Below are 143,503 nucleotides of genomic sequence, written 5' to 3'. Positions count from 1 at the left end.
GATGCAAAATCAGTAGTAGAGAGGGAGAGTGGGATAGGAGGAGGCGGAGGGGTGAGGAGAGAGGTGAACGTGGCAAAGAGGCGGCGGGGAATAGAGGACTGAGAAGAAATGAGGGACTTAAAGGATTGTTTAGCAAGGGACAGGGCAGAGCAGTAGGAGGAGAGAATGAACTTGAAGTGAAGGAAGTCAGCCAGGGAGCAAGATTTACTCCAGAGCCATTCAGCAGCACGAGTGCACTTCATTGACTACATTGACCAAATGTAACTGGCAACCAGCCCCCTGTTGGTCAGTTATGACTTTCCTAATCTCAATGCCATAAACACTATAGGCCTGTTTCATGTTGGGATGTATGTCCATTTGCATAGCTTATCTTGCTTGAAATAGCTCTGCACATGCCCAAAAATAATAGACATTGCACCAATGAACGCAATTGCATGCTATTCATGTCAACGCATTGACAAGACTGCCTATTACTTGAGAGGTGAAATGTTCCAACGCAGGTGCGGACAATTCAAATCATGTGTTTGTTGTAAGTACGATTGGTTTTGCCAGTATCTTTTTGCATCCACTGCAGTGCAGGTGTAAGCGATGACTGATAGTATAGTATGGATTAAAAAGTACACACGTGTGCCACTAGCTATCACAGAACAACTGTATGCAATGAAGATATACTATAAAATGCATTGTATGTACAGTATGCATTGAAAGCATCTTTATATTCAGGCTCGATTTTCTGAAAACCAAGTGCACCCGAACTTAGGGGATTCGAGTAGGCTAGCGAGCCAGCTCGTTACTTTTGCACCTTCTTGAATCTGAATCGAGGCAAAACGTCATCATTGCGTTGTTGGATCTCACGGGTTTTGGATTCCATAAGTACCTCACTCCCCAGGAGATCCAGTGCCATTGTCACTCTCCATTCTCCAGTTCCATTGCTCATACAGAAACAGGAGGGGTAGCAGTGTACTTGTCACTCTCCAGTCTCCAGTGCCATTGCTCATGCAGAAACAGGAGGGGTAGCAGTGTACTTGTCACTCTCCAGTCTCCAGTGCCATTGCTCAGTGCCATTGCTCATGCAGAAACAGGAGGGGTAGCAGTGTTCTTGTCCCTTGACAAAAATTGACCGGAAATTAATGTTATTGAGGTTAATAATAGTAGGGATAAAAAAAGAGCCAAATTATGTGATTTTAGCAAAAAAAATAAATAGGGATTTTAGAAGAAGAAAAAATCGGGATTCAAAACCAAAACACTAAAGTTAATCCAAATCCAAAACCAAAACACAGGGGGTCAGTGAACATCTCTATTTGCAATGAAGTTAAATTGTTACAGCGACCACACAAACATGCTGCTGAAAACTTCTATGGCATCTTTGCCTTAGTAACCATATCAATCCAAAGTGCACAATTAGCGTACATCTGGCATTCAGACTTCACAGGAGGCAAATCAGCATGAAAAGAGAGAAACGGAGCAAGATTCATTTGGTATTTGCAATATATTGGAGCCTGTACAGTTGTCTGCGTGTATATGAACCTTATATCCTGTTTGTTCTCTACTCTACATTGATTTTCTTACTGCATTACTGTTTCAGTCAATCAGTGACTATCTTTACTGTAAGCATAAAGTACTTCACGTGTGCGTTTACCCGTAATTGGAAAATTATGTCTTTTAAGTTGATCCTTTTCAGCTATCTACACAGTTGACAGTATAGTGGAACAATAAATGCCCAACATACCTAAAACATTTATAGGAAAGCTTGTGTCAAGTTATCTTTAATATATTATGTAGAATTATTAATTGAAAATTGTTTTATTTGTATTATTGTTCTTCTTTTCATTATTTTGGTTACCCTGTTATGTAGGTGATTGTTGCCAATGAAAATGACTCAAGTGTAAGCACAACACACTAAATATAATTGGAATAATATTCGATTACGGATCAGCACTGATATCAACACTTGGGAGGTATGTAAATTTAGTGCTTCCTTGGTTTCGGATTAAAATAATGCAATTTTCTCTGAAGAAACAAACTGCAAAGTTCAGAGGCATATAGTTTTACACATCATTTTAAAGCATTTTTTTCCTTCAAATTTCCCTACAAAAATTACAATCAATGTAAATCTTTGTACAATGATGAGCACTTGGTTTGTTTGCCATAACTTCAAAATATAGCCTAGATGTTCCTGGCACCAGGCAGTAACATCATCCATTTCTATTAAAATCCATCAATCACACTCTTTTTGCAAATTACTAAAAAAAGTCTTTCTTCCTGCATTGAACTCTGGGAGATCAGAACTGGCCACTAGGGGGAGCTAAGAGCCCACTATCAATAGACAGTTATGCAGCACATCCGGAACAATGTGAACTGCTAACAGAAATATTTTATGAGGTGGAACTGCAGCCCAGTGCCGTAACTAGCCATTTTAGTGCCCTGGGCGAGACAGGGAACCGGTGCCCCCCATCTAAGTAGGAGTGTCAATTGTCGGGTGGGTGTGGTCAACCTACTGTGGGGGCGTGGCTAGCACTTTACAAGTTCTAGACCGCACTGAAACCACCTCCCTCTCCATTATTCTTGGTCTGGCTTTGTAAGGATCTTTATGTAATAAGCCTCCATAGAATCAAAGTACTTTAAATGCAGCTATCACATGCTAGCTGTATAAAAAAATTAATTGGTTATTGAAATAAAACTCACTGAAACAAATTAAAACATAAATGTAATGGTACCATCTGTATCACACTGCCCCTTCATCCCACTGTGCTCTCCATAACAGTTTCTCCTTTATCACACCGTGCCATGGAGCCATCTCTATCATTGTGCCCCCTTGTCACCATCACACTAAATATAATATATATAACACAAAACAAATGGGAGGGGACGCCAAATAGTATAATACTGTATATAAAAATACAGAAAGGTGTACCAAAAGTCAGAATCTTAACCACTAAATAGGTATAGACACTCAGGTAATAATAGTGGATCAACAGGAAGAAGGAAATGAGGAACCACTCTAGAACACCAGCGCCGTGCCAATATAATATGCGTACCAGATAAAAGATCTTTAAAGCTTATCTGTAGGTATAACCGGTATCTTCACCAATCAAGTTGAGCCTTATTACCCCATGGGAATAGCAGATGCTTCATACAATGTTGAAAGGTTCCAGAACTGGCACTTCATATATACTCAGTAGTATTCAGGATAATGGAGAGGAAGAAACTCACATAGTGTAATGCTGTATAGCAATACATTTATTACATAAATAATGTGGATGTGCACTTACATAAAAAATATATATATATATATATATACACACACATGTACACACACACATACAATATAAAGAGCCTCCTAGTGTCCGCCGTACCTTACAGAGAGCATTCCTGTGACCGCCATACCTTACAGAGAGCATTCCTGTGACCGCCATACTATACAGAGAGCATTCCTGTGACCGCCATACTATACAGAGAGCATTCCTGTGACCGCCATACTATACAGAGAGCATTCCTATGATCACCATACTATACAGAGAGCATTCCTATGACCACCATACTATACAGAGAGCATTCCTGTGACCGCCATACTATACAGAGAGGATTCCTATGATCGCCATACAATACAGAGAGCATTTCTGTGACCACCATACTATACAGAGAGCATTCCTGTGACCACCATACTATACAGAGAGCATTCCTGTGACCGCCATACTATACAGAGAGGATTCCTATGATCACCATACAATACAGAGAGCATTCCTGTGACCACCATACTATACAGAGAGGATTCCTATGATCACCATACTATACAGAGAGCATTCCTGTGACCACCATACTATACAGAGAGCATTCTTGTGACTGCAATACAGATAAATACCTCACCTGAAATTAATAGACCCCACCATTAAATTAAAAAGCCCCATCAATAAATTAAATTGACCCACCAGCACCCCACAAATAAACTAGTACCCATTAAATAATTAGCCCCGCCTAAACGTCACCATTAAATTAATAGCCTACCTCCCACCCATGTACTAAGACACCCAACCTCCCTACCCTCATATCACACATTATATTAATACATACCCCCCTTCCCTCACACATTAGGGCAGCATACCCCCCCATCCCTCATAAAGCATAGCAGCATCCCCCCCCCTCCATAATAGCAAGATGCAGCACACATTCCTCCCCTCCCTAATAGCAGCACACATTCCCCCCCTCCCTAATAGCAGCACACATTCCCCCCTCCCTAATAGCAGCATACATCCCCTCCCCCCCTCCATAATTGCAGCTTACATCCCCCTTCCCCTGCTTTGAAACTTACCTCCTGTCCAGCCGTCGCTGCCTGGCTCCTCTCTGCTTCTCTGCTCCTCTGCTGCCTAGCAACGTCATGACATCAGACGCTGAGGCAGAGGGCAGAGTTCAGAAGGGGGTGGAGCCGGGTGCCGGCCGCCATCTTGGATGCGCCGGGCGGCCGGCAGTCTGAATCTGAGGTCTGTTTAATTTTTTTTTTTTCTTTTCACTCCTCACACAGAAGTCGGTGCGGGCGGCCACTGCGCCCCCTAGGGACTGCGCCCGGGGCGGCGGCACCGCCCGCACCGGCCTCGTTACGGCTCTGCTGCAGCCATAGGACACAAAACAGGGCAAAGGTCTTGGTTCACACTTGTTTTTCCTAATAGTCTTAATCCTTAATAAATCTGTTCAATTTTGATAATTTCACTCGGTAATCATGCCACACTGTATAGATCTTATATAATAAGAATTGTGGGCCTGATAACATAGATCAGTCATACGAACGTCCGTATTCAACAAGGAGCGGATGTAAACATACGTCTGTTGATGAATACGGGTCTAAGTGCGCTCTGCTCTATTAGACAATACACTGCAGGATACGTCCGAAACATATTAACAATTAACATTCACTGAACATATGTGGAATATAAAGTCCCAAAAGAAAGCACAGAAAAAAAATGAAGTTAATGCCACGTGTTAATAATTATCATAATCATCACCATTTATTTATATAGCGCCACTAATTCCGCTGCGCTGTACAGAGAACTCACTCACATCAGTCCCTGCCCCATTGGAGCTTACAGTCTAAATTCCCTAACATACACACAGATGGGGAGAGAGAGCGAGAGAGAGAGACTAGGGTCAATTTTGATAGCAGCCAATTAACCTACCAGTATGTTTTTGGAGTGTGGGAGGAAACTAGAGCACCCAGAGGAAACCCACGCAAACACAGGGAGAACATACAAACTCCTCACAGATAAGGCCATGGTCGGGAATTGAACTCATGACCCCAGTGCCGTAAGGCAGAATTGCTAACCACTAAGCCACCGTGCTGCCCATATATATAATAATATAGCCATTAATGACAAAACATTAAAATATATATATATTTTATCCCCATAAAATACATTTATTAGGATGTTAATAATGTCTACTGTACTTAAAATACATTTTTTACAGCTGGTCCTGATTGCAAACACATGTTCTAGCAGGCATACACAGCTGTCATCACTAGCAATCGACACTTACACCAGATCTGTAGCTGGTGCAAGTGATACGACAGAAAAACACGTGCCTTAGTGATGCTCAAAGCTTGAATCGGACGCTGCTACGTACGCTTAAGCTTGGCACACACTTATTGTACATTGACTACATGCATACGCCCCTTCCCTATACCGTTCCGTCCCCGAAATTGTAGAATATTTATTCATAAGCATATGTATTTATTACAAATCCAATAGTGCCTCCTCTCCCCCTCTAATTAGTTCTTCCACCACCGATTAAAGATAGTTCTTTTAATAATGATAAAAATCTGGGTCCCAAATCATACCTGGTTATTAAATGCCCCATAATTAGAGCTCCGTGATGTTGTGCAGCCTTTTCCATAACATAAAAATAACCATCTGTAAACTCTTTTATACTTAGATACATGGTGTGCAGTAACTTGGTGTCTTCTTGGAAATTCCTCCTGTGCCTACTTCCAGGAAGAGGTCACATGTTCGTGTCCTCTCATCCAAAGCTGCTATTTCATTATTTTTACTGTGGGAAATAGCTGGTTGGAATACAGTAAATATAGTGAACATGACACCATTTCTATGCTGCCACCTCAGCAGGGCTGCCTTAAGGTTAAGGGTGTCACGTAAAAGCAAGCTTGTGTTTGAGAATAAATCTAGGAAAACTGATTGTATGCAGGGGCAGAGCAATAGTCATTGCAGTCCAGGCAGCTGCTATGGAGCACAGAGGCCGAGTGAGATCTATTCTAGGTCACTTTGCGCATTCCTGTATATTAGTCTAAGGAACTCTGCACGTCTACTACGTATTTCCTTACACATAGCAGGCAGCATAAGTGCTAAACATGTGGCAGAAAAACACAACGATGATGCCAACAGCATTCAATGAACTAATAAGTGTTTGTGTTTCAAGAATGTGGAGCTTGCACTGAGTGCAGGGTTGACCCTATAGGCTTATTACCACAGAGTGATGCTTTTGGTGAAGAGGAATTATTATCTGGCATGTTGGTAAATGCAGGTGGAAGACTGCTGTTAACAGCCTAACAGGCCCCATTGTAGGTCTTGGAAGTGATCCAGCTGCTCGATCTTAAAGTCAGGTGCCATCAGCATTGGCCCCCTGTGGCCAAATTAGACAGTTGTCCTGACGTTCAGCTCTCAGGTCAAGCGACAGGTTCACTACATGAGTAGTGTATGGGCAGCACGGTGGCTGGTTAGCACTTCTTCCTCACAGCACTGGGGTCATGAGTTCAATTCCCGACCATGGCCTTATCTGTGTGGAGTTTGTATGTTCTCCCCGTGTTTGCGTGGGTTTCCTCCGGGTGCTCCGGTTTCCTCCCACACTTCCAAAAAAAAACCATAATAGTAGGTTAATTGACTGCTTTCAAAATTGACCCTAGTCTCTATCTGTGTGTGTGTGTATGTTAGGCAATTTAGACTGTACGCTCCAATGGGGCAGGGACTAATGTGAATGAGTTTTCTGTACAGCGCTACAGAATCAGTGGCGCTATATAAATAAATGGTGATGATGATGATGATGATGGTGATGGTAAATACAGTACAGGCCTTAGCGTCACATACAGCCTGTTACTGGGAAATGTAAGCTAACATGTGTACACAAGGTAAGACAAAACAACAAGTGTATATATGAATCATTAAAATATATAGCCATACCTGTTTCATTTATTCCCCATTAATCTTGGGCAAAATTAAATAAAGAATTCATTTCAATCCAAGTAACTTTACAGAAGTTGATTGTTGTATACTATGCAGAAAGGCCTGTTTTTCTTCCATAATGTCCTTTTTCACATATATGGGATTCCACTTTGAGGCCACTGTAGTTTATTGGTAAAACCAACTTTTATAAAAACACACCCTTTTATCTCTCTTGCTTCCAACAGTGTTCAGTAAAGCCTTTATTATATATTTGGCAGGGTTGATTATTTTCATTACACTATGATATGATACAACACAGCAGTTTTGAGTTGCATAAATGAGAAATAAACAACGCTGCTTAAATTATATAAGTAATTTGTTGAAAAGCACAGGTAATAGCATGACAAATCTATCTATAAATAAATCAGTAAATAAAGTTGTGCCCAGACACACACATATCATTGAATCCTCTACTTTGTCGAACTTCAGCCTCTTACATTTAAAAATGATTAGGGCGCACTACAGTAATATAAAATAGTATTTCCTTTTGTCTCCATTAGTTAAAACCACAGCATAGCAAAACCACCCAATACCTTGAAAGGTTCTCCATCACCAGAGGAAGTTACTTGCTGCAGCAAACTTCCTGCTCTCTCCAAACGTGTAGCCACTGTGAGTCTTCAGCCAAGTCAATGCAATACCTCCAGTCTACTAACTAAAAACGGTACTTCTACACTCAAAGAGAAAGACTAGATTTGTCTAGACGTCCCACAACCATCCCACCTACAAGCAGTGCAGCAAGTGTCCCTCTACAGTACCAACTTATTGTCCCCCAGAAATCTACACTGTATTACAGGTGCCTGACTATGAAGGGAGATGGAGATGAACAGAACTGTCTCAGACCTATCGAGTCTCAGACCTCAGGCGCGCACTCTCCAGTCAGGGGCATCAGACACCCTGGCAGACCTCAGGTGCGCAGTATCCAGTCAGGTGCATCAGACACCCTGGCAGACCTCAGACGCAAAGTATCCACTCAGGTGCATCAGACACCCTGGCAGACCTCAGACGCGTAGTATCCAGTCAGGTGCATCACACACCCTGGCAGACCTCAGACGCGCAGCATCCAGTCAGGTGCATCAGACACCCTGCAGACCTCAGACGCACAGTATCCAGTCAGGTGCATCAGACACCCTGGCAGACCACAGACGCGCAGCATCCAGTCAGGTGCATCAGACACTCTGGCAGACCTCAGACGCGCAGTATCCAGTCAGGTGCATCAGACACCCTGGCAGATATGAGACGCGCAGTATCCAGTCAGGTGCATCAGACACCCTGGCAGATATGAGACGCGCAGTATCCAGTCAGGTGCATCAGACACCCTGGCAGACATGAGACGCGCAGTATCCAGTCAGGTGCATCAGACACCCTGGCAGACCTCAGACGCACAGTATCCAGCCAGGTGCATCAGACACCCTGGCAGACCTCAGACGCACAGTATCCAGTCAGGTGCATCAGACACCCTGGCAGACATGAGACGCGCAGTATCCAGTCAGGTGCATCAGACACCCTGGCAGACCTCAGACGCACAGTATCCAGCCAGGTGCATCAGACACCCTGGCAGACCTCAGACGCACAGTATCCAGTCAGGTGCATCAGACACCCTGGCAGACCTCAGAAGCGCAGTATCCAGTCAGGTGCATCAGACACCCTGGCAGACATGAGACGCGCAGTATCCAGTCAGGTGCATCAGACACCCTGGCAGACCTCAGACGCACAGTATCCAGCCAGGTGCATCATACACCCTGGCAGATCTCAGACGCACAGTATCCAGTCAGGTGCATCAGACACCCAGGCAGACCTCAGACGCGCAGTATCCAGTCAGGTGCATCATACACCCTGGCACAGCTCAGCTCCATTCACATGTCTCAGAAGCCTGTAAAACAGAGCATTTTGGTAATATGGGGGAGGGACACTTGCTGTTCTGTTAGTTATGGGGAGAAAAGGTTTGTAGAACTACCATGCCAGCATTCCCTGGCAGCCAGGTCCCACTGGAACATGTAGTCCTATTAAGGAAGAGTAAATAATGACAGGTTTTGAAAATACATTCGGCCTGATTCATTAAAGAAAGGAAAGCAAAATAAATGAGTAACTTTGCACCTTGGCAAAACCATGTTGCATTGAAGGGGGATGTAAATTTAAAATGTAATGGCAGAGTTATAATTGGGGTAAGGCATGTCCCAGGTCAACTTTAAATTTCAGTGTAAACATAAAGCTATCAAGTATTTGTGTGCTACATGAAAAAACGGTCAGTAGTTAACCTATGTGCAAAATAATAAACTAATATGCACCCCCTGCATTGTAACATGGTTTTGTCCAAGAGAAAACGTACAAATTTTTTTGCCTTACTTTCCTTAATGAATCAGGCCCATTGTTATTTTTTTTTAGAAATCCTTACCCAAACCCTCATTTTTATCCTTATTGTGCTCCTAAATCCATAGGTATTTCTGTCAGATGACGAACAACCTGCTTCCAGCTGAGTATGCATGAGAAAGGGCCTGTCCACAATTCATATCAATCAATGCATATCAATCTTCTGTAGTGGTGTACACAAGGGATACAAAAATGATAATGTGCTCGTGGGGGGAGGGTTCTCATTTAAATTAATCTAAGGGTCCCAGACCAGACTTATGGAATTTGTCCATCATCTGAGACAGTATAGCAGCCAGTCTATCCATTTGTGCAAAAACACATTTTATATACTGTACATACATATATATATATATATATATATATATATATATATATATATATATATATACACATTATATCTTTATTTACATGCATCAGGAGTTATTGGGATTCTCCAGTGAGATGCAGTAACACATCTAAAGTAGGTTTTGAGACAGAGGTATACTTACTAAACTGTGGGTTTGAAAAAGTGGAGATGTTGCCTATAGCAGCCAGATTCTACTTATCATTTATTTAGTATATTCTACAAAATGTGCAGCTAGAATCTGATTGGTTGCTTTAGGCAACATCTCCACTTTTCAAGCCCGCAGTTTAGTAAACATACTCCTTAGTGTGGCTATGGAACTATTCATTAGATAGTAACACATATTTAAAGAAATTACTGTTGAGAACAGATTCAACAGTAAAGATTGTGCTTCGAACCAGGTATGAGTAAAAATTATTCATAATATTTCTAGTGGAATGTAAAAAGGCGCCTAACTGCAGATGAAATCTGCAGTGTTAGATTTTTGCTGAGACTTAGTATGACGATGGGCTATTTATTAGACAGTGACCCATATATAAGTCCTTCAATGCTAAGGACTTGTCCTAAGTACACATACGTTTCAAAGAAGTTAAAATTATACTTACCTGTCCCCCACAGCTAACTCCCATTGGTGGTGAATATGGGAGGAGTGGGGCTTAATGATGTCATTGCAATGTCACCTGATGCCATCATGCCCTGCCTCCTCACCCACTGCCTACAAAAAAATATTGAAGAGCCAGGGGATGGGGAAGGGCATAAGTACCATATCTCCCCCTTTCCGGCACCTAGAAACTCATAGGCTCCCCTGTTTGAAAGAGAGGAGCACCCTCTTTCAAATGGGGTGTTCTCCCTTAAAAGTTACTGTCTGATGAGCAATAACCCCTCTGACAAATATTCGTATAACAGTGCACTTAGTTTAAGTGTAAACAGGTGGAGGACGTATGTGTGATTTAAACTTACATGTTTTGTAGTGGTTTTGAGGGATCTTTTTCCACAGCTAACAAACAGCAAGCTTACAGGGTGCGTCTGCAGTGAGGACAATCAAGCAGAGCACCTGATGAAAACTCCTTTTTAAAGGCAAGGTGGGAGTGTCATCTATCTATTAAGCTAGGGTTGTGGGAGGAGTGTAAACTATTTAAATAAAGCAAAGTATAAAGCAAGAAGTTGTTCATGTATGGATCAGACAAAAGGGTGCCCATGCAAAGTGGTGTTCCGCTACCCAACTCACGTAGACATTAACATGGAGGAAGTTTTGAAAGCCCTTGTGAATGTGGCAGCTACAGAGCAATAGCAAGTTCAGGTGCTACAAGTTGCAGAGGTACAGGAGCAAAACACCAGGCTCTTATGTGTAGAGTTAGCCCAGGTGAGGTGTGACAGAAACGTACCTCAAGGTCCAGTTTTGCAAAAAATGTCACCAGCTGATGACATAGATGCTTATCTGGGGTCTTTCGAAAGAGTTGCAAAAAGAGCAAATTGGCCTCCTGAAGTTTGAGCTGATAGGCTGTCACCTATCTAACTGGTAAAGCTCAGTGAGCTTATATGGATCTGGGTGAAGACCAGGCCTCTGATTATCCGTGCTTAAAATCTGAAATATTGGCTCGCATTGGGGTTTTGGGGCCAGGCCCAGCCCATCACTATCATGAGTGTCATAAACACCAAGAAAAAACGGTCTGAGCACAATAGTGTAAGGATCTTACCTGTTCCCCGCTCCGCTGTCGGGTCTGACAGCTTGTCATCTTCAGCGGTGAGCGTTCTCCCTAATGGCGCCGCTGCACTTCCGGATTCTCGCAGCAGGGGTCATGTGACTCTGGGCGGGGAATTCAAAAACTACTTATTCCTGCTCTGACACGCTATCTGTGTCAGAGCAATGTGTTTCCTGTTCCTGGCTACCTGTTCCTGTGTATCTGACTACTGTGATCCTGCTCCCTGTGTACTCCTATATTTCCTCAGATTCCTGTGTACCAACCTGGCTGTGACCTGACTATTCTTTGGCTATATCCCTGGCACCGCAAATTGGACTGACCGTCCCGTGTACCGACTCGGCTGTGTTCTTGGCTACTCTCTGGATTTCCCTCTGGCACCGTATATCTGATGAACTCCTGTGTACCGACCCGGCTGTGTTTCTACTTCTCTGGACTCATCTCCTGCTAAGGCATACAAGAGATACCGTGCATCACGCCGGCTTCCGCTTCAGACCTTCATACCCTGGAATTCACGGTTAGTGCCTGTACTTGCATCCTTGTCATATTGCCTGTTGACTATCCATCACTTAGAGCCTTCTCCCTTACGTCAGTAGGCTAACCTGGGGGCCGCGACCTGCGGTTCTTCGGCAGCAAAATCCATCCTACCTTGCGGTGGTTCTTGGTGAAGACCGGAAGGCCGTTAGACTCCGCGCCCTAGGTAAGCCTGTGAAAATACTGACTAAGGCACCAGAACCGTAACAAATAGACACAAATTTTTTTAAAAATGGCTCCAGCCAGAGGTGAATTAATAGACGCAGATTATTGAAACTTTGTCGAAAGATCACCTCATCCCCGAGCTAGACAGAGGTCTGCAAAGAAGGGGGCTGCAGTCGACCCACATACTTACAAAGAACTTGCCACAGTGGTTGAGAGGTTTGTTGCTTTACAGCAAATGACCAAAGCACCCGCATTCGTGCCAAAACCGATGCCACGTCATAAGCCAGACTGAGCTTCACATTTTTTCAAGCACTGGGTCTATTTTGGTAACTCCAAACTGCCAATCATTTTACATTAACATTAAGTCCTCCAAAGTGTCCCTATATCAGAGAAATTTCTGATTTTTATTATTCTTTCCAGTATTACTAATATTCCTCTTTCTCCTTTCCAATGATCTGTGTATCAATTGGAGAGGAAATGTCTAGGAATCCTGTTATATCTCCTAGAGTGGATATAGGAAGAAATGTGAATATACTGAACACATTTATGTCAATCCTTGTTTAGTCACCTAACTCTTTCTTCCCAGGACACACACTATTTAGAGGCATACCCATTTCATTTATTGGTGATAGCAAAGATCCTCTGTGGAATCTTTACCACTAGACCTTTTACAATTCGCTTCAAAGTTGCTGGGAAGCGGATCCGAGTATGCACTAATTATTTATTTTTTTAATTTGTGATTAGAACCTGAGTTAGACATCAACCTGACCACCAAAGTCAATACAACAAAATTACTAAACTGTCATTTTTTGACTTTTATTTTAGTTATTTTAACCATCACTGTTACAATATAAGTTCTCTGATGGTTTATACTATACATTTTTTGCATAATTACATATGTGGGTTTAATATACTACCATTTGTGTGTTTCTTAAAATAGGTATGAAAATTAATTTCTTCCTATAAGGATGTTTCCTGATTGTGTCAGCGACCTGTATGAATAACTTCTCTACCTGCTGCATGCAAGGTTTGAATCCAGTAAGGATAGCACACCTGGGGGTAAATTTACTAACCTGCGGGTTAAAAAAGTGGAGATGTTGCCTACAACAGCCAATCAGATTGTAGCTGTACTAAATAAATACATAGTAACATAGTTGATGAGGTTGAAAAAGGACACCAGTCCATCAAGTTCAACCTATTTTAGATCTCCTGCGATCCCTCACTTATATTTGAAATTGATCCAGATTAAGCAACCGCCAATCTGTTTCAATTGTGAAAATCCCCCAAGACCCAATATTGCAGTCCTATTTTTACCCTATATCCACTACTATCCTTCATTTTAATTAACGGTCGTATCCCTGGATATATAATTAACTATTGAATCTGCTATCACAACCTTCCATGGCAGTGAATTCCATATCTTAACTGCCCTTACTGTAAAGAACTCCTTCCTTTGCTGGTTGTGAAACTTCCTCTCCTCTAACCTTAGGGGATGACCACGTGTCCTGTGTATAGTCTATGGGGTAACAGTTCCCATGAAAGTTCTCTGTATTGACCCTTAATGTATTTGAACATAGAAATCATATCTCCTCTTAGACGCCTCTTTTATAAAGTAAACATGCCTAAACTGGCTAACCTTTCCTCATAACTTAATGATTCCATACCCTTTATCAATTTTGTCGCCCTTCTCTGAACCCTTTCTAGTTCCAAATTATCTTTTTTATACAGTGGTGCCCAGAACTGTACTGCATATTCAAGATGAGGTCTTACCAAGGATTTATACAGTGGCAAAATTACTCTGTCTTCCCTTGCATCTATGCCCCTTTTTATGCATGCCAATACTTTATTTGCCCTTGCAGCTGCTGCTTGACATTGAGCACTATTGCGAAGTCTACTTTCTACAAGCACTCCCAAATCCTTTTCCATTATAGATTCTCCTAAATTAATTCAATTAATGATAACTAAAATCTGATTGGTTGCTATAGGCAACATCACCACTTCTTCAAACCCACAGTTTAGCAAATATACACCCCTGGTTTCACCCAGCCACTAATACTGGCCTTAAAGCAGGCAACCATTGAGCACAGTCTGATTCATCTTTGGGTGTAAGTCCCGTTGCGTGCCATAGCTTGCGTAAAGGTGCTCTGCGCATGCTCAGAAATGGACCATACGCCAGTGAACACAATTGCATGCTATTCATGTCCAAAAGAAACGCAAATTACACTTCCGACTGCCTACATCTTAAATGGTAAATCGACGGAGGGAAGGGGCGGACGCACGTAAGTAATGTACAGTAAGGACATTTGTCCAATTCTGGCCATCTCTGAGCTCCATGTTTTTTAGCTATATCACTTGCACCAGCTATAAGGCAGGTGTAAGTGCTGATTGATAGCGCTGACGGTCACATATGCATGTCAGAACAATGTGTTCGCAAATAAGGGAAACTGTAAAAATGCATTTTATGTAGAGTATACATTAAGAACATTCTGATTTATGTATTTCATAGTAAAAAAAATATATATTTCTATCAATGATTATACTATTAAGAGTTGTTCATTTATTTAATAGATTGTTTGTTTTTGCACGCATTCTGATGGGACTTTGTAATGCACATATGCACGTGTATCCTGCAGTCTGTTCTGTCTGTCTACATACGGCAAATTAAGTATTACCGGAGTGTACTTATACCCATATTCAAATGGAAACGTTTCTTGAGATCTGCTTGTACTTGAATACGGGCGGGCGAGCGTGCAATTGACATCCAATTTTCTTAACGCAAATTGTCTTCCAAGATGAATCAGGCCCATAATGTATTTATAATACAATACAGTACAACAGGCAAGATAACATATTCCAGTTATTAAACATCCATTTGCTTCACCATCATGAGAATTAAAATTCAGAAGTAGGTTCGCTGCAATTAATTGTGGCTCGTTTATGCTTTTGAAGATCACAATTAAAGCAGGCTTGTTTAGGCATTGTAACTGGAAGTGCTAATGTCAGAGGGGCTAATAGCAAAACAAATACACTAATGACCATTTAATAACTAATACGATTAATATTATTAATCTTATTAATTAAACACTTACAAAGATAGTTTCCAGGTTACCAAGAAAATATTCCTTTTCATTCAGACACATACCATAAGAGACACCCTAAATGTGGGACTTAAAATAATATATGTTATAATATATAGGGATATATTAATTTAATTTCAGCCACTTACACACAAATTATGTTATACATTTATATAGCATGAATAGATAACCATATATACTTACATACGCATAACACATCAAAGGGGGTGCATGCAGATTAGAGGTTTTATATATATATTGTGACCAAGTTAGGGTAACAGGTGCCATCTAGATGGTAGTGAACAGCAGCAGAGAAGTCACACAGGATTTGCAGTACAACTAGCCTCAGCCAGTTTTATTAAACAGAAAAAACAAAGAAATCTTCAAAATAAACACCTTGCCTGTCCAGTACTAACTAAACACACAGGAAGACACACTCGCCTGTGAAGGACCTTGTGTCCCACACACATACCAAACACAGAGGTAGTAGCTCACCATTTGCAGAGTTTCTCCAGGGGCATCCAACCTCTTCCCCAAGTCTGAGAGACTGCATGTCCAGCCTGACTGCTTTTTAAATACCCACACACAGGCAGCGCCGGTGCTCGGGTTCACGGCGCCCTAGGCAAAATAACGCCGCCGCTCGCTCCCCGCCCCCCGCTCGCCCCTCGCTCGCCACCCGCTCACCAGATAAAAGAATAGTTAATTAAAATTAATTTAAATGTTACTTACCTTCTCTTCCTCTAGCTGCTCCTCGCGATGCATGCTGAGAGGGGAGGGGAGAACTCAGAGGCGCCGCCGGACAGACTATCACATGATCACTGACGTCAGTCAGTGATCATGTGTGAGATGGAGATGGGTCATGTGTGAGATGGAAAAACAGCCAGCGGCGCCCTGCAGGTCCCGGCGCCCTAGGCAACTGCCTAAGGTTGCCTAATGGGAGCGCCGGGCCTGCGCACAGGTGCAGTTGAAAATCAGCCTACACTTAGTTTGGAGGACCAGAAGATCTGTAATGGGTGTGATAAATGGAGCCCACCTTCTCTCTCCATTCATAACCCCAAAGACCCATACCATATTGTCCTGCAGCTGGGAAACACACTTTGGATAGCTTTTCCCACACACATAAGCAATCTCCCTGGGGTTTTAATGTACAGAAATGTGCAGAAACCCTGGGACATATACCTCTGTCATTCAGCACTTTCCCAGTGCTTCTGTCACAATATTCTTGTTAACATAATAATCTTCCATAATATTCTTACGCAAAATAAAAAAACAGCGTTGCACAGATGGTACATTACATTAAGTTTTGTTTACTCCGAATTCTTTACACATTTTATGTGTGTATAAGAACCTTAACAAGGTAAGTGTATACATACCAGATTCCAATACAATTCTCATTATACACAAATACGACAATTCACATCATTGCGAACTACAACTCACAATATAACCATATGCTCTCACATGTATCTCACAAATGCCCTATATGTGCCAAGTACAAATGTACTATACCACTAACAACTTTAAATTATTACACAAACTTCACTGACTCACAGTACTAACTACCACTGCAGTTACTATACACAGCTATACAAACAGCACCGCTATTACTATACTTTACCGCTTACGAGAACATTACAACTGTTCCTGTATATAAACACATTCCATATGCAATCTCACAACATTAGTGTCCTATATGAAACAATCATCACACTGTCCTCCATATGTTTTATTACTGTCCCAGGGTGGGCTCCATTTATCAGACCCATTACAGATCTTCTGGTCCTCCAAACGAAGTGTAGGCTGATTTGCAACTGCACCTGTGTGTGGGTGTTTAAAAAGCAGTCAGGCTGGACATGCAGTCTCTCAGACCTGGGGAAGAGGTCGGATGTCTCTGGAGAGATTGCACCGTATGCACTCCTTTGTAGACACTGCATCCATATGTGCTCAACAGGGAAGTAGATTGAAGGGAGCAGTGGATGAGGAAGGAGGGAGTTTGGGCAGAGATACTTACATCTTTGCCATCCAGATAGTGAAGTAGAAGAGAGCGCTATCAGCAGTGATTCCAGGGTTCCCATGATAGTCTGCGCCCACGTACGTGTGATGACATCACACACACGTGGACGCACTGTCCGTCATCAGCTGTAATGACATCATCACACCCGACCAGCACATACAATGAAGTCTGAAGCACTATCAGCATAGGTGCAGTGCACCCCCCACCATGATGATTGTATATTACTATATGGTATGGTGAGGATGTCATATGTTGTTTTACTTGTTCTTAAATGTCACTAGGTGGGGTCTTCATGGTACCCCAATATGTCCCCTAAAAGAGCTATTGTCACCTGGGGCTATAGGGGGACCCAGTCACCCTGAGAAGTTGCATGTAGCACAGGTTAACAACTGTGCGGGACTACCTCTGCTAGCGGTCAGTCATGTTGTGCCAGAAGACACTCATGGGTTAACCGAGGTTGGAACAGAGACTTAATCAGATTAACTTTTTTTTTCTTCTTAAATCCTTTTCATTTTCAATGGAAAATACAAAATCCAAACAATATAAACATAGTTACAAAACTGAAAATATTAAACTTGTAGTGAAGACGTTATAGCTATATAAATGTCAATCTATTGAATTCTTGTAACAAAATAAATAACCATAAAAAGAAGTAATAACCCTCACAATTTCCTGGTTTGGGAGATTTTTGGGTTTTTGAGTAGGATAGGATAGGATAGAAAATGATGGCCGGGGCTGGAGGTAAGTAGAGAGTGGAGGGAAAATCGAATTCTCTGAGCGGCCTTGGAGTGGGAGAATGGATGAAGTTCAGGGAGGAGTGAGGGAATACTGTCAACACATTCAATTAGGAAATAGAAGAAAATCTAAAGGGACCCTGGAATAATTGAATTAACCTGACCTGACAAATGGATGCCCTTTGTTTTCCTCCAAGCTCAGCTAGACAGGCCTGAGCCACCCTCTGATAAGTAGGTATCTAAGCTGGTGGGGAAGTCTTATCTGGAACATAAGATGGATCCCATTGAGGCCACACCACTGAGGGAACCAGAGCTTTAAAGGCCATCTGCTGGGTCTGTTCATGTTCTTCTGCTGCACAGACTGACTGAGAGTTACGCTCCTGTTGGACTGGTCCAGGATCATGCCAGTGCGTGAATCTTCCAACCTCCATGAACCTTGTTAATTTGTGTACCTGACAAAAGCATCATCAGACTAGGTCCCTGCCCATCTGGCAGAGGAGTGATCAGTGTGGCCTGTTGGCTGAGACAGCGCTCCAGAGACTCAGGAATATCACTCCAGAGAACTTGGTCACTATAGCCCTGATGGGTTGGCTAGTAGGCTTCCTTGTGTGGTGAACGCCCTGGCTGTTGTTAAATCCATGTACATTTATGTGGTCTGTAAATACATCTATTTTTTATATTCAAATAATGTACATTTACTTTGCCAGTTGTCCGCCTAACCGATTCCAGGACTGGATGTCCTCAGTTAGTACATAAGGCTGCCCATGGGCAAAACAGCTAGTCTGAGCAGCAGCAGAGCTAAACATAAACCCGATATCCTGACCCAAGTCCTTACTGTATCCGGCCTATAGTTGCCTGCCCCTTCCCACCCTTGTCCTGCTGCTCCAGTCATAAAATGTTTTAAGTGTAAGATGAGACACAATCTGCATTAGATGGTGCTCATATCTAGTTTGGAAATGTACATTTTACGCAAACAACAAACAGATGTACGTCCAACTCTACTTAAAACCATCAACCCAACATGGACAAAGTGTGGGCCACCTAACAGGCTTGGTCCTCAAGCTACTACCTTAAATGTCTTTATTATGATTCCACCACGTTTAACAAAACACCTACTAAAGATATATGTATAATCTACATGTTACATAAAACAAAATGAAAATATAACTGGTCATCTTAAGAACTAATACAAGGTATATTATAGATGGTACCTGATTCCAACCAGGCTGCATAATATATTTGACTCTGTCTGTCCTCAGGGTTGGAGGGGCTGCGGTGGCATAGGTACTTTATCCGCAAATTATGGTCCTGTCCAAAATAGCAGCTTTTCTGGATGGGACCTCTCCCAAGTAACCAATATCTCCATCATTAATAATCCATGGTTGTTTTTCTGGGCCTCCCAATAGATGGTCTGGATAGATATACAGATAAACTAGCAGTTCAGATCATTAATGCAGCCAGCTGTTTAGAAGCCACCCATTGGAAACGCCCAGACGTCCCCTTTTTGCAACTTGGCATCAGCAAAATCTGGCATCTGGATACAATGACAAAAATTACAGTCTACCTCAATAATAATTCCCATTTCTCCCAAACATGGTGCCTATGCTATCTTTTCAATAGACCCCTCTCCCAAGGCACTTCAACTCAAGGACTGTCAGGCATTGGCCCTAAAATAACATACAAGAATTTCCATTCGCATGCTGCCGTACATGGACATTTTCTCTCTTAGGACAACATTTTAATATTACCTATAGCGTCTTCTAGACCACCAGAGGTCAAACTCCGGGCCTTCCCCCTCCTTCCCACTTACCCACATGTCTTCTCTGCATAACCTTCCACCTTAAACTTAATTTACATTTTCATGAAACCACTATCCATTCAAGTACATGTTGTCAATATTTTTAAGAAATCAGACTTTGTATGATTTCAAAGAGTTATGTTTTCTTTTGCTATATATGCATGTAAATATCACTGTGTTGGTACTTGTTATATCATGTATTGTCACTTTAAAAATGAAAATTATAGAGATTAAATTATATTATTATCTGTCTGATTCAAGTTAAGTTTAAACTAATGATATCCAATATGTTGACTGGTCATTCTTATAAATGCATTATTTTAAATTAGGGATGTGCACCGGCGACTTTTGAGGTCTCGTGTTTTGTGTTTTGGATCCGGATTTTCGTTATTTTTGAGGTTCGGATTTGTCTCGCAAAACACTTGACGAAAGGTCTCGGTTCGGATTTAAGGTATTGGATTCGGATTTTTTTTGAAAAAAACATAAAAAGTTTAAAAATCAAGTTTTTGGGCTTATTTTCACTCCTAGGCTATTATTAACCTCAATAACATTCAATAACAAGCATTTCCACTAATTTACAGTGTATTCTGAACACCTCACAATATAGTTATTAGTCCAAAACGTTGCAACAAGGTATCTTTCTGGACTGCGTAGAGGAGTGGGTCACCACAATATATATTAAAAACCCTGAACTTTTATGATTCGCACCAATAAATGTACCTGGACTGCGTAGAGGAGTGGGTCACCACAATATCTATTAAAAACCCTGAACTTTTATGAATCGCACCAATAAATGTACCTGGACTGCGTAGAGGAGTGGGTCACCACAAGATATATTAAAAACCCTGAACTTTTATGATTCGCACCAATAATTGTACCTGGACTGCGTAGAGGAGTGGGTCACCACAATATCTTAAAAACCCTGAACTTTTATGATTCGCACCAATAATTGTACCTGGACTGCGTAGAGGAGTGGGTCACCACAAGATATATTAAAAACCCTGAACTTTTATGATTCGCACCAATAAATGTACCTGGACTGCGTAGAGGAGTGGGTCACCACAATATCTATTAAAAACCCTGAACTTTTATGAATCGCACCAATAAATGTACCTGGACTGCGTAGAGGAGTGGGTCACCACAAGATATATTAAAAACCCTGAACTTTTATGATTCGCACCAATAAATGTACCTGGACTGCGTAGAGGAGTGGGTCACCACAATATCTATTAAAAACCCTGAACTTTTATGATTCGCACCAATAAATGTACCTGGACTGCGTAGAGGAGTGGGTCACCACAATATCTATTAAAAACCCTGAACTTTTATGAATCGCACCAATAAATGTACCTGGACTGCGTATAGGAGTGGGTCACCACAAGATATCTTAAAAACCCTGAACTTTTATGAATCGCACCAATAAATGTACCTGGACTGCGTATAGGAGTGGGTCACCACAAGATATCTTAAAAACCCTGAACTTTTATGAATCGCACCAATAAATGTACCTGGACTGCGTAGAGGAGTGGGTCACCACAATATATATTAAAAACCCTGAACTTTTATGATTCGCACCAATAAATGTATCTGGACTGCGTAGAGGAGTGGGCACTGGGCACCACAATAAAATATATAAAAAACCTTCAACAGATCTGCATTACACTACACATACGGCTGCTCCTCCATCCTCTCCATCATATACATGTTGGAGTTTTAGCGTGTGACAACCTCTTGTTTTTGATAATGTCAGTGCATTTGGAATATTTTTCAATTTGCCCCACACCACTGAATGTACTTTATCTATGATACGCAATACGCATCTATCTATCTTGACTGCGTAGTGTGGTGGCCCCGGTACACAATTTGGTACCGAGGCCACAATATAATTAAAAAACCCTCCACGTGTCGGAATTCCACCAAACAAGTATCTGGACTGTATAGTGGGGTGGCCCCGGTACCCAATTTGATACCGGGGCCACAATACCTCCTCCAAACATGCTACAGACAATTCGTCATTGAGAGACCCCAGACAGACAGGGTCGAAGTGTTATTGTTTGACTTTGTAAACCCAAAAAAATGTCCCTGTTGCACATAGTCGTGCAATGAAGACTGACTTTTTCATTTAAAGGCACGATCTTTAAAGTGTAGTGTTTGTAAGTCTAAGTCATATTATACTTTTGGTAAAATTGGTTTTTTTTGTTCCTCTTTATGGTAATTAATTAGTAATAGAATTAAAGTAGGAAATAGAATTAAATAGAATTAAAGTAGGAAATAGAGTGGTATAGAGTTGTAGTGTGGTATAGATAGAGTGGTCCACACAATATAATAATAAAACCCTCAACTGGTCTGAATTCCACCAAACAAGTATCTTGACTGCGTAGTGTGGTGGCCCCGGTACACAATTTGGTACCGAGGCCACAATATAATTAAAAAACCCTCCACGTGTCGGAATTCCACCAAACAAGTATCTGGACTGCATAGTGGGGTGGCCCCGGTACCCAATTTGATACCGGGGCCACAATACCTCCTCCAAACATGCTACAGACAATTCGTCATTGAGAGACCCCAGACAGACAGGGTCGAAGTGTTATTGTTTGACTTTGTAAACCCAAAAAAATGTCCCTGTTGCACTTGCACATAGTCGTGCAATGAAGACTGACTTTTTCATTTAAAGGCACGATCTTTAAAGTGTCAGAAAGAGAGAGAAGACACAGGAGAGGAGAGTTGTAGCTGGGGACCTGGGGTGGAAGCTCCCAGGCTCCCCCAGCATTGCCTGGAAGTCTGAGCGTGGTGACTGAGCCAGGGCAAGGAATGTGTGCCCTGGATGAGGGGGAGAACTCCATGCCACTATAGTGAACCCAAGAGAGAGGGGGACACTGCACATGGAAGAGGCCCTGGAGTGAGGGCTGCTACAAGAGGCATGGTAGCTGTAGTGTCAGATCCTGAGGCTGAGAGTACACAGAGTGACGTGTCAGAGCACAGGAGACATTATCCCCGCAGAGGAGGGATGAGCTGCAGTTGAGAGGTATGTTGTTGAAATAGGACATGCACACTTTAACAAACCAATCATTTCAGCGACAGGGCCTACCAAACAACTTTGACTGAAATGATTGGTTTGTTTGGGCCCCCACACCAAAAAAGCTATTCATCTCTCCCTGTACAGACTAAACAGGCTCTACTGAGGCAAGATGTCGTCCTCATCCTCAACCTCTGATTCCTCTCCCCCTACAGTGTCTACTTCCTCCTCATCACACATTATCAATTCGTCCCCGCTGGACTCCACAACCACAGGTCCCTCTGTAGTATCTGGAGGGCAGTGCTGTACTTCATTGAGGAATTGATTATTCATTTTTATAAACATCATTTTTTCAACGTTGTGAGGAAGCAACCTCCTTCGCCGCTCACTGACCAGGTTCCCCGCTGCACTAAAAACTCTTTCCGAGTACACACTGGAGGGGGGACAACTCAGGTAAAATAGAGCCAGTTTGTACAGGGGCTTCCAAACTGCCTTTTTTTCCTGCCAGTAACAATATGGACTGTCTGACATGTCTACTTGGATGGTGTCAGCAAAGTAATCATCCACAATTTTTTCTATTGTGACAGCATCCAATGCAGCGAGAGTAGACATGTCTGCAATGGTTGGCAGGTCCTTCAGTCCGGACCAGATGTTATCAGCATCCCCGCCAGTGCCTCTTTTGGGAAAACTGAGCTTTTTCCTCGCAGCCATAGATGTGGAAGAAAATGAGGGTGGAGCTGTTGGCATGTCACGGTCCTCTTCAGAGGACAATCTCCTGACCAGCAGGTCTTTGCACCGCTGTAGATTTGTGTCCGCCGGAAACAGAGACACAACATACGCTTTAAACCGAGGATCGAGCACGGTGGCCAGAATGTATTCCTCTGACTTTAAAAGAGTGACCACCCTCGGATCCTGGCAAAGCGTACGAAGGGCTACATCCACAAGAGCTACATGCTTGCTGTAATCGCAATGGCTTACCAGCTCCTCCCTCACTTTCTCCAGCTGCTTCTGCAACAGCCTGATCAGGGGAATGACCTGACTCAAGCTGGCAGTGTCGGAACTGACTTCTCGTGTGGCAAGTTCAAATGGCTGCAGAACCTTGCACAACACGGAAATCAGTCTCCACTGCGCTTGACTCAGGCGCATCCCCACTCCTTTGCCTATGTCGTAGGTGGCTGTGTAGGCCTGAATGGCCTTTTGCTGCTCCTCCATCCTCTGCAGCATATAGAGGGTGGAGTTCCAGCGCGTCACAACCTCTTGTTTGAGGTGATGGCAGGGCAGGTTCAAGCTTTTTTGATGTGCCTCTAGTCTGCGGTAGGCACTGGCTGAATGCCGAAAGTGTCCAGCAATTTTGCGGGCCACCGCAAGCATCTCCTGCACACCCCTGTCACTCTTGAGGTAATGCTGCACCACCAAATTAATGGTGTGGGCAAAACATGGGACGTGCTGGAAATTGCCCATATTTAATGCCCGCACAATGTTACTGGCATTGTCTGACACCACAAATCCCCATGAGAGTCTAAGTGGGGTAAGCCACTGGGAGATAATTTCCCTCATTTTCTCTAATATGTTGTCAGCGTTGTGCCTCTTATTAAAGCCTGTAATGCACAATGTTGCCTGCCTTTGCATGAGCAGCCATTTTGTAGATGCTGCTACTGATGCAGCTGTTGCTGTTGCTGCGGAAGGGGATGCATCTACCCAGTGGGCTGTCACAGTCATATAGTCCTTCGTTTGCCCAGAACCACTTGTCCACATGTCCGTGGTTAAGTGGACAGTGGGTACAACCGCATTTTTAAGAGCACTGAGGACACTTGATCGTACTTCTCTGTACATTTTTGGTATCGCCTGCCTAGTGAAGTGGAATCTCGAGGGGATTTGGTACCGGGGACACAATACCTCCATCAACCCTCTAAATCCCACTCCACTGATGGCGGACACCGGGCGCACGTCTAACACCAACATTGCAGTTACAGCCGCAGTTATACGCTTTGCAATAGGGTGACTACTATCGTATTTGGTGGTCATGGCAAACGACTGTTGGACGGTCAATTGTTTGGTGAAAGACTTAGCGGTCTTACGACTTCCCCTCTGGGAAGATGACCGACTAACAGCAGCAACAGCAGCAGTGGCAGTAGTAGGCGTACCGCTGCAGGATTCCTCGGATGAATCCCGTATTGAGGAGGACTCAGTCTGGCTGCTGACTTGGGCTGCAGGACTGAATCTGATGGAGATTGTGGAGGAAGTTGACGAGGAGGGTGTTGCTGGTGTGTATCCAACTGGACCACGGGATTTAGGTGTCCCTGTACCGATGAGGGTCCTAGCCCCAGTTCCTGAACTAACCACTGAACTATGAAGGTTATTCAGGTGATGTATAAGGGAGGATGTTCCTAGGTGGGCAAGATCCTTACCCCTGCTTATTTGAGCTTTACATAAGCTACATATTGCCATACATTGGTTGTCTGGATTTGGATAAAAATAACTCCAGACCGAAGAGGTGCATTTTTTGGTCTTCTGACCAGGCATGACGATGGGCTTTTTCATCCCATGGACATCAGCTGTTTCCCCCCCTGGTGCCTCATTTACAATAACCACATCACCATCCTCATCATCAAGTTCCTCCACAGCGCCAGCTACATCATCAATAGCCTCCTCCCGAGCCACCTCTTCCCGTACAGTGATGGGAAGGTCAGGCTTGACAACCACCAACACCCTTGGACTCGCCTTGGGGATTTGTGATAATTTCTCTTTAGAAGGCAGAGTTGTTTGCTGTTTTGTTGCTGACAGCATAACTCTCTTCAATTTTTTGTAGGGGGGGGGAGGAGGAGGAGGGCTAAGATCCGTGGGTGAAGCTGAACCACTAGTCATGAACACGGGCCAGGGCCTAAGCCGTTCCTTGCCACTCCGTGTCGTAAATGGCATATTGGCAACTTTACGTTTCTCCTCAGATGATTTTAAGTTTCTCTTTTTGCTACTTTTTCTTAACTTGGGCTTTTTGGATTTTACATGCCCGGTACTACGAGATTGGGCATCGGGCTTGGAAGACGACGTTGATGGCATTTCATCGTCTATGTCATGACTAGTGGCAGCAGCTTCAGCATTAGGAGGAAGTGGGTCTTGATCTTTCCCTACTTTATCCTCCAAATTTTTGGTCTCCATTATATGTAGCACAAGATACTGCAGAATGTGTGAACTTGGTAATATTGCAGTACCAATGGACTTATACTGCTGGATTGGTTTTGCAAATTTGGTTATAATTATTATTTTTTATTTTTTTTTTAAATTTTTTATTTTTTTTTACTTTTTTCTTATTTTTAAAAAACTTGGGAATAGTGGGGAAATAACTATGCCCTTAGAAGCACAGAGCACAGGACACAGCACCACTGGACTGAACAGGACACGGCACAGGACCCAGCAGCACTACGGAACTCAGCAGGACAGAGCACAGGACACAGCACCACTGGACTGATACTGCAGAATGTGTGAACTTGGTAATATTGCAGTACCAATGGACTTATAATGCTGGATTGGTTTTGCAAATTTGGTTATAATTATTATATATTTATTTTTTTTTTAAATTTTTTTTTTTTTTTTACTTTTTTTTTATTTTTTAAAAACTTGGGAATAATGGGGAAATAACTATGCCCTTAGAAGCACAGAGCACAGGACACAGCACCACTGGACTGAACAGGACACGGCACAGGACCCAGCAGCACTACGGAACTCAGCAGGACAGAGCACAGGACACAGCACCACTGGACTGATACTGCAGAATGTGTAAACTTTGTAATATTGCAGTACCACTGGACTTTTACTGCTGAATGTGTGAACTTGGTAATATTGCAGTACCAATGGGCTTATACTGCAGGATTGGTTGTGAAAATTTTGTGGTAATTAAAAAATATTAAAGTAGTTTTTGGTATTTTTTAAAAAAACTTTTTTTTATTTTTTTAAACACAGGGGAATATTGGGGAAATAACTATGCCCTTAGAAGCACAGAGCACAGGACACAGCACCACTGGACTGAACAGGACACAGCACAGGACCCAGCAGCACCACTGACCTCAGAAGGACAGAGCACAGCACACAGCACCACTGGACTGATACTGCAGAACACAGCACAGCACAGCACAGCACAGCACAGCACAGCACAGCACTAAACAGCACAGCACAGCACAGCACTAAACAGCACAGAACTAAACAGCACAGAACTAAACAGCACAGAACTAAACAGCACAGAGGACCACCTAACACACCCTCCCTCTACCCTGATCAATGCCCGAGTGAAGATGGCGGCGACTAGCGGGGAATTTATAGGATCCGAGTATCGCGAGATCCGACAACGGGATTATGAGTCAGAGCCTCAGTTTCACTTTTGAATTTGGCGCCAATACCCGGATCTGTCTCGGATCCGACTCGGATCCGCAACGTTCGGGTGGGCTCGGATTTCAGAAATCCGAGCGCGCTCATCCCTATTTTAAATATACGGAAGGGATTAGTGAAGTTTATATTTTGTTTGCTCATTAAAGTGCCAGCGCAGTGTTCAAATTCAGGATGACAATGAACTGATCATGATTATTATGTTATTTGTGGATTCTAATCGTGCAGAAACTGGACTTTAGCTCTGTGTACCTGTTGATCATAGTATCCATTGTTCTTCCTATATAGATTATCTACAAGGAGGACACATTTAGACAGTAGGCCTAGAACAAAGATTACAATAGTGCGCCCCTGTCACATGCCAGACTTACCAGTGTACGGCTCGCATCTTGTTTTCTTCCTTGAGCACCGCCGGGTCTACCCCTCTCCCGTGCTGTATTACTGTGCTTGCATTACTGTCTGGATTGACTTCCCTGCTTTTCCATTCTCCATTACACTCTACATTGTTCTGTGCTGGTATACATTCAGATCACTGCCCCGCATACGATCTATGCTTAAGAGCCACCCAGAGGCCAGGACCTGTGTTGGGCATTCAAGGCCGGTGCCACTATTAGGCAGCTTTAGGCAGCAGCTTAGGGCGCCAGGCTCTGGGGGGCAGCTCTGTGGCTGGGTAACACATTAATGATGTCCCTGAATGATATATTGTTAGTTAAATTAATGCTGACAGCCATGGCCATAACGGGGGTGGTGCGGGCTGTGCGATAGCTCAGGGCACAATGCCCACTCGCTATCTGCCCATGCTGCAGACCCCTAGGTATATACAAAAGTGGTGCTGCCACAGGGCTGTTAGTGGAGAGGAGATGACAAGAAGAGAAAATAATAAGATAAGGTGGCTGGGGAAATTGGGGGAGGGGGGCTAAGAATAGGTGGCTGAAGAAAATGAGGGTAGATGTGACTGCAGAAAACCGAGGAGAAGTGACGCTGAAGAAAATGGTGGGTGAGGGGTGCTACTTGCCCACTATTTTTGCACTATGTGATAAAAAAGCTGGTTGGCAAGGGGTCATGTGAGAGGAAAGTTGTTTGGCAGGAAGGCATGTTTGAGAAAAGCTGGTGGGCATGGGGGGGCATTTGAGAAAAAGCTGGTAGATAGGGGGCATTTGAGAGAAAAGCTGGTGGGCAAGGGGGCATGTGAGAAAAGATGGTGGAATGGGGTGGCATTTGTGACAAAAGCTGTTGGGCAGGGGGTGATATATGTGAGAATAACTGGTAGGCAGATGGGCATGTGTGAGAATAGCTGGTGGAGAGAAGGACATGTCTGAGAATAGCTAAGGGCAGAGGGGGCATGTGTGAGAATAAGTGGTGTACAGGGGGCAGGTGTGAGAACAGTGCATGTGTGACAAAAGCTGGTGGGCATATGTGAGAATAGCTGGTGGGCAGGGGGCATGTGTGAGAATAGCTGGTGGGCAGATGGGCATGTATGAGAAAAGCTGGTGGGCAGGAGGTATGTGTGAAAAAAGTTGTTGGGCAGACATGGGACATGTCAGTGTGTAACAGGTCTGTGATGTGCGGGTTTTTTTTGCTTTGTTCTGAAATCTGACATTTGGAGCCTCCCCTCTAGAAATTGTGCATTTGCTCCTGGGCAGCAGTGGAGCTTGGACTGCATTCTGCATCACACATCAGTGAATCTGAACTGTAGCCTTGCTGAGGTAAGATTTATATTTATTTTATTGTTCAAATGTCAACTGAGTGAAGGGCTAAGTAGTGGGTATTGGGCAGTAGGCCAAAGTTTTTCCTAGGGGGCAGAGCAACCTTGCACTGGCCCTGGGAGCATGTAACAAAGTCCATATGTCATGTGGGCAGGCCCGGCGCTCCCATTAGGCAAGGTTAGGCACTTGCCTAGGGCGCCGGGCTCTGGAGGGCGCCTGGAGGGCGCCACAGAATTCTAAAATACTTTAAAACTGTGCGGCGACCGCTGACCATACCTGTCACGGCCGCCGCACAGCATTCAGATGGACGGGGAGGGGGGAAGAGGCTATTTTGTCACCACCGCCGCCTCTCTGCTCCGTCTCCTCCCCTCCACTCACTAGTGTCAGTGAGTGGAGGGGAGGAGACAGAGCAGAGAGGCGGCGGTGGTGAGACAAGGTAAGGAGAGGAGGGAGGAGGGAGGAGGGAGGAGGGCGGCGATTTTTGCGTGGGGGGGGCGCCACTTTTTTAAAAATGCCTAGGGCGCCGTGGACCCTAGCACCGGCCCTGCATGTGGGAGTCCCTGGTGAACACTGGCATCACGTTACACTCCACACCCTGGATGTGGGTAGTGCCAACTTAAGCCATACTTGCCTACTTTCAGGCAGGGAGGTTCGGGAGATCCCGGGCAGGGGGTGTGACTAGAGGATGGGAGGGGGCATGGCCAATCTGGTCATTTTCTCTCCCACAAAGAAAATGTCGTTTTGGCGCAGGGGCGGGGCCAAAATTACGCGATTCACCGCAAATCACGTTATTTTGGCCAGGAAATTGCTGGATGTGGGAAACTTGCCTGTTCTCCCGGGAGTTCGTGAGTCTTCCGGACATTCCGGGAGACTTGGCAAGTATGACTTAAGCTAGTTCAGGATCCCTCTCTCGGTATGCTACTGATAGCCTCATACCAATTAGCTTTGACCAGTGTTATGGATATGATTAAAATTTGGGGGTTAAATCAGATTAAGAATTTAGGCTCTGTCTAAGCAAATACCTCCCAACATTATAGATTGGAAGATTGGGACAAATCACACCAAGTTCCACACTAAATCTCGCTTATTTCTAGTTTTTGGCCACAAAATCAATACTGTTGACAGTTATGTAAGAATATTATTTACCAATATCAGTTAGAACATTGTCTCAAAAATATGGAAGGAGCATCAGCAGCCTGTAATTGAGTGCATAGGTAATATTTTTATTTTTACACTGTAAAATCAAGTTAACAATAATCAATGTATCCTGGTTCATATCAGCAAATTTTAATGTTGAGGTCCAGTGGACCTTAAAAAACTTCACATCTAAAGGGTCTAATTCTATATTTAACATTAGTGTTGGGGATTGAGTTTTTACTGTGCATTTGACAAGGGCCAAGTCACCTTTTTTTTTTAAGTCATTCTTTATCTCTCGCTTGTCTGTGACTCAGGTTTTGAAATGGGTGGGGATACAACATTCTGTAGCCAATCACAGCACAACTGAGTATTTCAGGAGACGAGTGTGCTGATCTTGTGAGAGGCAGTGACCTGCCCACTCATTATGTTAGAGAGGACAAGCTGCATGTAACAGGGACAGTGGCATAAAATGAGGAAGGGAATGGAGGCTACAGATGAATAATTCAGTAGTGGAAGGAGCAGGGTCCAGCAGCAGAGTAGTAATATGAGGCTCCTGTTTCACTTATGCAAAAAGATTGTATGTTTATATCATACTTGCCTTCCTTTATGGAATATCCGGGAGACTCCTGAATCCCGTGGCATAAATGCAGCAAATAACAACATTTAATGGCAGGGGCAGGGGCCACGCCTTCACACTACTTGTCACTTGATCCCCCCCTCCCCTGTGATCTCCTGGAGGGAACACTCAGAAAGTTGGCAAATATGCTCTATATGAAATAAAGTTAATACCATACTTGCCAACTTTTAAATGTTGGCCTCCAGGAGAACGGGGGAGAGGTGGACGTGTGGGGACAGGCCTTGATGAATCATGTCATTTGGGCCACCAAAATGACGCGATTCTCCGAGAATTACGTTATGGGGGCTCCGAATCTTGCCCACTTCACTAGGAAGTGGGTAGATGCGGGAGGATGTCCTACTCTCCTGGGAGTCCATTAGACCTACCTGAATTTCGTGAGTCTCCCGGACATTTCGGGAGAGTTGGTAAGTATGGTTAATACATACAACTTGATCTTCTTTAAACTATTTTTGGGCATTTAGTGATAATACTCATATAAACAGCAAATCTTTAATTACTGTTTCCATTTAAATGTGTTATCTTAAGGTAAAACGTGCAGTTATCCCCATTATTATTTCGAAATATTATTGATAACGAGCTTTGCCGAGTGTTGATACGATATAATATAGACTGCAGCAACAAGATACATACCTACATTTTGAACCTCATCTATGGGAAATTCTGGAAGAGATACAAAAAAGACAGATGCAGATGGCGTGATGACATCATCATGCCATCACGGCCTCATTCACACTGTGAACGCATCATGGTGCAGTGGGGACATGGTGACATGAATCTTGTCACCAGGAAGACTGATGACGCGAAATGCAACATCAATGCCCCGCCCAAGCAAGATGTGGGAGGGTGGCCTCCTATTCCGGGAGTCAGGGAGAACTCCCTGAAATTCTAGGCAACTATGCATTACAAGGAATACCAAGGATGCAAAAACAGAGACTCCAGCCAAAAATCAGGCACAACTTACACTTCTGATTTAACTGCTGCCACAAAGCACTATAGTGTGCAAACTAGTGGTGACTGTAGTAGTACTGTGTTCCCTGCAATCCAGCCAATCAGTGTGCATTTTAAGATCTAAATTAACCCACTGTTGGCTGCTGTGAGGAAAAGCGCTGTGGATTATTTTTGCTGTAAACGATGTTTCTGCAGAATGAATTCAAACTAATGAGTAAATTAAGAGGAAATGACGATGTGATGATGAGATTAGCAGTGTAGATCCTGGGGTGGGACCTGTAGTGGTGACAGGATCCCAGAGTAGGGCCAGATCAGCCACGTAATATCAGGACACATGAAATGCACCATCTGCATCGCTTCAGTTGCATTGCAGTCTAGATGCATGCTGCATAGTAAACAGTGCATATAAGCAGCGGCATCATAATCATCAGCATTTATTTATATAGCGGCACTGATTCCGCAGCGCTGTACAGAGAACTTTTTCACATCAGTCATGAATTAATTGCAAATTACAAGTCATGCAGTAGATATTTCAGATATGTCCAAATTAGGGCCTGTAGACAAGCCATTGGATGTTACTAATAGTGCTTTTATACAAAACTATCACATGTAGTTGTTTTTTGTTTTTTTTTAGATGGGGGTTTAGGGAATTGTCTGGACCATGCCTTGCTCAACCCTTTTGAACTAAGCATTCAAACAATGTAAAAATGTAACTATGTGCTAATAGATTAACTGCTAATATTTCTGGTGGTATGCCAGCCACACCTGAACACATGAACCAGGAGTCTCCTCATATGGATTTCTCATTTATTAATACTCCTGTGACACATTAATCCTATGGGCATTATACCTGATAGCTTTGTCATTAGTTCACCCTGCATACATAGGTGTGACCTCTCACAAACTATTATTTTGGATCTAATATTACTTTGTTTTTTCCTTTTCTTCATTTCTATTTTAAAGTATAATATTATATTTGTACGAGAAGTCTTTTCTCCTTTGTACATCTGCTAGTGAGGTGGAGATACTCCTCTGTATACACACCCTTCCTTAAATTATTTTCATGTTGAAAATATAAGAAATAGAGCTATAAAATGACTAATGGAAACATGTTTTTACAAATGTATATAGTTGACAGAGTTCTCTAATAATATACAACCCTCATTGTACTATATTTATATTGGTGCAGCACAGTGGCTAAGTGGTTAGCACTTCTGCCTTACAGCACTGGGGTCATGAGTTCAATTCCAAACCATTGGCCTTATCTGTGAGGAGTTTGTATGTTCTCCCTGTGTTTGCGTGGGTTTCCTCTGGGTGCTCTGGTTTCCTCCCACACTCTACTGGTAGGTTAATTGGCTGCTAACAAATTGACTATAGTCTGTGTGTGTGTGTGTGTTAAGGAATTTAGACTGCAAGCCCCAATGGAGCAGGAACTAATGTGAGTGAGTTCCCTGTACAGCGCTGTGGAATTAGTGGCGCTATATAAATAAATAGTGATGATTATTTATATAGCAAGATATATCTTTAGCTTATCTTAATGATATATTCCCCCTCCCCCCTGTACAAATTTCTTGATGTAACAGTTCTTAAATGTTGTGCCTTTTCCTCAGTCATTCATTTGTAAACTCGTCTGATGAAGGGGCCTCTGTGCTCTGAAAGCTAGCAAATATAATCATTTTTTTTGGTTAGCCAATAAAGGTATCACTCCTATAATACTTTTGTCATTTTTGACACAAAAGTATTCAACAGTATTTTTCTGACTAACACGGTACTGCAATAATAATAATATTTATTTATTTTTGCTACACATTTTACTATATTTATACATTATTTTTGAAGTATTTACTAACAGTGACTTCAATTTTCCTTATCCATTTCTACCCTCAATGTTAATACTGAGAAGAATTGTGCACTTTGTCAGGACAGCAGCTGACCTTCCAGTTAGACAGCACTTTATCAGAGTAGATCCATCAGGTAGGAGCTGCAGTGTGCTCAGTTTAGGGGGACATCTATCCCAGCACTATCCCCTCTCCATAGACCAGCAGCCACTAACTTGGAAGGGCAGCTCATATCCCTTTAAGAGGCAGTCCCAGGATAGAGGGGGGTGGGGAGTCCTGGCTCCAGTTACTCTGTCTTTAATCCCACTGGAATCTCTATGAATTCATGTTAACCAGGACACCGCAAGGAGCCACTGGGTGGGTATATGCCGATTGCAAACTGTTATCCCCCCTTATGAAACATTCGCCATCTTTGAAAATCCCTGCACCTACTTGTGTGCGCTGCAGATGTTTGTTAGGGGCAGGAGAGCTGCCAGGAGTCTGCAGCAGGGTAAGACACGCTTCCTCAGTGTGCTGCTGCGTGCAGATCATGTTCCTGTGATCAGTGTATGCAGAGGAGGTGGGGAGAAGAGGAGGTGGTGAAGAGTAAGGAGGAGGGAGATTTTTAGCTCAGTCTCAGTTGGCAACAATAGAGAGGGCTGGAAATCTTTCACTAACCCCCCTCCTCACAGCAGTCTCTGGTTTGATATTGCAGGCAGCAAAAAAAAAAAACCACTTGCAGGATTGCATTGTCCTCTGATGGCCGGAAAAGCCTCTGATTTGGAGTGTGGACTCTGATTCCTAGTGGATCTGTGGAAGGAGGATGATGGAGGCAGGGGCTCTGTTGAATGGCTTTGCCCCCTGTGGGCAGAGTGAAGCTGAGTTGACCCATCTATGTAGGAGCCTAGAGGTTGGCACAGTAATGACTCTCTTTTACTCCAAGAAGTCTCAGAAACCAGAGAGAAGGACCTTCCAGGTGAAGCTGGAGACAAGACAAGTTACATGGAGCAGGGGGGCAGACAAAGTGGAAGGGGCAGGTAAGACATGCTTGGGTGTTCGTTTACTATTAATATGTTCCTGTGAGTGTCTGATGTATCAGATGATTATTACATGTATATTATAAACGGTATCTAAATGGTTACATGATGTGTAGACAGTGTGACAAAACAAAGATTGTATTTGGAAAACTATACATCTCTTCTTGAAACGCAAACTAGTCTCATTAACTCCTGCTTATATGCAGACATGTGTACTACATTTATTAGTGTGTGTGTGTGTGTATATATATATATATATATATATATATATATATATATATATATAATAAAAGACTTTTCACTGCAAAGCATCTTGGGTCATTAAGGCCTTCCTGAGAGAATGGATACATTAAGGCCATGTTCCAAGTTATTCTATACTGTAAATAACAGATATTCCCCCAAAGCCCTAAAATACATTGTTTTTCTATGTGTATAGGATATTCCTGTGGTGTTGGCATAACAAAAATATGTACTGTGTATGTGGTGTGTGTGTGTGTGTATATATATATATATATATAATATATGTGTGTGTGATAAAGCATACATTGCATCTGTGGTTCTACAAATATTCTCCTCCTCATCTCATTACATCTTTACAATACTGCTGTCGTATGTAAGGTTCTTCCATCTCTTTAATTCTTATCATTGTGTAGACCTATATCCTTGTGCAGTGTGGTTAGTCTACCCCCTGGTCAGTTCATTGGGTGATTGTATGTTTGTTACTGGACAAGCTGTAGAATTATTGGAGTCTGGGTTCCATACCGGTCAGATTCTTGTATCTGATCATGGTGGAAATGTACACTGCGAGTCTCTAGCAGTTCTGGGAATAGCTCTATATTTCCCCCCGTCTATTTGTGGCTTCCAGGTGTATCCTGGATGTTATTGTCCTATTTCCACCCCTCCATTAACCCATACAATACCGGCTAAGCGGATATCGTCTAGGCCTCTTATTATTGCACAGCCTGGAAACATGTTTCCAGAGCTCGTCTTCTGGGTAGTTAATTAACCCATCTGCTTCTCCACTAGCACAGTGTATAATATAATATTACATACAAAGATGAATGCCTGTTTTATCGAATATCGGCAAATAATTTACTAGGATTGCACAGATCCTATTTGCTGACAAGAGCAGCTGCTGTACCTACCAGGAGATAATATTTTAGAAGTACAGAATAGTTTTCCTGGAGCCTCTGCCCAGCTCAGGTGACCAACAAGTTCCACCAAAGAGAACAACTGTTCCCATCATGTTCCATCGGATGTTTGGGTAGATCATGTGGTCTTAAACAGCAATACTATAGTCCATCATGCTAAATAGATGTAAACACTCTGAGATACTTTACAATTTCATATGATAATATATTTCAAGTAACCTTTTTTTCCTTGTTCCAGTTTGTCTGAGAATCATTTGCCAGCTGCACTCTTGTTTAATGGATCTGTCAGTTCTAAGGGAATGTCTTTCAGGAAGACAGGAGGTTGTTAATACTCTGGAGTTAAATAAAAGCCGTGATAACCAGTCTACTTTTAGTACTTATCCCGTAATATGGATATTAGATATTTTAGCATACAGAATAAAAGCAACTATTTCACTACACACAACATTCTGTTGAGATTAGGGGACTTGAATTCAGGTTTGGGTCAAGGTTTATTGTTATAAACATCCATTGTGAACATGTACACAGTTACTCTTATTTTTTTTTTACATTTTGTACTGTATGCAGTTATTGGTTTTTATTGTATTCATAGTGCATTTGTGTCCCACTGTTTTATTACCGGTTTTCCTCACTGTGGCATGGCAATCTATTCCTTCAGTGTGGTTTAAAATATAGAAAGCCATGACATTTCTAGATGTATGAACTACAATTCCTGCATTGTGCCCTCTGATTGTCTTATTTTGGCAATGGCATCATTTGACACGGCGTCAATCACTAGACAGGAGATGTTGCTTTCAGTAATCAGATTACAGAGCTGCACGTTACATATTCTCCTGGTTACCAGCCTGCTCTGTGATCACTTAGTACATATCTGCGCCGTTAAAAAAAAAAACAAACAAAAAACTATTGCAAGTAAAACTGGCCACACACAAAATAAATATATATATATATTTTTTTTTTCCTTAACATGTTTTTCACAACTTAATTAGTAGATTTTATTAGTTTGAATGTCTTTTGCACTTGTTTAGCTTTTTGTTGTCAAACATTAGGGAGGTGGCGTGGCAAAAATAAACATATTTATGCACATTTTAAGAAGGCATTTGCATTTTAGGAACCTGTCTTGACGTTTTCTAGAAACTAGGGAAGGAATATATCCGTAGAGTAAGAAAAGCTTCGGTACCAAGTATTTCAAGTGTAGTTTTGCTCAAACTTTTTTTAGTTAGAAGTTCTCATCTTGGCAAAGAAACATAAAAATTACAATGTATGAAAAAAACTGAACATATTGTAACATATCAATGGATAATATATATTGCATATGTAAGCAATAAACTGTGTAATACCTGCTTAGCTGGCTCGGTAATAAACATTAATAATGAAACTATTGCTCCCGACCAGTTTATTTTAAAAATGGTCATTTTATGAGAAAACCAAGACATGCTTTATTAATACCAAATTAAGAGAATTATAGAGCATTTTAAATGACAATATTTCTAAATTTTAGGTGATGTAAGCTGAAAACCTTTTTTGAAGAGGTCTTTTGTCTAAGAACACACCGAACTTTCAAAAAATGTTCAAATGCCAAAAGGAAGGGAATAAATCACAGAATTAAATATAAAAATATATTCTATATTAATTATCTTGCCAGGCCTTTAAAATGTAAAGATTCACTTTGGGGCATTTATAAACCCTAGGAAAGTATGGGAAACTGGTTCTGTAACCCATAGCAATGTTTGTTTCACTTTTGTGGAGAAATGACATTGAGGGCTAGATTTACTAAACTGCGGGTTTGAAAAAGTGGAGATGTTGCCTATAGCAACCAGTCAGATTCTAGTTTATTTATTTAGTACATTCTACAAAATGACAGCTAGAATCTGATTGGTTGCTGATCTCCACTTTTTCAAACCCACAGTTTAGTAAATATACCCCCTAGTATGCAGTTGGATACTGCAGGTTACCAGTTTCAATAAAGTCCCGTCACTGAATTAAGTACTTAGATTTACATTCGCATTTTTATTATTTGAAAAATAACATTTATGTATCTAAGCAAAATTGCAGTCTAACAATGCAGGCATGTATATTGCTTCCAGAAGTGAAAATGACATAAGCAATATTATAACGGGCACAAATCCTGCTCTACTTTAAAGTGAAAAAAGGGTTAGGATTTGGTCCTGTATTCTCCAGAATGTTTTGAAAACATATTACTTCAGAAAATCTGATTCAGTGTATCTATAGTTTTGAGCTCCAAAGTAATCTAAAAAAGATAAAAGGGAGAAAACATTAGAGAGAAGCCCCTTCAAACAATTTGTTAATGGCAGGGAGGCCTGTGGCGTTCACGTGCCTTATAGAGAGCAATTAGTGCCTTAGTTTGTACAGTAGTTTTTAAGGTGTGGTTGACTGTTATCACTCTTCATCTCCTGTTTGTCTGTGTGTACTCTGCTTTAAAGTGGGCGATGATGGAATACTTTTTAGCCAATCGGATCATTGGAATGGCCAGAGTGACGGGAGACGAGAGTGTTGATCTTATGAGAGGCAGTGACCTGTCCAATTGTGTGATTGTTAGTGCGGACAGCACTGCCTGTGACAGGGGCAGTGTGATCATGTGAGGAGGGTAATGGAGGCAGACAGGAAGCAACAGACTGAAGATTGTCTAATGAAAGGAGCTAGTTCCCCCAACAGCACAGAGTGCTGTGAGTCTCCTGTAACATTGATGCAGGAGGATATCGGCATCAAATGGACCTCTGTGGGAAATTAAAGCCGTCTATCTAATTTGTTAAATTATTTATGTTTCTCATGCATTATCAGTGTTTCACTCATTTAAAAACAGCCCATCTAGAACATATGATGACTTTTACACATGTATTTTAGAATTTGATTAGGAGTTATTTTATATAAAAGTGTCAGAGGCATTGCAGAATGGAAGATATATAGAATGTGTGAGAAGGGAGACTCTTACCTCAATGCAGCAAGCTTCCTGTCTGTAAATGCGTTGAAGAATTTTAGTAAAACTATAACTCGCCCTCTGCACTGCAAATGTAAATATAATGCCAATTTCTGTTAAGGGATTGGAACATTTTGTTAATGATTTTAGTAGTTTTTGTTTATTGTTGGGTAACTTCTCTTTTCCAAAATAAGTTTGTTTTTGCTTTTCCCAGCTTCAGTCACTATTTTTTGTTTTTAGGTTTTATTTACTTGGAAAATACAGAAGTATTACAGACAATTCATGTCTTTTGTAGAACGGCCGTTGTGTATTTGAATTGCATATGAAAAGATAATGAGCTGTGGGTTTGCCATACTACAGCTTCTATGTACAACTTGGACTTTTGTTCCAGATGTGTGAAGACGAATTCAAACTTTATTTTTGTTCCTGTCTCTGTTATGGAAACATGGGCCTTTCTGAATGTCAGGGTCCTAAGAAAGAATTTGTGATATGTCGCTGCTGAAATCTATATACTAAAGTATAATAGCAACGCTAAATAGTTTGATTTTGGCAAGGACCTGTTGATAACATGTACTTTTGGTGCATTGGGTCAATTGTACAGCGCTACGGAATTTGCTGGTGCTATAATAATTAAATATTGATTATGAGGATTGGGGGAATTTCAGAAAACTAGTACACAAGAAAAATGTATTGTAACTCCGAGCAAGCAGTCACAATCATAATGCATAGTCGTTGATATTGCATTTCCTTCCAAACATCATAAACTAGTATGCTAATGGCTGGTGTGTACGTAGGGTGCTTGTGTATATATACCCAGGGTAGGAAATGACAGTGATTGCTAAGGTTTTTACACTATAATGGAAATATTTTCTCTAAACAAGTTAATCTGACTTTTTTTTTTTTTTTTTTTTGTCATCATCCGCAGGCCTGTCCTTTTTATAAACACAAAGTGCTACCATGCCACGGAATCTTACTTTAAATGTTCTTACAGCTCTATGTAAGTGTATGTATAAAACATATTGTAATGTACACCAATAACATTCTGCCACAGAACGCAGTGAATAAATGGTGTATTATCCCGCCATCTGACATTTAGCAAAATCTTTCTGTTTACCCAACAAAGTTGTTGGTTTCTGGGTATTTTGGAAATACAGATATTTCTCTGTGTCGGTTACTTTCGGCTTGTGTGCCTGACGAGGCAAATTGGCAGCTACTGAGAAATTGCACACTGTCCCTTTCGGCTGGGGGTGCTGCCTTTCCTGATGGGATCGTTTCTGCTAGTGTGCTGTGACCCTATAAAGGGCTAATTTTTATTCAAGGAACATGGCATGTTTTCATACTGTTTCTGAGTGGCCAACTGTAAAACAAGAAACATTTTAAAGTTGCACAACCGTCTAAACAGCCGAAAATTTCGGGGTCAGGGGGGAGATTAGAGCTTGCAGAACTTGCGATTGTTCCTTTCTCTTCCAAAGCACACTTCTCCCGTCGGACCGCCGTCATTTTAAAGAGGCAAACGCAATTGCTTGCTTTTTCTATATCAAAGAAACAAAGGGTGTACATTATTCCATTGACTCCTATTTTAATACATAAGGATATTAGAAGTCACCAAGGAGTTCTGTGTCCGTATAAAAAGCATAAGACATCTGGTTGTGCAGCACGGTGCCTTAGTGGTTAGCACTTCTGCTTCACAGCACTGGGGGTCATGAGTTTGATTCCCGACAATGGCCTTATCTGTGTGGAGTTTGTTTGTTCTCCGGGTGCTTCAGTTTCCTCCAGGTGCTCTGGTTTCCTCCCACACTCCAAAAGCATACTGGTAGGTTACTTGGCTGCTATCAAATTGACTCTAGTCTCTCCCTCTCTGTGTGTGTGTGTGTGTGTGTGTGTGTGTGTGTGTGTGTGTGTGTGTGTGTGTGTATGTTAGAGAATTTGTAAGCTCCAATGGGGCAGGGACTGATGTGAGTTGTCTGTACAGCGCTGCGGAATTAGTGGCGCTATATAAATAGATGATGACGATGACTCTGGTGATCATTAATAGCCTTTTGATTTGAGATACGGGGTTCATTATTCCTTAACATTTTTAAATTTTAAACAAAGCCAGGTTGGTTGTATGAAGTGATTCTCCTATTCATGTGTTTTTACCTTCATTAAGACTTACACATTCCATCACGGAACCCTTCCACAATGAGTCTCATGACACAAGTGACCTCACTGCTCATCAAATATAAACTATTTTACAACAGTGATATCACTGCACTTCAACTGTCAGGTTATATTTGACATGATTTTTTTTATTTTGATTTATTCATGTCACTTGTGTCCCTTTGAGTTTTGGTAATGTGTCCAGGTGTGTTAATGGGCAGTTCTCGCCTACTCCCAGCAGAAGCAGACATTTGTGGGATGATCCCCTATACATGAGAATGTAGGTTATTAATACACATTGCTGCATGCCTCCGTGATATCACTAGATTCATGTGAGTAATAGTGAAAGGGATGCCTCTAGTGCTGTGTAGTCACTGGTACCTCTACTGGCCTTTTGTGAATATTTAAAAAGTGTGACGGACAGTTTTGGAAGAGACTGTACATATTGTATACTGTGACCTTGAGTGTTCTTGAAGTTGCTGCAAGTTATTTGTCCATTGATTATTCATTCGTCTCAGGTGACTTGTTTGCCCTGTTTATTTATCAAATAAGCAGTGGGGATAAACAGGTCTATGTTGGCTGGCACTTATACCCTGCAATGATGTACATACTTCTGTAATACCTGCTACCGTTGTACACAGACCTCTGTGTCCCCTCTTAGTAACAAGGAGTCTTTGTGCTCTCTGCTACTCCTCCCATGTCCCTTAAGTCTGCGTCCCAAATGGCATTCACCCCTTCATTGCCAGACTCCTGCGGCTCGCTGCTGAGTGAATACTTGTGGGGATTAAATTAAAGTTGTTGGTCCATAAAGAAGTTGGTTAGATGGAAAAAAACAAACAAATATGGGTTTACTTTACTAGAATACGCAGGTTATTAATGGTCAGTGAGAACTGTATTCTATTTTTTTCCTACTGCTTTGTGGCTTGTATCTTGTGCCCTTGGCTGTGTCCCTATGGGAGGGCCTGTCTACTGCTTATTGATTTAGTCTCTGCAGATTCTCTTACCTGCAGATGGGACAGTAACTGATACATCCTCACTCCTCTTATACGGTGGGGGAGAGGGCTGAGTCTCATGTTACCGTATCAGAAATGCAGATCTGCCAACTGTCCCTATTTCCAGGGACTGTCACATGTATCCTACAAATGTAGTATTGTGTATTGACCAACTGCACCATACAATTCCTCTTTCTGCATGTTAGATTTGATTTCATATATTCTTATTCTCTAGACTTTAGATGTGTATACCTGTCAAATAAGACTCTTTCAAATGCAAAAAAGTGCAATTGTATTAAATTCACTAAACCGATCATGAGGATTGTAGTGATCCAAGACAGTATTGCGGATGTCCTGCGTGCAAAGCATCTGTAGATAATCTTTTAATTGTTGCCTATGTCCTTGCCAAGTTAGGAAGTTCCCTCTGCCCCTTTCTTGTTAGCCCACCGTTTCCTCTGTACACAGATTTTTCTGCATACCTTGATGTTGCCCAACGATTCGTCAGACTTGTCGCCCATTCCTCCTCTGCTATACAGCTGTCTTCCTGTCTACCCCTATCCATAGGAGTCACATGGTTTTGCTTCATACTTGTCTGTAAAGTCTTTTTCAAAACATATAATGGTGCGTCGTATTAATGGAGTAGTTCTGAACACAGATTACACAAGAGCATTCAGTTCCAAATTCCTTTCACCCATCTCCCATTCTTTAACACTTAGGGCCTCAGGGCTGATGTGGATGCACACGGATGATGATTATTTTCATCACCAGCTATCCACTTCTGATTAGCTGTTTGCAGTTGAGATGTGTTTTGCTCCACATAGGAGCTGACATGCGCTATTTTTGTGTGCACAATTTTGGGCCGTAAAATACGCCCAAGTTGGGTTCAACTCTGCCCTCCGTCTCCACCTCCCTGTAAAACGCCCATTACACCCTCCACTAATATGTGTTTTAGATTTTGTAACCCACCATACAGACCCTCACTGTATTGCAGCTCTGCTCTCTCTCCCCTGGGTCTGTCTGTCTGGAAATTCATCAGACGGATCTACCGGGCTCTTTGGACAAGTTCTAAGCAGGATATGAGAGGATAATGTAGCTGCCCCATGGGGCTCCAATGACGTTTAGAGGATATCAAGAGCTGCTTGAAGTCCGTCCCGCAGTTACTAGAGTTTCTCCTTTTACCATATTTATTTGCTTTGCTGTTTTCTGTATATTGAATAAGTATATGTAATTAAATAAGGATTGGTTTTCTAGAGTGTAAATGTAATTGATTTAAATCTATTATAACAGGGAAGTGAAGCTCTCAGTTTCTGGCACGACACGTATGCTTTGACCTGTGTGAGCCAATCATATGACACAGCAGTGGGGGCTGGGTTTTGCTGCATTAAGGAACAGTTATTGGTCATTGGCCACTCTTTCTGTTCCAGTAGAATAGTACTGTCCAAATATTGGATGTGTACATCATATACGTACTTGCATACCAGAATCCATGGGTTTTAAGTAAAGCTGTGTGCCACAAAAAGACTCTTTAATACCACTGGTGTAACTGCTCCGAACAAAAGCCATATGTAATAGTGTGACAAGATGCAGAATTAATGGTAGTGTTAGAGGTCTGTGTAATGATGCCTTTAATTGTAAGGAAGAAATTACGGAGTAGCAGAGAATGATTAAACAGAGAGAAAACTGAAATAACATTGCTAAAAGAACTCTAGAGCTGGAGAGAGACTTTTGGTAAAAGAGTCAAAATTCAGGTGTGCATTTTTTTTATCTTTTAATAACATAAATCATTGTGACAGGCTTTTAGAAAAATGTTGGTATTTGCCATTTTCATTAACTATGATTCTGGACTACCATGGCAACCACAGTCACATGGCACATATAATGAGCAGAGAGGCATTTAAACTCCCCTATGAGCTCTGTCTGCACTGTGACATCCTCCTTTCTCCCACCCCCCCACCCCCCCCCCCCCCCCCTCCACCCTCCATCACATGACACCCTGAGAGCTGTGAGCCTGTGTCTCTGCAGCAGACTGTGTCTGGCAGTTATTTTTGTTTGCCAACCAGAGAGCTTTTGAAAAGGAGATCATGATTGATTTGTAAGAGGATAGTTAAGAAAAATAGCCAAATGCATGCTTAAGTGTTACTTTACTTGCTAATTAAAGAAAACAAAAGTCTATGTCTGCGTTCAGCCCGTGTTAAAAGAAATCTAACCCTGGCAGCACATAGCAACTAAAGATATTTTATAATTTTTGTAGTTCAGAATAGAAACTGATAGCAAATGCATTGTTGTAGGTCACAGCACCTTTTTTGCATGGTTAACCATGGACCAGTTTTCATTAAGTCCTGAAGTGTGATGGTTTTACTTTTTAATTTTTTTTTTATATCTTTTACAGATAAAACTCCATTTGTATGAAACTGCAAAAAATTGCATTGTCAGTTCATTAAATTAGACTGTTATGCAGCTGTCCTGGTTCGCTAGTAGTGTTCTCTAGTCAGGTCCATGGTCACGTAAGCATTTTTAAAGTGTAAAGTGTAGTGGTTGCCTACTCACAGTGGGGGCAGCCATTTTGTGGGTTGCTCAAACATTTAGGAGTTAGAGATATCTCTGAGGTATGAAGTACTAGTTACTAGTCCACAGAATGTCAGTCACCCTTGTGTATAGTTGTCGGGGTTTTTTTTATGTGTGTGTGGTTTTTTTTGTTTTGTTTTTTACAGATTTCTATAAAAAAAAAAAAAAAAGGGGGGTGCTAAGTGTATGAAAGGTCATCAACAAAATTGCAGGGTCCTCCAAAACAGCAGATTGACATTAGTACCTACAGAATAATAATAATAAGAAGACCATGAGAGATCCCTTGGCTTTGTTTAGATCCTGACTACAGCTCCCACAAAGATACCCTGGAGGGGGGAGTCAGCCGTGCACTGAGGGAGCATTGTCTCCACACTGTAGAAAGAGCTAGATTATTCTATAGCTAGAATATTTAGGGACTTTCCTTACCTGAGTCACCGTGCATTTAATGGCCCTGAGTAATTCTTTTCCCACTACAAATTCAGGACCTCTATTCCCCTATAGTGAGGGGTCATGGGACCACATTTGCAGTCAGAAATCTGCTGAAAAGGAGCAGTCCGGAGTAAAGATGTTTTGAGCAATGTAGAAAACATGGGCAAATCTGTCGCTACAATTGCTTGCAACAGGAATGGAGAAAGGTGGATGGGTTGAGGTGCCATGTATAGAGTGTTAATGATTCTGTAATGATTGCATTATCATAAACAAAGGGTTTTTATTGGGTGGAAAAAGAGCATTTTATTGTATTTCTTTTCATGGGATTACAGCCATAATGACCGAGCATGTCGTATATGATGATTCCTGTTCTAATCTGCAAAATATACTGTTTACATTTTATAAAGTCTTTAACTTCATTTTAAGAGGAAACTGGCCTACAAATTATTTAACTTTTTCAAAGTATTACCTATCTGGGCAACATTGCTACAGCGACAACTATGACCCGTATAATCTCCTATGTCTGTCCACGTGTGCCCAGTGAAACTAATACATGAGCGAAAACGCTGGCAGCAGATGCAAATTGAAAAATCTGGCTTGACAGATGTTCTCTGTTGGCTGCACTGGAAGTTTTGTCTGGTACTCCAGCGAGCTTGTTTTGCTGTAGTGCGACGTATAGGAAGGGCCTGGAAGAAAATGCCACAGGGGAGGGGGGGTTGGAAAAAATTGCATGATGTGAATGAATGTTTCCCCTCAGACCTCACCCCTTGGGCGATATTTGTGAAAACATGGGCAAGTGACCGCTGTAAGCTAATTTGTTTTTTTTGTCTGCACAGCCAGCCTTTTGTTTGCTTACATTTTGTTATCTAAATTGTTAAAATAAATACTAAAAAATAAAAATGACAGAATCTTGGATTTATTTTATCCTTACAGTGACCATTTTTCATACCTGTCCACCAATATACTACTATCCCACAAATGTCAGTTTTCACAGGAGGCAGAGGTGTGAGTGCTGTAGTGCGTGGCATGTTGATTTATTATATCCGTATTGAATACATGAACAGGAATATTGAGACATGACAACTGTAAGGCTGCATACACATGATATTTCTAATCCTCCGTGGGACACTGTGTTTGATCAGTAAGCAGATGAATGCAGAACACAGCTCACACTGGATGTCTGGTGGTATTAATTGTCCTCTATGGAGAACCCACGGAACACTGGCGTAGGCTGCAGTCACACGCCCCACAAATGGCAGGATGCAGCTCATAGTGTGCCAGGGACCCTTAGTAACGCCATGTGTGCGCTGCTTCAGAATGTTTGATTCAGGGGAGCAGATTTCTTGACCAGTGTTTTTAGTTCTAACTACGACAGACCCAAAGTGTGTGTGTGTGTGTGTGTGTGTGTGTGTTTGCGTCTCATTTAAATATATGCTAATCCTTTACATTATTATTATTATTATTATTATTATTATTATTATTATTATTATTATTATTATTATTATTATTATCTTTAACTTATAAGGCGCCACAAATGGTCCGCAGCACCGTACGCCAGACAAGAGACCCTCCTCACCGAAGGACTAAAGAGTTACTGGTGCCTCAAAGGGGACAGTGGCCTGTGGCCAAACAAACACTCCTTACACTGTACATTACATATACAGAAAACAAAAACCCAAGACACAACATGATACAGAAAGAACAAAAATTTATACAAACACAGGTAACAAGGTAAAGCAAAGCAAATTATTTCTGGGACAGTTAGTGAAAGGGATGGTAGAATAAGCGATAAGTAGGCCATGCTAAAGAAAACAGGGCTAAGGAAGCAGGCCAAGAGGTACAGAGGGTGATGGAATAGTAGAAGGAGCACACAAGGAAAGAGGGCCCTGATCCTGAGAGCTTACATCCTAAAGAAACAGTCACTTACACACAGCGGAGGCAGTCGTTTTGTGGGCTGAACTAAAATTCGTGAGCATCCAGTCTATGAAATCCGTGACATCACCAAGGTTGCTCATGACAAATACATGAGGCGCTGGTTCCCAGTGAATTCATAGGCTGCAGTTTCACGAATATTTGACCAACCTACAACCGAAAATTATTTTTGGAGCGAGATTGCAGAAATGAGATAAAGGGGTTAAGAGGGCACATCTTTAGGGTCATTTTTCGGTGCATTTCTGCTCTACAAAAGGACTTGAAAACCGCCAGCTGGCACCTGTTGAAAAATTCATGTCTCATGCTATACTTTTAATGAGACCCATTTTTGCATTTTGGCTGAGAAGCACATTTCTATGTGTACTTATAAACCCAGTGGCCACTTTATTAGGTGGACCTTTCTAGTACTAGGTAGGATGCCCTTTTGACCCCAGAACAGCCTGAATTCTTCATGGCATGGATTCAACAAGGTGCTGGAAACATTCCTTAGACAGTCTGGTCCATGTTGACGTGATGGGATCACGCGGTAGTTGCGGATTTGTCGGCTGCACATTCATGCTCTGAATATCCCGTTTTACCACATCCCAAAGGTGCTGTATTGGAGTAAGATCTGGGGGTAAATGTATCAATATGCGGGTTCTTCAACACCCGCGTGTTCAGCCTCTTCCGCGATTAAATTTCAAGCGGCGGTGCATTGTAAAGGGTTAACTTCCCTTTACAATGCAGCGCCGCTTGAAATTTAATCGCGGAAGAGGCTGAACACGCGGGTGTTGAAGAACCCGCATATTGATACATTTACCTCCTAGTGACCATTGGAGTGCACTGAACTGATTGTCCTGTTTTGTAACCATCTTGAGATGACATGTGGTTTGTGACCTGACTCGTTATCCTGCTGGAAGTAGCCATTAGAAGATGGGGAGACAGTGGCCATAGAAGGATGCACAAGGTCAGCAACAATTCTCTGGAAGGATGTGGCATTTAAACAATGCTCAATTGGTATTAAGGGGCCTAATGTGTGCTAAGAAAACATTCTTCAAACCATTACACCACCACCGCCAACCTGCAGCACTGACACAAGGCAGAATGGCTTCATGTTCTCGATATATTCTGACCCTACCATCTGCATGTCACATAAGAAATCAAGATTTAGTCAAACCAGACAATCTCAATAACAATACATGTTTGCCCACAGAATTGCTACTCACTGGATGTTTTTTTTTTTTGCTTTGCCCACCATTCTCTGTAAACTCTAGAGATTGTTGTGCATGAAAATACCAGGAGATCAGCAGTTTCTGAGATACTGAAACCACCCTGATCACATTTCTTCCCCATTACCAGTGTTTGGTCTGAACAACAACTGAACCTCTTGACCATGTCTATATAATTTTATGCATTTTGTTGCTGTCCTGTAATTGGCTGATTAGCTATTTGCATTGGTTGTGTAGGTGTACCTAATAAAGTGGACAGTGAGTGTATGTGTGTGTGTGTGTGTATGTATATATATATATATATATATATATGTATATGTGTATATATATATATATATATATATATATATATATATATATGTATATGTGTGTTTTTTTTATAGCAAATCAACCTGTATTTTAGGTTTAATGGCCCCTTACTGCTTTCAGTTAAACATAAGTTTACTTTGCTTTTAAAAAAATATATATTTACTCTTGTCTGAATAGTATATATGTATATTTGTTACTGATCACTTAAAGTATTGGACGTAGTTCACAAAACATTAAATTCTGTCTCTTACTTACTGAGATTTTTGCTCTACCCATCAGGCCACTGACACCTTCAGCAGTCCCAGGCTGTTCTTCTGTATATTAGTGGTCGTGTAGACTGATTGACATATGCAATAGTATATGAATATCAACAACACTGCTGCCTGTGTATATAAAAGAACAGTGCTATGGCTGGGGCCTTCAGGGGACCTTGCGTATAGACTGACAGCTCATCAAGGCTAGATAAGAGGCAGGATGTATTATCCCCCCCCCCCCCCTCATTTGTGGCTTTGTTTGTTTGTTTGTTTTTCTATAACAACACATAGTGAATAATAACCACATAATATTCTTTCAGCCTCATGGTTTTGTGGTTTCATTTCACACAGGGGATCTCTGATACTTTGACCAATCCCCCAGTGGTTTATCTCCAGCCACTAAACTTAAAGCCACTTTCAAATTTAAGTTTATGTAAAAGAGCTACTAATAAGATTTAGAAATACTTATATAAACGCTGGAGCTTACAAGGGCTGAAGACATTAGAGAAAAGCATTAAATCATGGTATAGTTTCCAACATTTAAAAAAAAAATAGAAAACATTTCATACAGAATATGTTGCAGTCTGATCTACTCAAGTCTTCTCCAGGGCCAATGACTGTCACTATTCTGTTGTAGCCACGTCCCATCTAAAAAAAATAAATAAATCGCATGTATTTCAAGGTCATAAAATTGTGACTTGTGACCGGCTCTCCAAAAACTTAGGCTGTGGGGAGGTGTCTTGGGTGGGGGGGATATTTCTTGTGCACATCAAACTTGCTGTCATTGAACTATGGAATGACTATTTATTATCACTTTTTCAAGTGTAATAATAATAACTGTTAGGATATTTGATACAGTTTGTAATCTCACAAACACATGATCTGGGATCTTTACATATGTGTTTGTAAATGTTACAGTATTTACTTTAGATCTAGTGGCCTTTTAATGTCTCTGGTCTTTTATAATTAGGAACTCAGCCTATACTGATGAAAGAGAAAAGAAGTATTATATAAAATAAAAGCAGGTAGTTTATGAAAGTATTTACATGCATGCATGTACGTACGTGTTTTAATAGTATATCTTGCATTCAACAGAGTTGTGGTATTTTGTAACTATGCCACCCACCCATGTCATTGCAGCTACAAGGCTACAGTAGGAATACAGCAACAGGGCACTGCAACGTTACTTTATGCTGGTAATGTGCAGTCAGGAGGCACATGACATTTATTTGGATAGAAACCCAGCGCTGTCTGATTGTGACCTGATCATTATTAAACTTTATATAGGGTCGGAGGAATAGGGTAGCTGCTGCCAAAGGACATATGTGATCCAGGTGGTTTGATGTACAGTTTCCAAAAACTAAGAGTCCCTAATAGCTTGTTCTATATGTGCTTACAAAGTACAACGTGTTGAGATCACAACATACAACATGCTCTTGCTATCGGCTCCAGATGACTTGAAATCATTGATTGGCTTTATACAGACTAACAAATACAGAACAAGATATCCATATAAAGACCTAATACACACCATAATCAATCAAGTACATGGGCTGCTTGGCACAAAGACCTCCCTTATTTGAGAGATTCAGACATTTTTGTAAGATTACTTTAAATGTACACGGCAATCTCTCAGCTACAATACGTTACAGGAAGTTCACTTAGAGTAATGTACATTTTGTTGATTACATTTAAGTCAGCGTAAACACATAGTTGAAGATGAGTTGGGGACATGCCCAAATGTAAAGGCCAAAATGCAAATTTTTATCATTTGTCCGTTCAGGAAAAATCTAACTTTTGGAATAAAATTGTTACTTTACATTAATACTTTTAAATAAGAGTTAAAAAAAGACAAAGAAGCCCTTCTATCTTCTAACTTTAGATAATGGATTACAGACAATCCAGCAGCCAATATTAACAGTAATACTCACTATTGCCAAGATAAGTTACGACAATGGGTAAGTCCTCACCTCCTCTTAGGAGTGGTCAAAACAGAATGATTGGAAACTCTATTGTAATAGGAGAGGCTACTCTCCCAGGTATATAAAAGTGTGTTAAGAAATCCTATTCATATTTGGGTATATATACGGAATCACAAGATTAAAGTATACAGTCTAACGTTATGAAGGTATTCAATCAATTGGAATTTGATTAGGCAGTTATAGACATATCACTTCCTCTCCATTAGATACCTGAAAATTAGAAACGTCAAGTCATATGATTTCCATTCATGTTCCTATCCCCATTTCTTCCGCCTCCTATTTCTAATTCCTCCCACATCTCCACAAATTGCTTGTCCTGTCCCCCCAACATTCTGGCGGAGGGAACTCTGTTATCCATCCAACGGCTACTCCCTAAAACTAATAATACAGATACCGCTAATCATAAACAAGATGAGAACAGGGAGAAGTAGTGAAGGTATTTGCAATATGTAGTTTAGGTTTAGTTAGAGGGCAACAAACACTGTTTTGTGGTGGAATTAAATTGTTTCGTTAAATATACAATATATATTTTTCAATATGGGAAATTCTGAAAGGTGTATTCTGTAATTTTTTTTATGTGAGTATCTTGATGTATAGAAAATGAGAGAGAGAGAAATGAGAAAACACTGTACACCTATTCAATTCATGTATATTTAGTTTTATACTGAACATTTTATATAGTGCCATGTTATGTCGTGCTTTACAGAGAAAGTTTAAACATTCACATCAGTTTAAACACTCTACCACACACACACACACACACACAAATATATACATATGTTTTTGGACACTGACCAAAAATCCGCGCAAACACGGGGAGAACATACAAAGTCCCCACAGATTGTAGCCTGGTCGGAATAGAACTTATGGCGCTGTGAAGCCGCAGTGCTTACCAATGTGTTGGTTATCTGCAGTTAGGAGATCACGGTCTGATCAGCCAGTATATGGATGCAATTCCTCATTTTCTCCTCTGGGATGTAAGCTGGACTGTGCACCCAGTCATCAGAAACATGACGTGGTTATAACCATTCTTGAAGCCAGTGTAAACTAAATATGAGTAGACCAACAGGAAAATCTTATGAATAACTAAAAATACTTAAAGAACAGCGTGCCGCCAATTCATGTTCATCAAGGTTGTCCCACTCAAACAGTGAGGAGCACTGGTCTGCCAGAAACAGAGGATCTCTCTAATTAACAGGCAGTCAAATGGGTTAGGTACATATTTGTCCGAAAATCCACTTTGTAAATGATTATACGCCCACGCTTTGGATAAACCCTAGATAGAAAAACAATCAAACATTTGGTGCATGAATAGGTAACAAATTGTAATTTGTCCGGGCAGATCAATTGAATAGCTTTCTGTGATAAATATCTGCTATATATGCAGTAAGATTAGGATGGGGCATCATTTGTCATTTGTCAGCTCCCACCCTGACAACATACACTTTTGTTCCATTTATATTACAGTTTATTGTTTTGTATTTTACCCCCAATTGAAGTTCATGGTCAAAAGTTTTGAGAATGACATAAGTATTGGTTTTAACAAAGTCTCCTGTTTTGTGTTTTTAGACCTTTTTGTTGTTGCTATGGTAAATTGAAGTAAAATTACAAGCATTTCATAAGTGTCAAAGGCTTTTATTGACAATTACATTAAGTTTATGCAAATAGTCAATATTTGCAGTGTTGACCCTTCTTTTTGAAGACCTCTACAATTTGCCCTGGCATGCTGTCAGTCAACTTCTGGGCCACATACTGACTGATGACCGCCCATTCTTGTCTAATCAATGCTTGGAGTTTGTCAGAATTTCTGGGTTTTTGTTTTGTCCATCCAACTCTTGAGGATTGACCACAAATTCTCAATGGGATTAAGGTCTGGGGAGTTTCCTGGTGATGGACCCAAAATTTCGATGTTTTGATCCCGAGCCACTTAGTTATCACTTTTGCCTTATGGCAAGGTGCTCCATCATGCTGGAAAAAGCATTGATCGTCACCAAACTGTTTTTGGATGGTTTGGAGAAGTTGCTCTTGGAGGATGTTTTGGTACCATTCTTTATTCATGGCTGTGTTCTTAGGCAAAATTGTGAGTGAGTCCACTCCCTTGGCTGAGAAGCAACCCCACACATGAATGGTCTCAGGATGCTTTACTGTTGGCATGACACTGATGGTAGCGCTCGCCTTTCCTTCTCTGGACAAGCATTTTTCCAGATGCCCCAAACAATCTGAAATGGGATTCAACAGAAAACAATCCCTGTACCTTTTGCAGAATATCAGTCTGTCCTTGATGGTTTTTCCTAGAGAGAAGTGGCTTCCTTGCTGGCCGTCTTGACACCAGGCCGCCCTCCAAAAGTCTTCGTCTCACTGTGAGTGCAGATATTCCTGAGCAAACTCTGCACTGGTGGTGCTCCGATCCCGCAGCTGAAACACCTTTAGGAGACTGTACTGGCGCTTGCTGGACTGGACATTCATGGGTGCCCTAAAGTCGTCTTCACAACTATTGAACCTCTCTCCTTGAAGTTCTTGATGTTCCGATAAATGGTTGATGTAGGTGCAATCTTACTAGCAGCAATATCGTTGCCTGTGAAGCCCTTTATGTGCAAAGCAATGATGACTGCATGTGTTTCCTTGCAGATAACCATGGTTAACAGAGGAAGAACAATTATTTCAAGCACCACCCTTCTTTTTAAGCTTCCAGTCTGTTATTCTAACTCAATCAGCATGACAGAGTTGATCTCCAGCCTTGTCCTCATCAACACTCTCACCTGTGTTAACAAGAGAATCACTGACCTGATGTCAGCTGGTCCTTTTGTGGCAAGGCTGAAATGCAGTGGAAATGTTTTTTGGGATAAAGTTCATTATCGTGGGAAAGAGGGACTTTAAAAATAATTGCAATTTATCTGATCACTCTTTATGACATTCTGGAGTAAATGCAATTTGCCATTATAAAAACTGAGGCAGCAAACTTTGTGAAAAATAATTTTTGTGTCATTCTCAAAACTTTCGTCTATGACTGTACACTAAATAACAGCAGTAGATAACGCGTATATCGAGACATTGTTTGAAAAGGGCCTCTAAACCTAAAACACAAGTAAATATATAGTTTGGGACTTTGTGTCGTCCAGATAAGGGTTATTCCGTAATTTGGAGAACCTGCACGAGGAAAAACATGATGACGTCTGTGTGTATATGCTTATCACTGGGCAGCAGCCATTACTGACTTTAACTTCTTTCTGGAGAATGGGTTTCTTAATAACAGACCCCCTACCTGTATATCCCAATCTACAAGGCTGTCAGAATGAATATATATAGACAGCCTTGTAGATTTAGATATACAGGTAGGCACAGGTGCCTTAGCTGTTCTGCCTCTAATTACAGAGCTTGATCTTCGCATATGTAGAGACAATAAATACTAAATAAAAATACAATTATTTTGACTTCTAATTTTGAACAAAACATAATGGTTTTTCATAGTGACCTGAATGTGTGCATCTAATCCTTGTCATGCCATGTTGTACTAAATTTGATAACTTTTTTTTTTTTGTACTTAATATATTGTATATAATTATTGTACAATACATTTTATAATTGCTATGGAATAGGAATAATTGCTAAGAATTGCATCTAATATAGAGTGAAAGTAGCGTTTTAATAATTGATCAATTGTGTACCCTTTCCAGAGAAAAATCTGGAAATCGGCGTTATTGTGTATGTATCAGGGTGTGTTTCTAATTTATAACTAATACACTGAGCTGTTAATACATAGCTGCTCGGTTTAGCTTAGTCCATACTTGCCAACTTATGGCAAGCATGATCCGGGAGCCTGCCGGGGAAGGTGGGCATGGAGGGGGCGGGGCTCCAAAAATTGGGTCATTTTGGCCCCGCCCCCGTGATGTAATGACGCAAAACGCGTCAATTTACAGCGGGGGTGTTTTGGACCTACTTCTTCCTAGTGAAGTGGGCAGATCTGGGAGATTGCTACACTTTCCCGGGAGTCCGTGAGACTCGCCAACTCTCCCGGAATGTCCAGGAGACTCCCGCAGTTAGCGCAAGTATGGCTTAGTCTCTTCCACTCTATAGTAGTCTAATTATGGACACAGATGTATAGAGCTGATGTAACCTGTCCTGCAGTTTTAGTCTCTCATCCGTGTCTTTTAGTATTCAAGACAAGAATTTCAGTGCGCATAAGAAATCAAATTTTCTCCATGGTCCTAGATTTAAAGACAGCCTTCATCTAGATAATATCATTAAGTGTAAAGTTTGCTGATCGCTCTTTTATATAAAACAACTTTGTCTGCGACATTTGGTCCTGCGGGGACTTAAGACTTACTCGTGACTTATTAAAAAATGACATAGTGGATCAGCTTAAGGGCTACATCAGTATATCTAAAAAGCTATTCATCCTTCTCTGTTCACATTTACAAATGTACATCTAAACGTTCCAATGCCCCGACGGCAGTTAAGATGTGTTCCTGTATAGATTTGTGTTTGCAGCAATGTGGACCAAACTCTTTATCTAACTGGTGATTGGAGAATGGAAAATGCGTTTCCACCACACAAAGAAGGTAAAAATACGGGTAACTATAGACCCCCGGAAAATGAATAATGTAGAAGTAAAAGTGCTGATTGCTCTTAAATTGTTATGAAATTGTCAACAGAATATCTTGAAGTGTTGCAACTGCTTATAAAACAGTTTAGTTTGTGTTTTAGGTCTATAACACAGTGCTGAGAGCATACAGTGCTGATTAGGGCTTGATCTGCGTGAAGTCGTGGGTGACTGGCAGCGATCCTGATGCAGGAAGCGGGCAGGGAGAAAGCTAGCTTATCGAGTGCAGGTGCTGCCTGTGGTTACTTTGTAATCGAGCATCCTGTCTGACTGTCTCTGGGAACTAGAACCACTTCTGGGGAAAGAAGAGTTAATATCAAATGTTAACAACTAATTAACTTTGCAAAAACAAACCAGTAAGTGAAAAAAATAACAATAAACCCTATTTCACGCTGCAATCAAGTAAACCATTTGAGATTATTATTATTATAGTATTGGGGAATACATTCTAGTTCTTAGTATACTACCATATATATATTTTTTTCTCTTTAAATAACCTCTGCTTCCTTCTCATGTGTTCACGCTGATGCTGGTCCCTTTTGTGGTCCTGATTCATTAAGACATGCATACTAAGCACAATGTGCGTTGTTTTAAAAACGCACGGAAATCGGGTATACGTACGTGGGAATTCAGCAAGGAGCTTATGTGATGACTACAGGTGTAGGTCTGCTCTGATCTACTAGATAAGACACTGCAGGATACGTCCAATACCTATGTGCAATATAAAATCGCAAAAGAACGCACAGAGAAAAAAACTATTCAATTCATGTCACCTGTTAATAATAATAATATGGCCATTAATGATAGAATGTTAAAAAAATATAAATTTTTTCCCCAATGAAATACATTTCTTAGTATGTTATGAATTTCTACTGTACATAAAAAAACATGTTTGTAGTTGCTCCCGATTGCAAACACATGTTATAGCATGCACACACAGCCGTCATCACTAGTAATCGGCACTTAGACTAGACCTGTAGCTGGAGCAAGAGAGAGAGCTGAACAACAAGTACCTGAGAGATGCCCAGAGCTTGAATGGGATGCTGCTGCATGCGCTCGAGGTTGGCACGTCCTTACTGTACATTGACTACGGGCAAACGCCCCTTCCCTGTCCTGCTCCCTCTCTGAAACGTAGGCTGCAGTAAGTGTCCTTTACGCTCAAAATTGAATATTGCCACATTCTGTGGCGTATTGTCCAGTTCTGGGCATGCGCAGAGTAATTGTGCGGATTATATGCACACAATTGCCGTTTACATGCCCTAACAAACCAAGCCCTATGTCTCTAACTTGCCCCAAAATATTTCTACATTTTCTGGTGCTTCCAAGATTTTGGAAAAATGTTTGGACTTTCTACCGTTCCACAGAGGGCTTTGCAGAACTTTCCTCCCAGCAACAGCTATGACATGCCATAGTTATAGTTTCCCCTCCATAGTAGGGCTGAATGAACACGCTGCCAGTAGGTAAATAGAGGGATGTCCTCACAGCTGGTTCCATCTCTGAACCGCTTTTGTAAGACCATACCCAGCTCAATTAGAAGCTTATGCAGTCCGCTGTGACGGAACCATATAATGCAGGAACATCCCAGCAATACCACAAACTTGCATTACTACTTATTTGGAGAGACATGGAAACCTAATGTTGGCAGCAGGGACCATTCACTACTCTTACATTGCCAGATATGCATGTCCTTAATGCTGGCCTTGGGTGTTCATAACCTCCACATAGCAGCTGATATTAGTCATTTTGGCAAGAGGACCAGAGAGGCTTCTACCCGTCTCGAGCATAAGGCATGCTTGGCACTATTTGTCTGGGCAAAGTTTCTCAAACCTGAATTCCGTCTCAAGTTGACGTCTACATGAACAGTTGAAGCATAGACATCGGCACTCAATGGGAGACTGCACTCAACTCAAACTGCCGGCTACTGGTAACTCTAATAACCTCACTTACCAGCAGGTGTATCTAAAATGTTATAAAGAGGGTACACTGTAATACATTTGTTTCTAAAGCAGGCCACACGCTGCAATACTGTGGTCCATTTCATTCTATCTTCCCAAAATAATGATTCTGTTGAAAATTGGTTAGGGACGAAAATGCGATCAGCAGATAACTATTCCTATGTGCAGTCATCTTTTTTTTTTTTTTTTGCCTTAAAGTGGAAAATTGTAAAATGTTTGCTTTGTGTATTAAAATTCACTGTGTTTTAGCCGTCCAGTGCTTAGAATTTAGCATGGTTTTTATGTATCACCTATACTTCCCATTATGACTTTACAACGTTGAAATGCATAGAAAAATGGCCCTTGTTCTAAAAATCTAATGCTCTGCTAGAAGTTTTAAAACATGTAGGTAGGAACTACTGGTGACAAACCATTCATCCTATTCTTGTAATGAGGAAAACCACATTACCAGCTGGGAGGTGTGAATGAGCTGAACATGTGGGCATATACTACTTCATATACAGTAATATAGAAGTCAGTATTTACCATTTGTACCACAGTGACAGGCTGAAGAGAAAACGAAAAAATTCCAGAGCAAAAAAAAAAGGGTCTCTTGTACATAAGTGTCTTCGCACTTCCCACATGTACCTTCCTCAACTTGTGAATACAAAAAGTATGTGTGTGTATATATATATATGTGTATATATATATATATATATATATATATATATATATATATATATATATATATATATATATATATAAAATCAGGGCCCCCCTTATAGTTTCCGCTACGTGGCAGCACAAAACGTTTACACGTCCAAGAACTGTTTGTGCGACCCAAAATTTTTGTGCAGCACAAAAATATGTACGACCACATCTACAATTGTACAACCACACCCACCAAAAATGTGGCCATGGTCGTACAATTGGAGGCGTAGCTATGAATCACTTGGTGTGCCCAGGAAACCCTCTTACAGAAAAAAAAAATTGCATTGTTTTGTACACCACTGAACGGTCACCAAAAATTGGGATTGTCCCACTAGAATCACAACATTTCACACACTCTCCTGCTCTCTCCTACCTGTTCTTCTCACTTTCACCACCTGTGGCTGCAGGTTTTCTTAGTTGCGGCTTGTCTGGATCCTGGAATGTTGGGAGCCCTATTTGGAAATAAAAAATGGGTACATTTAGAAAATTACAGCCAGCCCCGGCGTTAAATCAATAGCACCCATGATTAATAATTAGGCCTTCCTCCAGCCCCAACATTAAAATAATAGTATTCACATTTAATAAACAAATCTATTTCCCTCCCTACAAACAGCCCCAGCAATAAATTAATAGTATTTACATTTCAGAAACAATCCTATTTCCTGCAACCATCACAGCCAGTAAATAATTCATAGGCACATTTAATAGAGACCTCATTCTCCCCCACATTCAGTAGCCCCAAACCACCCCATCTTAAATTAATAGTCCACACTATAAAATTGCCCAACCATTACCCCACAAACAAAATTGCTCCCATTAATTAGCCACTACCCACCTCACACTACATTGCCACAAGCCCCCTGTGCCATCACACACACATTACTGTGCCCCTTCATCACCATGTTGTGCCCCCTTATGATCACACTGCGCCCTCAATGCTGCTTTTCCCCCTTCACCTGGCCCCCCATCATCACCCTTTATGCAAAGAGTTGCCATTTGTCACCAATTAAAAGTAAAAGATAGTACACACAAGTGTCAAAGCAATGATACTCAGGTTGTGTAGGATTGCAACTTTCTTACAATTTCAGACCCCTACACTCTTAGAGGCCGATTCAATTAGTTGCAATGTTCTTCAGAATCTCCGCTGACTCTAACTTTACATTTCTTAGTTGCAGTTATATCTTGAGTGCTGGCTAGTTTCTGAAACATGTATATGTGTGTAGTACAGGTAGTTATTTTACATATAGAGACATCTATCTCTATTGAAAGTAGGCCCACCAATGGCCGTGTGATCTATGGCCTGGTACAAGACTCCTAATTTATCCCCATCATATATCAAAATCTGTGTATTACTGAGCCATGTGATGTATTTATAGTAACTTAAGCCTTTGGGAATAATTTAGAAAGTGGCCCAGGGAGCTGGAGTGTCCCTATCTGGCAGCATGTGGTGCTGTAAAGAAAACAAAGGGCCACTATACCTAAACTCGTATTGATTACGTATCTGACCTTTTCAGTTCAGGGTCAGCAGATGACCTTCCACAGGCGACTATGGAGGTCATCCTCCAATCCGATGTCCCTCTGATAGATCAATTTCCACATTGGCCAAACAAATCTGTATATTTAGGGCCAACTGAAAATGACTGATGGCAGGGGTCATCCATTTTTAACTAAATAGATAGATATAGCTATAGTGTTATATAATGAGTGCATTTCAGTGTCCCAGTATCTGTTATTATTTAGCATATTATAGGTTACAGGACCTCTACATCTAAAGTAAAAGTAGATTTGTATATAGAAGCTACTAAAAAAACATTCACAAATTTACAGATGTTTATGTAAAAGGTCCAACAATTCACAGGACGTTGAAGTATTTTATGTTATATATAAATTTGCTGTGCTGCTGAGTGCAAACTATTTGTTATCGCCCATTTTGACTGAAGAGGCGGAGACAGCTGTGCCCTTCAGGGGGATCACTGATGCCCATAATCATAATTTTATGCCAAATATCTTCAGTTCTGAGAAGCTCCTGAAAATTTTCCTTATATACATATAAAGTAGTGATATTTTATTAAGAGCTATATTACGCAACTTATATTTTAGGTTTAGTCTTTTTTTTTTTTTTTTTTAATATGTACTTTAAACAACTTCATTCTAACCACGTGTATTGGCTGTATTCTGTCTGGCTATGTAGTGCCTCTATGTCTGACTGTACTGCGTTGTATATTCACTGTCTTGGCATCAAAGTGTTACTGGAGATTTGTTTTAATTGTTGACGACTACGACAATGATGTCACAGCAGATGAAGAGGAAATAACAGACCTGGTATTATTCACTGTTTTGTCCTATATTGGCAGCCATTGTCTGACCGGCATGGGATGTGGCTTTTGGTGTCTGTGAGGAGGGAGTTCTAGTGTCATCTTGACTGTTAAACAAAGTTGCAGTAGAAAATGAGACTAAAAGCTGAATAAATGATCCAGTCGTCCAATTTAAAGTGTAACTATAGGAATAAAGAACAAGTATGTGTGTTTTTCATTTTTTACTTTTTTTTATTTTTTATTTTTTAAATGTTGACATAACGTGGAAGGAAATGAATAGAATCTATTGAAGACAGGCTAAGGAGCAGTCATATTCGTTTCAAATGCTTGTAAAATACTTATTTGTTCAAAACCAAACTCTTTACCTTGATTCACCATTAAAGCCTACCCGTCATCCATTTTATCATGAATAGAATAGCCTGAATACAATTCTAATTGTAATGTAAAGTTATTAATACGCGTACCATTATTGGGAAAACTCTGCATTAGAACTGTGCCTCTCATACTTTTGTCCTAAATTCCTTAAGGTATTATCTAGCTCAGGCCTGTCCAACCTGTGGCCCTCCAGGTGTTGTGAAACTACAAGTCCCAGCATGCCTTTCGAGCTATCAACTGGTTGTCTACCGGCAAAGCATGCTGGAGCTTGTAGTTTCACAACACCTGGAGGGCCGCAGGTTGGACAGGCCTGATCTAGCTTTTGGTATGGGCAAAGGTTCCTGGGACACGGAGCTCATGTGATCAGTCAGAGCCCTTATGATGTCATCGAATGTTTCTCAGGAGCGCAGTGAGCATGCTCCTGCCAGTACTTGGGATGGTCACACTCTCATTAATACTCATGAATATTCATAGCTGCTCAGAACACTGGCTAATTTATATGAAAACATGTGTTTAATTACGTCTACTTCCCAGATATATTTACTGTGCCTCTCTGTAGGAGATAGTTACGCTTTTACTATTCAGCTGATTCTTATCAAACACTTTTATGAATAAGATGGGGAATTTCACATTTTATGGGCAGAATCTTTCCGCAATCTTTGACTGAATTGGAAGATGTGGTTGTAAGCCCACCGGGCTCTCTGGGTCTTCTCTCTCACTTCTACCAGACTAAAAAAAAAAAGTTGTACTATTATAGTGTTATTGTGGTGAATGTATGTGAGAGACTGTGATATGGGTGAAGATAAATGAAGTGGAATGAAGCAGGTACCAGATGACAAGATACAGAGAGCGATAGGGAAGAGGGGGGAGGGAGCTACGTACACTGTCACACCACAAACACACCAATACGTCTCCCACTCATTCAGAATCTTAGAATTGCACAAACATCTGCTTCTGGTTTTACACTTTTAATTTTAATTTTTAATTTCCTGGATCAAATGAAATAATTGATTTTGTGTTAAACCAAAGGTTAAATTAAAAATGAACAAACTGACGCACCTTTTTAATAGCCATTTCTCTGCCCATTTTCATCTATTTTTTTTTTTATTATTTTTTTTTATTTTTGCAGTTTTATTGTTTTTCTATTATGGCAGTGTGGGCTCATAGTGCTGTATATCAGTAGCTATGCAAGTCTCACAACAGTAAATTGATTTAATGGAACACTCCCTCTGACTAGATGGATTGGTATAGATTAGGGGTGTTCACTGACCCCCATGTTTTGGCTTTCGATCTGTATTAACTTTGTTTTGGCAAATCCTCCCTCACATGTTTTGGATCTGTATTTTAAAAAGAAAAAACGAAAACAATTGCTAAAAAAAAATGCTAAAATCACATCATTTGGCTCCTTTTTTTTTTTTTTTTTTTGTTCCTACATTATTTTTAGCCTCAACATTAATTTCCAGTCATTTCCAGTCAATTTTTCCCAAGTGACAACACTGCTACCCCTCCTGTGTCTGTATGAGCAATGGCACCGAGCACTGCATCTGTGTCACTGGAGAGTGACAAGAACACTGCTACCCCTGTTTCTGAGTGAGCAATGGAACTGGATCTCCTAGGGAGGGAGCTACTTATGAAATAACCTGCGAGATCCAATGACGCAACAATTAAATTTTGCCTCGATTCAGATCCAAGGAAGCAGGAAACTACCGAGCTGGCTCGGTACTTGGATTGGTGATGTTTGAGGGAGGGGGGGTGTATGGTTTTCAGAAACCTGAGCCGGAGTATATCTACTATAGATGGTGCTGGTGCACTGTTGTGGTACTGTGTGGACAACTTTACCTAATGTGACTTTTGGTGAATTCAGAACACATTTGCAAATCCAGCTTACATTTCAAATTTATAAAATTCACATTTTTAATTTAGTATATAGGTGTCCTTATTACTGATGAGAATAACCTTTGTTAAAGTATGTGATTTTCACTATGTACTTATTGAGAATTGATATTGAAACCCAATTAAAGCATTAGTTACAGCTTTCCTAAAATGCAAGCAAACCTCAAAAATGTTCTTGGCTCTATTGTGCGTAGAACATATGCTTTGTTTTATGCTATCAGCCTCTGAAGGCAGTTACACCCTTTGTCTGCTCCCTGTTATATATAATATGTTTGTCCTGCTTTCCCTCAATGACATCAGATCCACCTCCTGTCACTAGACCACACCTCCCATTTGTTGTTTTGTGGGATGATTTTCACGCGTCAAAAACTGACAGAAGAGCTTTGGGGGAGAAAAGGTAATTATTAGACAAACAATGGCTCTCTGCTGGGCAAGTTTAAAGTGCTGCAACAAAAATATTACACATTCACCTTTAAAAATGTACATTATTATTATATTCATAGATTTGTAAGGCGTCACAGTGCTCTGCAGCACCGTACAGTAGGGAAAACAGTACTTACGTAAAACAGGGACATATATGGTAGACAAGATAAACGCAGACATGAAAACAAAGGGTATGAAGGACCCTGCTCATTAGAGAGCTTACATTCTAAGGGGAAGAGGGCACAGTTGACACAAGAGGAGCAAGTGTGGTTCAGAGAGGAGATTGGGACAGTTGTGAGGGTACATTAGTGTGAATAGTATTATCAGGTATAAGGTCACCTCTAATAAAGAGATGAATTTTCAGAAAGCATCAAAAGATTTGAAGTCTGTGAGAGAGCCTGATTGGGCGTGATAGGGAATTCCATAAGTGGGGAGCAGCACGGGAGAAGATTACATTCAACAAATATAAAGGTGTAATAGAGATTAGGTTTAGTGTGTGTGTGTTTAACCATAACTGGAATGCAGTTTTTGTTTGCAATTCATTATTTATTTCTATTTCTAGAACACGTGATGATTTATACAGCAATACCATTTCAACCTGTTCAGACAGGGCACTTTTTTTTTCCCCCTTGTAACTTAGGTGTATTTTATTGCAAAAATACTAATGAACTATACCTACAAATGTCTTTTTTTTTCTAGGTTGCAGAGAGATTCACACTTGGCATTACCACTTCATCCTCTGTATAATCAGAAAGAGAATTCCTGCTTTCTTTGCGTTTAGAACACGTTTTAAACTTCTAGTTTGCATCCTCTTTACTTTCCACATCCTGCTCCATTCAATCATGTAACATGTTTCAGTAAATGTGGGTGATGGATTAAATAACAAGATGGAGAAAGTGTTCATGTTTGTGGATCGGAGATCATGAATGTAGTGCACAGAGAGGTAGTGTCCTGTAGATGTTTGCTACGTGCTCCGTGTATAAGCTCACACTCGCAGGTCTTCTTTCTCCCCAGTGGACATCCGAGAGATCAAGGAGATTCGGCCAGGGAAGAATTCTCGGGACTTCGACCGCTACCAAGAAGATGCCACTGTGCGCCTGGAACCAGATCACTGCTTTGTCATCCTTTACGGAATGGAATTTAGACTTAAGACCTTGAGCCTGCAAGGTGAGTTACCTCGTGTGATGGGTGTAGAGCTACTCGGTAACCTTGAATGCCCTTTCAGCTAGGTAGCCAATGTCTATAAATTAACTAGAGGCACCTAATTGTTTTTGCCGTCATTCTCATTTCTCTCTATGGAAAAACCCACAGCCTGACTATTGATAGGATACTGCTGCCTCCTAGATTTGTCTACCTGACTTTGGCAGTGCATATATCTTGGGCATCGTGGTGGCTCAGTGGTTAGCATTTCTGCCTCACAGCACCTTAACCTGTGTGTGACTGTCTGTGTTTTGGAAGGGAATTTAGACCAATGGGGCAAGGATTGATGTAAATGACGAATATTCTCTGTACAACGCTGCAGAATTGGTGGTGCTATATAACTAAATGATGATATCTTTGTTCACGCCTGTCTTCCAGTGCTTTGATGGCACAACTGTAATGACATAACTTCTGTATTTTTCTCTCCTGCAGCCACGTCCGATGAGGAAGTAAATATGTGGATTAAAGGGTTAAACTGGTTGCTCCAGGATACACTTCAAGCCCCCACACCATTGCAGATAGAAAGGTAAAGAGGGGCCAATCTTTTGCTCTGTCTATCCCCTTTGTTGTAAAGCTAAGTTCACACACGCCAACGTTAGGCTAGTTTGCTGATATTGGCACAGTATGTCCTGAAAATATTTGTTTTGTAGACGACTGCTGTCGGCCTTTGTATGCTGTCGGTCGTCTGTTGACCATCCTAACAGGAACCAATGTAATCCACACAGAGTACCCTTGCCCAGTGTCACGATACTGGGGCTAACCTTTGCCTATGTACTCCTGCTGACAGGCTGAGTGTGGTCCTGAGCACTACCAGAGACTCCCCCCCCCCCCCCCCCCCCCCCAACCCCACCAAATCCACACTACCGGGCTGTACTTTAGCCTTATTTTCTAGTCCATTACTGCTTTCATGGATATGTTTTTTCTGAATGAAGACTATTATGTTTTTATTTTAATCTTTTATGAAAGAGCTATAGCACTTTTATGAACAATGAAACCTATTATAATATTGTAACATTACATAGAATGGTTAAACAACACCAAAAATAGCATACCCTTCAAGCCAAACATTGGAGTAGCTGGGACAGCGACAGCCTGGTGTATTATGGTTCAATCGCTCTCTTACTGCCGGCAGGTCAGTGGTCAAGCAAGGTGTCATCCTGCTTTTTTGCAGGCATAGACCAGCAGTAGCTGCAATCCCCAACAAATCCTGTCTCCAGAACCCTTTGTTGGTCCTTGGACTTCTATATTTTTGTATCTGCTCCAGTTTCCACTCTGGTGTGCTACATGAGGGGGGGGGGGGATCTATCCTCCCTGGCTAACCCGATTGGCAACTTAATCTCCAGGGTTGGTTGGGGGACCAGGTTTCTTCCCCTCTTTATCCCAAACCCCGTGCTGGTTATGGCTTCTTGAAGTCTGTGCTCTAAATCCATTGTGTGTCTTTATCGCCAATGAACAAAAGGGCCATAAACACTGAAAATACCATCAAATTCATTGTTCCCCTTTTAACCCATTGCTAGCTTTTCAGCTTTTTCCAGACACATACACTGGGTAGGGCCAGTACTTGGCGCAACCAAGGCAAAGGTCCACCTGAGACAATATTTGCCGGTCGGATTTCCCAGTGTGACTGTTATTACATATTTTTACAATGAGAATGCAAAAGTCCCATGGCATCATTTAAGAACACAGGGGACCACCGGCATTCTTCTTGAAGAGAGAGGGACATAGGCGGGCTTAACCTTTTATTAGTAATGTCTGGTATGGTACTCTTGTCACTGCCATTGCTCAGCCCTGTGTAGAATGGCAGAATTGCCTGGTGTGTGGCCAGAATAGGACACAACATTTTGTAATTAGCCAATGGAAAAGAACAAAAAATATTTATTTATTGTGAAATATACTGATCAGGCTTTTATATAAAGCATCTAAAAGTCTTAGCCTTTTGGCACTAAAAATATACGTAGTAACTTCTGTTAGATTCAAGAACAATTAAAAAGGGTGGGAGAAATTTATAACTGGACACATAGGGCTAGATTTACTAAATTGCGGGTTTGAAAAGTGGAGATGTTGTCTATAGCAACCAATCAGATTCTAGTTATTTAGTGCATTCTACAAAATTACAGCTACAATCTGATTGGTTGCTATAGGCAACATCTCCACTTTTTCAAATCCACAGTTTAGTAAATATACCCCATAGTGTCCTATCCAAGTGACAGGATCCGTTTCCATTATGGCACCTGTAAGTTGCTAAATTGGATGAGACCTGGCCTTTTGCCCCCCTGGTATGACTAGCGCCTGTTAGTGTGGTTGGAAAGGGACTGCACAAACTTTTCATCAGGGGTTATTTTCAGTCGTAGTTATTGGGCGAATTCTCTGCTGTTGCCTATGGTATGGAGGTATGTGTGGTCAGCATATGGATTTGAAGTAAATGATCGTTATGGGATTATGATATTCTGAGATAACTACTCTCTCTACTTTTTCTTAAACCACTGTAATAAATATCTTGTAATATATATGCATTGTACAATACAGTGTAGTTTAATTTTGTTTTTGGGGTTTTTTTTTTTGTTTTTTTTTAAACTTCCTAGTTTGGTCAGATGACTGTGCTAACTTCCATTTTGATTTTAGCAAATGCAAAACAGAATTTGTTTTAGAGTACATGGAAATGATGGTCAAAAGTTGTTATCCAAATAAATATTGGTGTTAAAATTATCAGTAATATTACAGTTCAGATGTCGTTAAAAACAGCTGTTACATATTAGAGCTTTTTGAAGAAATTGTTTTAAAACCATCTTTTCAAGAACAGTCAAAGGTTTGCAAACTCTCAAGAAACAGCAATAGTTTTATTTATTAATTCATCACATCAATAGGGACAAAAAATATATATTTCTTAAATAAACCAAAACAATAACCCTTATCTCATAGTAATTACTTCAATTTATGTTTTCCCCCCTTTTCTTCCTGGCAAAATCTACGTTTAAAGCAATTTTTAGTAATTTTGATTAGCCTTTTAGATGTTGATTTATGAATATGACAAGAAATATTTACTCAAGCTTTGCACAAGGATATTTACTTTACTAATGTAGTTTTTGCATAGTCATTTTTTTGACGCTCAAAGCTTTTATTACAGAGAAAAATAAATGAGAAAATAAAGGAGAGATTATTATTTATTCATTTAAGTGGGTGACAAACATTACTTTTTCCTTTTCTTTACATAAGAACATACAGTCAAGTCCATAAATACTGGGACAAAAGTAATGGGAAGGCATAGACATCACCAGACGCTGGGTTTCATCCCTGGTGATGCTCTGCCAGGCCTCTACTGCAAATGTCTTCAGTTACTGATTGTTGGGGCATTTTCCCTTCAGTTTTGTCTTCGTCAAGTGAAATGCATGCTCAATCAGATTCAGGTCAGGTGATTGACTTGGCCATTGCATAACATTCCACTTGTTGGCCTTGAAAAACTCTTTGGTTGCTTTTGCAGTATGCTTTGGGTCATTGTCCATCTGCACTGTGAAGCGCTGTCCAATGAGTTCTGAAGCATTTGACTGAATATGAGCAGATAATATTGCCGAAACACTTCAGAATTCATCCTGCTGCTTTTGTCAGCAGTCACATCTTCAATAAGTACAAGGGAACCAGTTCCATTGGCAGCCATACATGCCTACGACATGACACTACCCCCACCATGCTTCACTGATGAGGTGCTATGTTTTTTATCATGAGCAGTTCCTTTCCTTCTCCATACTCTTCTCTTCCCATCACTCTGGTACAAGTTGATCTTTGTCTCATCTGTCCATAGGATGTTGTTCCAGAACTGCAATGGCTTTTTTAGATGATGTTTGCCAAACTCTAATCTGGTCTTCCTGCTTTTGTGGCTCACAAATGGTTTACATCTTGTGGTGAACCCTCTATATTCACTCTTGTGAAGTCTTCTCTTGATTGTTGACTTTGACACATATACACCTACCTCCTGGAGAGTGTTCTTGATTTGGCCAACTGTTGTGAAGGGGTTTTTCTTCACCAGGGAAAAATTCTTCTGTCATCCACCACAGTTGTTTTCCGTGGTCTTCTGGGTCTTTTGGTGTTGCTGAGCTCTCCTGTGCTTTCTTTCTTTTTAAGAATGTTCCAACCAGTTGATTTGGCCATACCTAATGTTTTTGCTATCTCTCTGATGGGTTTGTTTTGATTTTTCAGCCTAATGATGGCTTGCTTCACTGATAGTGACAGGTCTTTGGATCTCTTATTGAGTCGACAGCAACAGATTCCAAATGCAAATGTCACACCTAGAATCAACTCCAGACCTTTTACCTGCTCAATTGATGATGAAATAACGAGGGAATAGCCCACACATGTCCATGAAATAGCTTTTGAGTCTATTGTCCCATTACTTTTGGTCCCTTAAAAGGTGGGAGGCACATATAGAAACGCTTGTAATTCCTACACCGTTCACCTGATTTGGATGTAAATACCTTCAAATTAAAGCTGAAAGTCTGCAGTTAAAGCACATTTTGTAAGTTTCATTTCAAATCCATTCTGGTGGTGGTGTATAGAGCCCAAAATATGAGAATTGTGTTGATGTCCCAATATTTATGGACTTGACTGTTTTACAATGTCCTCAAACAATATGTAAATTTTATTCAAACAGCCTCTAATTGTAAACGCTTTTGTAGCATAAGAATACACAGAGTGTTGACAGAAACGAGGGCCCCAAGGTCTAGTTCTTTCCAAGTATGCACCCATGTAATATTAACACTGATACAAGAGCGCACAAACTATTACTTTTGCTCTGAAAAAACAGATCAAATATGTATCGTATATATGGTAGAAAATGTGATTCATTATTTCATTCACCTATCTAATGTATTGGGCTATTTGTATGCAATTACTGGTGCAAGTGTTAATTTATTCTCACTTGTAGAGGACCACTATTAATAGTAGTGCTCAAGTGAATTGCAAAATAAATGACTTTTCATGGATATGTAATTTCCCTTAAACTATATGAAGAAGTACCACTACTGAAACAAGGGTGTAAATAATTTGTACTAAACACTGTCCAACGACCCCCCCCCCCCCCACCCCCTCCTGCACTAAAAGTTTAGTTATTAAAGGTAGGGTGTGCTGCTCCAAAGTTGACAAACTCATTAAAAAAGCCTGCACAGAAGGGCTAGGTAGGGTAGTTATACATTAATGTGCATACAAGGGCTAAATATAAATGGTACCGTAGACCGATAGGCTGAATTGCTTGGAGAACCAGAAAGCCGCAAGCATCCTGCCCAACCACCAGTTGGTTCAAGAGCGGACACCCCTGGACTGATCTACTGGATGAGTGGATATTACATTAATCTTTTTTGTTCTCTCCCCATACAGGTGGCTACGGAAACAGTTCTACTCATTGGACAGAAATCGAGAAGACAAGTGAGTTTGTGGGATTGCCCTAATTAATGTCTGTCCGATGGATCTGGGACACATCTATCAATAGATCCGTTGTAAGGCCAATAATCCTCAACATACAATCAATGATATCGGATAAAGATTTGGCTGCATTATCTTGGCACACAGTATATACTGCGATAGTGCAGCTAATATTGGGTAGTCGCCCTTAATGTATGTGGTCAAGAGAGTGGCAACTACAGTTTAATGCCAAAAATGCAAAATCATGCACCTGGGTCTCAAAAACCCAAAGGCTAAATATAGTATGAGCGAGACTATAATGGAAACTACTGAGGAGGAAAGGGATCTAGGAGTCACTATTTCAGGTGACTTAAAGGCAGGTAATCAAAGTAACAAAGCAATGAGGCAGGCAAGTCAGATGCTTGGTTGCATAGGGAGAGGAATCCGTAGCATAAAGAAGAAGTAATAATGTCATTGGTACGGCCTCATCTAGAATACGGTGTTCAGTTCTGGAGGCCATATCTCCAGAAGCATGTAAATACATTAGAGACTGTACAAAGAAGAGCAACTAAACTGGTGTATGGTCTACAGCACAAAACTTACCTGGAAAGACTCAAAGATCTTAATATGTATAGTTTGAAGCAGAGAAGGGAAATGTGGGACATGATAGAAACTTTCAAATATATCAAGGGTTTGAACAAGGTACATGAGGGAAACATTCTACAAAGGAAGAGAAGTACTAGAACACGAGGACATGTACTGACACTGGGGGGAAGTAGGTTCAGAGGGAATTTGAGGAAAAACTACTTCACAGTAAGGGTAGTGGATAAGTGGAATATCCTCCCATCAGAGGTGGTAGAGACTTGTACAGTAGAGCAATTTAAACATGATTGGGATAGACATAAGGATATCCTTATAAAGATTAAAGGACCAAATAAGGTTTGAGGTCACCCTCGGTTAAAAATTGGGCAGACTAGATGGGCCAAGCGGTTCTTATCCGTCGTCAAATTCTGTTTCTGTCAACCATGACTGTCCATCATTTACTTAACTAAACCTCTTATGCTTCTGGAGAAGACTTTCGCTTTTGTGCTACATGGCCCCACTCACGGTTATCCGACCCCTCAGTGTGCTCGGTATATTTGTTTGACATCCTGCTCCCTGCTGGAGACAGAGCCGGGATCCTTGTTCCCCATGTACACAGAGGCTGTGGCTGCAGCTGCCTCCAAGGAGGCCACAGAAACCACTAGAGGGGGTGGCAGCAGTGACATTTGAGCTCACTGGGTCCAGCAGTAGAACTGAGATAAAGTTGCAGTAGATGGTCTCCTATACTTTATGTGAAGTACAGTCATCTCTAACTGCCGGCTGCATGACAACAATAACTAACTTAAGTTGCATGATCTCTAATTTTGTTCTTTTTGTTAGTATTACACTTTTTCTAGACACGTAATTGTCATGTTGGCCCCTCTGTCTGCTGTCGCTCCCTTCCCGAGATTAACCCACAAATAGAAATGGAGGGGGCAGATGAGGCTTTCAGTGCTTCGTAAGAAAGGTCTTGCAGGGACCAAATCATTGTGCTATAATCATTGTTTTGATGTTCACTCTTCTTAGGATCTCAATCAAGGACTTGAAGAATATGCTATTGCAGGTCAACTACCGCGTTCCAGGCATGAGGTTTTTACGTGACCGATTGATGGTGAGTGAGCGATTGACATGTTCCCTGACACACAGACATTGTACTATGTTCTTTACTGGTGCTGGTCTTTCTCATTTTATCCCCGACTCTTTCATCATGTACGTTTATACTAGTCCCTCACTAATTTCACTCTTCTGCTCTTAAAGGAACATGAACCTGAATTTTATTTTTTTTTTTAGTTTGTTTTATTTTATGCAATAGAATTATTATGAAAATCCTGTCTGGATTTTGTCCCCCAAAATTGCCACAAATACCTTATTTATGTTTTGCATGGAGATAGTGTGCATGGCTCAAAGCAGCTAAATGTAGGTTTAGGGTGGTACAGATTAGATCTACGATGAGCCTGATAGATGGCATAGGATTTGCCTGACGCAGGACCACAAAAGGACCGCAAGTCATGTCTTGCTACATTGCGTATACAAATAAACGTGAGTAGTCGAGATCTTATGTAATACATGGATGTTCGTCTTAGAAGGGAGTTAAACAAAGTAATCAAACCTGACAAGCTAAAAAAACAGCCAATATAATATAGAAGTCTCTGAAAGTCTCAGAGAATGGGTGTGCAGCCTCTCTTGGGCAATCTTCATACTTTGGAGCAAACATGCGATACCTAGTTAGTTTGGAATCCAGTTTGTTGGAAAATCTGAAGATCATTCCCTGACTAGGGTGCAGATGGAATGTTACTGGATGCAGACATTCCTTTATCTTGAAGTGAACGCACACTACTACATTCCTTGGGGGCTGGTTCCGTAAAGGTTTTGTGTTTAGTGCTCAATGCTCTTGGTCTAATTGGAGATCTGCTTATGAAGCACCTCCTGTTGGAAGAGGCGTTCCAAGTACTTAATAAGAGTATCATTATTTAATATGCCAGGAACCATCTCTTAAACAGCAGCTGTTGTCCTATTACATACTGGGCTTGGTCCTGTCGGAGGCTATGGGACTGTTCTGCCTAATCGCCATCATCATCATTTATTTATATAGCGCCACTAATTCCGCAGAGCTGTACAGAGAACTCACTCACATCAGTCCCTGCCCCATTGGAGCTTACAGTCTAAATTCCCTAACACACACACACACACACGTCAATTTGTTAGCAGCCAATTAACCTACCAGTATGGTTTTTTTGGAGTGTGGGAGGAAAACGGAGCACCCGGAGGAAACCCACGCAAAACACAGGGAGAACATACAAACTCCTTACAGATAAGGCCATGGTCCGGAATTGAACTCATGACCCCTGTGCTGTGAGGCAGAAGTGCTAACCACTATGCCACTGTGCTGCCCCTAATGGTTACATTTCTTCTCCTGTTTCCCATGTGATAAATCCTCTCTCCTGCAAACTCCTATGTGTCTGTTTTGGTGTACATTCCATGCCATAAGATCTGCCAGTGCAATCTTTGAATAAAAAATAATTTAAAAAAATAAATAATAGTTGGTCATTGAGATATTTTTGATGCTGTTCCTACAAAAACGGTTTTATAAGTCCTCTATCTTATCTTTTTGAGGCTCATGAGCTCTTGTTCTGCAGCTCAGGATACTTGCAGATGTTCTCTATTTTGTGTGCAGGAGTATCTATACCAGCACCCAGTGTACTAATTTCCAATCAGAAGTTGCCTATTAGGACTCTGGTTTCAGATCATATAGTAGCTTTCTAGACCAAACTCAGGAGGGGGGGAAGGGGTTCTTCAAGTCAGAAGTGGTGGATATTCTTAAGGATTGTGATCCTTTCTTTTGGAAAAAAGCTGAAGATAACTGATTATTTTGTTGTTTATTGTTGGTGCAACATAACATTGTAAGTGATATCTGAGGGGATGTTGAAGGCAGACAAGTGTTTTTCCTTTTGAGGCATGATTGCCTATAAACTGAAATTAGAAATTGACATATGGGTTTCCATAAGCCCCCGTAGACCCGAGACATTTTCAAAGGAGTCTGTATATGAATACAGTCAGTGTTTCTGAAAATCTGCCATTTTTCTGTGCTTCTAGATATCTGCATTAGAAGATGCATTTGAATGCTGAATCAGGCATTTAAACAAATTACCATTGGTCTAATGTGTCGCACTCTGTGTCTCATCTTTTAATACGTTTGTGTCTCGCTTTTCAGGAAGTGGAGCAGAGAAACCAGGAGATTAACTATGCTCAGTTCGCTCAGCTGTACCGATCCCTCATGTACAATGCACAGAAGACGGTATGTATTGTAGATTAATCAAAACCAACACCTCTATTTAAGCTACCTGTTTTCTAAACCATTAATGGCATTTCCCAAAATATTGAGTCGGGCTATCCAGCCAGACCAGAATGCTGAGTATACACCTTTCTTATTTTTACCCCATTTGGTAAATGATTGCAGTACAGATATTTACTTGTGATTGTGGGGTTTTTGTTTGTTTTTTTTAGGTTTTTTTTTTTATTTGATAATACACGTGTTTTTTTTATTTGCTGAATTAAACAAATAAAATAAAACCTACTGAAAAATAAATAGAAGATAAACTACAAATGAATATGGACCAAAAGAGTGATTGATTAATTACATTAGATTCTGCTACTTTTTGCAAGGGGTTCAGAATGCCATGTGACTCATGGTATAGTTGAATTATCCTGTGAACCAGCATAACTAATAAAGGGAGTGTTCTGGTATTATGACTGCAGACTGCATTGTGTACAACAGAGCCGACCAACCTCACTTCTTGTGCCTTCTGCTTTCAGATGCCGCTTCCGTTCTTGGAAAGGTGAGTGTGTTTAAACTGATTTTATATGTATTTAATACTAAACCAAACCATGCTAGGATAAATGTGCTGTAGAACAAACTAACTTACGGGAATAAAAAATGCAAATAAATTTTATGCATACATCAGTAGTCAGCCTATAATCAGATCATAACGAGATCAAAATATGAAAGAGAAAAAGAAAAGGGTTTGCAAAGTGAAATTTGTTTTTGGATTTATTGTCGAAACAGTTGATCTCCTGCTCACCCTTCACACGTAGTGAAGGGTGCCATTCATTACACAATGCTCCTGATTTACTTCATAGCTATCCAACCACTCCTTTTAATTATCTCTACTTTTGACACATCTGTCCCACAAATCTTTGACCTCTGCTTTTCTCACGATTTCTTCTTCTGGTAAACTAATTTGGTCATTGGGCTTCCAGCGCAACTTCTACACTGACGACCTCTCTTCCCCTTCTCTACTGTCTTGTGTGACCAACTGTCTTTCTGCTATTTCCACATGGACATCCTAACGCTACCCATTTCATAACATAGCTCAACTACCCTCCAATCTCCCTCATATCAACAACAACACAATGTCCTGGTCTCCAAAGCCTACTGTCTTTGTGCCATCCTTCTGCTTTACTCCTTGCTAGAGTATTCCCCTTTTTCTGACCCAAGATGCAGCAGAAACTCCCCTGCTTTTTCTCATTATCTCCCACCTCAACTAGGGACAACTATCTCTTAGGCTGGGTACACACTACAGGTTTTTCAGCCGATTATCGGGCCAGCCACATGGTAAACAACCGTTCGGACAGATATCTCATTAGTGTGTATCGTTTGATTTTTAAACTGGACTAAAAATCTCGTTCAACGATGGAACGATGTTGTTCCAATTCTACAGTGTGTATGCACTCAGAACCAGCAGTGTCCATAGATCTCTATGGAGTGTGCAGTGTGTATGACTCACGACCGGCAGTGTCCATAGATCTCTATGTAGTGTGCAGAGACACCATCTTTTCAGCCGATGGTTATGACAGATGAAGAGCACAGATCTGAAGGAAAATCTTGTGAGATGTGTTTAGTGTGTACACATGAATCGGCTGCTGATCGGGGCATTTCTTTTTCTTCCAGTTGTTGGTAAAATCGTTAACGATATTGCATTGGGAGAAATTTCCTGTAGTGTGTACTCAGCCTAACTTGGCCTACAAGACTCTTGTGACATTACCCACCTATTCAGTTCCTTACCACGCTTGATAAGGCTGTGCCACAGCTTTCAAATCTTCATAAGTTCTCTATCGACCCACCTCTTTATCAGAGCCTCCTCTACTCCGACCTATGCTACTCATACTAGTACACCAACTGGGCCAAATTCTAATCTCCACTCATACTCGCTCCTTTTGTCTCGGCTCTGCCCTTTTCTCACTATGTTGTAAGCTATCTCTCTCTACCTTTGTTTTCATGTCTGCATTTATTTTGTTTATCTTGTATGTCCCTGTTTTATGTATGTCCTGTTTTCCTCACTGTACTGTTCTGCGGTCCATTGCAAATGAAAAGATAATAGTCATGATCTAAAACATCATTTTTGCTTTTTATTTTATCAGTATTAACTTGTAACCTCATCCACACGTCTTGGTTTTTGGTCATCTGAAGCCTCTTTTCCTCTCTGGTCAGAATACAAATGACTAATAATGTGATGTCACTGAAAGAGAGCATAGCTGAGCTATTGCTGGGGTTGGAGAATATGAAAGTCAATTTGCATGCATGATTAATGCAGACCTCAATACCTAACCATACTTAATTAGCTTGTAAAATATTCTCTTATATACGGGGATATGAGACTGGTTGAATGGGAAGACTGTTTTTTCAACTCTGTTTTTTTATATCAGAGGTGGGGAGCGTCCAGAACTGTACCGGGTGTCACTCCTGGACTTCCAGAATTTTCTCCTGGATTATCAGAAGGTAAATATCCATGATTGCCTCTGTATGGGAATGGAGACAGACTGAGGGGGTGGAGAGGAGTTATATTGATTCGTGTGTGTGTGTGTGTGTGCACATGTTTGGAGTTGTATGTGTAGTGTTAGGGAGAAAGTCATGTCTTTGATATATTATGATATATTATGTTGGCCATGATACCAGAATTGCCTATACCTGCCATTTAGCTTTAGTATTATAATACTCTCTAAAGCAGTGTTTCTTAACTCCATTCCTCACGCACCCTTAACAGCTCATATATTTAGGATTTCTGTCTGTGGAACAGGTAGTCTACCTGGTTGGGTCAGTAATTATATGAAGTCACCTGTGCATGATTAACGAAATGCTGAAAATATGAGCGGTTGGGGGGGTGTGAGGACTGGAGGTAACAAACGCTGCTCTATAGTCTTTGGTCTTTAAATGTTGGAACGTTGCATGATTCCTGACTTTATCTCCTAGTCCGCGGTTCTGCGACCAAGCACTTTAACACGGTAATAAAGTTACAGCTCCCAGGAATCCTTGGTGACCGTTGACCATGTGGTTGTTGGCCGAGGGACATGAGAGTTGTACCTGAAAGCAGTGTCAGTGTTTCAGGTTGCTGTCTTCCTGCGGGTGTACACGTGGTTCTCCGGCTCTCCTCCTCTCACCGTGATTTCCTCCTCTCACCGTGATTTCCTCCTCTCACCATGGTTTCCTCTCATTGCAGGAGACGTGGGCAGCTAATCAGCTTCAGGTACAAGAGTTTATGTTCCACTTCCTGCGTGACCCTCTGAGGGAGATAGAGGAGCCATACTTCACCCTGGAGGAGGTATGTCCAATGCAAATGGCTGTGTGCTTTTCTAAGTTTGACTTAATTTTCCGTGTTGTTCCCCCGTTTCTGTATATAACTTATCTCTTGTTCTGTCTCTGCAGTTTGTCACATTCCTGTTCTCCAAGGAGAACAGTGTATGGGAATCAACACTGGACACTGTGTGTCCCCAGAATATGGACAACCCCCTGTCCCATTACTGGATCTCCTCTTCCCACAACACGTAAGATATAGTTTTGTCTCCGTCACTCAGAATCCTGTTACCTTCTATATCAGTCACTCTGTTCCCAATATGTCTTCATGACCTATTCTGAGTGTTCTCTTGCTCGCTGTACTTCTCTTCTGCTTTCACCCTCTTACACAGTTTAATTGCTAAAAGCTCTTTTATTTTATTGTTGACTGTTCCTCTACCCACAGATACCTAACAGGGGACCAGTTCTCCAGTGAATCCTCTCTTGAAGCGTATGCCCGCTGTTTGCGGATGGGGTGCCGTTGTATAGAATGTAAGTTGGAAGCGCCACCTTGTGGATGTCCTTCTTATAGAGATACCAGTATGTACAGATTAATATAGATATAAAACCTTACAAGTTGTGACATTTCCAGAAAGTGATACAATACAAGGACATTCAGGGTTATTTTGCCATCTCCTATATCCTGGCTTCTACTCTACTCTCTTTATACAGTGCTATCCAAATTTTACAAGGATTTTCTATAAAAAAAAAAATAATTTAAACCAGTTTGAGTTTCTCTTTCTTTCAATTCTTATGACTCTGCCCCACAATATACTTCTAATTTAGAACATTTGTTCTTATTTCTTAACAAATGTTTTATTTTTTTAGTAGGACTCAAGCACAACACCCTGTTTTTTTGCCCGCTGCCAAAATTACCTAGTTTGAGTACAAAAGCGAAAAAACTTTGGATTTTACAAGACATAAAAAAAAATATATTCTTTCTTTTTCTTAAACTTTGACGAATTGGTAACACTAGCCAATCATTCTATACTCCCACTTGTTTTAATAAATACAATTATGGAGAGTAAGGGATAGGATTTTGCAGTATAAGAAAAAAACCCTTATTTACAGAGCATAATTAGCCTTTTACTTTGTTTTGTTTTTTTTTGTAAATAAAGCTTCCTGTTCTTGAATTTACTCAAGGGACGCCCCTTGTGGTAACATCAGAAAATGTGTGACTTTAGTTATGTTTGATGGTATATTATATTCCTCTCTTTCTAATGTACACAACCCCAGTAGGGGTAATAAAGTATACATGGTGCTATTTGGTTCTGAGGTAATTGTTAACGGTTATTTGCGTGGATGACCTTTTTGGAAGTTATTATCTTCCATTTATGTATTCAGTCATTTCTGACGTATCTCCGGTATGACTCATAGAGCGTTGGTCACAATATCACATGACTGTTCTGTTTCAGTGGATTGCTGGGATGGACCAGATGGCATGCCCGTCATATATCATGGACATACCCTTACCACCAAAATAAAGTTTTCCGAAGTTCTCTTCACCATCAAAGAACACGCCTTTGTCACATCCGAGTAAGTAGGAGGTTGTGGGGTCCGGGCAGCAGTCATTATGGGCTGTTGTGTTCTGAATTTAATGCTGGCTGTGATATTCTTTCTAGCTGGGGATTTTAGTTGTCTTATTGTAGGGTACTGGGAATAAAACATATTTTGACTGAAGTGCGTTAATATGAGTTACTGATCTTCTTTAGTCCCAATTTACCTTGACTAAAAAGGATTTTTAGGACTGGTTGATAAAATTGACCAAACCTATGTTTACTTGGTGCGATAGTGGTTGACCATATTTATGTTACTTCCTTAATATGGTGACTCAGTAGGGTGAAATGCTGGTGGACTGGAGCACCGAATGTCCACCAGCTATATTTAAGTTGATAAGTTGAGAACCTTCTCAATACAACATTGAATCATTAGCTACTACAATGAAAATAGAGATAATACGAAGAGGTGTGTCTGTGACAACAGTATGGTTAGGTTTTGGTTTTTGGAAAGCTGCATGTTTTTGTTTTGATCTTCTTCCTTCTTCCTTCTTTCTTCCAAATAAAAACATTAGGAAGTCCACAGGAAACTCTCTAAAGTGCTATTGGGTATGTGGCCTAATTTATGATGCCAAAATCTGGCCAGCCTGTATTGTTTGAGCTTACCACAAAGAAGTTTCCATTACAAGATTCAGCAGTATCCACTACATCAAGCCTGGCCAACCTGCAGTTCTCCAGGTGTTGTGAAACTACAAGTCCCAGCATACCTTGCCAGCAATGGCTGGCTATCTACTGGCAAAGCATGCTGGGGCTTGTAGTTTTGCAATACCTGGAGAGCCACCGGTTGGCCAGGCCTGCACTACATGAACAAGTCATTATTCACAGCACCCCCCCCAGCCCCAACATATATTATATTAAAGTATATACGTCATGATCAACTCCTTTTTTCAAAAGAAGTCACCAGTATCTAAAATACACAGCATTCTACAATGCCTCCAATACCCATAGTGACTTACAGCCTAAAATATGCAGTATCCCCAGCTTCTAAGTTATTATAGCTCCAAAGCATCATACCATTACGTATTCTATTAGGGAGCATGCAGAAGAAAAGTAGTTTGTTTTGTACTCTGTTATGGGCTCGATTTTTACATCCATTTAGAGCTGCAGAAAGATTGGGTCTCTTCTTACACCAAAATAACCCACAGAAATTAATATTGAAAGCAAAAGGCCAACCTCTTACCACAGAAAGTGGTAAGAGATAAGCGTTTGGCCTTTTGATGTGAGGTTTACACTTTGCAGATTGTGTATCTTCTCTCCACACACCTGGGTGCAGTTCTAGGTTAGTTGGGGAATTATATGGAGTGCATAAAATGGGCCTAAGGTGCATCATGTTATAGGAAACTAGTATTGTGTCCTTGGGACATCCTGGCCTGTCCCACTTTCAGATATAACATTAATATACTGCCTACATCAATAGCTGTCAGACCACGTTAAAAATCAGTTATACAGTATGGGATATGAACATTCTTCGGGGAGATGGTGACCAGAAAATGCAGTATATCTGCTGAAACTGGGGCAGCACGGTGGCTAAGTGGTTAGCACTTCTGCCTCACAGCGCTGGGTTCATGAGTTCAATTCCCGACCATGGCCTTATCCGTGTGGAGTTTGTATGTTTTCCCTGTGTTTGGTGGGTTTCCTCCGGGTGCTCCGATTTACTCCCACACTCCAAAAACACACTGGTAGGTTAATTGGCTGCTAAAAAAATTGACCTTAGTCTGTCTCTTTCTGTCTGTGTGTCTGTGTTTGTGTGTTGGTGTTAGGTAATTTAGACTGTAAGCTCCAATGGGGCAGGGACTGATGTGAATGAGTTCTCTGTACAGTGCTGCGGAATTAGTGGCGCTATATAAATAAATGGTGATGATGATGAACATAGAGCATCACGCTGTACTATTCTCTGTTTGTTTGTTTTTTAAATTAGATACCCAGTCATCTTGTCAATTGAAGACCATTGCAGCATAGCTCAGCAGAGGAACATGGCCCAGTACTTCAAGAAAGTATTTGGGGACATGCTTTTGACCAAACCAGTGGATGTCAGCGCTGATGGCCTCCCGTCTCCAAACCAGCTTAAAAGGAAAATTCTCATCAAGGTGAGAGTTCTTCTCCCCACCCTCTTTCATCCAAAATACTTGGGTGCCTTGTGGCTGACGCCATTTGTTCACTCGTGACTCCACTTGTTCTCTTTACTCTGTAGCACAAGAAGCTAGCGGAAGGCAGCACCTATGAGGAGATACCAACTTCTACTGTGTATTCAGAGAATGATATCAGCAATTCAATCAAAAATGGAATCTTGTACCTGCAGGATCCAATTAACCGCGTAAGATGTGAAATCTAAGGCTCCAGAATTTCAGTAGTGTTTTTGTTTTGGTTTTTTTTTTTTTACAATGTTGAAGTAAGTGCCCTCTAGTGTAGTCTACTAATATGTAGTTTGTGTATATAGGACTAGAAGTAAAAGTGTTTGGAGATAGAAGTGTAAGTGGAGTCGTTTTGGAATCGAATGAAGTAAAGTTAGTAATTGAATTGAGAGAATTTAAATACATTAGAAATATGTTTGGAATATAAATGTCTTACTCGTTATTTTTTTACCCCCTATTAGGAGTGGTATCCTCACTACTTCGTACTTACCAGCAGCAAGATCTACTATTCGGAGGAGACCACTGATGGACAAACAAACGACGATGAAGAGGAGCAAAAAGAGGTGCGTACCTTAATGTGATCTATTGTTATATGTGTCATTATTGGTACACGAAGGGGGCTGGCTGTGTACATGTGTAGCCTATGCACCTCTGGTCCAGTTCTTATGGCTCAATCACTATTCAATGAAGGTGTCCTTTGACTTGAAGTGTCGTCTTTCCTGATGTGGCGTGCATGTGATTTGCCAAATGATCACAATGTTACCTGTCTGGGTTCTATAATGCCTAGGACAGTATAAAACCTAGTCTGTATTATTGCAAATTATTGAAGTGTGTGTCTGTCTACTTGTAGCTTCCTCATTTATGTTTACATCAATGGTGTTTTAACTCCATTTTTCAGGCTAGTAACAGCTCGGAGTTGCACTCGGCTGAGAAATGGTTCCACGGAAAACTCGGAGCGGGTCGTGACGGGCGACACATTGCAGAGCGCCTCCTAACTGATTACTGCATTGAGACCGGAGCCCCCGATGGTTCTTTCCTGGTGCGGGAAAGTGAGACCTTCGTCGGGGATTATACACTATCATTCTGGTAACTGTTCTATACATCATTTACATAATCACACCAGGACTGATGGATCAGTACTTAATTCACCTTTCCAGAGTTTAACGACCACAGCGACTAACAGCTATTAACTAAGTGGGCTAATCCCTACAGTTGTCTTGCGGTTCATTTGGTAACTGTGAAACAGTCTAGCATTATATGTTGTACACTTATAGAGGCAGGACTGTGAGTGAAGTGGTCCGACTGTTCACTATCTGATCTTCACTTTCTTGTTATCATCTAGGAGGAATGGAAAGGTTCAGCACTGTCGGATACACTCTAGACAAGAGGCCGGGAGCCCCAAGTTCTTCCTTACAGATAACCTGGTGTTTGAGAGCCTGTATTCACTGATAACGCACTACCAACAGATGCCTTTACGGTGTAATGAGTTTGAGATGAGGCTGACTGAGCCGGTTCCACAAACCAACGCTCATGAGAGCAAAGAGTGAGTCGTGATTACTATAGGAGTAACATTGTGTAGTTTACACCTTCATTGCACATTTTCTTTCTTTTTTTTATATTTGGGCTCTGTCCAATAGTAAGTGGTCCTCCAGGACCTCAGGGGCCAATTGGGAGAAAAGACTAGAGATGAGCGGGATCGGATTCCGCTAATCCGAGCCCACCCGAACAGTGCGAATCCGAACGGGATCCGAGCACTGTTTGGATATTTCCAGCGGGCAAAAAAATGAAAACGAGGCTCTGTCGGCCAAGTCTCGCGTCGACTCTCGCGAGGGGTGGGAGGGAGGGCCCAGAACAATTCCATCTTGTACCTCTTTTTTTGGCATTATGTGCTCATGCTACATCGGTGCAACCTTTTGGCCTAAAAACAATATTGTGAGGTGTTCAGAATAGACTGGAAATTAGTGGAAATGATTGTTATTGAATGTTATTTAGGTTAATAATAGCGTAGGAGTGAAAAAAAAAAACCACAAAACTGGTTTTTGGCACTTTTTATGTTTTTTTTCAAAATAAATCCGAATCCAAAACCTTAAATCCGAACCAAAACCTTTCGTCAGGTGTTTTGCGAAACAAATCCGAACCCAAAACCTCAAGCAAATCCAAAACACGAGACACCAAAAGTGGCCGGTGCACATCCCTACTTCAGACGCAGATTGTTCCGCCTCGCCCGATTGTCCATATCCTCTTGATGTTCCTGGACAGATGTCAAGTCACTACGTAGGCCCACAATGTCCTCCTCCATGCCTGTCTGGGAGGACACCACCGTCTCCAATCTTTGTTCAACTTGGTCAGTACGGGTTCCAATTGAAGCCACCTCCGTCCGTAATGAGTGGAGGGCAGCTTGCACTTATGAGTGCACGGAAGATTTCAGTTCTTTCATTTCTTTGATTAACGTTAGGAAGTCCCATCTGGTTATCGGGGACGTGTCATCCTCCTCTGAGTCAGATTCAGCAGAAGTATGAGGGGAACCCGTCCTCGACCGATGCGCGGTTGAGGTTGATTGCTTCGAGAAATATTGAGGGAGGCCTTTAGGGTGGGATTTCTTACTTCCCTTTAGGCATTGTGGAGGAGCCTCAAAAGCAGGACTTTCAGACAGCAAGAGGGGCGGTATGTCCAGTCAGGATAGTAGAGTAAATTACAATGGGTGGGCCCACATAGGGAAGAGGATTGACATGGATCTGTGTAGAAGCAGTCGGCATTTTAGGGGGTTACAGGGTCATTGCGCACCCCTGGGAATCCGGGGCCGGCTCCAATAATAGGTATAATACAAAATAGGCTAGGACCGTGGTAATTCAGGTAACGTGAAACCTGTACCCTTAGAAGAATCTCAGAATACTTGGAGGAAGCAGGCAGGATGGGCAGGGATAGTGTAGTTGCCCCGTGTGTGGCAGGTTTCTCGCACTAACCTGACTCCTATGTGGTTGGGCACTGACAATGGCTGGCCTCTCCGGTCTCCTCGCCAGCCTGCCTCCTATGTGTCCCGGCAAAAGCAGCGGCTGGCCTCCACAGGCAGCTATGTCTGCTTGGAACCTCCGGACTGGTGATGAAGTGCTGCCGCTACAGGAGGACCCTGTGGCTCCACTACCCGTCCCGCTGACTGCGTGGGTGTTCTCCGGTTACTGGACCGGACCGGAAGTTGGAAGCCTCCGAAACCGAAAGTGCAGCTGGCGGGGTGCGGGCGGCACTACAAGCCTGGGGCCTATCCAGGATACAGGCCCCAGGCGACCCGAGCGGAGCGCCTGACGTCTGCAGGTCCAGGTACGGTATTAGACCTATCCAGGGAGCTATGCAGTGCCGGGTGGGGAGCAGCCCTGGAGTCAGAGCTGCCAACTGGCCACGTGTGCGCCGCGGGGATCGCGGCTAATTCAGCGGGTAGCCGCTTCAGAAGCTGAGGAGTCCTGCGAGTGCCTGTGTCAGCGGGCTTCAACTGTGGGTGGTTGATGTGGAGGCAGGACAAAGAATAAGAGCCCAAAACCTCTCTTTTGGCCCGGAGCTCACTTAACTCGCAGCCTCCCGATATGGCGTCCAAGCCACGCCCCCCCTTTTTTTTTATATTTGAATGGAATCCCTTATATGCATGAGCTTTATTTTCCAATGTGATATTGCATCCCCTCTCAAACTTTTCTTGTCCTGGGCCTACTACTAATTACACCTCTGGGATGTGTTTATATAGGGTTGTATAGGAGATTCATCGTCCTCATCACCATTTATTTATATAGCGCCACTAATTCCGCAGCGCTGTACAGAGAACTCGCTCACATTAGTCCCTGCCCCATTGGGGCTTACAGTCTAAATTCCCTAACATCCACACACAGACACAGACTAGGGTCAATTTTGTTAGCTGCTAAATTAACCTACCAGTATGTTTTTGGAGTGTGGGAGGAAACCGGAGCACCCGTAGGAAACCCACGCAAACTCGGGGAGAACATACAAACTACACACAGATAAGGCCATGGTTGGGAATTGAACTCATGACCCCAGTGCTGTAAGGCAGAAGTGCTAACCACTGAGCCACCTAGTTAGTCATTGAAAGTCATTTTATGAGCTGAAAAACATTTTGAGCCCCATGGAAAAATCCCATTTTTATAAGAAGACACACCTGGGTTAGTGCACCATGGTGGCATTGAATGTGGGGGAAACACTATTTTGCTTCATTCTGATATGAAGAGATGGACAATCATTGAATTCTCCATGAAATACTCCAATTTGACAGGCTTAAGTATAATGAGCTTCAAGGGAGAATGTTTGGAGAAAATAGGAATGTTTCTTCATGAAAATATATGTGCTGCCTATTTTATGGTTTGTGTCTCTAATCCCCTTTTACCATCCTGGGAAAGCTGTTTTTTTGTTTTTTTTTGGGGGGGAGGGGGGTGTCACAAATATACATGAAAATGATCTTGCTATGATGATTTGAACTTGGACGTAAATTCATTACCTGAGTACAAATTATTGACAACTGTAATGTTATATATTCAGCTCTGAGAAGCTCCTTGCAATAAACTTCAATATACAGTTAACAACTCTTTAGGACAGATAATGATGGTTCCCCTGTGCAGTCTTCTCACAAGTGCCTTTAAATTCAGTGGTCATTTTACTGAAACAGGCTCTGTGGCTTATTGTACATCTCTCAATTGTTGTATCCTGCAGATGGTACCATGCCAGCCTCACCCGAACACAAGCTGAGCACATGCTGATGAGAGTACCGCGGGACGGAGCTTTCCTAGTACGTAAGAGGACTGAGCCCAACTCCTATGCCATATCATTCAGGTGAGGCCTACAATGCTGGGTACTCATTCAGACTATATTCCCGTCGGCAGCTTCAGAATTGTCCACCCAACAAGTGCTGTTATACCCGTTATTTAAATGCTCCCCTTGCATTCTTGTCTTATGTATCATTTTTCATTTTACTTCTGTACAAAAACCTGGTAGAGCGGAGGGGAAGATTAAACATTGCCGGGTGCAGCAGGAAGGTCAGAGTGTGGTGCTGGGAAGCTCTGAATTTGACAGCTTGGTGGATCTGATCAGTTACTATGAGAAGCATCCTTTATACCGCAAGATGAAACTGAGATATCCCATCAACGAAGAGACTCTGGAGAAGATTGGAACAGCGGTAAGTACTGGAACCGTGAAGCTCGGTGGGTAGTGATGGTCAGCCGGCATAGGAGAAATGGGCACATGACTAAACCCTTTACTGTATTGTAGGAGCCAGATTATGGTGCACTCTATGAGGGAAGGAACCCTGGTTTCTACGTGGAACCCAACCCTATGCCTGCATTCAAGGTATTGCTGACACTAAAGTTGACCATAGGCTAAGCCTTGTCTGTAGGTGTCTGTCTCTCCTCTCATCATTGATCCTCTGTTTTTCCCCTTCCTACACATCCTTAATTGTCCCTGGATCTTACTCCTTCTGTGTCTCCCCAGTGCTCTGTCAGGGCCCTATTTGATTATAAAGCTCAGCGAGAAGATGAACTTACTTTCACCAAGAACGCCATCATCCAGAATGTGGAGAAGCAGGAGGGTGGATGGTAAGCACAAGTTAGTAGCTGACTCTTTCCAGGTCCATCTTATTCCTGTGAACTATCTGTCTTAAAATAAAAAAAATAGTTTAAGAAGAAGCAGAAACCACAATGACTTGCTCTCTTGGGGATTCTGGGGTCTTATGTTTACATATGTTTATTAGGTGGCGAGGAGACTACGGAGGCAAAAAGCAGATGTGGTTCCCTTCTAACTATGTGGAGGAAATATTCAGCCCAGCAGAACCTGAACCTGAGCGGCCAGTGAGTCTGTCTGTCTTTTGGACAGGGCCATTAGTGTGAGATAGAAGTAGATCCTCAATAATAAGGCAGAATATATGTAAATGTTCCTAGAACATGGCAGGAGTTTAAGTATTTTTTTTTGTTTATAAAGGGTATCTCCATGTAAAAGTTGTCCTTACATATTTGTGTCTGTGTGTGTGTATGTATGTTGGACAACTATTTTAAATAAAGTAGAATTAAAAAGCACATACTTGTATCCTCAGGGACATTCCTAAGGGAAGTTAGAAACCTGCCAGGTTACTGTGCAAGTGCTTCATGTAATACCTAGTAATCAGGGTGTCTGTCCGCCATCATATACTCACTGTGGCAGCAGCAAGGAGGATAAAGACATTTTATTTTAAATGGCTGCCCTAATTAAAAGATAAAATAATAATCTGGTGTGGAAACTCATTATATACCCCATTGCAAGCTCCATTCCCCTGATGGCAGCTATTTTAACCCTAGAAAGGGCCATTCCCCTGATGCAGCCAGAATGTTGTCACTGGGCAGCACTGGGGTCATGAGTTCGATTCCTGACCATGGCCTTATCTGTGAGGAGTTTGTATGTTTTCCCCGTGTTTTCATGGGTTTCCTCCGGGTGCTCCGCTTTCCTTCCACACTCCCAACAAAACATACGAATACTGCTACTTAATTGACCCTAGTCTCTCTCTCTCTCTCTCTGTCTGTGTATATTAGGGAATTTAGACTGTAAGCTCCAATGGGGCAGGGACTGATGTGAGTTCTCTGTACAGCGCTGTGGAATTAGTGGCGCTATATAAATAGATAATGATTGTCAGCAATATATGATTAGTTTTTCTTGGACTGAAAGTTATGATTGGACATTTGATGTGATTTTAATTCTACTTCCCCAGCATCTGGATGAGAACAGCCCTCTAGGAGACCTCCTTGGAGGAGAACTGGATGTGCCATCATGCCAAATTGGTAAGAGAATTTTCTTCCAAACATCAGATTGGTTGCTATAGACAGCACCTCTAGTTTTTATAAAGATCCTGCTTTTGTGTACAGTAAGATGTTTTACTCTGCTGTACATGTGTTGTCCGTCTACAGATGTCATAATCAATGACTGGCTAGCTGGTAATGGTGATATATGCAGTATAAGTAATGTTTAGGTTGTTGCCATGTAAAATACTTATCTTGTACCCTTCGATGTAGCTATCCGGCACGAGGGGATGAACAATCGTCCTTATGTCTTCTCTATAAATGTCCCATCTGTGACGAGATGTCCGCTTGACGTGGCGGCTGACTCTGCAGAAGACATGAATGACTGGGTGAAGAAGATCCGAGAGGCGGCACAGACGGCAGACGCTCGGGTATGAGGAGACATACATATGCTCCGTCACTAACCACCGCTTTGTTGCACAGCAGTGCACTTATTTAGTTGCTTCCCTAAATGCACCTGTCAACCACACACCGTGTGAGCTGAAGCAGTATTCAGGGGATTAAATCTGGTCACCAGGATCTAGTGACATTGTGGATTTCATGGCCAAATATTCATGAGACAGCGGGAATTGATGGTCTGTATTCTCATGAATATTGGTTTAGCCAACAAAGTGGTTGTCTCCACCCTGTGCCGTTGCCAGGTGCACGTTTATCTGTCTCTCTCTGCTTTGCATTTATTTTTTCGGCACCTAACTTCTGGTCCGTTTTCTTCCCATCTTTTATCAGCTCACCGAAGGCAAAATCATGGAGCGCAGAAAAAAAATTGCGCTGGAGCTGTCAGAACTTGTTATTTATTGCAGACCTGTGCCTTTTGATGAAGAGAGTAAGTGAATGTGTATTGGTCCATATGGCATGTGATGGAAGAGGGCTGGTATGCGGTGGTATATACCATGCCGCCACTTCTCCTACAGCCTTTATTGTAACAATATCAAATTCCATTGATTTACATTTCCCCTTCCACCACTGCTTATAGGTCTGAGAATGACACCAGAAGGGTGTCATCCATTACAATGACGTTGATGATGTTTCATATCCTTTCCAGAGATTGGCACAGAAAGAGCGTGTTATCGGGACATGTCGTCCTTCCCTGAAACTAAGGCGGAGAAATACGTCAACAAGCTGAAAGGCAAGAAGTTCCTGCAATACAACAGACGCCAGCTGTCTCGTATCTACCCCAAAGGCCAGCGCCTTGATTCCTCCAACTACGACCCAATGCCCATGTGGATTTGTGGCAGCCAGTTAGTGGCGCTTAACTTCCAGACCCCAGGTACGAGTTTAGGTTTTTATTCTTTGTTTGTGCTATGTAGGTTCTATATCGCCATCTATTGGCAGAATAGTGGGAGGTGTAGATTTATCCTGTCGTCGTATTGTGCTGTCCGTCATACTTTGTAACACCCCTTTTTGCTTCAGACAAGCCCATGCAGATGAACCAGTCTCTCTTCCATTCCGGCGGGCGCTGTGGTTATGTTCTGCAGCCGTGCAGTATGAGAGAAGATATGTTTGACCCGTTTGACAAATGTTCCCTTCGTATGCTGGAGCCAATTATCATCTGTATTGAGGTGAGAGGCTGGAGAGTAATTCCTTACTAAATATTTTCATTTTTTTCCCCCTTGCCACCGGCTCTCATGATGTGCTACAAACAAAACCAGATGGATGTAAAGATAAATAACTAAAGCAGTAACGGAATCTGGAGCAAACGACTTTGGCTATTATGATAAAGATGGATTTTTCATGTACTGTTAAGTCCTAAAATATTAATCAACTGGGGCCAAGTCTATGCTTATACAAATCTATGAATACACTGTTATGTGTACATCTATATGCTCATCACATGAAATCAACAGTGCAACAATGTCTGTTCTATGTTTACAGATCATGGGTGCCAGGCACCTACCCAAGAATGGCAGAGGTATCGTGTGCCCATTTGTGGAGGTGGAAATCTGCGGAGCTGAATATGACAATACCAAGGCAAAAACAGAATTTGTAGGTGAGATGGGTTCTTGCTATATACTACAATAAGTGGTACGTGGAATGTGGGCATCTCCATGAGGACAATGCACTTTGATCGTTAGGATCACCTCAGCTGTTAAATAGTTTTGTTCCAAATTGAAACTTGGGTATAGGCAGCATGGTGGCTCAGTGGTTAGCACTTCTGCCTCAAAGCACTGGGGTCATGAGTTCGATTCCCAACCATGGCCTTATCTGTGTGGAATTTGTATGTTCTCCCCCTGTTTGTGTGGGTTTTCTTCGGGTGATCCGGTTTCCTCCCACACTCCAAAAACATACTGGTAGGTTAATTGGCTGCTATCAAATTGACCCTATTCTGTGTGTATGTTAGGGAATTTAGACTGTAAGCTCCATTGGGGCAGGGACTAATGTGAGTGAGTTCTCTGTACAGCGCTGCGGAATTAATGGCGCTATATAAATTGACGATAGTAAGGAATAATGTAACTCCTAAAGCAGAATTAAAAATGACAGAGTTCTGTGACCTGAACTGTACTGTTCTATATCTATTTACCAATTTATATATCTGTTGATCATTGTAAAGAGAGAGATAATATTGTGTTGTGTCTAAACATCTCTTTTTAAAAGTAAATATATATTTTTTTTTTTTGCTTTCCTTGACAGTTGATAACGGTTTGAACCCGGTCTGGCCTCAAAAATCTTTCCAGTTTCTTATCGCGAACCCGGAATTTGCCTTCCTGAGATTTGTGGTCTACGAGCAAGATATGTTCAGTGATCAGAATTTTCTGGCCCAGGCTTCTGTTGTGGTGCGGGGCCTAAAAACAGGTGTAGTAGCAAATGAGGCCAGGTTATGGTGAGAAGATGGGAGTTGTTCGTATCTGTGCTTTTCTAGGGAAGTCTAACTCTGTTTTACATTTTAATGCAGGTTACAGAGCTGTCCCCCTGAAAAATCATTACACTGAAGACCTGGAGTTGGCCTCACTGCTCATACGCCTAGACATCTACTCTAGCAAGGTGAGAAGTGCCCGGGGTAGCTGGTGAGTGTTTACTGAAAGGCTAAAGAAGGGTCTAGTTATTGACTGAAATCTCTAGCTTTATAATTCTGTTTAAGAAGGGAACTGGGGTCATATTCCCAGAAGTGAATAAATAGGAAAACTCAACACACAATTTCCTGACAAATCCTTAGACTCTACAGCAGAAATACTAACTGTCAGAGATTGATATGCTGCCCACACATGGCCTGATGGTGTACTCTCCATTTTGCGCCACACGTCGTTCAAGATTCCGAGTTAGAACTTTGTGACATAGTAGGCTTCTGAGCAGTCTAAGTGACTAGTCTATTGTCACATAGACTGTTTTTTGCCTATCCCTGCCATGGAACGCTGTAACCCTGTTGCCGTAGGTCTCTTGGTGGCCTCCCTAACAAGTGCCTTTCTCAAATGGATGCTCTGTTTTGGAGGATGGCCTATTCTAGACAAGCTCACAGTGGTGCCACGTTCGCTCCATTTCTTAATGATTGACTTGTGGTCTGGTGGTATTAAGTCTTTGAAATCTATTTCTTGATTGGTGCTTTTCACAAATTTACACTGAGCGTTGTTTGATCTTAATGATGAAGCTCTTGTTTGTAAGTGCACTAGCCAACTGTGGGACCTCTCTCAAAGTCTTCCGTTATGGACTGCAATTAATTATATGAGTTGAAGACAATTGATCACACCAGTTTTCATTTAGGTGTGTCTTGGCAAAATGGATGAACTTTTGTATTTGTTTTTTTTTTGTTTTTTTTTAAATTAAGACGAAGCGTTAATGTTGTGTTTTTCATTTGACGTTGATTGGTCATTGGTAAGAGGGTGAGCACTACGTATAGGTACCATATATAATGGTTGCATGTGCAGATATCCTTTAACTTTACTTTTGAAACACACAGAGCAATTACTCAATTGAATTTTCCTTTCTTCCTTGTTTTATTTAGAAAGTGGAAAGGTGTATTTCATGAACACATCACTCTAGCACAATTGGGATAATGTGGTACAACAGGAAAGGTCTCACTTTAAACATATACCAGCTGGACCTCTGTGGTGATTAGGCTATCGGAGCTTAACGAGTTTCTGATGTAATTTGGCATATGCATTTAATAAATTAAATTAACAAAATTCTCTTAAATGCATTAATTGCATATCCAAAAAGGAACTATTTATAAAGCAACATTCGCTTGTATTAAGTGAATAGCTGCTAGTGGTGAGACATGGCTGAACGCCAGATGCTGAATTGAAAAACCATATTCTATGGGAGGCAGGAATGTGGGTTGGGGATCTGTCACATTACAACTACCTTTAATTCTCAAATGTCATGAACCTGCTCAATGTACTGCTGATATTTACACAATGGCTGCACCTTGTTTTGCATTTACCATAGTACTGAGAATAACACGCACCAAACAGAAAAACAGAGCCACGTTTTTATGTCTTTCTGCTGGCCAGAATAGAAATTGCATAACAAGCTGCTTTCCTTATATTTAGTCTTGAGCGCTTAAACAGTCTGGCAAATAGCAAGTGACCACATTGTCTGTCTGTCTGTCTGTCTGTCTGTCTGTCTGTCTGTCGTCATTTAGACACATTAGGGACTGATGTGTGCGAGTTCTCTGTATAGTGCTGCAGAATTGTTGGTGCTATATAAATAAAACATAAATATATATATATATATATATATTCTAGTGTATCACCAATTAAGCTGCAAAGCCTCAGGTAATGCCCTATTCCCAGCTGCCTGCAGACATTATACATACACCAATATGTGTCATTGGCTGGCCGCTTTTACTTCCTGTGGATCACACAATTGGACATATGTGTTACGACACCAGTATCCTATATGTATATGGCCATAGTCATACCTATTATTATGTTCAAAAGGCAACGGATTAGGCAATTCAGTTAGACCTACCACGGTGCAAATAAGTCATGATATTGCGTGATGCCAATTTTATAGATTATACAATGTTAAGAATGAGGATTTTATCACTTGTTATATTTTCCAAGGTATATAATCTTTGTAAGGACAAATCCCATTTCTCCAGATAACAACTATGGCATGTCCCTGATTTATTCAATTTATTCCAGCAGGAGAATGGTGAAGTTAATGGGGCCTCAGCACCCCGCGAAAGAATCAGCGACCCCACGGCCGGGCGTATACGCGACAGCCTAAGTGATTCCCGATACCCTGCACACCAGATAGATGATTTCCGGATCTCACAAGAACAACTAACAGATCCTTTTGATAGAGAACGGAGGTAAAGCCATAGTTCAGTCTATATATTGATAGTTTAGTATGTGACATGTAATATACCAATGTTTATGATGGATATTTAATAGATTTGCATCCTTCTCTTGTTCTTATATGTCCAGGATCCCACGGAAAACACGCCTGAGTGGAGATAACAGGCTGTAGAATGAAAGTGACTAGGATGTTCCACGAGAGAGGCTGACATTGCTTTCCATAGATAGAGGCAGAGTCTATCCTCAGCGCACAGGGAAAGCGCCTTAGTCGGGAGCTCGGTTGTATGGCAGTTTGAACTTTGCACCTAGTGTCACATACATCCCTTAAAATAACCTCTGCCATGTGGTTATTGTTCATTATCACAGATGTTTCCACAAAGGGAGCTATTTATCTGCAGCACAAACTGTAGAAACCTTCTCTATATGTAATGCCTTGTATCTTAGTGGGGCTGTTCCCAAAGACTGGATTTCCATTAAGCCATTTCCAGAGTTGTGGACAGCCCCTTGCTTCACCTTTGGTAATCTTCTATGAAACTGTGAAAAGGAAGAAGCTAAAGCATAATGTGTTCTGGTATTTCAGTGCTGCGCCACATTCCGGAACTCTAGACGTACAAGAGCGTAGCACCAACTTTCTTCTGTATTTTTCTTTTTCCCATGTGCACATCATTCCACCTCCCTTGGATAGTGTTTGTTTTTATTCTTGGAGGCTGGCCTTGCTCTTTGCTGTGATTGCAACACAAAAGAAATGCTTGGGGGTTTTTACTTTAAATATTTACAGAAGGGGTGGGTCTCAATACCCTGTTTTATGTTCATTGATCCAGTATTACAAAACCAGCTATCTCCGCGTATCTGGGCAATCAAACATGGCAACTTGGACAACCGTTTCAGTATCCGGCACGCCATCGTTGCTGATAATTTTGGAGACATTAGGTGAAATTCATGAAAACTGGTGCAGTGGATATAAGGTAGTTGCCCTTAGAAAGCAATCAGATGTTTGCTTTCATTTTGTAAGCTGTAATAGAAGAATTAATTGGTTGGTTGCTATGGGCAAGACCAGTTTTAATAAATGTTCCCCAGTATGTGTTCATGAGCTACTGTCTTTGATTCTTACAGGGGACCAAATGTAGCTATTATGTCTCATATATTTTTTTATTTCCAAAGTCAATGAGGGATTCATCCTGAGGACCATGTTATTTGAGGTTGGGTTTGCATTCCTGCTTTGACATTTCTTAAGGGCTTTCCAAGGGCTGCACACCCTCTGCCTTTGTTAGCCCTCTAATAAGTACATGTTATCAGAAACTGCTGAATAAATATTTTCAAACATGAGCAGTGAAAAAACAAAAATAGTTTGAGCCAAACATCTATACCCATCTCCAAAATTACCTGTCTGCTATAACTTGTTTTCTCCCCATAAACAATACAGATTATATGATGCACAAGTGTTTCAAACTAGCAATTTGCCTGATTTTCTAGTGTATTTGACATTCCAGTAATTTATTCTATCACTGAGATGTGAACAGGACATGTGAGACTAGGCATAGGGAATTGATGCTCTCACCCTGACCACATGTCGCTCCATAACACAACATTGGAAAGCTCTGCTGCAATACTGTTCATTTAACCTGGTCCTTGCTTACGTCACAAAATATATAAAATGTTTATTGTGACCTATCTGAGGAAACAGGCGTTATATAAGGAACTTTCTGCAGCCTTTGGGCTCATTAAAAAAAAAGAAAAAGAAAGATGGGAAGGGCTGCGGTAACATACAATCCCCCCATGTACTAAATAACCAATAATATTAGTGATCATCTAAATATCTTCATGTGTTTTATCTGTACCCAAATAATGAGCTATACTAGTCCTGTCAGGTAACGCTTCGCACCCTAGAGTGAAACGTTGGCGCTATCTGATTGGCCCCAGTGCTCTAACTGTCAGAGACCTGGATAACATGCACAATTATAGAAGACATCTCTTCCCATCATGGCCAAAGTTGGGTTTATCAACCTTCTTCTCAACCACTTCGCAGAAAGCCATGTTTTCAGTATTTCTCTACTACTAAGCAGATGAGTGAATCTTCTTGGCTTATCCATCCATCAACCCTCCTTTTCACACAGAAATCCTCAAAACACGGTTGATGTTTTGAAGTTATGATGTACAGCTTCTATGCTACAGGGGTGAGACATTATAACATGTTTTTTATATGTAGTAGGGCAATAGCAGTTTAAATTATCACTGTCTTCTGGTGTAGTCACCAACTATAACTTGTGAATGTACAGCAGATTATTTATCTCTTGAAGTCTGGCAAGATCAGATTAAACCTCACTTATGTCAGTAATAAAGCACATTTCATAGTCCCTTTTGTCTTGATCTACCATCTGCCTTTGAAGGCAAAAAAACAAGACCTAGACATACCTCACTTTACCTGAATAATTGTAATGAAAACTACCATTTACATATTTGTGTAGTATAAAATTAAATTGAATTAAAGTAGCAGAAATGCATGGTTGTTTTTGTTTCATCATGGCTGTTACTGCTCTCTATGGAGAGTTTTTCACCAGTGACTAAACCTCTGCATAGATGACAAAGAACAGCAATGAAACCTTCAGCCTATAAGATTGTTACCAAAGAAACTAGAGGATTCTGGGGGAGTCTGAGCCACTCTGTCATTATGTGTAATAACCACAGCCAGCACCCATTTACACAAGAATAATTAAGACAGCGGAAGTCATTTACTTACAGTTCAAATGTACAGTGACCAAGAGTAACTACCAACATTACCAGATATTTGCTTTTCTTATCTAACTTGCACTAGACAGTCAATTACTGCAAGGTTGTACTTTTCTTCTTTGTAATGATTGTTGCAGACTTTTGTTTAGTGAAAGTCTAAGGAGGAATGGGTTGTTTCTCTGTAATACAATTTGAATGCAACTTAGCCTCTATATTTTATGAGCACAAATAATACTCACAGTACGTCATAATACACCTTATAGCAGTGGTTCCCAAACTGTGCGCCTAGACTCCCTGGGGTGCCTCGGCGATCTCACAGGGGTGCCAGGGCCAGTGGTAAGCAAGGCGGGGGACTACTTGGTAATTATTTTGGCTTAGGGGTGCCTTGAAAATTTTTTTTGGAGACCCCTAAGGGTGCCTTGAATTGCAAAAGTTTGGAATCCACTGCCTTATAGGCTTCATTACTGTTTATTACAATTTCAATGTAACATCCTGAATTAGCTGAAGCAGAGAGAAACATTAATAATTATGTCAAGTTGCAATAAACGGGCATGGCCTTTTCCTTGTGCTTTAAACAGTCCTAAACATAAACTGCAAACTGATAAGATATGAATTTATCTTGTACCATTTAAGAGATATATGTAGCGTTCTCTATAGCTTGAGAGAATTCAATATATTAAATACCAGCAAGCCAGAGGAAAGTAATCTATGGGACTGGGTTTCACTTAGGTACAGTGAAATAAATAATCCTAACTTTCCACTGCAGTTAGTTAAAAAGCATTGTACTATTTCTCCTGCCTCCATTCCTACCAAAACACACCCTACACCCAATAATCAGCATATAATAGCTGCTGACAGAGGTTAAAAATCTAACAAAGCACAGAATTTCCTTTCAAACTTGCAGTGACACAATGGTATGTCACTGTCCAAATTTACCAAAATACAATTATTTCTATCCTTTAGGACACATTGTTCAAAGTGATCCAATTTTTTATAGGCTGTAGAGTGAGCACTTTCCTTGGTTGTTAAACAGTATTGTTAATTCAGTCACAATGGCAAATTTCTGTCAACTCTATCTCACATCTCATTTCCATTCAATTGTTGAGTAAGATGATGCTTTACTACTTTTTTTTTTTTTTTTTTTATTGCACTCCAGTACAACACACACCCACTGTAAGAAAAATAACATCATGGCAGCCCTCAATCAGCATGAAAGTCCCAACTGATCACTTAAACATACATACCTGTTGTGGAGTTTTTAAACATATTTAAAAACTTCACAACAGGTATGTATGTTTAAGTGATCAGCCTCTGGTATGTTGTATCCTTTCTGTAAAATGGGGTGGTCTGTGTAATCACACTAAGCCCATGGCCTGCAGTAAAGTGCACTTAAATTATGGCTATATCCAGACAGAGCTTTTCTTGAAGCATATGAGTGCATTGATGCTTCACATATGATACAACAACTTTTACATTCAGCTGAATAGGATTCTAAAATAAACAATAATGCTTATTAAACACTTGTGTGCATTTATCTGTTTTAAAAAAAAGAAAAAGCCAAGAACAGGTAGAGGGAGGCTATGGAAAAAAGCATGTCAATCTGGAAGTTGCCTAATGACATTTGTCACTTGCCACAGCAGTGCAGGGCTACAACATGCTGCATTTGGTTAATGTTTCATTTGTTCTAAACAATAAAATGTGCCTTGTTTGCTGCAAGTGGCCTGGACTTCTATTTGTTCTAGAGTGGTCAGTTTGCCTGTTGTTGGCACAATCTGAATCCACCATTAAATAAAGATTATTGAAGCTTTATGGTCTTTGTGTGTTTGTATTTCAGTCAAAGAAAATACATTTATGTAATTCAGACACTTACAAAAAGGTCTCATAGTTATGTAGGCATTATTTTATTTTTACTAGTGCAAATTGGAATACAATATTAAGGCAGCATTTATCTATATGCAATTATAATAAAAATCAATGGCTAGACAGCATTATAGCTGCAGGAAAAATAATCACTAATGCAACATCTCGGCACTCCAGACTTGTATATCTAATCAGAGTCTGGTTAGTGGCTGTTCACACTCCAGCCAGGCCAATGGAGTGTGACATGGAAGTGTTTTAGTGGAGACATTGAGTTGTCTTTGGCTATTGGAAAAGAAGGAGACCAAACAAACTACAGCCCTATCTATATGTCTGACACTGCGCTGTGATTACGGAACCCTGTCAAATGGTTGTGCTACATAACGTGGGAGAATGGGAAACTCTTGTTGCAGAACCTTGTGCTTCATATTTATGACAGCCACAAGTAAGGAAGCACTCCAAGCAACCAAAGAAAATACTCTGCACCATACATTCATGACCACACCATTTTTCACATGTATGCAATACATTGACTACATAAGAATACCTTGTTGGGTTATTCATTCAGCAACAAAAAAAATAATTAATCTTTTGGCTTATTTTCGCTTGGGAGCAGAAATAAGGGGAAGAGCGTTGCACTTAAGTAGAGATTCTCCTTCATTTTTATGTTGATAATGCAATAACAGCAGGGCATTGAGAGATGAAATCTCAGTCCTGGAGTAAAGGGCCAATATTGTCAAGGCCTTCTTTAACATATCAAAAGCACCAAAAAAAATAATGAATCTGCTATGGAAGCATAGAACAAAGACAGGTTTCTCTATCCTACCATTGGGGGACACTGCGAGACATTGGGGTACAGTAGTGAGACTATGAGTTTAGGCACTTATCTTCTTTGATCTTCACTCTCCTCCCCTACTATGTCCCTCCCTTCCTGTAGACAACCCAGTTTTTTTTAAGTGCCTAGGACAGTGTTGGCTAATCTATGACACTCCAGGTATTGAGAAACTACAAGTCCCACCATACCCTTCCAGCAATAAGCTGCTATATATTGGCAAAGCATGCTGGGACTTGTAGTTTCACAAGGTTAGCCAACACTGGCCTAGGAGATAGGACATGTTGATATAGGCTCCTGCCTATACTTAGTTTAGTTTTACGTTTTTATTTTATTTTCCTTTTCAGATGCAGCGCGGGGATCGATCCTAAGACCCAGAGGGGTGAATAGCCTGTCGGCTCTATTCACCCTGGGTGCCTGCGAAGGAAAGCAGCAGCATAGCTCACTTACCTTGCACCTCTTTGCCGACAGTCATCCCCTAGAAATGAGCTTATGGGGCCATATTTTGTGTGTCTGCCATTAGGGCTTTAGGTGCCCCACATATTATTATTATCATCATTTATTTGTTAGGCGCCACAAGGTATCCGCAGCGCCGCACACAGTACTAACAGTATATTATACAGGGTAAAATCATACAGAACAATGAACAAAAAGTACCAATACTTCAGAAACTCCGGCCAGTCATGCAGAAAAGACAGAGCGGAAGAACAGGTATGGAGACAGGAGGGGAGGGGGCCCTGCTCATACGAGCTTACATCCTAAGGGAGGGTAAACAGACCAGGCACAAGAGGAGCCAGTTGAGGCAAGAGGAGAGAAGGGAGGACGAGCTAAAGGGAGGAGATGGGGGTTAAGTAGATGGTTGGTAGGCTTTGAGGAAGAGGTGAGTTTTGAGTGCACGTTTGAAGGAGCACAGAGTAGGTGAGATATGGAACGAGGGAGGTCGTTCCAGAGAAGGGGGGCTGCACGGGAAAAGTCTTGGATTCTGGAGTGGGAAGAGGTGATAAGAGTGGAGGAGAGGCAGCGGTCATTGGCCGAGCGTAGGGAGCGGGCAGGAGTGTGAATGGAGAGTAGGTTAGAGATATAAGGGGCAGTAGAGTTGGAGAGAGCCTTGTAAGTGGTGGTGAGGAGTTTGAAAAGGATTCTGTAGGGGAAGGGGAGCCATTGTAAGGCAAGGCAGAGAGGGGAGGCAGAGGAGGAGCAGCAGCGTGAGAGGAAGATGAGTCTTGCAGCCGCATTGAGTATAAAGCGGAGGGGGGAGAGACGGGAGTGGGGGAGGCCAGTGAGGAGGAGGTTACAATAATCGAGGCGGGAGATGAGTGCGTGGATAATAGTTTTGGTGGCATCCTGAGAGAAAAGGACGGATGCGGGCGATGTTGCGTAGTTGGAAGCGACAGGCTTGGACAAGGGAGTGAATGTGGGGGGCAAAAGAGAGAGAGAGGAGTCGAGGGTGACACCCAGACAGCGAAGTTGGGTGACAGAGGAGATGGTGGTGTTATTGACGACAATAGAGAGGTCATGGTGGGATGGGAGTCTGGGTGGAGGAAAGACAATGAGTTCAGTTTTAGAGATAAAGGGCTGCTTTTCAAACAGTGTAACTTAGTCGCATTGGGGGAACTGCAGCGATCCACCGCCCCCTGTCCGCCGGCAAGTCCTTCCCCTAGACTACGAGCAGCGGGAGACGATATCAATTGTGCGCCTTAGGAGGCGAATCGTATACTAAAGAGACACTGCACACACTGCCTGGGCATTGTAATTCCAGCGTGGATGCAATAGACACCGACAGCCATACTAAAGTATGCACTGAGCGGCAGTTCATAGAGGTGGCCATATTTGGGGGCGCTGTAAGGGGGGATCCTCAAGAGCGGGTGATAAGCCCAGAGCGTGACGGTCTTTCTTGACAGGAATCTGTGGTGGGGGCGCTTCTTCGTTTCCAGCGCCAGTGGCGGGCATCCACCACGCACATTTGGACATGAGGAATTGTTTCCCAGGGCTATGTCATAGATCTAGTTCAGTTTCCACCACAAAAGGTGGTTCTCCACAGTAACCCCCCTATGTCCCCTCACATGCAAGGCACTTCAGGAAGCAATCCAGAAGTTGCTGCAGTGTCACTGTTCCCGTTCCAACACAGGAAAGGGCTCAGGGATTTTACTCCAATCTCTTCCTATTACTAAAACAGGACGAATTATTACCTCCAATTTTAAATCTGCAGTCTCTGAACAAGCAGGTAAAAACTCAAAAGTTCAGAATGAAGTCCCTTTGGTCCGTCATCGCCGGAATGGAGCAGGGAGACTTTCTGGCCTCCATAGACATCAAGGATGCCTACCTGCATGCTCCTAGATGGAGGGGACGCCATTGCCTTCTCTGCTTCGCGGTAGGAAACTCCCACTTTAACTTCAGGGTCCTACCTTTCGGGTAATCTACGGCTCCCAGAGTGTTCACCAAGATCATGGCAGGGCTCCTGCGGCAGAAGGTAGTCACAATAGTTCTCTATTCTTCTGAAAGCACCGTCAGCATCGCTCTTAACTCAGCACATCCAGACCTTGATGCAGTTTATGGAAGCTCATGGGTGGATTCTGAGTTTACCCAAATCATCTCTTATTCCAGCACAGCAAATGCACTTCCTGGGTCTCATGTTCAACACAGTGACCCACAGAGGTTTTTTTTTTACCGGAAAACAAGGTCCATGCTCTCTTGCGCAGAACCAGGACCCTCCTTCTGTGAAAAGCGAAATCTCTCCTCAGCTGCATAAAAACTCCTGGGAACGATGGTTTCAGTGTTTGAGGCCGTGCCCTTTGCACAATTCCACTCTTGCTCTCTTCAAACAGGCTCACTATCAGGGCTGTTGGCGCTTCTTGGGTGTCGCATCATGGGGCTTCAGCAGAGCAGCTACATGGTCATCTATCCATACATTCTCTAAATTCTACAGGTTGCAGGGCTTTGCATCCTCTGATGCAAGCTTTGGGTGCAAAGAAATTGTATGCAGCTGATCCAGAGCATTCTCTCCTTTAGAGGCAGTTTTGGTATGTCCCCAATGTCTCGCAGTGTCCCCCAATGGTAGAAAAGAGAAGATTTTTATTCACCGTAAAATCAATTTCTCTTACTCCATTGGGGGGACACTGTGCACCCTCCCTTGTTCTATAAATAGTCCTGTGGTGAGTTTTATGCTTATATTCTTTGCCCTATAAGGCTCTCTTTCCTCATACACTTGGTTAGTCAAAACTGAGGTATCCACAGTAGAGGAGGGTGATAGTAGGGGAGGAGAGTGAAAATCAAAGATGTTGATAAGTGCCTAAACTCCTAGTCCCACTATTATACCCCAATGTCTCGGTGTCCCCCAAAGGAGTAAATTGATTTTACGGCGAGTAAAAATCTTCTTTTTAGCAGACTAAAAATGTCAACATTTTAATTAGTGTATGAGCAACCGAAACCCTAATTCACATTTTAACCCCTGATGTTCAGGAAATTGTAGTAAATGGGAGGGGTTTTATTGAAACTGACCTGAAAGATACATCTATTTATTTTTTATTTCTTTATGGACACAAGCCTAATAGATGACTGGAGAGAGGAAATGGGTGGTGTGGTGGAAGGAGAGGGAGTGGAGACACCTACTTACCATTTGGAAAGGAAGACAATAACACAGATGCTCACTAACCTTTCCTGTACATCAGGTCACTGCCTGGAGAAAGTTATTGGATATAAAATGGAGAGCCAGCATTATATGTTTTGTCGAAATCTCCCTAACCATAGCGATTCACCCACAGAGCAGCACCTCAGCTTGCTGTATTCTCCAGCAAGAGCAGGGCTGGCAGCAATCCAGTCAGCTTCAGTCTACTCTTATTGGTTGGGAGAGAGGGAGGGTCGGCCTGAAACCACTGAAGATGCAGCTGGTTGTGTTTGCTTACCACTAAACAGCACCAATGCAAACATGTCCCCCTGCAGCCTGCATTCGCAATGTAATGAGGTATAGTCATGGAGCGTTAAATAGGACAATTAAGTATACAAATTGTTACCCATCAAACCCTATCAATACAGAGAGCAGTGTTAGAAACTGAAACCTAGTTCACTGCTTTTACAGAGCTATTAATACATAATCATGTTAATGCATGTGAGGTTTTCATTTTCACATACTATTAATAACTAGTGTAATTTAGCTCATTCTGTACTGGACACTATGGAACAGTTTCATACACTACTGCAGCTCGCTTTGTGCGATACTAAAAAAGGTTTTATTGGGGCATTTTGAAATATACGAAACTAAAAACACCAGTCCTCAATTAAAAAAAACAAAAAAACTACTACTTTAAAACAACGACATAGTATTTTGAAAGTGCTCCTGCTCCAATGAATTAACAATCTTTAATTCAATAGCATTAAAAACTATGCATAAATGTTCATAATTTGTTACATTTTTTTTTTTGTTTTCTTTTTAAATGTATTTATACTTTCCTGATCAGTTTTCCAATTCAGCAGCAGTGTAAAAAAAAAAAAAAAGGTGGTCACTCTCACAGAAAAGAAACATTAACTAATGTTATTAATGCTTTATAAATTTAAAGCAAGATTTCTCAACCTGCTACATGTACCCCATGGGGACTACACATGTATTCAATAGGACATATTCACTTAATAATGGAGTGCATTCGTGACAATTGCGGAGGCACTCCGCAGCAATGCAATATAAAGAATTTCTCTTCGTCCCCATAGGGGTACAAGGAGAAATCCACGATGTTGTGGTACCGTAATACCAGAAAAAGGGCACAGCAACGATGTGTGGAGGAACATCACAGTGAATTGAATATGCCCCAGTGTGTTCTACAACTCATTGTATTCATATACAAGAGAAAAATGGCAAAAGGAACAACTAATAAAACAATTAAACACACAGGGCTTTACATTGAAAGACTGATCTAGAGAAACCATTATTTGATGTTTTTAAAAAGACAACAGTGTAGACGGATGTGGATATCATTCACTTTACTACACATGCTTAAAAAATAATTAGCAATTGTGAGAATATTTAATGACAGCTGTGGTCATTTTATTCTTTCCTTACAGGGAGATCTTGTCTTGAATTAAAAACCATTACAGGCTAGACCCAACAATATTACTATTTTGTAGCAATTATTTAAGGCTTTCCTCTGCAAGCTCCTTATTTGAAATTATGACACCGGGTCTCCCCCTCCAGTTTCAGCAGTTCCTAACTTATGCCTCATGTTCAGTTCATTATGTTACACATCCTTCTCTTTCAGTCTTCATTTGAGTGAAACAGTACTGTATAAACCAGCACACAACTCCTCAAATAGGCACTAACTGCCCAAGACTATAAAGAATTAACCTTTGTCAATATATAAAAAGCCAGCTTACATTACTGCTATCTTATAAAATGGAACGTATGCACAGCACATAAATGCATTGCAATGTTTTCTTTTATCCCAAGTCTGTTAGCAAAGAACAAGGGGAGAAAAACAAAACTTTATTTACAAGTTAGTCCAAACAAAATTTCCCACTAGAAAGTTCTGTATTAAATCAGTTTAGGAATACTAAACGGTTATATTATTCTGCAATTATATAAATAAGCGTCTGTACCAATACACATACAATGAACAGGACAGGGCATATAAAAAAAATCCCCACTTAAGGGGATCACAATGCTGAAAACAGAAGTAAGAATGTTGAGTCTATTATATACACTGGGGAAAAATGGATCTCGCACTGGGCAGAATTTCTTTCATGGCAACAGGGTCCCTTTAATTCCTATGAATCACCGAGATGTCATCAGGTCTTTCTGCAACCAGGCAGGAGCACAAAGTAGGCACTACATTGCCAGAGAAGCCCGGTGGAAATGGCTTCCAAACTTCATCAGTCCTCTGGTATAACACTGTCCATTCCTTTCTTGGTGTTCACTCAGATTCTAAAAAACAATGCACACATGTATACTTTATTTGGTATTGCCAATGGGTCCTGTGTCTGTCTCAGAAGTCTCTATTCTTTCAAATACACTTGTATTCTAGCAGATAGCTAGCCTCAAATAAAGCTTAAAAAGGTGCAGCTAATACCATCCTCCATGATCGAACATACACATAAAATGTTTTACTAGGAAATCTCTTCCCATAGTGGCAATTCCCACTAGGAATAGCAAAGATAACAAAGATACATGTATACAGCCACTACAATAATGCTTCTTTACTGAACAGCAACAAAATCATATGCCATTGTTAGAGCATGTGTTTCACCCTTCACATTGATAATACATAGATTTGTTTTCCTCCCAGGAAGGTGATTCCAGGTTAAACTTAAAAGTGTGGTATTCCTAGGATAGTGGCCTTACTAGAAACAGGGAACCACCCTCCCATATATTATATAAGTAGTAAGAACGCTAGCAATGGCACTAAACACCAAGTACAAGATGAAAAAAACACTGATATATGAAATATAGAAAGTGCAGCAGAGAAACAAACGGTCCAAATAATATACCAAAATCCTTTTGTCAGCCAACTGTGTTCCAAATTACTCTTAAATAGGTAAATCTCAAAAAGAAAATCAGGTGTATACAGTGTAGTGAAGTTCTGTATAGAAGTGACTTTTTTTTTTAAAGGATATGGTATCACACTCACGAGATGCAAGTAGGCCTTTCACAAATGTTATGTGATGAATTATAGAGAATCTTTATGCAGTGTTGATATGAGAAGGTCCTCTATAGATGAAGTTCTCATTGTCTCATGTTGCTCCAAAAGAAACATGTATAAAGATAATATAAGATATCACATTATTGTTAACGTTGGATGAAAGACATCAACCACACAATCAATGAAAGGTTGTGAACACAGTACTTCCTATCGTGTTGATGAGTTGCAAAACACTATGACCCTGGTCATTACATCTTCTAGAGACTTTGCATGCACTTTTGCCACTTTGTTCTGGTACAAGTTCTACTGTACCCTTTGGGGATACAAATAAAAGCAATTTTATTAAAACATGTAACAGCTTTCTCCATTCCATATCAAAATATTTAATTGGTTGTGTATGGTTGATGCCCTTCATCTTTAACAATATCTCATATCTTAGATTATCTTTATACATACTTCTCTTGGAGCAACATGACAGCGAGAACTTAATCTATAGAACACCTTCTCATAATACATAAAGCTCCACAAGAATTAATCACATAACGTTTGTGAAAGGCCTGCTCACATCACGCGTGTGTGATACTATATGATTTAAATATTTTTTTCACTTCTATACAGAATTTCACTATATACACACACCTGTTTTTTCTTTGATTCGCTTATTCATGATGTGATGAAACGCGTCAGGTCATGTGACTAAGCTGATCTCATTCATTCTCAAGTGGATATCGGAGAAGTGTGACGGTTATTGCAGCCAGAGTGTGTACGCTTACAGATATTGCTACACCGTTTCTGCAGCTTCAGGCTTGTATGAGATATATTAAACGGCCTAACGGGATTGTGATCTCCGTATATATCCATCTATTGTGGCAGTTCATTATTGAGATCTTTATCTTGGAATCACAGAGCGTTGTACTACCAGGTGGAGCGGGACCGACTTTGTGGAGTGGACTTGTACACAGTAAAACCAATTGCTTGTTTGCCAAGGACCGGATGTATTGTATAATGTTCCACAGGGAAATGCCAGCTAATTCTACCGAGAGAAACGAGAGTTTGAGGCAGCGCTGAATTGTCGGGTGCCATATATTGAGCCCCGTTGGACAGTCTATTTACTAGAATTATCATCGATATTGTTCAGCCCTTTACTTCTAATATCTTCCAAGTTGATTTATATCATTCTCTATCAGCTATGGAGCTCCGTGTTCTTACAATCATTATTATATCTACCAAACACTTCTAGATTCAATGCCTTACTCACTTTCTAAGAAGAAGAGTATTGGATAGGAGAATTATATTTTTGTCCATGATCAGGAAAACTTTTCTTTATACACATTTTTTGGCAGCCTTGGTACCAGCTGCCTATGATATCAAGTGTATTTATTGTGATCAGCTGGTCTATCAATATGTGAATTTTATTTATGTGTTTGTTGTATGCTCAATAAGTTGTTTTAATTATACATACGCAGTACTATACTTTCTATAGAGACGGATCATATCTGCACTCAGCACTGTTTTTTGTTTATTTGTTTCCATTGATTTGAGACCCCACAGGTCTTACAGCTGCGGGTGACGATCTGTTTTGTCTCTGCCAGAGACATTCACATGGTATTTTCAGATCTGTTTCATTGCGCCAGGATTGTTTTGTGTTTTTATTCTTGCTTATTCATGAGTCTTTTATAATAAAGTTGGCTGGAATTAGGATTTTAGTATATTTTCTGGACATTTTATAGATTTGCACTGCTGTACTATTTATATTTCATATATTCAGTGTAAAGGTTTGATTTACCATCTTGTACTTGATTAACGCCATTGCTAAATTTCTTATTTAGATTTTGTTATTCCACGTTTGTTTGTTTTATACTAGGATGTGCTTCTCAGCCTATAATGATACAAGTACTTACTTTTATATCAAGCAGGTTATTAGTCAAGGAAAATAATAATAATCCAAACAGCCTTCCCCCTTTTGGAAGATCCAGGCACCTGGTTGACAAATGGCTTATGGGACAAGCTGTAGCTAGACTCAAATAACCCTTTCATTACCTTTTGCAATACTTTGTGATATGGACTAGGCTATATAGTATTAGGAGCAATGTGCATATTGTACCTTAACTGTACTAGCTTCACTTTCACACAACTTCACAGGTTGTTTACTCCACAATAAGGAGACCAATTTTCAAAGTCCTGAGAGGACTAACTTTATATTTCTTAAATCTAGTTTTAGGAGGACACACAAGGAATGCCTTCAGTACTATGCTGAAATAGTTGTGGTTTGTTTTATTCAGGCATTACATCAGGAAATCAGCCATAACAACCACCACATTAATACACTTCTATAATACGCTCATTTTAGCCATTTTTCTAGAGAAATGTAAAAAATAAAAAACCGAAGTATCTAGTTCTTACAGAACTAAAGACCCCAAGATGTGTCCTTCATTTTCTTGCTGATCATGCTAGGCTTTCCCTTTAGTAACAAAGTGCAATTTTTAAAGTGAATGTACAGCTTGGTTACTGGGAAGACTATAGATAGTACAGGATGAAAGACTGCACCTAACTGGCCAGATATCTGTGGCCATCCAATTAGGTGTAGGTTTACATTGTGCACAGACCAAGTCTTGCAGACACAACTCTCGGATGGATGAAGAAAGCTCCACTCACGGCTACTTGGAGAGTAAAGTTGAGACAAGCCAATTCTCATTAACAGTTAAGCATTAGGAAGCAAAAAACAAACCTGATGGCTGATAATGTAAACACTTAGTCGCTGCTGCATAACGGATGAAAATATAATTGTTAAACATCTTAACTCCTGTCATGGTACAGGGAGATTTTACATAAAACTGTGTTAAAGTGGCAAAATATCTAATCACATGGGGTCAACATTTATGGTTAGTGGCCGTTTAAGTCAAAGCTTAACCACAAAATGTAATTAACCCAATTAATAAAGGCATTTAAAATGATATTCAAAAGTATTTAAAGAAACAAAACAAAGAAACCCCTCTCGTCAGACCCCAACATACAGTATTAAACCTTGTTTGTAACAGAGCAAGCTTCTTCGCGATGGGGTTTTTTTTTTGCATAAACATTAGTCAACTATGTTTCTGTATCAGTCTACTTAGTTTGGGCCAACAGCTACATGCCGATTGCTAGAAGACAAAACTAATTTACACTAGTGTGATTTCTTACCAAGCTGGGCAATTGACTGTTGAGATGACCTGGAATCTGCATGGTCTTCCTGAACATTGGGCTCCCCACATTCAGTGTCTTGAGGAACCTCTGAAAACCCATCATGTGTTGCTTCCTTTGGCTTCCCAGAGCTCTCGGGACAATTGACTTGTGGGACATCACTGCCCTCATCTGATGCGCCCAGTTTGTCTTCTTCCAGCTTTTCTGCAAACCAGGCCTTTATATCATCTGAGGACATCCCAGTCTTCTCACACAGATCATTAATATCCTTATCATAAATTGTTTTATGCAGACTGTAATAGTCCAAGAGAGGCTGCTGGTACTGAGGTTTAATGTCATCAAAAACTTTTTTATAGCTGTCATACCATTTTAAATTGCCATTTTTATAAGAGTATCTGCAGTCCCCAAACCAGCGTACAATGTCCGTACGTGGAAGCCCTGTCTGCTCCACCAGGTTATCATATACGTCCACAGATGGCCACTGTGTCTTGACAAACATTTGCTTTAAACAGTCTCGTTGCTGGGCAGTTTTTTTACATGACTGTCTTTTTTGAGGTGTGGATGGCCTACTGCCACCATCACTTCCCATACCATTATCCTTCGAACTTTCCGTGTTGTCCCCTGATTCGGTCACACGGAGAGCCTTCAGATTGATTTTTATTGGGTTTACTTTTCTCTCCGACATTGGAGAGCTGTTTTCCACGAAGGACTCGAAATCATCAGGAACTTTAACCACACAGTTCTCCATCTCATCAGCTGAATTTTCACCATCCTCCTCATACTGGAGGTAATCTCTCTTATGTTCTTCTGCTACCTTCTTACGTTTCTCTGAGAACCAGCCATCTATTTCACGCCTTGTCATTTTGGTCTCACTCCGAAGCCGATTCACCTCCTCCTCAGAAGGGAAGGTATTTTCAGCAAAGCTGCTTTCCAGAGCTTTCAGCTGCTCTGGGGCCCTCTCCTTGTATCGTGTGGGTGTAAAGTCTGGAGCCTGGTTCCACGATTGTCTCCTTGGAGCATGTGATGGAGTATGGCCACTTGTTGGAAGTTCAAAATCAGCATCCTGTTCTTTTAACATAGTATACATTGTATCAGACTGGAGGTCAGTTACCTGCTCATTGGAGTCTGCCAAATAAGATGCTGGTTTGTTACGGAAGTGATATCTTTTATCACTAAACCATTTCCGTACATCCCTTGTGGATAGGCCTGTAATTCTGGTCAGCCTTGCAACCTCGCCGTGTGAAGGAAACTGACTTTTGCAAAAGCTGTTTTTGAGGGCACCAAGCTGCTGTCTTGACTTTTTGCACCTTGAAACAATGGGATCATAAGCGTTTGGTGACAACATGCTGGGAGAGGTGGTTGTAACTGGTTGAGAGGAATCAACAATTTTTCCAGATGACGAGGCTGTACCAGCCTCAGTAGTGATATGACTGGTGTGAATAGGAGTTACTGTTAAGGACACTGAAGTAGTAGTTCCTTGAATTCCATTTGTAATTATAGGCCGCGTTACAATCAAACCCCCTGCCCCTTGTGGCTGACTGACAATCTGGCCTGGAAGAGCAGCTTGGATGAGGTGCTGAACATTGCTTGCATTAGCTACAAGTGGAGCATTCAAAACGGTTATGGTTGGCTGAGGCATAGGCTGTGGGATGGACTGGATTATTGTGTTAAACATCTTCTTCCTAGAGTCTTCAATTTCCTCAGGTGACCAGCTGATACCTTGTTTAAGTCTTTGTGCTGTAAACCAGATTTTGATCTGCTCTTCTGGGTATTTTGTCACCACTGTTAGGTAGCAAAGCTCGGCCTTTGTAGGGTAAGGGAATTTATTAAAATTGTTTTTCAGGAAACAGTTAGAATCCATGGATGAATTGTATGTTGGAATGCTGCTTAAAGGAATCATTACTTTGGGGAGAGATTTTGCAGTGGGAAGTTGTTGATTTTGATGTTTATGTACAACAGATTGTTTATGCAATACTGGTGCAGGAAGTTTTGGTTGTATTACAGAATGCGGAGGATTTATTGCTACAAGCTGTGTCACTCCAGTTTGCAGTACAGGAACGGTTCCTATTATGGAGCCATTTACAATATGAGAAGAATTCACAATGTTATTTGTGACTTTGTTAGCAGATACAGACACATTCTTGGGCATCAGGCGACTTCTTTTCTCCAAATCTTCACTTACATGGTTGGCATTATCCTTAATGGTGATTATTTTTTTTGTTTCCAGTTTGCTTTTCATAATCTTCATTATAGGCGTTTTAGTAATTGCTATGTCTGAGTAATCATCTACACGCTCCTCTGTACGATCTACGGACACATCTTGATCAGTGTTATGGCCACCCACACTCTGCTCTACCACAGTATAACTTTCATGCTTGGCCACAGTCCAGGAGAGGTCAGAATCCCCAGGATGACAATCTACATTGTGAGCTTCCAGCTCTTTTGGGTCTTTTACTAAAAAGCTGCATGCAATGCAAACATATGCGGGATCTTGTCTAAAGTCATTGTGTTTTGAGTTCATGTGTTCAACAAATGGACTTGTCTCATGAGAGCCAAAGTTACAGTACTTGCAAAAAAACTTCATACCATCAAGGTTTTGATGCCCATTTGACAGCATCTCAGTAGTGCTATCCATTACATCTGGTAATATTTGCAGAGGTTCATCTTTGGACCTTTTCTCCTTGAATTCATTGGCCAACTCTGTGCCACTTTCCAGAGCTAAGGTTTTGAGTGGTATCATGCAAGGAGTGGTGGACTTTCTTTTGCTGGCCATGATTATTTTTAATCATCCAACCAAAATAAGTTGGTATGCAATTCTTTGATTAACCACAACTTAGGTGGATCGTGTGCGAGACATCACACTTGGAGCACGATTCTTCAAAGGGCTCCAGCTTGTTTTTCAGAAATCTGAGAGTGAAGAAAAAAATAAATAAGTTACATTTCTTTTATGAAGACGAGATTGAAACAGCTAAACATAGAATATTCGTATTTGTTAAGCAGCCTATTTTCATCAGTTTGTGGGGAGGGACACTCATGAAATGAACAAAGTCACTAATTTGTAATGAGGGGATTTAGGTTTCCCCTTTCAAGCAAACTACATTTTAGTGTGTTCAAGGGGTGATTTCAATTTTATTTCCTTTGTAAATATAATGTTGCCTACACTTATTTATCAGATAAGCATGGTGTCCCTTCTCTGTGACCGGGGAGCAGTAACTGGTATTTATATATAGAACACTGTCAACAGTATTGGTGCGGTAATCCAATAGTGAAAAGAAAGACAATGTGTCTAACCAGGCACTCAAAAGGTTAAGTTCAATGTTTTTTGTAAAACATAAAAACAACTTTATTGATACGCATTAAAAAATATTTATATTATACAATACATGTTATCCAAATGTTTATAGTGAAGTATTAAAAACAAAGGAAAATTGTATATACTCAGATGAGAGCTAATAAACTGTTAAGATAGCAGTAACAAACTGCTAACGCAAGCCACCTATAACTCCTATTAATTACAAGTCTTTAATTGTTTCTCATAACCCTATATTAAAGAAGGGATCACACAATATTACATTTGGCTCAGTAAGCAAAAAGAGATTCAATGTCGATACCCAGGTATCACAGATATCCGCATTCAATTTTTATATTTGTATCTTTACCATAGATTGTATGTTGTATTATCCAATCAAATCTCTGCAGCTATATGAGCAGATGCATCTAATACAGCTGAAATTCCTGGGATTTACATGAAGGTAAAAAGTAGCTGCAAAATAAGTGTGTAAGCTATCTGTTGTAATACTGGAATCCCTCATTAACCACTTCTGCCCAAATTTGAGTATAAATAGAAAGCCACTTGTGGACCTGGCTCTTATTGAAAATAGAAAACTGAGGGGCCAATTCAATGTGCACTATTGCTGTTAGTACTGTCATTTTAAAGCTGATTTTTGTTCGCACCTCTTGGGGTCGCGAGTAAAAGTCCGGGTTAAAATAACCACAAAGGTAATAGTACCAATGCCGCGCTAATCCTAGACTTGGCCGAATTAAATCTGCCCCTGAATGTGCTACTCATCAGGAAAGTCCAACATGTTTATGGTAAAGAGAAGAAAGAAAAAAAAAAAAAGTGTGTCTTCGGATTTCCACAATAATTGACTAGACTGCAACCTCAGCCATCAGTTATGTGAGAAGACATTCTCTTCATGCACTATGAGGATTTCACTATTAGATGTAACCATAAATAACCCACCACTCGAATACTGGATTCTACATAAACTTTAAGCAGCGCTAGCTGGTTAGGAAATTTATGTTAAAAGCTGAATCTTTGTGAAGGGGAACAGATGCAAGATTTCTACTGATCTCATAGCCAAGGGTATCAAAGACTTATGATAGTTAAAAATAACAGACTTGGAAATTCACTTTCAAATGGAGAGATTTGCAGTTCATCAATTGCAAGTCCTTGGGTGATGGTTACATCTATGACTCTCTATTCTGTGGATAAAATAGATTCTACCAATGAACAAATTAATATTTTTCAAGATGGCATTTACTGTAGAATCAAGTTTTAGCCAACCTCTCTATTTAGGTAAGTGTGACTTGTTTTAGATGAGAGTGTAAAGATCCCTGTGCTAATCACTATGTGTGTGCTAAAAGTGTTTACAATATTGTAGATGAAAAGCCGCTGGCTGAGAGACCAATGCAGGGGGTATAACAGATACAAGACTATATTAAGTAATAAGATATCAGGTCAGGTGGGAAGATAAACAGAAGAGAATAGCTCCGGTTTAGTGATTCACAGATATAAACGTTAGTAGTTTTACACGCCATAACATATAATAGAAGTAAATATTGCATATGAACTGGAATTTGTGACCGCAATACAGTAATGCAGTGGTTCCGAAACTGTGCGCCGCGGCTCCCTGGGGTTCCTTGATGATCTCACAGGGGTGCTTACAGCCAGAGCGGTTGTAAGCAAGGGGGAGGACTACTTGATAAATATTTTGGCTTAGGGGGTGCCTTGAAAAATTATTATAAAGACCTTAAGGGTGCCGTGCCTTGAACTGAGATTACATATGGTTTGTATAAACACATTGGGTGACAAATAGGTTGCAAGTTTAAAGCTCAACACCACTGCTCAAAGGTCTTCACTATCAGCAATGACTGTAAAGTCCATCGCAACACATACAAAATAAGCAGAATAATAAAGTAGAAATAGATCTATGAATACATGTGCCAATCTCAGACTTTTGTACTCCCTGTCTTACGATTGCATGAAACTTTGCATCAAAAAAAATAAATAAAAAAAATTCTAACAATCTGCAGCTAGCTCGTCCAAGGTCCACAATTTATTCAAGAACCAATAAAGCCTCAACTATTCCTTATCGTGAAAATATCTTTTTACATTGGAACGACAATAACCTTAAACACTGATGGGGGGGGGGGATATTGGCCATCTCCTAAATAGTAGGGAAGCATGTGGTTTTAAGTCTTTTTTTTTTTAACCTGTAAATTTCAATACTTATAAAGTTGTAGGTATGTATAAAATCATTTAAATCAAATCAAAAAGTTTTAAATAAGATCAAAAAATACCCAAACTATTTTAAAATTTCTTTATGCAACTTTACTTAAAAAAGCAAAACCACCACAACAATTTAAGGATAATTACAGTCAACACCCCAGAAATTATGAATAATAAAAAAAAAAAAAAAAAAAAAAAAAAAAGGGATTAGTTTGGAGAGTTGGCAAGTACAAAATTCTACATAATATAGCACTGCACATATTGATCCAGATATGGCTCTTAGTGTATCATTATTTGCTACCCGTCAGATCAGCATACTATGCTTGCCACCAAATAAGCATACTGAAGTTTCAGAAACCACAATGAAGCAGCCACAATATATAAAACAAACTGGGACATACCCTAAAACTTCTAGTTTTAGATCTGTGTATGCAGATAGTATTAGTAAACTACACATAAGGAAGGGGAATAGATCGTTTAGAAGGCATGATGTTGGGATGTGTTAACTTGATTTTCTACCTTGACTGGTTTAGTAAGCCACGGCTTCCCCAGCTCTTTACTAGGTGTGGTTTTATACTGGTTTCAGACTACCTGTACATAAGTTTATTCAATTATCCACTGATGAAATGTGCAAACATGTCAGGATTTTAGACTTTGGGGCAGTCATCTGCTTGTGGATTCTCACACACAGAGACATAGCCAGTGATGTCGTTACAAATTTGAAAAGGGAAAAAAAGCTGACATGCAATGCTTTGATGTTTGAGATTTTTGACCTACGTCAGCACCATTTCAGTCAGATATGCGGGATTTGTTTCTTGCAGTTTATGATAGATGGGGGAGGAAATTATCCATCATATTTTATTGCAGTGAAAAGTCAAGGTAAGACTAAATATTGCATCCCAACTAATTATGCGCAGTCCAAAATGTAAAATTTTAAATTGTAATTTTTGTTTGAAAAATAACTACTCAATATTAAGAAATAAAAAGGTTAAAAAAAAAATAAAAAAAAAATGATAGGTAGTGGTAGTTGCATGGATTTACAAGACAAAGCCAAAATGCAAGTCTCATACATAAGTTACTAATAAAAGTCAGAAATGAGTAAAACGATTTTATCCCTGGGAAAGCCTTTTTCTTATGCAAAACAGGATACTAAAGAGAACATTACCCAGGTTTACATTGTCTTTACATTGCAAGACATTCCTTTTCAGACAGAAATCTAAGCTGCAGGGTTCTGCAAAAGACTTAAAGTGTTACCTGTACAGTAGAAGCAGCCATTTTATTAACTCAGCCAATATATTTCTTTTTTGGTGCATAACTTAACTGTGGTAGTTCATGTCACAACAAACGAGAATTAAGAACACAAAATAAATTGCAACATACAACACTAACATCATTCACGAGTATGGATATGTAGGAAAATTTTCTTGGGAGGAGTTAGAAAAAGACAAGTGTTGGCGGAAGGTGGCGTTTGTGAAATTAACTGAAATTAGGTGTTCGACATAACTCACTCAGAGCGTGGTTCCTTATTGAGAAGGAGAATTGTATTACTGCTGAAAGAAATGAAACGAAAGCGGCAGTGTATAGCCCAAGTTTGCCAAACTTTGTGAAAGGATCTTGATGAGCTTTGATTATTTTTAATGATACTGGTCATACATTCCGTGTGATAGAAATGCCAAAAATTAAGTTTAGAACTTCTTGGTAGGCTGGTGGCCCAGATAAATTCCAGTCAGCAGACAAGTGTCAGCTAGCAGGATGAGCCTTAGGAGTTTATTTTGATGGCAGTTAGTAGTGGGAATCAGTAGAGGGAGCTAGAAGTATTTAGGCAAGAGGGAAACATCTACTTGCGTGAAAAAAAACCAAAAAAAAAACAAAGTTGCGTAAACAGGAATGGGAGGAAGTAATGAGAACGGATAAGAGACGCAGATCTTGTGCAGAACGGAGTTGGCGAGTTGGGAGATATTTTGAGACAAGTGAGTTGGTGCAGTTTTGTTGATGGTCTTGTATAAGAATTTTATTAGATCCTATAAAAAACAGACAACCAATGTAGACAGAGTGGCTCAGCAGAGGAAAAATGATTTGCAAGGAAAATCAGTCTGGCCACTGCGTGCAAAATAGATCGTAGGAGTTTGAGTCTGTTTAGGGTAAGACCAGTAAGGAAGGAATTACAATAGTCAATGAGGGAGATGATGAGTGCATGGATTAAAGTTTTTGCAGTGTCTTGTGTAAGATATGTGCGTATTCTGGAAAAAAAAAATTCAATGTATGTAGCATGATGTAGATATAGAGTCGATATGAGGAACAAAGGATAGTTGTGAGTCAAGGATCACACCTACACAGCGAGCTTGCGGGGTGGGATTTATGGTCATGTTGTCAAAAGAAATAGAAATGTCAGGTAGGTAACTTCTATTGGTGGGCAGGAAATTATTAACTCTGTTTTTGAGTTGAGTTGGCAAGAGGACATCCAAGATGAAATGGCAGAAAGACTGTCAGTAACACGGGACAACACAGATGGCAAGTGATCAGAAGACAACATAAATTTGGGTATCATCTGCATAGAGATGATACTGAAATCCAAAAGGAGCTTATTAGTTTTCCAAGAGAAGAAGTGCTATAAATAGAGAACAGCAGAGAATCTAGGACTGAGCCTTGTGGGACTCCTACTGATAAAGGATGCAGAGCAGAGGTGGATCCAGAGAAATTAACACTGAAAGAGCGATTAGAAAGGTAGGATGAGAATCAGTATAGGACAGTGTCTTGAAGACCTAGGGATTGTAGTGTTTTTATGAGGAGAGAGTTATGAACAGGGTCAAATGCAGCAGAAAGATCCAGGAGAATAAGTAGAGAGTAATGGCCATTAGTTTTAGCTGTGACCAAATCATCCACAACCTTGGTCAATGCAGTCTCTGTGGAGTGTTGACATTGAAAGCCTGATTGAAGAGGATCGAATAGGTTGTTTACAGAAAGGAAGCGTGAGGAGAGTGTAGGCAAGTCTCTATAGAAGCTTGGAGGGGCATCACTTATAAATAAATGATGATGATGATGATGATGATGATGATGATGGGAGCCGAGACAGTAATTTGAGAGAGAGTTTGGGTCAGAAATTTGTGTTTTCAGAATAGGACTAATGACTGCGTGCTTTTTCTGCTCTGTCCTTCAAAGAAAGTTTCCATATTCAAACTGGTCCATCATACTTTAGTTTGTCTGTGACAGTAAGCAGAAATGACAAGCTCTGCTCTCTTGTTTTCATTCCATCCTTTTCTATACCACATATCCTTTATATCTATAGACTATGAGCAGTTTCCATGAATGAAAAAAAATAAATGCAGATTTAGCCTAAATCCAAGTTTTATAAAATAAAAATACACATGTAGCAAAGCAGGAAGGAGCAAGGGGCCACAGGTGAAGGAGCTGGGAAATGGGGGAGAGCAGCTTTTGCCAATCACTGCTTTAAGGAAAGTTACTAGCTCAACAAGATACAGCAAACAGAAATGTTCACGTTATTTCCAGTGTATTCATCACAGCACACGGAGTGCAGTCAGACCCCTTACCCACTGGTGTCAAAATACTGGCCCTTACTAGCCCCTTTTGTGCAAGTAAAAGAGTATGTGAAATGTTACCCATTGGTTCCAATTACCCCACTACCCACCAGCTTTTGCATTTGATGTCAAGAGTATTTGCATTGCAGTTATAGGGGTACTGTCTGCTCCATTTACTTGTGTTCCCTTTAAGTGACCGTATTGTGATTCAATGGCTTTCTATGTTGACATGTGCAAGTGCTGGATAACCAATGCATGTCAGACACTGCAGTGTTAAAGAGTTTTTTGCAATTCCAGTGGGCAACAAGCCTTGATAGCTTGTGCCAGCCAGGCATATAGTATAGAAAAATTATTGAAAAGAAAGATGGCAACAGTAAACATTGTAACAGAATTTATAAATACACGCTATATGAATAAAAAAACAAATTTATGTTTATGGATGTACAGTAGTACAAGAATTTTTTGTGAACACTTTAGAATTTTCAATATTTCTGCATAAACATGACCTTAATTGCTTTTAGTTCTTCATCCAAGTCATAATTGATCAAGAGAAATCAATAAGTCAACTGACACACAAAAGTAAATATATATCTTTCCTTTCACTTATCAATATGATCCAACCATTCTTAGAAAAAAAGTATGAGAATCCCTAGGATTATCAGTTCAGATAAGGGGATAATTAGAGTCAGGAAGGTCAATGAATGAGATGTGGGTTTGAGTATCCCTGTCATATTTAAAAGACATAAATCTCAGTTTTCAGTAACAAGACTAATCATTAGCACACATTTGTGAACACATGCCATGCCTCAAAGGAAATTTCTGAGGAACTCAGAAAAAGTTGTTAATGCTCATCAGGAAGGGAAACATTACATTTCTAAAGATATAATGTCAGGTAAATGGAGAAAATTCAACATCACTGTTCCTCTCCCCAGGAGGGGTCATACAACAAAAATCACTCTAAAAAGAAGGCATATATTATCCCAGGAGATCATTGCAAATATACTGATTTTTGATACTGTGTATTAGAAATGCACCGATTTCTGAGGTATTGATTTCTGATGCAGTAGGCATTTGTTGGAGGAAGTATGTTGTGTAGATTTGAGAGGAAATCCTCATTAAGGCTAATTAGACCTTTTTAATGTGAAGTGACAAACACTTGCTTTAGCCCGAATGCACCACAGGAGGTTGTTACCTTCCTTTCTTCTGTAGTTTTTATCCTGTATCTTAGAATCTGTCTGAATAATGCAACCAACAAGTTTTAGGATATAACAGATTGGTGTAAATTTTGTTAACTTTGCATAGCATTTAAATCCAAGTTTAGAGAACATATTGCATCCTGATACTAAACGTCTGACGTAATACCTCAGTCTTTGCTGAGCCATCTAGGATCAGGGGGCAGTGTTACCCCCTGCCAACATGCGTGCCAGAATATGTATAAAAGGAGCACGGTTTTACCATGTAATGTATCGTTTTCCATTTGAACTTCTGAATGATCACCAGTACCACAAACTGATGTGTAAAAGTCCTTGTCAGGACTCTTGAGCAGTAAACCATCGCTGCCTGAAGATTCTGCCTGGTACTATTACCTGCTGCATCCAACAGATAAGCGCTTACAAACTAATCCGTTCTCCGGCTGTCCTGTGTTGAACCCAGGTTCTCTGCCCGCTACCCAGCAGTCTTGATCCATAGTAAGCAGTTGTGGGTGCCGCATAGAAGTCCAGTGGTGGCAGACGATTTCTCCAACAACTATTGTGCAGTTGGCATTTGCAGTCGGCGAGTGACTAGTGGCAAGGTCACACCAGTAGGAGCAATCAGTAACAGTCGGTTACTGACAGTGAGAAGGAAACCAAGAAACTGCAGGAAGAACATCCCTCCGTTCCCCGTATAGACCGGGTGGTGAAGTAGGCCCATCTGGTCCCGGTAATGTTTGATCTATAAATTAATGAAAAACTATATACTTTTGTGTGGCATTTCATTTATTGGGATCTCTATTTTTATGATTTAGATAAAAATCTGAACACATTTAAGGTCACATTTATACAAAAATCCTGGACGGTTCATAAAAACTCTAGCATCACTGTAGGATGCTCTATCATTTAATCCCATCTATATTTGTGTAATAAATATAGATTGATAACAGGCTTGCTCTGCAATAGATATTTTCTGGTTAAAAGTTCCTCTCGGGGTCAAATTTGTACAACTAAATAAACAACTCGAGTTAATGCGAAATGAATGAGAAAAGGCATATGCAACATGCAGCTTGGTACTTGTTTATGTTTATTTAACATCCATATTCATGCCAGGGGTCCATTTCCTGAACTTCTGAGATAGAATAGACAGTGTAGGAAAATGTATTGTGCCAACAGTCCCTCCGTACACACAACATTAGATATAATTAAAATATCAATTCATTAAAACTATTTAATGTTCCGAGATCCTCCCTCTTCAGTTGCAGTTACAGAGTTTCAGTTGATCCCATGGGTGCTGCAAACTAACCTAACGTGTCACTACACTCATGGGGCTAGAATCTCAGACTGTGTTTACCCATCCTCGGTCTCAAATCCCAGAGTAGAAATAATTACATTGCGCATGATCAGATGGCTGCAAGTAGTGAAGCATGTATAATATCTGACCTACAATGAGCCTGGCAGGCAAAAGAAGACAGTGAAGCGGAAGAGATTTAGGCTGGCGGCCATCAAGGATTTATGCACATGGAGGCCCAGTTCACATGTATAAATTAGGCACTAGACTAGTACTCACACTTAAATACATCTGCTTTTTTCTTGCACTACCAGACAAACTATGAAACACTAGTTCCAGATAAATACTGTGGCTTTTTTTTTAAATAGGATTGCAAAATAAAGACAAATGGCAACACTGCCAAATTGACTAACAACCAGAAATACTCAAACGCAAGTCTCACACCCCAGATACTGGACACATTCCACCGGGAAAACAGAGCAGTAAAATATTCAGGCCAACAATCTGAAGAATACAAGCAGCCATAAATTTAGGAGCCAGTTGTACAGCCTGTATACAACTGCCACCACAGTAAATGTAAAACTTTACAATAAACGTAATCTAACACAGAATAAGCTGAAAGAGTTCAAATACATGAAGACATCCTTTAATCCTCCACATGTTGCTACAGGGCCCCGAGTATCAATACTAGTCCGGATTACTTTTGAAACATTTATGGATAGTAACCAAGGTGTTTCATATAAAAAGCATAGGCAATTATATTTTCTAGTTGGGTGATGCATTATTCCATGCAATACTTTCTTTTACACGCATGCACAAATAGACATATACAGGTAATTGGGCACATTGTATTGCAGAAAGTCAGTTGTGACTTTCTATTTAATACATGCATTACTGGGCTCCTATAGTGACAGTGCGCCAATAAAAGAGTGTTTTGGGTTGCCATAGTTATCCTCAACTTGTGCAGTCCAGATATTAGCAAGGTGGTTTAAGGCATGTTTGTTTTCTTTTACTCTTATAATACACAGTTCATCTTCATAATGGTGTAAAGAAAAACATTGTCAGATTTTGTTTGAATAAATATAGATACACATAGCCTCCCACACTCCAAAAACATACTAGTAGGTCAATTGACTGCTATCAAATTGACCCTAGTTCTCTCTGTGTCTGTTAGACAATTTAGACTGTAAGCTCCAATGGGACAGGGACTGATGTGAGCGAGTTCTCTCTACAGCACTGCGGACTTAGTGGCGCTATATAAATAAATGGTGAGGATGATGGCATAGAAAAAAAAAAATTGGAGGTGTCACAAAGCATATTGAAAGCAAGAGCTAACATGCATTAATTCAGTAAATCACCACCCAGCATGGCCTAGCTGCCATGACTAAGGAGGCTTCAGTGACTTTGAAAGAGGGGAGATTGTTGGGGCGTGTTATGGAAAAGTTCAGTGATTGAGACAGCTCAACTTGCTAATATTTAACGAGCAACGGTGTCTAAGGTTATATCAGCATGGAATGCCAAGGAAAAACATCCTCAGGAAAGGGCAACAGTGGATGAATTGCATACTCCATTCCCATGCATTAATTTGTGAAATCAAAACAAACAAGCAATTGCAGATCAGCTGTCTACAAATTGCAACCAATGGCACAAGCATCTAAATTATTCAAATATGGTCCGGTCCGACAAGAACTCCAAAGATCAGAAGATCATTGTCGGATTGCAGTGTATAAACTGCTCACCATACCTGGCTGTGCTCGCTTGAGAGTTCAGTGGTGAAAAGAGCACAAACAATGGACCACTAAATGTGGAAGGAAGGTAATATGGTCAGGTGAATTATCCTTCACAAACAGAAAAGTCATGTATGGCACCAACCTAAAGAACTCTGCAGTCAAGTGTTTGCTTACAACACTGAAGGGTTTTGGTTGTTCTGTAATGTTGTAGGAACATTTTCCTGGCAGTTTGGTTGCAGCCATTCCCTTAAAGACAAGGTCAATGCTAATTGCTACCGAGTGATCATCTTTACCCAGTGTTTCAGTATTTCTGAAAATGTTCCATACACAGAGCATGGGTGAACGCCCAATGTCTTATCCTTCCAAGCCACCAAATATGAACATAATTGATTATTTACAGGATATTCTGGAACACCCGTCATTCAGGAGTCAGTGAAGCATCTTTCTTGTGAAAGAACGTGATCCTTTCTGCACAATTCCTGACATTGGAGGACACATTGCCGACGATGCTGTGATGGCCAAATGAGATGACTACGCTGGCATTTCTCCTTTTTTGTGCACTACCTGTGCATAATTATTGAGGCAGAACTTATGTTTTAAACTAAAAAGCTTTAGCTTCATTCCTTCTTGTGCTAAGTAATTCAGGCACTCTCACTTACAGATAAAACAGTATTACAAAGACAAATATTCATTGAATAATTCCGCTTTGGCAACCCACCAGGTAAACTCAAGTGACCTAACTGATGTAATCGATCACTATGAGAAACAGTCAGTACTGTTGATACTTTTTCCATGTGCCCAAAGGACAACACATTTATCACTACTTTTAAGTGAGCTGATGGTGAATGCTGGACTTCACATCTCGAGTAAATGTAAAGTCTTCCAAGGGTGATGTCTAGAGAGCTAGGTTAATAAATTAAGAAAGGAAATTTGTGTGATTACATTTTTCCCATTACAAATGTTTTTCTATTAACATGACAGACATTAATAAGCAAGATAATCTCTCTCTCAAAGGGTGCGGTATTTCAGAGCTGAACACTAAGTGGGCCTGTCACCTACACACAGTGGAGGCATCAATTTGTGGGTCCCTAGCAAAAAGAATAGATAGCATACTGGTACTGCCCACAAAATGCATGTCTCCACAATGTGCAGGCAACAGGCCAGGTCCATTTTAAAAGAGAGCACTCCTAAGAAACCGTGTGATATAAAAATATCCTAGGGCTTCTGATTTGTTCTGATCAGTCACATGGGATTGGTATCCTATGATCTTTGGCTATTCCAGGAGATCATTTACACAATGTCGGCAACATTACTGCAGCAAACAGGAAACAAAGGGAGGAGCAATAATGTATAGCTTATTTCATCAAGAATGTTTGGTGTATTAAAGGGGCACTCCCAGTTAATGTTAAAGTTGAGCCAAGCTGCTCCCTTCTCTTAATGGAGGAACTGCATTCTGAAGCAGTTTTTCCCAGGGTTCCTCCACTTCTGTGAAATGGGCCCTGGCTTATTCAGCTGGTTATAAGTGTTAAATGGCTGAATATGTCTGGCAAATTTGAGTGGGTGGCTGGGGGTGACCATGCAAGCTCCTTGTGGTTTCCCAATCGGTCTGTGCACCCCATAGGCTGAGCGCACAGTGCTGTACAACAGCAACACTAGGTTCTTACTCAGGCTGCATTACAGATGTTACATTTTCCAAACGTACAACAGGTTCACTTTACATAACTGGAGTGTTTATACTCCATACTCTGTAGCAAGTTGCCATGTTAGAAAGAAATTACGTCTGTAATATAGAAGACAGTAACTTAGTATATTTGGTTTCCATAAATGCCGATTGGTTTCATATTTGATCAGTTATACTTTATGGTTTAATGGTTCTTTAAAACAGTCATACAGCCTCATTTCCAAAACAGCCAGATCTGTGGCAAGTACATTCAAAACAAAAACACAACCCAAATAGCACTGACCCAGTCATCAAGAGGAATACCTGGATTTAATGGGACATCACTGGTGTGGTTGGTCATTGCATCATAACAGCAGTCAGACAGTAACAGTTAAAATACCTTTTTAACGAATCTCAGCCAGGATCACTGGATAATCAGCCAAACAGGCTGCCAAAAGCGAAAACATTTGTACTAAATGTAGCAACAAGAGTGGAAAACAAAATAACATTTTGTCAATCTGCTGTAATGTTTGTTGTTGATGTTTAAAAGCATGTCTGGTGTCATAAATAAACACCATGGCCACAATTATCATTCAGAATATTTTTCAATCATCCATATAGAAGAGATAGAATTAGATCATTTGGGGCATATTCAATTGTCCGCGGAAACGCCGAATATCTCGCGGTCCGTGCATTATTACGGTAATAATGCGCAGAAAAACCGTTACTACGGTAATTTTCTAGCTGGATTTTAGCTCGCAGCTCCCTGAACCGCGAGCTGAAATCCAGCTAACTATTACCGTAATAACGGTAGTAGTTTTTACGCGCCGCAGAAACGGAACAATTGAATATGCCCCTTTGAATTCCCCAAAAGAAGCAACATGGTTCAACAATTCATCCATCAGTAAGATAACCTAATAAAAAGAAAAAAGTGAGTATTTTGCCATAAATCTAATAATTATAAATTTGCATATTTAATTACTTTAGTATTTCTGGTTAAAGTTACATATTGTATACTACTCATTTAATACTATGATGACTTCTACCCTTTGGTTTGTGGTCTGGGCTTAACTATAACCCATAAACGATACTGAAACTCTCTAGAAGTATTGTTTCAAAAGCAAAATGCACTCAGCAAGGTAAAAGTGAAACAGGTACTGTATGATTATCAGAGCCCAGCAGGGACACCCCAGTCACACCTCTGGGGGGTGGGGAAGGGGAGCTCAGTCACCTGGAGGAGACAACATTACACACACGTGAGTGGGGTCACCCCCCTATGCAGACTTTACTGAACTTCTACTACACCCATTTCCTTATTATTATTATTATTATTATTATTATTTGTTTTTATTAGGATGATACAGCCCCCCCCCCCCTCATAACAGTCATCACTCCACCAGCCTCTGTAACTTGCCCCCATAGAGATCAGCACGATACACAGCTCACAGCCCACATATCACACATCTTCGGGTCACACCAACACCCCACCCCCAACACATACGTGCACGCCTACATTCCCCTATCACCCACAAAGACAGCAGTTGTGCCCCTTACACGCTCCATGCCCCCCGTCCCCTCTATAAACCTCCCGGGAACGACACTCACCACCACAGTAGACGTCTCTCTCCGTAACCCCAGCACTCGACAGTTTCAGGGCCCGGGAAGGGGCGGGGTCGCTGGCGCCTGTGAGAACCGATCCAAAGTGCTGATTGGCCACCTAAAACCCATGTGACTCATTTTAACCTGGGCAGGGTAAACTCAAACCAACGCCAACCGTCGCTAGTGAAATATGAGCACGTGACTGAAGTAGGAGGAGGGGTGGGAATGGCCGCCGTTACTTCTTATGGACATGCCAGTCTATCCAAAGCTCTAAAGCTTTATTTATAACGAACACACGTACGTTACATAGGCGGGAGGAGGGATAGCTGTAATGTTATGAGGAGTTTATGGTAACATAAACTTTTATAACACTACCACTGCTAAGACCCACATCATTAATTTATTATTTGGCTGTTTGCAATAGGATATGTTTACCACATATTTTCCTGGATCAATTAATGGCACATTTCAGGAGATATGACTATCAGTAAGAGTACCTACTTGTGGACAATTTAACATCCTCCTACAGACAGTTCAGCATAACCCCTCCTACCTGGTACATGATGCTCTGTTCCTGAACTTGTCACTTAATTTAATATTACATATACTTGTTGTAGATGTATGCTGTGTGCGTCTGATGGAAGTGACATCACTGCCATCCACTTGCCAACCAGGAAGTGCTGGCTGATAGGATATACCTGGAAGCAATTTTCAGTTCTCAGTATATGCCATACTTGATTCCGGGAGACTCCCGAAATTCGGATCGGTCTCACAGGCTCCCGGGAGAGCTGGCAAGTCTCCCGCAATTGCGGTGCTAAAATGACGCGATTCGCTGTGAATTGCGTCATTTTAGCCTCGCCCCCCACTACAAAATGACGCGTTTGGCCGCACCTCGCCCTATAGACACGCCCCTCTCCCAGAAAGACCTTACCAGAAGTCAGCAAGTATGGTATATACCACTTAGTAAAAAAAAAAGACATGTATTCACATCTCTCCAGCCTCTTCTTCTTGATTTGAACTCGGACAGTTACATGGTGTCAGAAGGTTGGCTGCGATGGCACAAGGTCTCCGACGCGTAGATCTGCTTGTTTTTGACAACACCACTGCGGATGCAAAGCTCAGATTCAAGAGGGAATGGCGTGTATACTGCTGTGCTGGACTATCAGACAAATCAAAAAAGGTACAGGCATACACCCTGCTCAATTTAGCTGGTGCTGAAGCTGTAGATAAAACTGACATGTTTGTCAATTCAAAGGGGGAGGATCAGGAAGATCCAGACACACTAATAAAAAAAAGCATCCAGTCATATGCTGCCAGATTGAAACGATTAGCAAAGAAATATAAGAAGTATATTTACTTGTATAAAGGTACAAAAAACATACAATACATTACATTCAAGTATCCTGCATCGCAGCGCAGCTGAAAGCTCAATACACTGAAACAATCATTCATACTTTATAGTACAATACAAGACATAAGGTACAAGATATGACATCCCACACCAGGGCCGGACTGGGACTAAAAATCAGCCCTGGCATTTAAAGCACACAGGCCCACGTGGACTCCATGCACTATATTGTTGCACACTGATGCTGGCGCAGTACAACATGATGTAGTATGAGTGTGTGTGGGGGGGGAGGGGGTATTTATTTCTCCTAATGACCCTCAACATTACATTATTAGCACCCCAATTACATCAATAAATACCATGACAATACATTATTAGTACCCAAATTACAGCAATAAATAACCCCCCACACACACTCATACTACATCAATCACCCCCACATTATAGCAACCGGCATCACCCCCCACATTACAGCATCACTCCCCACATTACAGCGTCCAGCATCACCCCCCACATTACAGCGTCCAGCATCACTCCCCACATTACAGCGTCCAGCATCACCCCCCACATTACAGAGTCCAGCATCACCCCCCACATTACAGCGTCCAGCATCACCCCCCACATTACAGCAACCGGCATCACCCCCCACATTACAGCGTCCAGCGTCACCCCCCACATTATAGCAATACCCTCTCCTACTTATTAGCAATACTAAGCACCAAACACACTACAACATTGCCACCAGCACGCCACCCCATACTACAGCAATACCACCAATTATACAGACGCCACTGTAGGAAACAATGTTTTGCTTTTTTCAAATCTCCCACAAAATAGCAACTACGAACAGAGTACTTACACACACATATAGGTAACAGGTACCCTTTTCCCTCAATGAAATAGTAATGGCAGAATTTTCATGAATCATTCCACATGAAATAAAACTAATATATATCTAAAAAAAACATAACTATTGAATGATCAGTTGAACCCACACGGCCGCATTAAAAGTATTTCCATCTACAGCAAAATGTCAGAGAAAAATATTTTTGTTTTACTACAGTAATTGGATATGCGTCTTTTCTATTCATTTTAAATAACACAGTATATAAATTAAGGGGGATAGAGGAGGTGGGTGAGAAATAATTGGATGTGACCCATCATGATCCATCAGTTTGATTAGATAGGAAACATTTAGATTATTTACCTGGAGACGTCTACCCCCTTGACTCACAGGCAGGGCTGACAAGAGGAATTTTGGGCCCTGATACAGCAACTTCTTTGGGCTCCCATCATATTCAACAATGAAAAACTTGCCTTTGGCAGAAGTTCATATGATGCCACACCGTAGTGTGCCCAGTTCATATTATGCCACATCGTAGTGCCCCAAGGTCATATTATGCCACATAGTATTACCCTCAATTCATATTTGGTCATGCAGAAGTGCCCACAAATCATATTATGGCATAGTAGTGCCCCCAAAACATATACCATACAGTAGTGCCCACAAATCATATTATGTCACAACAGTGCCTCCAAATCATATTATGCCACAATAGTGACCCCAAATAACATTATGCCATAGTAGTGCCCCCAAATCATTAGTAAAGCTCAGACAAAAACTCATTCACAAATAAAAATTGGTACAGCATATCAGATTCTGAGTGTGAGTCCCAAGAGCAGCTTAATACATCATTTACAATGCAAACAAAAATAGATATATTGACATAATTACAGATAAAATTTATGACAAGCAATGTTTTTTCCTCTTAATTAAAAATCTCTGTACAGATAAATATGCAAAAAACATTACAGCGCAATAATGAGCAATACATAGTGTTAAACATTATTGGATACGCTGTAGTGTTCCCAGTTCAAGAAAGGATGGTTAAAAACATATTCCACACGAGCAAATATATGAACTTACCTGATTATGGCATCCTGTGTTCTGTTCTTCTACTGGGCACGCTGGGCGAGGAGGGATCAGCAGCTGTCAGCTCACACAGGCAGTGGGGAGCAGGAATAGAGGGCAGTGGTCGAAGCAGAAATTTAGGAGTGGGGGTATAGAAAATATAAGTGAATGGAGTATGAAGGCTTGATTTTTTATTTTTTTTAACACTTGTCCCCTCTGTGCATTTCCATTCTTCATTACTACTTGTGTTTTATGATGGCTGCATCCCTGACATTCCCATTCTTAAGATGTCTCTCCCTTTACACTTTCTTTTACCTATGCCCCTGCACCACCTTCTCCGCTGTCTCTAACAAATCTTCCTGTACCACCTACTCCCCTGGCTCTCTCACACGTCTTCCTGCACCCTCTACCCCCCGGCTCTCTCACTCCTCTTCCTGCACTCCCTACCACCCTGGCTCTCTCACCCCCTCTCCCAGAACCCCCTTCCCCTTTGGCTCTCTCACCCCCTCTCCCAGCACCCCCTTCTCCTTTGGCTCTCTCACCCCCTCTCCCAGCACCCCCTTCCCCTTTGGCTCTCTCACCCCCTCTCCCAGAACCCCCTTCCCCTTTGGCTCTCTCACCCCCTCTCCCAGCACCCCCTGGCTCTCTCACCCCCTCTCCCAGAACCCCCTTCCCCTTTGGCTCTCTCACCCCCTCTCCCAGCACCCCCTGGCTCTCTCACCCCTTCTCCTAGCACCCCCTGGCTCTCTCACCCCTCTCACAGCACCTCTTCCCCTTTGGCTCTCTCACCCCCTTCGGCTCTCTCACCCCCTTTCCCAGCACCCCCTTCGGCTCTCTCACCCCCTCTCCCAGCACCCCCTTCAGCTCTCTCACCCCCTCTCCCAGCACCCCCTTCAGCTCTCTCACCCCCTCTCCCAGCACCCCCTTCAGCTCTCTCATCCCCTCTCCCAGCACCCCCTTCAGCTCTCTCTCCCCCTTTCTCAGAACCCCCTTCAGCTCTCTCTCCCCCTTTCCCAGCACCCCCTTCGGCTTTCACCTCCTTTCCCAGCACCCCCTTCGGCTCTCTCACCCCCTCTCCCAGCATGCCCTGGCTCTCACCCCCTCTCCCAGCACCCCCTTCGGCTCTCTCACCCCCTCTCCCAGCACCCCCTTCGGCTCTCTCACCCCCTCTCCCAGCACCCCCTTCGGCTCTCTCACCCCCTCTCCCAGCACCCCCTGGCTCTCACCCCCTCTCCCTGCACCCCTTTCGGCTCTCTCACCCCCTCTCCCAGCACCCCCTGGCTCTCACCCCCTTTCCCAGCACCCCGGGCTCTCACCCCCGCGACCCCCCCCCCAGAAAATCGCGGACACCCCCGCGACCCCCCCCCCCGAAAATCGCGGCACCCCCGCGACTCCCCCTAAAATCGCGGCACCACGCGACCCCCCCCGAAAATCGCGGGCACCCCCCCGAAAATCGCGGCACCCCCGCGACCCCCCCCCCCCCCCCGAAAATCGCGGCACCCCCGCGACCCCCTCCCCCCCGAAAATCGCGGCACCCCCCCTCTTCAGTAAAATAAAAAACAAATTAAAAAAAAAAGTAAACTCACCAGTGTAACTGGCTGCACAGCATACCGGGGGAGGGAGCTGGGGAGCGCGCAGCAGAGGTGGCTGGTTCCTGAACCCAGCCACCAAGAAGACAGGGGGAGTCGGGCCGGCCCATATAGCCATCGGCCCTTCTGGCATTTGCCAGAAGTGCCAGATGGCCAGTCCGGCCCTGTCCCACACTATACATCAAGTACTGTGGTGACCATGCAAAACTTAAATGTCAAATAAGCAATGGTTGTAAGGGGATGGTAGGTGAGAGGGTTAGGGTAGGGAGATTACAGGCCTGAAGCTTTATTGAGAGACAGACACAAATATAGGGGAGGTGCAAAAATTAAGGCAAGACATTTCAAAACTTCAAACAGTGCTGGGGGAATGGAAGGGAGGGGGAGACACAAGCCCAAAGCTTTATTGAAAAAAAACAGACACATGGGGGGAGAAGAGGAAGAAGGAGACAACAATCAATCATCTTCCTCAGGACTGTTTATGGTGTTATAGTCTCATAGCAGGCTGTGGATCAGCCTACGACAGTCCTGGATGGACATCTTCTCCCTTTTCAAAATGAGCAGATACCTGGCAAATCATATAGTGTCCTTAAAGCAGTTCATAAGGCACCAGGCTTCCTGGATTCCCCCATTAGTGTGGGTCCCAGTAAATAGTGCATAAAATACTGAATGGTATGAAAAAGCAAGTCCCGGGGACACTGTCCTTAAGTTCGTATTCCATGGCATCCAACAGTGCCTGTGCAGTGGGGCAATCCCAAAAAATATGCCTGATGCACATCACAAAGAGCTCTATACAACAAACAAAAAAGAGGTGAAAGAGGGCAGCCTTGTCTGACCCCAGACATGACAGAAAAGGGGTCAGTCTTTCAGCTGTTCACCAACACCAAGCTGTAAATGTCAAGGTACCTCTGGTTAACATATGAACAAAACATTTTTCCAAGCCAAACATGCACAAAAAAAAACTAATTGGGAAGTTCAGGATCAGAGCATTTTTTGTTTACTAACTGGGTGTAATGCTCATAATAGGATCTGATGCTAATCTAGGTTGGCGCTGACCAGAGGTGCGGAGTTTAACAAGGTCCCCGATGTTCACCAAGAACCGCTGCAAGGCGGGATGGATTTAGCTGTAGAGAGTTCACAGGTTGTGGTCCACTGGCCTGCACCAAGATGTAGTACTAGTGGAGAGAAGGCGAGTAGTAGTAGTAGGAAATGGAATAGAAATCTCGTAGTCAGGCATTGCGGATTTGGTACACAATTGGTAGGCACGGTACAGAATCAGCAGGCGGTCTCAGAGTGGGAGGGATCCGGGTTCGGTACACGATCGGGCGGCAAAGGAAAAATCAGAAGGCTGAGTACAAGATCAGGACAGCAGGGTCTGGAACACGAGGAGTCAGCAGCGGATAGTCAGCAAGCCGGATCGGTACACAAACGCAGGAGAACAAGAATACTCAGACAGGCAGCACTGGTAAAAAGGGGTCAGGCAAAGAACCAAGTAGCACAAAAAATCCATGAAGAAAATGGAGCCAGGAAGCATACACGTTGCTCTGATACTAAACAAGTGTCAGAGTGAAGTTGAAATACCATAGCAAGTTTGTATTCCCTGCGTTGAGTTGCAGTTAAATACTGACTGTTTTTTCATGTAGCACACAAATACTTGATAGCTTATTTGTACACTGAAATTTAAAGTTGATATTTGTGTGCTACGTGAAAAAACAGTCAGTATTTAACTTATGTGCAAAACGTAATACTAATTTGCACCCCTTGCATTGTAACATGGTTTTGTCCAGGAGACTTAAATAAGAAACTTCTTAATTTAAGTTCCTTAATGAATCAGGCTCCAGATCTTTTTAAAACCTAGAAAATCCCCCGAATCATTATTATTTTCACTGTTAAACTATTGGATAGTGTTAACTCCTATTTACAGCACTCATCCCACATTCTTTTATAACCCCACTAACTAAACCAGTTATTTTCCTCCAGGCTTATCATTGAAAGCCTCTGCACTGTTTTACTTTAAAAGTTCATCATATCTAATCAATTCTATTTTATGGTTCAGTGGTCCTTTAATTTAATTATGCAGCCTCATCCCAATACAATCAGATCCATGTCCAATTCAATTAAACAAATTAGTCAGGCACCAATTTAAATATATAAAAAGTGTATAACTAGATACCAAACATTATGCGCAATTTGAAAGGATATTACTAATTATCCTATATTACTGACCAAAAACAAGAAACGCACTAAAGAATAGTGCTGGACTGTGTCTATAACAATATGTACATCTAAATAAAAATAATATAGCTTGAGTTTTGTTAAAACCGATATAAATAATGATATCAGATTATAAAAATGCAAAGGACTGACTTAAACGTTAAACAAAAGAAAAACAAGCTAATTTTATTGTTTATCTTTTAAGGCATCTCCTTTCATTTTAATGTTTTGCTAAATTTATTTATCAGTGAACAAATCTTGGCTATATTGTTTCGATGTAATGATGTCAATGAGAAGTGATGTGCTACTCTCCTAACTGAAAGGAAACATGTCCAGTGTCATATGTAATTTCATTATTTTTCAACAGGCTTAACACCTAAAAGCCTTTGCACTGTGGTGTGAAAGCAATTTTTTTTTTTCATTTATTAAAAAATAATATGAAATCCCCCTCTGACCTACAGTTTAAGCATATAGACCATCCTAGGGGTTTTGCTGGCACACCCTAATTAGCTAATACATTTCATCCCTGCTGGAAACCCCCACAACCTTCATAGTAACTAAAGCTGGGTACACACTACACTGCTTTCATCAAATAATCGGCTCAAACAGCCGACATACGACCGGTCGTTCAAAAGTCAGGTCAGTGTGAGCAGTGACACGATGGTCGAAAGTCTGCCCAAATGGACGATCATCGCCTCATTTGGTTGGTTGTACCGTTTAATATTTTCGTTCCAATCTCGTTTCCGCTGTGTAGTGTGTATAAACTTTCGACCGATCCACAACAGTGACTACGAAAATTACAGTCATTGCTCACGACAACATGGCTGTAAAAAGTCGCTAAAGGGACGTCCGCTCTTCCTTTTATCGTCCTAAACAAGGCTAGTGTGTGTGCAGTCCATGGACTGAGCGATCGGAACATCGATCACGTAAAATCGCTCGGCATAAAAAGTTGGTCGAAATTTCTGTAGTGTGTACCTAGCTTAAGCCATTCAAGTCGCTGTTTATGTCCTTCTCTCCTCCACCAAAATGCTTATCTCACTTTTATTCTATTTTTATAAACTGTCTATGGAGCCATCAGCATTTATATCACAATGGAAGGCAAAGCTAAATTGTATCAAAGAGACAAAGCTTTTGCACTGGCCCAAGTCTCATCAATTAGAAGCTTGTCTCTGGATAACAAATATAAAAATCTTGCTTTGGGATCCCTGTGAAATTACATAAATGGTTCCCTATTGTCCTATATACCTGCTGGAAAGATTGCACAGCTAAAGTGTTCATTTCTACACCTGTGGTGGGAGGTCCTCATCATTAAATCTTACTGCAGACCTGGCCAACCTGAGACTCTCCAGGTGTTGTTAAACTACAAGCCCCAGCATGCTTTGCCAGTATATAGCCAGCTCATAGCTGGTAGGGCATACTGGGACTGGCCAGGCCTGCTTTACTGCATCAAAATATATGCTGTACAATTCTATGATCCCAAGTCACTGCCTGTCCCAAGCATACACTGTTACATTACACACCCCTGTCATATGCAATGTCTATAGCAGAGGTGTCCAAACTTAGTCCTCAAGGGCTACCGACAGTTCATGTTTTCAGGATTCCTTTACTCATGCACAGGTGAGTTAATTTATTTGACTGGGTCAGTTATTATCACACCTGTTTCTACTGCCGAAGAGTAGAAAAAAAGCAGGATACTAGTGCAACCACTCCCCCCCTCCCCCCATAGTCAGTCCCTAACTACAACCTTCATATTCTCCTTTACTCTTTCTTTTTATGTTTGGCATTTCTCCTTCTTCAGCTACCAGCATAAATGCCCTCATTTGTAAAATAATGTCTAGGTTACCAATGTATGACAAGTATGGAAATTTAATTAGCCACGGTGTTCCTCAGAACATTGCGGCTGCGCATTTTTACCGTTGCCATGGTAAAATATCCGCTCATTTTTCCTTGCACCTCTATGGGGCGCAAGAAAAAACCCCCCCAGAGATTTCTGTAAAAATCTCGGGGCCACAATGTTCTAAGGAACATCGTGGCTAATTGAATCTGTCCCAAGGTGCTAGAGAATTGTAACACATTATTTTACAAACCCCTTCTTTGTTCCATCTCGCCTAAATTGCTGTTTAGCTCTCTCTTAACCTTTCATTGCCCAAGATCTTTGTCATATTTGTACCCCCCAATTTTTAACATTTTTGTGTATCCCAATTAAACATCAAAAACAGATGTATAGCAGTTTGCCACTAACCCATACAAATTGTTGATTTGAGGGAACTGTCCAGCGGATCAGGACTTTTGTCACAATTCCAGGAAGTTGGGAGATGAGCCCCTTTAATGCCGACCATACCAGCAGCTGGTGTGTGCAGCATTGAAAGCGTGTGTTTAGGAGAGGGGCTGGTGGCTGATCGCATGCACACACTGTGCAGATTAGGAAAACCCTAAAGTTGATCGATATGCACTAACCTATATATTTACTGAAAGAAGACACTATAGAATTCATAACTGGCATCTGTGCCCTGGCCCTCTAAACCAGGCCCTTGAAATTAACAACCAAACACAACATTTTTGTTAAAGCCTAGAGATGTGCACTGCCTCTTGTGTTTCGGTTTCTAAATCAGTGTCGGTTCTAACCCAACTTTGTATTTCGGCTTTGCTACCGGTTTTGTCGAACAAACGCAAAAGGTTTTGGTTTTGGATCTGGATTTAATTGAAAATTGTGATAAATTAGTAAAATAATGTCATTTTGAGCTGTTGTGCTCCTATATAACTTTTTATAGCATTAACATTAATTTCCAGTTATTTCCAGTCCATTTTCTAATGATCCCTTCCCAACGGTCCCAATTTTTACCAATGTTGGTCAAAGTCTGCAATGAGCTGTCTTAATGAAGGATTTTGTAACTTTGCCATCATTGCATTTGCTTTCTCTGATTCTATTAAAAAAAAAAAATTGAATAGTGCTGATATCTCCCTTTCATTGCACCCAAACCTCCTTCACATGTTCAGACTTACTATTACTGTAATTGAATAAATAACCACAGGGACACCAATGTAAATTTGGCAAAATTTCACATTTTTTATTTAAACAAAAATGGTGGCGGAGAGGGGAATGCGAGTCAGCTAACAACTACTAGCAAAACCAAACAGTGGAAGGTCAGATTGCTACTACACCACTGGTCCCAGGATATAATCCTTTATGACGTTACAGCTTCCTAGTAAATGTCATAAGCTTTTAGAACTAGCAGGAGAGGTCTTCACCTATAGCAGCCGCCTTTCCCATAGAGCTGGACACACAGGTACTTGGATGCCCCAAGACCAGTGCTCTATGACATACCGGCACGTCTCCGCCAAACTTCTTCAGTCTTGCCTGCGGTAAGAAGGGTAGGCAAGGTGGGGGAGCGCCATGCCTTAGACTCACTCCACTCCGCCTGCCATTCCCGCTTGTGCCACATCTGCCGGCTCTTCTGGCTCCTGGCTGCTCCCTGCTACATTCTGAAGCAAATAGGCTAAAGAAAGGGAACGGTGGCAAAGTAAGCCCAGCCGGTTCCCAGCAACAACAGACAGGGTGGCATAGACGGTACATCCCCTCACACCCATTTTTTTCTAAATTATTTCAGTTGTCACTGTCCAACACAAGATTACTTTCACTAGAAAAACTTTTAGTTTAAAATAAAGAAATCTTTTTGTTTTTTTGGAAATTCTATGTGATCAAACTCTATCATTTTCATAATCTTCAATATCACATTCTAATTTTCTTTGCTTAGTAAGCACTATGGGCCAGATTCATCAAGGACTGTAAACGGTGATTTTGTGTGTACAATCCGCAAAATCACTTTGTGCATGCCCAGAATGGGCTCTTATGCCACAGAACGCAGCAATGTTCAATTCATCTTAGAGCACACAATTCATCTTAGAGCACAAAGGACACTTACTACAGTCTATGATTTCAGGGAGTGAATAGGACAGGGACGGGGCATTTGTTCGTAGTCAATGTACAGTATGGGCATGTCAATCTTGAGCACACGCAGCAGCGTCAAATCCTGGTCATCTCTAGAGTACTTGTTTTTCAGCCGTATCCAGGTACAGGTCTAGTCAAAGTGCCGATTATTAGTGAAAACGGCTGAGTATGCATGCTATTACATGTGTTTGCAATCGGGAGAAACTGTAAAAATGTATTTTATGTACAATAAACATTCATAACAAGTCCTTCTTGATAAATAAAATGTCTTTCATGGGACATAAATGTCTTTCATGAGAGATTAAAAAGCTTTTATTTTTTTAATGTTTTATCATTAATGCCTATATTATTAACAGGTGACATTATTGGATGACTCCCTACTCCTGAATACCGCAGCCTTTTCTGACATCAAAACAGAAATCTCTGATTATTTTCAGGAGTACTCCTCCCAGGAGGTGGCCCCGGGTGTCATGTGGGAAACCCACAAAGCCCCATACGTGGTCAACTTATTAGCACAGCCTCACAGGCTAAAAAGTAGGCTACCTTAGCAATGCATTTTCATCCTTCTAGAGCAACACCACGACTCTACCCTATTATCGCAGATTGACTCCATTAATGGTCAACTGAATACTTTACTATCGCGCAGAGCTGCTTCCATTTTACAGAACTTTAATAGTGCTTTTACAACAAGGCAGATTCGTTGCTCATCCGGAAGCTTCGTCAGAAATGTGCCTGGGCGATTATTGACAAATTGCATCAGAAAACCTCTAACTCCGTCACATACTATCCTCTAGCCATAGTTAACGAGTTCAGGGAATTCTACGCCTCTCTATATAATCTTCCTGTTCCTCAACCCCGAGGAGACTTCTGTGGGACACTTTGGAGTTGTATTTAGCCAACACCTGCCTCCCCAAGCTCTCCCTGCCCCAACTCTCTCATTTAAAGGTGGACATTACTTCAGAAGAAGTCGCGACAGCTATAATCCTCATACCCTTCTCGGCCCAATATTATAAAAAGTTTGCTGTGGTCCTTACTCCACATTTGACAATTTTTTTTTAGCCAAATCCTGGAGGGGGCTACCCTTGCTAACATAGCCGTAATTCTAAAACCTGGGAAAAATCAAATGCATTGTTCAGGCTACAGACCCTTCTAACTACTTTATGTAGACTTTATGCCAAGATCCTCTCAACCAGACTCCCCTTCTTCCATCCCTAATCCACCCCGACCAGGTCGAAATTTATACTGGGGAGTGAATTCTCCGACAGCACCAGGAGGACCAGCGATCTGATCCACTCCAATCATGGTGGAAAAATTCTCTCTCTAATAATGGCTTTAAACTCTAAAAAAAAGTGTTTGAACATATCTCTTGACCGTCCATGTGTTGGGTGCTTTGCTTGATGGGCTTCGCTGATAGGTTGTTAACGGGCATTTTGGCTCTATACTGGTCCCTCTCTGCCACCATTTCAGCTATTGGTTTTACTTCACGACCCTTTAATATTGTTAACGGCACACGTCAAGAATGCGCACTCTCCCCACTTACTTTTGCCCTCATAATCGAACCACTGGCTGCCAATATACGCGCCAATAAAGCCATCTCGGGCATTAGAGTCGGTTCCACAGAAAAGAAGCTTGCCTTATACGTACTGCCTACTAAACATAGCTCACCTGGTCACCTCCCTCCCCCCCCCCCCCCCCCTCTTATCCGAACTTTACACCTACAGCCACTTTTCAGGATATAAGATAACGGAGACTCTTAACTTTTGAATTCTCTAAATTGATAAATCACATTTAGAACTTATATTTCCATATACCTGGCGCCTACAGAAACTTAAATACCAGGATGTCTACCTCACTAAAAAGCATTGCCAGCTTTTTTTCCTACACCAATTTTCCGCACACCCTATTCCAAATAAAATCAGACCTCACTTACTGGTCCTTTCATTTAATCTCCTGAATAGGCCGTATTTCTACCGTTAAAATGAACATCCTCCCGCGGCTTTTATATCTCTTACAGACCCTCCCCATTCGAATACCCCCCTATGTTTTAAAATTTCTCCAATTTGCTACGTCCAAATCTATTTGGGCAGGTAAGCGTCCACACATACAACTCCAGGTGCTTCAAAGGTACTCTCACGGTGGAGGCCTCAGTATTCCAAATTTCAAACAATATTATCTCCCTGCTCAATGTATCTTTTGGAACGGTCCTGCGACCTCCAGGGTTTCGGTATCTCTTAAGGCTAAGGGTCTGGGCCTGCTCTCCCCTGTTTCCATCCTCTGGCTCTCGAAGGCTCATCACCCTAAATGGGTCTCTTTTTCCCTGGCTCTTTGGGACTCTACCTCCAGATTATACGGTTTATAGTCACACCCGTCCCCGGTAGTCCGCCTTTATAATTCACCAGAGTTCTCGCCAGGTTTGCTACCTTCAGCGTTCTTCCCTTGGCACATCCAAGGTGTCAGGTATTTAAATTATCTTTCTTGTGGTGCTCTATTTCCCCAGTTCACGGACGTCCAAAAATGTGGCATTGAATTTTTTTTACTTGTGAGTGTATATTCCACATAGGTAATGGACATATCCTGCAGTGTCTTGTCTAGTAGAGAAGAACATACTTACACATGTATTCTTCACTCCGAAATATCTTCACATCTGTTCCTTGTTTAATTCAGATGTATGTATACCCAATTTACGTACATTTTTAAACAAACGCACATTGCGCTTAGTATGCATGCCTTGATGAATCATGCCCTATATGTTTTTCTAAAGTTTCTACTCTCTTATTAATTTTCATATCTTTGGTTTTTAGTTCTTGGGAATCTTTAAACATTTTCAGTTTAGACTTAAGTCCTTATTTCTGTGACTGGATCACTTATTAGTAACTTATGGTATAAATTTATGTAAAGGAAATAGCGCAGGGCGCTTATTTATATAATTGCAAATGTACTTATTATTGATATTGTGTGTATTTTGGGAAAGGAAATATCTTTATTTCTGAGACCAAGGGAGAAAATGATTTTTTTGTTTTAAGGTTGCTAGAGGAAATCTCCAATTAGGCATATGTGGGGAGGGAGTCTGATGGCAGGAAATGCTAACTAAGTCTTTTGAGATGAAGTGCCAAATGCCTGCTCTGGCAGAAGGCCCGGCAGGGGATCGTTACTGTGTTGTCTTTTGTCCAGAGTGTTAGGACCTGTCTGAACATTGTACACAGCACAAGATGCAGGAAATCACAGCAAGTTTTAGGATATCACAGATAAAGGGTAAATATTTTTAGCTGTGCAATGCATGTAAATCCATGTTTGCGTAAACAAATTGCATTCTGATTCTAGAAATAGCTCAGGCCTCAAGGGGGCTGGCTTACCCTTTGAGGCTGTGTCCAAATCTATATAAATGTTCATGTTCATGTTCCATCTGACTTGCTCCCCGATATCTTCAACCAGGGTGAGCAAATAAACATCACTTGCTTCAAAGACCTGCTTGGAAACTTCTCTATCCCTGTGACCTACAGATAAGACCCAAAATCGAATCCGTTCCCGGCTGTTTATGAGTTTTGGACCCAGCATCCAGTACTACCATTCTGCACGCTACCCAGCAGCTCTGGCCAGTGTGATAGGCCAAGAGGAATCCATCCACAGCAACGTTCAATTACTCAGCTGTGGAATATTCTTTGAACGGCAAATCTATTTTATATCCATGTTGCATTCTGCCTTTCATGCTTTCCCAATCTGCTAATTCTCCACCTTGGAAAATATTTATCCCTCTGGACCTTCGTTCTGTGATTACACTTTATTTATGTCTTCTGGTTCGCTGGACATGCAAGGATTAAAAAGATCCATGAATTAAATGCCGAGAGCTACTGGTAGCCCTCCTTTTGTCATGGGAATGGGGAAATTTGTGTTGGTTTTTTCCGTTTGTACCAAACACAAGGTTCCTCGGTTAATTGCCCGTTCCAGATCGACCTTCAACCCATCTATCCATGGATTTTTATCTACCATTATGCAGAGGCTTCAACACCATCTGGATAGTTACTGAACGCTTCTATAAAGCCATCCATTTTGTGCCTCTCAAGGGTCCACCTCCCACATTGGCTGCCCTCTCTATGAAAGAAATCTTCTCCTTACGTTGCTATCCCCAGGAGATCGTATCAGACCATGTAAACCAATTTGTATTCTGGAGGGTATTTTGCAAAAATATCTACATTAAGCTTAAATATTTTACTGCTCATCATCAACAATCTAATGAAGAGACCAAAAGGAAGTATATTTCAGCTAACCAAGATGATTGAGTCGACTTATTGCCCTGGGCAACCACTTCACAAAGCTACTGCTACCTCTCTTTTGTTTGTGCTTTATGGAAAAGGTCCAGCAGGGGATTCTCTTCTTCAAAACTTTTCATTTGGTTCCAAGCTAATAAGAACCTAGAAAAGGCATCCCAGTGCTATAAAGTCTCTGCAGACGGTAAGATATGTCCCCAAATTAATTCTATGGAACAAGCATAGAGGTTCCTCCATGCTTTAATGGTCCTTTTAAGATTTTGTGTCAATCTGGTAGCCTTGAGGCTGGACCTTTCTTTGTACCAAATGTTTCCCATATCTCTCTTTTGAAGCCCCTCATCAATCTTTTTTGCCACCGCTAATACTATATTTCCATTACGGTGCAGCAGCAAGAATATGAGGTTAACCAAGTTCTTGATTCTCGCTTCTCTAAGGGCTCCTTACAGAATTTTATTGATTGGAAAGGCTATGGCCCCAAAGAACGCTCCTGCATCAATGACGTACATGTCCCACGCGTTCTTAAACTTTTTCATAAAAAAAATTCTGAGTAAAGCCTTTTTAGGGTGTTCGGTTGTTATAATTCGCTGAGCCAAGCAGCCTGTGTCAGCAAATCCTTCTCCTCCCCACTGCAACTTCTAGCAGCGGGTGCCGGTGGGTTCTTCTCCCCCCCCCCCATACTGATTCTAAGCTCCATCACCAGTTACCAGACTGTCACCCCAAATGGCAATGCAGAAGCCGCGACCTGTGAAGCCCAAACCTCCTTGCAGGGGTTCCTGGTTGAAACTTGGCGATTTAATAGACTATGCACCTCTTTTCTACCTGTGCTAACTTTAGCTGGTATAAGAATCCACCAACTTTTGCCCTAAATTGTAACAAATAGATTTATTAGAGAAGCAGAAAGTGCTTAAATCTTTGTCTGACCCCCATGTAGACACCCAGTTGTTCCTTGTGTTCAATGCTACATCATGAAGCCAACTATGAGTATATGCTATCACTGTGTTGGCAGCTTTTATCCTTAGAATCGGGATATTCTGTCATGCCACTAAAGGAGGAATGATGGAGCATAAGTTCGAAAAGACTACATAGCAACACCCACCAGAGAAGGAGCACCACTGGATAGAATAGTAAAAGGGACCTTCTGACAGCAGTGAACCCCAGTATGCGGATACCATAGACCCTTTGCTTTGCAAGCTTTTATTCCCAGCCCCTTTGATCACTGAGTGGGCTGCATTAATGCAGTAATGTGATGGATTGTGGGGAACACGCCAGGACTTATGGCCCACTGAATTGATTATATTGTGCCTAGGGGAATTGTTTTAACAGAACTATTTTTATTGTGGTATTTAAATGGTAAGGGAAAGAGATACAGAAAAAGAGAAGGGAATGGGGAGGGGTACATAGTGGGGAGCAGACAAAACACAAGATACATACAATCAAATTATGAAATGGCATTAGTGCATGGGGGTTAATATACAAGACAAACTTCAGGCAGATAAATAAGCTAGGACCAAACTATTGCATGTCTCATGGGGGAGCTTGAAGAGGCTGTACAAGAGGGTCAAAAGTAGCAGTGGTCGACAAGTCTGGTGGGCATAACATCTTAGAACCCTCAGCTTCAATGGTGATCACATGCCAGGTCATCCACTTGACAATGGGTGAGGATGGTGCCATAAAATAAGGGACTTCGTATGCTTCCATCTCATAATTGAAGTGGATTTTAGCTACAATTTTGTAAATGGAGGGAGAGGAGGATTGTTTCCACTGTTGTGCAATAGCTGCTGTAGCAGCGATAAGGTTATGGCCCCACACATATCTATGGTGTTTCGGTGGTTGTTCGGGGAATAGTTGGAGAAGGCCGATGAGTGGAGATGGGGTTAGTTGCACCTTCGTGACTTTTTCTGTTAGTTGAAAAACTTCTACCCAAATCGGCTGAATTAAAGGACAGGATGAAAATACATAAAAGATATATCCAAAAGCCCCGCATTTGCACCAGCAGAGCTGAGAGTGAGAGGGTCATATCTTGTGTAGTCAGGACAGGGTTAGGTAGGTCCTATACAGAAGCTTCATAAACATTTCTAGGTGGTTAGGGTATTTAGACATTTTAGATAAATTATTAAAAATATAATCCCATTGAGTTGAGAAGACAAATATATCTAGATCGGATTCCCACTTTATTTGAGAAGTATGTTTAGTCATAACAGGGAGAGTGGTGAGATATGTGTACCAGAATGTAATACATCCTTTATTGTTGCCTCTGGTCAGTTTAGAATAGAGGAGGGGGGGAGGAGGGTTAAATGGGCAGGTCTGACGGAAAAGGTCAGTGATCCAATGTCGCAGCCGCAGGTACTTGTAAAGTCTTTAGAGGGAAGGCCAAAGCGATCCTGCAGTTGCGCAAAGGAGCAGAGACCCTTAGCGCCAAATAAATGTGCCAAAGAGCAAAAGCTCTCAGAGAGCTAGCCAAAGAGATCCAGGTCAGGGATAAGTGTAGAAACACTGGAAAAAGAGCTATTACTGGTGGGGGGGTATAGTACTGAACGTATCCCGAATGAAGGAGGGGGGCTGGAAGGGTGCGAGGTCTCAGGATATCAGTAAGCCAGGTCAGTTCCGATATGGAAAATGGAGGGTGAAGGGCACGTTTAAGGTCAACCCAGGGCTTGTGGTGAGCTGGAAAAGCCCAATACCAGGAGACCTCATAGCCCATCCAAGTGGTTGATAACCTGGTAAGCTGGGCAATCAATAGCAGATAATTAATGTCAAACACGTCAGAGATGTTGTACGGGATGCGTATCCCCAGGTATGGAAAGTGAGCGTTCTTTCCACGCAAATTTAAAGCAGCCTTCAGGTGTGTCCAGTGGGAATTTTAGAGGGAGAGCTTCAGTTTTTGTAGTGTTTAACTTATAATACAACACCTGGCTATATTCAGCTAGAATTTTGTGTAGGTCCAATAATGAGGTCTCCGAACTGGAAACAAGAAGAAGCACATCATCCGCAAGCAGACAAAGACGGTGGTCAGTCATCCGGAGGTTGAAAGCCTTGCAAGCATTACATCGGTGTATGTGAATGCCAATGGTTCAATGGCCAATATATACATGAGAGGGGACAAGGGGCAACCCTGTCTGGTGCCATTAGAGATGGCAAATTTGTTAGAAAGAAATTAATTGCTAAACACTTTGGCGGATGGGCCATTACAAAGTGCCAAGATTGCCTTCAAAATACTGCCAGTAAAACCAAATTCCAACAAGACCTGCCGCATATATCCTGGGGGAACTGTTAAGTGAGGGGCCCAAGAAATTCCATAACTCCAGAGACTTTACTTCACAGCCTGTACAGTCTTGGAAGCCCCCCTCATGGTAATATGTTAGCCTCAGTACATCCTCAACTACTTCCAAGGGACAAATGAAAGCCACGTGACCCTGGAAGTCATTTGCACAATTAAACTTTTTTAACCCTCATGTACCTGGTGGAAGGTCCACTGAACGGACTGTGAACGTTGGTCTCCGGGACCTTCCTTGACATTGACTGTTGCTAAAATAGGGAGCCTTAAGTAAACTAGGCTGCAAATGAGGGTGGGGTAAGAGGTTGTGAACAGATAACCGCTACGATATTTTGGAACTGATATATGTTACACTAAACACCAGAATGCGGAATAAATGTGATCTTTGACTGAAATGATTGTTGGTGGTTGAAGAGCTCAGAAACCGCTGAGAATTCTCATACACAACAGTCTCTAGAGTTTACAGAGTGCAAAACAAAAAACATCTAGTGACTGGCAGTTCTGTGGACAAAAACGGTTTGTTAATGAGAGAGGTCACAGGAGAATGGCCAGACTTGTTCAAGCTGACAGAAAGGTGACAATAACTTAAATAATCATGCATTATAATAGTGGTATGCAGAAGCGCATCTCTGAATCCACAGCATATCGAACCTTTAAGTGGGTGGGCTACAACAGCAGACCACTCCAGTCAAATAATAAGAAACTGAGTATACTATGGGCACAGGCTCACCAAAAGTTGAAGACAGGGAAAACACTGCCTGGTCTGACAAATCTAGACTTCTGCTGCAGCATGCAGATTGTAGGGTCAGAATTTGGCATAAACAACATGAATACATGGATGCATTATGCCTTGCTGACGGTGGAGAAATGGTGTGGGGGATATTTTCTGGGCAGACTTTAGGCCCTTTAATACCAATTGAGCATTATTTA

The 143,503-nt window shown here is 41.3% G+C and overlaps 2 protein-coding genes across 4 annotated transcripts; one reads left to right on the top strand and one right to left on the bottom strand.

Annotated features, from left to right (window-relative positions):
- Positions 1-33,914: 33,914 nt before the first annotated feature.
- On the top strand, positions 33,915-96,822 carry PLCG1 (phospholipase C gamma 1). 3 transcript variants are annotated; one of them, XM_075177576.1, is made up of 33 exons: positions 33,915-33,968; positions 34,306-34,627; positions 63,792-63,944; positions 64,410-64,503; positions 69,342-69,389; positions 70,974-71,058; positions 73,159-73,242; positions 73,761-73,783; positions 75,651-75,723; positions 76,442-76,543; positions 76,648-76,766; positions 76,961-77,046; positions 77,970-78,090; positions 80,029-80,197; positions 80,302-80,424; positions 80,704-80,805; positions 81,141-81,328; positions 81,585-81,785; positions 84,947-85,066; positions 85,229-85,409; positions 85,502-85,579; positions 85,721-85,824; positions 85,980-86,076; positions 86,967-87,036; positions 87,268-87,425; positions 87,781-87,877; positions 88,097-88,321; positions 88,465-88,613; positions 88,927-89,041; positions 89,683-89,844; positions 89,945-90,033; positions 92,133-92,302; positions 92,418-96,822. In XM_075177576.1, the coding sequence occupies exons 2-33, from the start codon at positions 34,414-34,416 to the stop codon at positions 92,458-92,460; spliced, it is 3,843 nt and encodes a 1,280-aa protein (XP_075033677.1). In that variant the 5' UTR covers positions 33,915-33,968; positions 34,306-34,413; the 3' UTR covers positions 92,461-96,822. The 3 variants fall into 3 exon arrangements, with proteins under 3 accessions (XP_075033677.1, XP_075033678.1, XP_075033675.1); XM_075177577.1 differs by lacking the exon at positions 33,915-33,968 and having other exon boundaries at positions 34,056-34,627; positions 92,136-92,302; XM_075177574.1 differs by lacking the exon at positions 33,915-33,968 and having other exon boundaries at positions 34,056-34,627.
- A 5,838-nt stretch (positions 96,823-102,660) lies between these two features.
- On the bottom strand, positions 102,661-124,204 carry ZHX3 (zinc fingers and homeoboxes 3). Its single transcript, XM_075177573.1, has 3 exons — positions 124,032-124,204; positions 107,508-110,414; positions 102,661-103,612 (listed from the first exon to the last, which is right to left on the bottom strand). Exons 2-3 carry the CDS (start codon positions 110,278-110,280, stop codon positions 103,602-103,604), a joined length of 2,784 nt encoding a protein of 927 aa, XP_075033674.1. The 5' UTR covers positions 110,281-110,414; positions 124,032-124,204; the 3' UTR covers positions 102,661-103,601.
- Positions 124,205-143,503: the final 19,299 nt, after the last annotated feature.

This window comes from Mixophyes fleayi, chromosome 6 (genome assembly GCF_038048845.1).
Source record: "Mixophyes fleayi isolate aMixFle1 chromosome 6, aMixFle1.hap1, whole genome shotgun sequence".
In the NCBI taxonomy this organism is placed as follows: domain Eukaryota; kingdom Metazoa; phylum Chordata; class Amphibia; order Anura; family Limnodynastidae; genus Mixophyes; species Mixophyes fleayi.
The sequence above is the reverse complement of the archived record's forward strand: the minus strand, read 5'-3'. Positions and strand labels throughout refer to the sequence as shown.

Excerpts from the sequence above, each read along its gene's own strand:
- ZHX3 (XM_075177573.1), bottom strand. The coding sequence starts at position 110,280 with ATGGCCAGCAAAAGAAAGTCCACCACTCCTTGCATGATACCACTCAAA.
- PLCG1 (XM_075177576.1), top strand. The coding sequence starts at position 34,414 with ATGATGGAGGCAGGGGCTCTGTTGAATGGCTTTGCCCCCTGTGGGCAG. Across the intron at positions 63,945-64,409 it reads TAAGACCTTGAGCCTGCAAG|CCACGTCCGATGAGGAAGTA; the intron begins GTGAGTTACCTC and ends TCTCTCCTGCAG. Across the intron at positions 89,845-89,944 it reads GGTGCGGGGCCTAAAAACAG|GTTACAGAGCTGTCCCCCTG; the intron begins GTGTAGTAGCAA and ends ATTTTAATGCAG.